Raw genomic sequence first — 144,179 nt, forward strand, 5'->3', positions numbered from 1 at the left:
TACTAGCTTTTTGGGGCTATAGCTACACACTGAGTTGGTCTGAATGACTCCTGAACCCTTTTCTGCCTTGTAACTGAGAACTCAAAGCTCATACTCTAGTAAGTATAATTTGTATTATCATCGCCTAAATTAATGTCATTACTGCCCACACTGAACCTTAATTGCTTGTGAGGCAGTACAAAGCTCATTTAGAAATAGTTACCTATGTAAGGAAAAATATTCTACCGTTTTTCTCTTTAGAAAGATACATTTACACATGATCTAACTGCCACGTATAGGAGGCCAGCAGCACTATGGCAACGTACCTGATTGCTAATTTTAAACAATTTATTAATGAACTATCTTCACTTGACAACACTTCTTTTTTAAAAAATCCATTTCTAGCTACTCCATATCAGGCCTTTTACTGATTGTAGTGTTTTTTGTTTTTTCAAATTTTTGCCTGCCCAGAATATATTTTCTTTTGATAACAATCCCTCCAGTTTCTCCTAGGGAACCATTATGCATGGAGGCCAGAACCCTCAGAGCACCTGACAAATCTAGTGGCCACCATGTCCTCAACCAGCGACGACTGCTGATGAGAAGTTGCTAACACTAGGCCTCATCTTGGGCTTGATGAAGCGAAGGCGAATTTGCTTCCTGTCTTGTTACATTAGTTTCCTAGGGTTGCTGCAAAAAAAAACTACCACAAACTTGGTAACTTAGAATTTATCTCTCACAGTTGTGGAGGCTGGAAGTGTGAAATCAAGGTGTCAGAAGGCTCTAGGGGAGAATCCTTCTTTGCCTCTTCCAGCTTCTAGTAGCTTGCAGAGTACCTTGGCTTGTGGCAACAAAACTTCAATCTCTGTCTCCATCTTCCCGTGGCCTTCTTCTCGGTGTGTCTTTTTGTGTCTTAAATCTTCCTTTCCTTTCTCTTGTAAGGATACCAGTCATTGGATGTAGGGCCCAACCCAAATCCAGGATGATCTCATCCTGAGATCCTTCATTTAGTTATATCTGCAAAGATCCTTCTTCCAAATAAGGTCACATTCTGAGGTTCCGGGTGGACATGCCTTTTGGGGCTACTATCCAGCCCATGACACTTGCCCCTGGCACTCCTCCAGACCCAGCTCTGCAGATGTTCAAGAGGTAAATCTGAGAGTCTCCTACTCCCCTTCCTGTTTCCTCCTACTTTCGTGATTTGGGAGTTTGTGGCCCCAACTTTGGCTAACACCTCTCGAGGTCTGCCTCAGATACTGGACACCTTCTATCACGATACATGATAAATTGGCAATGGCAGGTAAGCTTCCTCGCTATTGACTGGGTTGAAGCTGGCAATCCTTTATATATGTTTTCATTTCCTTCTCTTCTTTTTTCTTGTCTTGTTTGTAAATGGAAAGGCTAAATAAATCATTTTGAGTTGTGTTGTGATTTATACATGGCAGCAGAATGTGGTGAATAAACTATGACAGCCTCATTTTTTATCTACTTTGTGCTAAATGTACTTCTTGATGTCAGAGGATTTCATGGAACCAAATAAGCAGGGGACAAGAAGTGCTGTCTTACTGGGCAGAACCTACCGACGCTAAGTCATCTCTAAAGCAGGTCAGTGTGTGCTTGTTCCCTCCCCAAACCTCCCACACAAAGATTCATAACCAGGAGAACTGGTAGAAGCTACCTAATGAAAAGGAGATTCACAGAAAAGAAAAAAAAAAAAGCCCAAAAGGGAATTTCCTGGTGGTCCAGTGGTTAGGACTCTGAGCCCTCACTGCCGAGGGCCTGGGTTTGATCGCTAGTTGGGGAGTGAAGATCCCAGAAGCGGTGCAGCATGGCCAAAAAAAAAGGGGGGGTGGTTCACAAAGGTGAACCTGGGGTGAATAGACAGGTAGATGGGTGATACTCCATTTTTGTAAACAAAACACTGGTATTCTCATTAACAAATTGGTGGGAATAAAAAATGAGATGGGGGCTATTGCAAGCATCAGATGTTTTGTCCTTTGTAGCACACGTTACCTTGTTTCCAGTTACAGCACTTTCACTTTCTTTTAGGGAGCTACCCTCCCAAGTTCTCAGCCTATGTGGTTTAGACCAGGTTTAACCCACTCTTTGGCTTCAAAGGTAGAGATGTGAACCAGCCTGGGCTATTGGGTGACCTCTTGACCATATGACTGATTCAGGGGTAAACAAGTGACCAAAGCTGGTCCCCAGAGCCAATTAGCCTTAGTCCTTGGGCATTATTGGCTGGAACTAGTGGGAAAGAGAGGCCTTCTTTTCATTGGTTGCTAAGCTGGTAGGATGTCAGTTTAGAGGGGCTGCTATCTCTGCCTGTCACCACCTGGGAAGCCCACCTAGAGATGAAGTCCACACAAAGGAAGCAGGCTGGGGGACAGGGACAGGATCCTGGTGACAAGAACTGGGCACCCACATCCAGTTGTACCTCAAGCCGGGGTTATCTTTTTTTGCTTAAGCCAGTTTGAGTTAGGTTTCTACCACTTGCTGCCAAGAGTCCTGATAAACATAGGAATTTTCTGAGGTCGTAAGAAATGAGTGGGTCTGTTATCCAGGGGTCTACAATAATGAGAACCAGCATTTATTGCTGGATTTTGTGCTAATTGCTTAAATGTGTCATCTCATGTAATCCTCATAACACCCTATGAGGTATCAGTGCCCCCATTTTAAGACAAATTACAGCAGAGATAGGTTAAGAAACTTTCTCAAGTTTACACAGCTAGTGGCAGTGCCAGGATTTGATCCCAAGATGCTGTCTCCAAAATTTCTGCTCTTAACTAGCAGAGTATAACTCCCTGATGTTACTCAGAGCTCTTAGCTGCAAACAAAATAATATACCTGGCCAGTTTAAGCAGGTCTGGAAGCTATATAACCAGGGATGTGTCCAACCTCACTGCAATGCTCCAGTGTTACCACCGTTCCATACCACATCACAGGCCTCCAACATGGCGGGTCACAACAGTGATGCTTGGGACTGGGTACCAGAAATGCCACCTCTGCTGCTGTTGAAAATCTAGCCACCTCCACCACAAGATGATTCTGGGAATGTCTGCTTCTTTACTTTTCTCTCCTTGGAATCCCAGTCCTATGTGGGTACATCTGATTGGCTGAGCCCAGGCCACATACTTGTGCTTTAGCAGCAAGGGAAGCTGGGAAATGAGTTTTGCCTTCTGTTCTTTGAATCAAGAGGCTCAGTGGCCACAGCATAACAGCAATCTGACTTTTTTGATTCTAGAAATCTTAATATGCCATGTTTGGACCAAACCAAGTTTGGTTCTTACACTTTGGAGTGCATTAGAATTACCTGGGGAGCTCGCCAAAAACAGATGCCTGAGCCCACACCAAAACCTACAGACAGAATCAAAATCTCTCATAATGAGGCGAGGGCATCTATATTTTTAATAAGCTCTCAGGGGATTCTGATGAACACTGATTTCAAAAACATTGACCTAGAGGATTTTGTTGTCTAAATTGGTCCACACCATGTTTGTTCAACTATCACCCCTCATCCCTCTATACCTAGGTATTACTCAGTTCTGATAAATGCTGAACTAAAGATGCAGTCCTTCTGGGTGTTGATATGCACTAATTAGAAAGAATATAAGGATTTCCCTGGTGGCGCAGTGGTTAAGAATCTGCCTGCCAATGCAGGAGACACGGGTTCAACCCCTAGTCCGGGAAGATCCCACATGCCACGGAGCAACTAACCCCACGTGCCACAACTACTGAGCCTGCGCTCTAGAGCCCACGAGCTACAACTACTGAGCCCATGTGCCACAACTACTGAAGCCCGCGTGCCTAGAGCTCACGCACTGCAACGAAGAGTAGCCCCTGCTCGCCACAACTAGAGAAAACCTGCATGCAGCCATGAAGGCCCAACGCAACCAAAAATTTAAAAATAAATAAATTTATTAAAAAAAAAGAAATATGATTTTTTAAAAAGCTCTTTATGATTAGCTGGTAAAAGGAAATGCTCTGAATCCATCTTTTCATGTTTTCTTAGAAGGACCACAGTATTATGAATGGGTCAACTGACATACATTGATAGGGTGAGTCCTAATCTTGTCTTTATTGACAAACAAGTTTGACTGGCAAACATTTTTAACTCTAAGAGTCTCAGTTTCCAAGTATGACAATTTTATTAACCAGTGTACAGGCTGTTGGGAAAAAAAGACATTTAAAAGACCATAAAGTATCCAGTTAAAATGAAGACTGAAAATTTGCCACAATTTCTAGATTGATTTTTCTGGCCAGTGTCAAATTAATTATGTCTGTACCTGCTGTAAAAAGTAGCAACCTTAGGTTAATAAACTGCTTTCTTGAAGCGTAGTGTGGATGAGGTTTTACAGTATTATGTATTCTTAGGAGAGCAAGATGTGTTGCTTTCAGCATTACTCAAAAAGATAAAAATCATCCTAAGTTATATTCATAGACAACTCCATTTCTTCTTTTCTGTCCAGTGATAAAAGGAGCAAGTTTATTTTTATCTCAGAGCGCTGATTATGTAAAGAGAAAACTTTAGGACAAAATACCTGATCATATGGTCTGTTCAGCCAACATTAACCCATCCTAAGGAAACCAAATGGAAGTTCTATAAAGGGCTGCACAGTGGAAAGGAGGTGATCAGAGAATTGAAAATGAGCTTCGAAATGCTTTTCAATATTCTAGCTTAGGTTCTGGACATTTTTCAGTCTTAATACAATCATGTACCTTTGCTGTTTGCCATTCTATAGTCATCTTTTATTAGCAAATGCAGAAACTGATATCTAAAAGTATATTTGCTAGCTTAGTTCAAATAATACCTTAGCTGCCAAAGCAGTTACCTAAGACTTTAAAATACTTCAGTAACGTTCACTGATTAATTCCCCCAAGGAAAATAGTCACTCTGAAGTTCATCTTTAGCATCCCATTGAGCCCCCTCACCCTTTCAATGTTCTGTACTTCCAAGGCATTCAGTGATCTCACAGGGCCCCAGGCAGCCAGGGACAAGGATCTTATAACCTAACTATTGCTCCCAGGGACTCTCCCATTTTAAAAGGCGCCCAAGAGAAGGCAAAGTCTAATGAAATTAGACTGAATTACCACTGACAGTATAATCTTAAACCCTGTAGCACCTGGCTGGTAAAAAATGTTTCAAGAATGAAAACTTTTAAGCATCAATTCACTCAATAGAAATGACAATCCAAAAAAAAAAAGAAATGATAATCCACTCCTCATAGTGCAAGTATTATCAGTACTGGTGATTATAGCCATGTAACATAAAATGACTATGTATTTAAGAATATTTCATATAGGAAAGTGGAACGCATGAACAAGGGAGAAGGGAGTGTTTATAGGAACATATATGATAAATGTGGTGATTCTCAAACTTGAGCTCACAAACAATCACAGGGGATAATTGTTAAAAATGGAGATTACCTGACTGTAACCTCAAAGATCCCCATTCAATAGGGGTGGGTTTGGGAATCTGCATCTAAACAAGCTCCCCAGGTGATTCTGATGGAGGTGGTTCAAGGCTCTCAAATTAAGAAACAGGTCTACTGTATTCTCCAGTCCCCAGATGAAAAGGTTCTGCCATGTCCTGGAATTCTAAAGATTAATTGCTATCAATTAATTAACTGATTGATATCAATCGATATCTATTGAATTCATCTGGTGTTATTTAGCTCTTAAAAAGGCTGTATGTAATCCTCAATAATTAGGCCTAAGAGAAGGAAATGAACAATCATTTATAACAAATTCTTAAATAATTGCAGGTTTGGTGATAAAGTATAGGCAGGAGTTCAATGTACTAATATTCTGATAACTGATGACTGTTATTAGTGAGGATTCATACAGGTTTTCAGAGCAAGGGCCTAAGGTATGAATTCAGATATGTTTAGGAAATTCTGGAAGGCCAGCAAGGTAGATGTTTGATGTTAGGATGCATCAGGTCAACTCCTATGCGATGTTTATGACTTGACCGAGAGTCACTCTCCTCTGGGAGGCTCCTTTTACCTTCTAACACCGGGTTAATTGCAGTTACATGGGCTTCCTAGTATCTGCTGGCACAGGGACCAACCCTAAGCGTATTTCTCACTGTACACCGCCCACACTGGTGCGATTCTTCAAACACCAAAGAACGAATGCTTCAGGGTTTTTGCATACGTGGTCAGTCTGTAAGCACCTTTTGGCAGGAAAGGGCTGGTTGCAGGAAAGGAGTCTCTGCAGGAGGCCCCTTTTGTCTTATCACTTACCTTAAACCCAGCAGCCCCATGTTCTACTCAACTCCGGTCCCAGCACACCTTTCAATTTTTTTTTCTTTTTTTTTACCTTTCAATTTTTTGATCACACAATACCTTGCCTAACCTGTTCTTTCCATGGATCAAACAAGTAGAAATGAAGAAAACGTAATTAACAGATGATCAGATCTCTTCCCTAGCTTCCCCTTCAGTAATCTCACGAACAAACTGTGTGAAGCCAACTGTGTGAACAAGACAGCATCTATAAGCCTGCACGACAAGCCTGCACAGAGGCGGATGGCGACGACTCTGACCCCCCATCTCAATGATTAACTGAGGTTATTTCCCTTTTTCCGTTTAAAATCTTTCATGGCTGAGCAGAATCTTCGGACGTGGTTTTAGGGGGGGACACTGAGTCCACCACCTCCCCAGACTGCCAGCATTCTGATTAAAAGCAGCTTCCCTTTCTCGCGACATCTGCCTCTCTCTCGAGTATGCACTGAGCAGCGAGCAACCAGACCTGATTTGGTAACAAGTCATTTTTCAAACTGCTAGTTTGTCATTTTTTTAGGTTTCAGCTTAAATAACATCTCTTCAGACAGATTTTCCTTATCACCTTACTCAGGCAGGACTTCCATCCTCAATTACCTGTTGGATTGTCCCATTACCCTGTTTTCTTTATAACACTATCCACAGTTTGTGGCGTTCCCCCCCCCCCCCCCCCAGTTTTTTACGGAGAATTGACATACATCACTGTATGAGTTTACGGTGGACAGCACAATGGTTTGATTTACATATTGTTAAATGATACCACAATAGGTTGAGCTAACATCCATCTTCTCATATAGACAAAATAAAAAGAAAAAAAAAATTCTCCTTGGAATGAGCACTCTTAGGATTTACTCTCTTAACTTTCCTATATACCATACAGCAGTATTAGCTATAGTCATCATGATATACACTTACTTGGTCTTTTTTACTGAGATCTTCTGCTCTCCCACTTCTCGCGAGGCAGGGAATCTGCGTTACTTACCTGTGAACACTCTGTAGTGACTAGCACAGAACTTCCTCTCATGGACGAGGGCTACGAATGTCTGGTTCACCACTGTGTTCTTAGCACCTAGGACACACCCGGGTATTTAACAAATGTTTACTGAATGAACAAACACATTATCTCCTCAAGAAATACTTATTATAGGGAAATGATCTGAAAACTCAAGGGCTTTCTTTCCTTGGATCCTGTATGTCCAGATTCCTATCATTTAATGCTTAGCTTTTGTATTACAAAGCATCTCTCTGGTCACTTCCCCAGTTAAGGAAGAGAGAAATATTCTGTAATAACCTAAATGGGAAAAGAATTTGAAAATGAATAGATATATGTATATGTATAACTGAATCACTTTGCTGTACACCTGAAACTAACACAACATTGTTATTCAACTATACTCCAATATAAAATAAAAATTAAAAAAAAAATAAAGGAAGAGAGAAATCCCAAGTCCTGTCTCCTTAGTAATTCAGTTTCTAACTGATACAATATATACTACAATGTATACTATATAATACAAAATTGGGACTTAAAAAAAAAAAGAGGTTCATTTCCCCTGGAATTATAAAAGAATACATGCTTCCTGAAAGAATTTGAGAAGTAGAAAAACGGAAAAAAAAAACCCCTAAAACAAAAAACCGTAAAATCTCATAATCAACCAATCCAGAAAAAACCCACCAACTGTCACATAAAAATGGAATATTGGTTACAAATCCAGTGCCAGCCCCTCTTGTGCCATGGTGCTCTTAAGAGCATTTCCAATTTGTCTGTCTTGTGTTTCTAAATAGTTTATATTTGTAGTTATACTGGGACAATGAAAATCTGGCAAGTGAGTTGGAGTGAAAGACTTTTTTTTTTAACCCACAACAGCCCACAATGATCTGGTTGGTTAGAATAAATCTTTACAGGATATTCTCTTTATGCACATTGCCTGCTTTAGATAAGCTAATAATATTAAAAGAAACGAAACAAAAATAAAAGACGACAACTTCTCAGATATAGATGCAACTTTATTCATACATAAAAAAATCACACCTCAGGAATTCTTCTTTTCTAAAAACAGTCTTTTAATTGTAAAGTGCAAAAGGAAAAGATTGAAAGGGGCAGTGTATAGCTTTTTAATTTTGTACATACTCTAGTCACGGTTAAATATTTAAGCTGCAAAAAAATATACCTCTCCTATAATAGGAAATGCATGACCTTTTGTAACTGCAGACTAAAATCACATGATGGTGTCAAAAGCCAAAGTAAAAAAATTAACAGTCTGAAGCAGAAGACTTGGCACTGATGTTACATGGGTACTATCCTAGCTACTTCCCCCATGTTGACTCTTCCTCTTAGGTATACAACTCAACAGAGACCGTTTTTTGTGAACAATACTTGTCATTGCTATGGAAAAAGTGAAGAGAAGTGATAAGGGCTCCTGTAAATAGTCTAAAAACTATCTCCCACAATCATACGTTTCTAAGTAATATATAATGTTAACATTATCCACCCTATATAAGAAACAAAAAGGGCCAAGATGTTTCAGGATCAAATAATTTATAGGATAACTGTTAATCTATTCTGGAGCAGGTAGGCCTCAGTACCATCTAAAGCCCAACCTTACTTCTAAAAAAATATCATTAATTCAAAGAACCATAAAATGTTCAAGTGATAAATGTCAAGTAGCTGCTACATCTGAACAGGATAAAAAATTCTTAGAACACTGTAGCTTTTCTTTTCTTTCTCTTTTTGGCATAGGGCTTAATTTACGATATTTTTCCCAATACAAAAAAATTTATCGGATGAGACAGCCTTATTATGGGTGTAGCTACCGCCTCTCACCTTTTGTCTCCCCTCCCAATTACCCCACTTGCTAAAGCCATTTATTTACCAGTAATGTTGTTATTATTTGAAGCATCAAAATCTACCTGAGATGACAATTTAGAGAGCTGAACAAAATCATATAATTTCAGGGACAATGAACTTAAATGTCACCTTCACCAAACAGTAAAGAATGTTAAAATGTCTGCTCCCCTCTTTGAACTTAGTGTTGTTCTTTTTTCTTCTTCATTTTTAAGTTTCAAAAGAGGTCACAGCTCTACAAAATTTGGCCAAGAAGTATAGAAAATTTAAAAGTTTTTAGCAGAAAATGTCAACAATCCCGATTTTCTGCCAAATGGAGAGGAGAATTGATTTACCAGGACTTTTGCAGCTTTGGAAGAGGGAAGGGAATAAAATGAAGACCACCTGTCTATCCTGTTCAGATATTTTATTGTCAATGTTGTTATATTGGGTTTGGTCTCTCCATGGGGCAAAAACCTCTGGCTTGGCCTCACATTTCGTTAAAACTGTCCTCAGGGTGGCATGAAAGAGCATTAGACCTGAGGTACCACGTAAGGTGGTCACTCATGGAAAGTATTAATATTTTCTCCCTTTTGTTAAGGTCACAGACATTCCAAGGGTGATGGAAGAAATAGTAAATACGTACTAGAGAAATATCCCTATCTACCTTCAGGTGAGGAAAGCAAAGCAAAAGTAAGTATCCAAAGATGACACTTTTACATTAAAAATACCAAAATTTCTCAAAAATATATATTAGGAATTTACATAAGGATGAGGAACTAGAAAACATTTCTTCCTTTCATCAGGGGAAAAAATCATAACAAAATTAATGAAAGTAATAGATGCTCCTGTACAAAGTTTTGTGTTCAGAAAACAACATCCACTAAAAATGTTATCTTTGGTCAAAAGGTAGCTCTGTTCAATCTGCTTAGACTTTTTCAATTTGCTTAGGAGAAAAATTAATCTTATAAATAGTAACACTCTTTGAGTAGGTTACTGTTATGGAAGATCATTGTACTTCTATGATCAGGAGAAAAATGTGTCACATAATTTGAACAGTTCACTCAATTTTCATGAAGCCTAGATGAGCTAGGACTCAGCATCTTTCTTCATTAAAACCGTGTGCTTCATCAAAACTAGAGCACAGAACCAGCAGAGCAATCGGGATTAATCTGTAAGGAAACATAACTTCCAGAATCTGAATTTAAGCTTTAACTATTCAGAGTTTTGTTTAATATCTTAAGGGGCAGTGCTTAAAGTATCACAAACTTACAATACTCCATCGGTGTTTTTTTTTTTTTTTTTAACATCTTTATTGGAGTATAATTGCTTTACAATGGTGTGTTAGTTTCTGCTGTATCGCAAAGTGAATCAGCTATACATATACATATATCCCCATATCTCCTCCCTCTTGCGTCTCCCTCCCTCCCTCCCTATCCCACCCCTCTAGGTGGTCACAAAGCACCAAGCTGATCTCCCTGTGCTATATGCAGTTGCTTCCCACTAGCTAGCTATTTTACATTTGGTAGTGTATATACGTCAATGCTACTCTCTCACTTCGTCCCAGCTTACATCAGGGTGGTTTTGATTACAGTTTCCATTTCCATTTTTGTATTCAGGGATTATGAGTTCCATTTTTTTAAAAAGTTACTTATGATTGATATAAAAAATCTGTCCCCAATAAATTAGCTAAAGCATGTTAAATATAAATGAATCAAGTCAGATCATCCCAAAGCAGGTTAAAGATTTAGAAAGCTTTGGTGGAGATCACAGAGACCAGGTCTCAGACTTCACACTGGTAACAGTTAATGGTGTTCTCTTGTCCCTCAGATTGCCTTCCCTAGAAATACTTACTGAGGTTGGAAAAATCAAAATAGTTTTTCCTTAGCACATGAAATAATGCAGAGGTCCCTCTTTCTGACTTAGAAACAAACAAACCAAAAAATCCAAACCACAAATAAAAAGCCCTGATTGCCACAAAAAGCAAATTGATAACAAAATGGACAAAACCTCCATACCCTCTATTTTCAAGTAAATGTTGTGTATTCACTGGCTGCAGTTTAGAGGGAAACCCAAACAATTTCAAATTCATGGATTCACTGTGAGGACCCCACACACTCACTCAGGGCAAGTTCATAATATCTGATGAGGGGGTCTGAGCTGTGGGAGAGACTCAGTGGATGGTCCTGACCAGATCTTAACAGGGCACTTGTGAGACAGCACAAAAATCAGGGAGTGGCGGGGAGGGGGGGAATCCTCAAAAAAATCATTTGAAGAAAAGCCCACATTTCCTCAGAAGCCAAAGACACATAAAATTCTACTCTACGTAAGACACACTGATTTCATGTTTCCACGTGACTTTAAAGGACGCGTGGTTTGTAAGACTAAAGTAATCCTCTAACCTTAAGAAACTCAAAATAAAGGAAGAAAGATGGACAGACAGAAAAAAAGAGTATTCTTCAACTCTTCTTCATTGCACAGGGAAATCCCCCTGAAGTAAGAATAAGAAAATTCAGTAAGTTGGAAAATATTTCTCACTTTAACCGTATTTTCCCTGAAAGTCACATTTTAATATTGATGTAGGTTTCATACAATTAAAAATCACAAAGATTTTAAGAAGCAACCTTAGCTTTTATGTAATCACCATTACGAACCCTTGTCAGTTCGGGCTATGTATGAGTGATGTAATGGTTTTGAACCTTAACTTACAGAGAACATTTCAAAAGCAATGAACATCTTTTGTGATCTTGTTTAACATAAAAAGACTGCTAGCAAACCTCATTCTTTAATAAAGCATGCATATTTACCCAAGCTTCAAACCACACTTCCCTGTGCCATGTCTCACAAATGAAAAGCTTTTATTTTAGCATTTTGAATAGTAATGCCCTGTTAGGTTATTATGAGGACAAGTCTACTTTCCCAGTATACAACATTTTTTATCCCACAAGGCTGAATTTTCAAACCTCACAGTTTACTTAGAAAATAAAGATCTGCAGGTTTATAATCTACTTTATTATAAAAGGAAATAAATTTTTACACACAGTTATATATAAGAGTATTTAGAAAAGTTCAAATTTATCAGTACGAAAATATACCTCACTGAAATATACTTACTTATAAAAACATATTGCCTTTGCCATGTGAAAACCTGGTGTTTAGTTCCCTAGATTTCTTTATCAGGGCTTTTTTCTGAGCTTCATCAAACCGATGAACTTTGAGATCCATATCACGGTTAAATGGTATTCTTTCTTGGGGCTTATTTTTATCTTCAGCAGCCTTATTCTTTAGTTTTTTCTGATGAATGTCCATAAGAGATTCTGGCCTTTTTGATTCCTGGGGAGAGCAAGACAGTAGAAAGAAAAATCTTATATAGATCATTGACAGAATATAATCATGAAACAAAAGAATGAAGTAGTAATGGTAAACATTAAGGAGGGCTATTTACAAACCCAATAGGTTTTTCCAAATCTAAGACAGCATCTCTGAAGAAAATGTGTTATCAGAGGCAAATTCAATTAGACCAAAATGAAGGTATCTACCAACTATATGCCACACAATAAAAAAAGAGCAAGACGGAGAGTAAACTAATGTTTAAATAACCATCATGAAAATCATTGTGTGATTAGTCAACATTAGAGTCTGAACCAAGAACACAGGTGAGAAAGAAGAGCAATTACTTTCTCACTTGGGAGCCCGGTTAAAGCTTCATGGATGGGCTGGTCCGTGAACCCTGAAAGGGTGGAACTGAAGAGACGGGCACTGCCAGGCTGAAGCTAAAGCAAGTGCAAAGCAGAAAAACCACGGCACAGAGATGACAAAATCCAAGGCCGGTGCAGGAAAAGCTGGCATAGTCTGTGTGCCAAGAGAATTTTTGTCCTTTCAGCTTTATCTCCTTCACTTTCTTTCTTTTTAGCTGGGGTAGGTGCTCACATTTTCTTTTTCTTTTCCTTTTTCTTAAATGGAAGTATAGCTCTTTACAATCTATTGGTTTCACATTTTCAAGTATATCTAGTAGGATGAGGTCTGAGCAAAGTCAACTGGTTGCATAAATTAGAGATTCTTTACAGACCTTTCGGTATTGGTTAAACTAGAAGACAGAACAGCCCTGGATTGGAGAAGCAGGGAGTGGGATGCAGGAGTAGAGGCAGGTAGTACAGACCAGCAACCATCAAACTGCAATATACGTATCCTTGGGGGCCACACGGAGTGGATGCCACAGCGTATGGAGGCATGGAGGATTTCAACGTTACCTACCCATGACCCTCAACTTCTTAGCCTCACTTAAAGCTGACTTGCCTGGTAATGAATGCATCTCGTGAGGATGTCTCCCCTTTCATTACAGCCCTTTCCCATTTAACAAAGGAGAGGCCTTTCAGAATCTTATTACAGAATATTGTCTTGGACAGCAAGTCTCCAGAGCATCAAATAAAAACCTGAAATACTGTATGAATGAAACTTCTTCTAATCAAGGAACTGTAAACCCAGGAGGCTTTGTGTCCTTTTGTGTCTCAAACATATTTCTCTGAAGAGCGAAATGTCCTTTCGGAATGGGTAGTTTGGCTCTTGTTGGAATGTTCTGAATGCAGATATACTGCAGAATGGGGCAATGAAAGAAAAGACAATTTTTGCTTAACAATCACATCTCTTCCAGGCCCTGCCTCCTGTCAGAGAATATATTTGAGAGCAAAGACATGAGGAGAGCTCAGTAAGAGCAAAATTCACTGGTAAGAAACGACGAAGGTGGCAGCATCTTATTTTATCAGAAGACAAACTCATGGTACCTACGACCTACGTTACAATTCAGAAGTGTCATAGGAATGATCATAATCACATCTATTTGAACAGAGATATGAAGTCAGACTTTCTCACAGAAAGTCGGTCTCAATCATCTGTCTGATTTGACAATGAGATCTGACTTTATCAGTTAAGTTATGTGGTTGCTATTTCCTATAAATTGAGCTCTATCTGGATGCTGTATTAGTAAATATTTATTTGAATTAGCACTATTTCCATGTTCTCAATCCCTCTCATTTCATAAATTGGTCATTTCATAAATCTTGGTAAAGTCTTTAGAAAACAAATTGATTTGCAAGTTAAGTGCTTTTGAATTCTTTATTTTTAATGAAACCTGGAGGTGAAAAAAAATCAAATGTTGCTGAGAAAAAATAACCTATCAATACACATGGCATAGAGAAACAGTTAAGAACTAAAGTTCTGCATTTGGAAAAATCTGGTTAGCAATGACGGTGCTGACATTTTCAACACTGGTGACCTTAGGCAAGTTTTTTAAGCCTCAATTTCTCAGCTGTAAGATAATAAATCATAATAGTAATAATGTCTAAATATTTGGATGAGGTAGGAGTTAAGTAATCTAATGAATACAAAGGATTTAGTAGTGTGGCGGGGTTCGTAAGAATCAGTCAAAGGACTTCCCTGGTGGTGCAGTGGTTAAGAATCCTCCTGCCAATGCAGGGGACATGGGTTCAAGCCCTGGTCCGGGAAGATCCCACATGCCACGGAGCAACTAAGCACGTGAGCCACAACTATTGAGCCTGCGCTCCAGAGCCCACGAGCCACAGCTACTGAGCCCATGCGCCTAGAGTCCATGCTCCGCAACAAGAGAAGCCACCGCAATGAGAAGCCTGTGCACCGCTTTGAAGAGTAGCCTCCGCTCGCTGCAGCTAGAGAAAGCCTGCGCACAGCAACAAAGACCCAATGCAGCCAAAAAAAAAAAAAAAAAAAAATCAGTCAATAAATGTTAAGTATTCAATTCACTGAGCACATGCTATATTGTAATCCTCACAACATCTCTATAAATTAAATGTTATTATTCCCATTATACAGATTTGGAAAGTGAGAATGAGAAAATAAGCCCTGTTCACGGGGGCTGGAGAGTCAGGGCACTATAGCCCTTCCTCACTCTCTTTACCCTGTCCCTCAGTATCCAGTAGGGTGGCAATGCTGCCAGCTTGTGCCCTTTGGAAAAAAGATGGAAAACGGTCCTCAGCTGAGAAGTTATTAAATGTCTAGCCGTTCTGAATGCAAAAAAAAAAAAAGACCAATGTGAAAAAAAATCAAAGTTGAGAGAGAGTTGACAGTTGAGAGATCATTAATAATAATTTTTTGTTAATAGATCATTATAAGGTTTAAGTAAGTAACTAGAAATCACACCAAAAGCCAATTCATGTAGAGATCAATTTGCTAAATGACTGGTTTGCTGATTTACCAAATTTAATCATTTAACAAAAGTGTGTAGGTTTTATATTAATTTACAAAAAGCCAGGGCAATTTATTTTGAATGGGCTAGTTTTTCAGCAGTTTTTGAAAATTCATGCTAAGATTCTAGTTGTTTGGTTTTTATTTTGCCTTCATGGTAATATTTTAAAGAGTGTTCAATTTATCAATACTAAGAGTTATAAGACGGTTTAGTCTTAAGACTATATTAATATTTTGAAAACTATATCTCATAAGTAACCAAAATTTCAGCATAAGATTAGAACCCTAATTTTTTGGATGTGTTTTAAAAATAAATTGCAGACACTGTTACATGTATCCCTAGTATTTCAGCATGATTTCACTAACTAGAGTTCAATATTTGTTTACAATTTTTTCTTTTAAAGTAAATTTACATACAATGAACTGTACAAATCTTAATACTACATTCACTGAGTTTTAAAATTCAAACTCCTAGCAATTTCTGGAACATATTTCCATCACCTCAGAAAGCTCTGTATGCCCCTTCCTAGTCCATCTCCACAATCCCACTCCAACAACAACTATTCTGATTTTTTTCCCATCATAGATTCATTTTGTTTATTGTAGAGCTTCATGTAAATGGAATCATACAGTAGTACTTGGATAGGAAGTCTTGAGTAAGACTCCTTTCGCTCAGCATAATGACTTTGAGATTAATCCACGTTGTTGCATTTATTTGTAATTTGTTCCTTTGTATTGCTGAGTAGTATTTTATCATGAACACAGTTTGGCTTTTTCTTTCTCTTATTGATGGACAGCTGGGTTGCTTGAAGTATTTAGCTGTTATGAATAAAGCTTCTATGAACATTCCTGTATAAGTCTTTTTGAAGCTATTATGAGTGAACATGCTCGAGTCTGCGAAAACATGTTTTCATCTGTCTTACATAAACACCCAGGGGTGGAGTTGCAGGGTCATAGGGTAGGTGTTTGTTTAGTTTTATAGGAAATGCATGTTTGGAAAAAGGCCCAGCTCATTAATTTTCAGCTATTCTTCCTTTCTAACATAACTCATTACAGCTATAAATTTTGCCTCTAAGTACCACTTTATATTACATCTCACACATTTTGATATGTTGTACTGAATATTTTTTTGTCATTCAGGTTTAGGTATTTTCTAACTTCCATTATCATGTCTTCTTTGATGTAAAGTTTAAATTTTGAATTTTCTAATTTCCAGTTGTGTAGGGCTTTTAAGTTATTCTGAAGTTTAACTTAAATTCTTTGTGGTGCCTGAATGATAGTGATTCTTTCAGTTTTGTTGAGACTTGACTTTGAGCTGGTCAGTTTTCAAAGATGTTCCATTTGGGTTGGGTTTCTGGTCAGTTTCCAACTATGTTTCATGTATGCTTCACTGTTTGTGGTACTGGTCTACATACGCCCAATAAATCATGCTAACTATATTTTTAATGCTTATGGAAATTTTCAGGAACTAATACGCTAGGAACAGAAGGTAATTTTCCTGAATACCTTTCAGGGACCAAAGGGTTCAATGGTTTACATTTATTCTTTGAGCTGGAACACTAGTGTTTTGTTTTCGTTTTTTTTTATGAGTAAGAGACTATTACAAAATAATAATATGCCCAATGAATACTGACTAGTTTATAAATTTAAATTGAACCATATTTTAAATTTTTATATTTATATAGATTTACGTTTTTCTCCCATATTTAAATCATTACATCAAACATTCCAAATCAGCTTACAATTTAAAACGTATGAATTGGGCTCTCTAGGAGTTAGTAGGGCTCTTACTTTATAATCATGTGCTACCCATCTCTAGGAATTGAATTTCTGATATATGACTTAAGTAAAAAGTGAACTGAAAATGTTACGAGATGCATTAAAAAAGCCTACACTAAAGGACTACACACACACAAACACACACACACACACACACACACACATACACATACACACAAGAGTATTTTTCAGAACAGATGTATAGAAAAAGACTGAGATGAAAAGGAAGACTAAGAAAGAGAAACAAGAAAGAGAGAAAAAATGAGAAGAGCATTAAAAGATGGGAAAAAATGAAAGGCCATATATTTTACCCCCTGACTTACATTGTATGCGGATACCTGCTCGGCCAATCTCTTTTCCATTCCTGTCAATATATGTTCTTCATCCTTCTTACTGAATGACTTTCTTGCTTCTGGTGTCTCCTGAGGAACGAACACAGAAAACACATTACTAAACCATATAATTAAGAGAAAATAAAAAAGAAATACTATTATTTTAACTCAGATTGAGTAATAGGAGACTAAACGAAGCCAGGCCTGTTGAATCTCTTCCCATTAGAAATGTTAATATACTTGATAAGGTATGTGTTAGTGTTCTACTCTAACATTTGCCTGAAAACAAGAAAAAACCCCAAAAAACCTCTAACCAATCAACTAACTGGATTTTATCAAACGCAGAGATGAGACTGACAAACAATAATGAAATGTAGAAGAGAAAATAAGGCTTAAAAAGAGATCTTATATTATCTGTTTTCAAAGCTAGGAAAAGCACTCTTGAGGGAAAAAAAATAAAAAGAAATAAATGGGGTACAGAAAAAATAAAACTAAAACTATCTTTATTCACAGAGGACATGACTGGCAATGTAGAAAATGCCAAAGAATCTATTAAAAAACTCTTGGCATTAGTAAGCATAAGTGTAGCAAAGCTGCAGGATGCTAGGTCAACATACAAAATATACCAGCAATGAACAACTGGAATTTGAAATTTAAAAAGAAATACCATTTACCATAGCACGCACACACACACACACACACACACACACACACACACACAAACACACACACACACAAATGAAATACAAATGAAATGAAGGAAAAAAAAAGTATTCTGGAGAATATAGTCCCAACCAGGAAAGAAGAAGGCCCATATAAAATCAGCTGAAAACCACTTTCCTCAAAGCATGTTTTTATACTGTTGCTGTTTGCTTAAGAAAGCCAACGAGGTCCCCATGGCATTTTTATCTTAATGATGGACTAAAACAACATTGTACTTAATAAAGTATGTTAAAAAACATAGGAGTAGCTCATTTCTTATTTTTCCATAAAAATTTCCCCAGAAAGATTCTTTTACTTGTAAATATTAACAGAAAAAATGATGTTCTGATAAGACGGAGGTGAAAACCTGACCAGTTAAGAGTTAGTAAATCTAGTCAAGACTGGGATATGAGAACATAACAGATCTTATTCAATTAATTTATGCATAACACTGCCATTTCTTTCTAAAAAGCAATCTTTCTTCATTTGGGCATGCTGGTTAAGTGAATGTGCGAACATTAGTGGTATGAGAGATGAATGCTGGGGAATCAAATATAAAAAAGTAAGATGAAGTGGTGAAGAAAATCTACAAAAAGGTAATTTGGAGAGAGATAAAAAAGGAAACTTGACTAAGATCTGTTACAAAACTCAAAAATTAGCCATGACCTTTATACAGGACAGCTCTGTGACACTATATAATTTGTACCACAGATATAAGTCTGTGGTATTATATGCTGTAATACAGTGTCACATAAAATTTAAGGGGTATTAGTCATCCCTTTGGGAGTCTGTTGTAAACACAGAACAAAACACTTTCAGCCCTGAAAAGAATGACCAGATCTAAAGAATTCAGTCACAGGGCCTAAAATCACTTGAGTTCAAATTATACTGGCTAGTTTCTGTTTGTTCTGTTTTTCTGTGGTATTTTTCTTTGAGGAAGACTCCCTGCATATCTGGCTGTAGGCTAGACATCTACTCACATACAATGAGGAACACAAGGACTGAAAAAAGCACAAATAAAAAGTCCATGTAAGCAAGGGGATTAAATGTCTTTTTGGAGACAATCTTAAAGGCTAAATTATAAAAAACGTCAGTATGTTATTTTTATAAAAGACCAGTTAAGAAAGAGCAGACAGGCGTTCCAACACTAGTCATTCACGGTGTGTGGCTCGCTTCTATACTGTATCTTCTGTTGTCTCTTCTGCCCTCAGGTGTGTTGGTTTACCTCACCTTTCTGTTACAACTCTCAGATTTCCTTGAATACTCCGGGCAAAGGAGAACTTATGATTTTGCCACATATTCTGCTAAAATGTGGAGATTGCCACATATCATCCACATTTTAAGAATGACACTATTTCACAACCAATTCTCCACTAAAATGAAAGTGCCGTAAGGAGCTTTTTCTATTACCTGTTACCAAACAGAATACCTGGCAGAGGAGATATTCAATTTACAGTTATAGAATGAAGATGGAAATCCTCATAATTCTAGGTACTGATGAACAACATAAACAGAGTTAGGGGTGTGAATTTAAGTCAGAACTGATAAAGCTATAATCATAAGGTGCCAATCAGTCAAGCATTTAAGATTGGAATGGGACATCTCAAGGAAACTGAAACTTTGGGATGGAGTGAATTTAAGGAGTTAGTGCTGAGGATACTGCTTGGACCCCTAACTTACAATGGAATATTTCATAATAAATGGAGAGATCCAAGAAAAGAAAATCTAACAATAATATTTTATGCATACTTTTGTGGGTATTTTTTAAATAAATTATTCAATGTATTAATGAAAGGGCTTTTTGCCTATCTTGACAGTAATATGAAGTTTAGTGCACTTGAGCTACTGTTATTTTGAGAGATAGTCCCTATGTATCACTTAACTTGCTAGGTTAATCTGTGCCTTGGCTTGTTCAAGACATTTTAAAAGAAATTTTCATGGAGATAGTATGATGTATAAAGACCAGGGGATTTGGAGTCAGAAAGGTCTAGAAGGGAATTACTGTTCATGACTTACCAGCATTTAATTCCAGAAAAGGTGACATCATAGAGGATAGTGTCTCCCTTCATAAAATGAGGTCAGTAAACCTATGTCTCCAGGTTCTCTTGAGATTTAGATGAGACAATTTATTGGGAAATAGTAAGTAAATACACAAGAAGCAACTGGCGTCACGTCCTTTTAACTCTCCTTCAGGGGAAATCTTTTCCCTTTGGAATCATAATTTAAAAAACAGTACTCAAATAATTCTGCCTCCTATTTTTTCAAAATAGAGTCAACATGGACAAAAATACAGGAACAAACCCTCTTACCTTAGCTTTCCTTTCCCTGTCAGCTGGCATATCTGTCCAGACTGATCGATCTCCAGGCTTGTCAGCAGCTCTTCTCTTGAAAGTTCTGGGCCCAAGACCAAAGTCTTTCAGCTCCGGAGGAAGCTCAGTCATCCAAGACTCTCTTGTAATTGGTTTAGATGAATCCTTAAGAGAAATGAAAAGTAAAAAAAAAAAAAAGTAGCCTTGGAAAATGTGTATATGTGTGCGTGTGTGCACATGTACGTGTGTATGTGTGCAGAATACTGTATGAGTGACTATGCTTCCCAACTGAGGCTTGAAAGTTAATTAACAGACTTTAAGAGAAAGGATTTAATAGACTATTTTTTTTTTTGGTCATATATGAATACTTTTATGTAATTTATTGTTCCTTTGACTTAATGTTATCTTTTGCCATACAGAAATTTTTAAGTAGGCAAAATTTCTACTCTTTTCCTTTTATAGCTTCTGAATTACCTAGAGCCTAAATTTTTATACACGTACATATGTACATATACATTTTTTTAATGTCCGTTTTTAAAATTGAGTTTTTTAATATATTTGGGCAATTTCTCAGAGAAAAGTGTACTATGTATTGAAAACTTACATCATCTCCTTTAGTCAGTTTTTCTTTCATTCTCTGGGCCCTTTTTTCAAACTCTGTCGTTACACTAGAGTTGACTGGTCCTTTGGCAGGCATCGGCCCAATAATGTCCTCCTCTTCACTGCTACCTGTTTCCTTCTGAAATAAGAAGATGATCCTAAATTACTTAAAATTTAACTGTGACTGATAACCTAGAAACGGAACAAAAAGCAAACACTGTGTTGCTGGCTAATCACTGAGCACCTTTCCTGTGCCTTCCTCAAGCGCACCACACAAAAATGACAAACCCAGGGGCTGTGGACTGTCCCACCTCTTCCCTATGTCCACGGCAGAGCTCATTAACTCATCTCAGTCCTCTTCCTGATGGACAAAGCTGTGGCCTCACAATTTCTCTGTAATATTCCAGAGAATTATTAATGATTTGTCAGAGATGACACAAGTTGAAACCATTTTCTTTCCTGGTACAGAAAGAGCTCTTTGGAATAAGATGCACACAAATAAGACATTCTTGGAAGCTGTATCAGCCTTCATGATTTCGTACAGTCCACTGAAACAGAAATGCTGTGCAAAGCCTTACAAAATACTGGTCCGAACGAGTTAATTTGGTTCCCAAAGTATTTCTCTCATTACCCCAAAGACACAATATTATTGCAATAATTGAATTCAAGTAGTTCTTAGTAAATCATTTTTTTAAGTTAATTAATTTTTTTAAAGAACAGTGACTATATTTTAATCTTTTTTTGGTTGCGTTGGGTCTTCAATGCTGTGTGTGGGCTTTCTCTAGTTGTAGCTAGTGGGGGCTACTCTTTGTTGCGGTGTGCAGGCTTCTCATTGAGGTGGCTTCTCCTGTTGCGGAGCATGGGCTCTAGGTGTGTGGGCTTCAGTAGTTGCAGCACATGGGTTCAGTAGTTGCGGTGCACATGGGTTCTAGAATGCAGGCGCAGTAGTTGTGGCGTACGGGCTTAGTTGCTCTGTGACATGTGGGATCTTCCTGGACCCGGGCTCGAACCCATGTCCCCTGCATTGGCAGGCGGATTCTTAACCACTGAGCCACCAGGGAAGTCCCGTTAGTAAATCATTTTATTAAAGGGTTTTCATGTAAGACTGTGTTAGATGATATATGCACTTGGGTTTAAAACAGTCCTTGTCAGACACAAAAGACCCCAAATAGCCAAAGCAGTCTTGAGGGAAAAAAACGGAGCTGGAGGAAATAGACTCCCTGACTTCAGACTATACTACAAAGCTACAGTAATCAAGACAATATGGTACTGGCACAAAAACAGAAATATAGATCAATGGAACAGGAGAGAAAGCCCAGAGATAAACCCACGCACCTATTGTCAACTAATCTATGACAAAGGAGGCAAGGATATACAATGGAGAAAAGACAGTCTCTTCAATAAGTGGTGCTGGGAAAACTGGACAGCTACATGTAAAAGAATGAAATTAGAACACTCCCTAACACCATACACAAAAATAAACTCAAAATGGATTAGAGACCTAAATGTAAGACCAGACACTATAAAATTCATAGAGGAAAACATAGGAAGAACACTCTTTGACATAAATCACAGCAAGATCTTTTTTGATCCACCTTCTAGAGTAATGGAAATAAAAACAAAAATAAACAAATGGGACCTAATGAAACTTCAAAGCTTTGGCACAGCAAAGGAAACTACAAACAAGACAAAAAGACAACCCTCAGAATGGGAGAAAATATTTGCAAATGAATCAACAGACAAAGGATTAATCTCCAAAATATATAAACAGCTCATGCAGCTCATATTAAAAAAACAAACAACTCAATCCAAAAATGGGGAGAAGACCTAAATAGAAGAAGACCTAAATAGCCCCTTCTTTCTCCAAAGAAGACATACAGATGGCCAAGAAGCACATGAAAAGCTGCTCAACATCACTAATTATTAGAGAAATGCAAATCAAAACTACAATGAGGGATCACCTCACACCAGTCAGAATGGGCATCATCAGAAAATCTGCAAACAACAAATGCTGGAGAGGGTGTGGAGAAAAGGGAACCTTCTTGCACTGCTGGTGGGAATGTAAATTGATACAGCCACTATGGAGAACAGTATGGAGGTTCCTTAAAAAACTAAAAATAGAACTACCATATGACCCAGCAATCTCACTACTGGGCATATACCCAGAGAAAACCATAATTCAAAAAGACACATGCAGGGCTTCCCTGGTGGCGCAGTGGTTGAGAGTCTGCCTGCCAATGCAGGGGACACGGGTTCGAGCCCTGGTCTGGGAAGATCCCACATGCTGCCGGGCGGCTGGGCCCGTGAGCCACAATTGCTGAGCCTGCGCATCTGGAGCCTGTGCTCCGCAACAAGAGAGGCTGCGATAGTGAGAGGCCCGCGCACCGCGATGAGGAGTGCCCCCGCTTGCCGCAATTAGAGAAAGCCCTCGCACAGAAACAAAGACCCAACCCAGCCATAAATATAAAAAAAAAAAAAAAAAAAAAAGACACATGCACCCCAATGTTCATTGCAGCACTATTTACAATAGCCAGGTCATGGAAGCAACCTAAGTGCCCATCGACAGAAGAATGGATAAAGAAGATGTGGTACATATATACAATGGAATATTACTCAGCCATAAAAAGGAATGAAATTGGGTCATTTGTAGAGACGTGGATGGATCTAAAGACTGTCATACAGAGTGAAGTCAGTCAGAAAGAGAAAAACAAATATTGTATATTGACACATATATGTGGAACCTAGAAAAATGGTACAGGTGAACCGGTTTGCAGGGCAGAAATAGAGACACAGATGCAGAGAACAAACGTATGGACACCAAGGGGGGAAACTGGCATGGGGGTGGTGGCGGTGGGATGAACTGGGAGATTGGGATTGACGTATATACACTAATATGTATTAACTAAATAACTAATAAGAACCTGCTGTATAAAAAAATAAATAAAACAGTCCTTGTCCTCAACGAGGAGAGAAAGATAAACAAGATGAACAACAATAAGATGTTTGTCCTCCAGCTGTGACAGGAAGCTTCCTCCTCTTATTTTTTCAAACTACCAGGATTAGACAAGTTAATTTGTGTTCTTTACATTTTCCCTGCTGACCACTTAATGGTTAACTTTCTGTGGTTTCTTCTCTGAACCCTTATAACAATTGCTCTTAGTACAAATAACTAGATAATCACATATTGTCTTGCGGCTTATTCTAAGCCACACACACACACACACATACACTCTCCCTCTCTCAATAACTATGGACTTTGCTTCATTTGAAGACTGGGAAATGGCATTATTATTCCTGTTTTCTTTTTGAGGAAACCTACTTTGAAAGGTTAAACAACTTGTCTGAGGTTATAAAACTAGAATCTAAGACTCCAATATTCTAAGATCAGGGCCAGTATTTTTTCTACTTATACTACAGCAGCCCCTCTATTTTCTTTATTTCAACTGCTAATGATCTAACTTTAAATGTTTATAGCTTACTTCTACAACAGTAAGCTCTTTGATAGCAAAGACATTGTCTTAAACATATTTATAGCCCCCTACAAATATAATACGTGGTGACATAAAACGAGCAGATATAGAAGACATAATAAACTTTTAATACTGTAAGAGACATGATATCAATATAGTGTTGAAGTTTAGGATGATGGGATAAGCTAATGATAGTTACACTCCCATCCAACAAGAGATGGTTTTACAAAGGTAGATGCCTGAAAGTTTTAGAAATAAAAATCACTTAGGATATTGGGAGACAGAAACTAAATGCGTGGATGGAGGAACAAACAAAATCAGGCCCAATACACTAAAATTAAAAGAGAACCCAGAATCACAAACCTAAATCCAATCTAGGTATTAAATCATTTTGGTGTCCTGGATGAGTTATTTAAATTTTTTTAAAAAGGTGAGTTATAATATTTTATCCAGAAATATAATAGAAATCACGTACCCTACTGGTTTATAGTTTGGACTGCAGAGTTAGACCTAGTTTCAAGGCCTCAATTTGCCACTGTATCAGCCCTGTGACCTCAAGCGTAATATTATTTTTTTTTTAACATCTTTATTGGAGTATAATTGCTTTACAATGTTGTGTTACTTGCTGCTGTATAACAAAGTGAACCAGCTGTATGTATACATATATCCCCATATCTCCTCCCTCTTGCGTCTCCCTCCCACCCTCCCTATCCCAACCCTCTAGGTGGACACAAAGCACCGAGCTGATCTCCCTGTGCTATGCGGCTGCTTCCCACTAGCTATCTGTTTTACATTTGGTAGTGTATGTATGTCCATGCCACTCTCTCACTTTGTCCCAGCTTACCCTTCCCCCTCCCCGTGTCCTCAAGTCCATTCTCTACATCTGTGTCTTTATTCCTGTCCTGCCCCTAGGTTCTTCAGAACCTTTTTTTTTTTTTTAAGATTCCATATATATGTGTTAGCATATGGTATTTGTTTTTCTCTTTCTGACTTACTTCACTCTGTATGACAGACTCTAGGTCCATCCACCTCACTACAAATAACTCAATTTCGTTTCTTTTTATGGCTGAGTAATATTCCATTGTATATATGTGCCACATCTTCTTTATCCATTCATCTGTCGATGGACACTTAGGTTGCTTCCATGTCCTGGCTATTGTAAATAGAGCTGCAATGAACACTGTGGTACATGACTCTTTCTGAATTATGGTTTTCTCAGGGTATATGCCCAGTAGTGGGATTGCTGGGTCATATGGTAGTTCTATTTTTAGTTTTTTAAGGAACCTCCATACTATTCTCCATAGTGGCTGTATCAATTTACATTCCCACCAGCAGTGCAAGAAGGTTCCCTTTTCTCCACACCCTCTCCAGCATTTACTGTTTGTAGACTTTTTGATGATGGTCATTCTGACTGGTGTGAGGTGATCCCTCATTGTAGTTTTGATTTGCATTTCTCTAATGATTAGTGATGTTGAACATTCTTTCATGTGTTTGTTGCCAATCTGTATATCTTCTTTGGAGAAATGTCTATTTAGGTCTTCTGCCCATTTGTGGATTGGGTTGTTTTTTTGATACTGAGCTGCATGAGCTGCTTGTAAATTTTGGAGATTAACCTTTGTCAGTTGCTTCATTTGCAAATATTTTCTCCCATTCTGAGGGTTGTCTTTTCATCTTGTTTATGGTTTCCTTTGCTGTGCAAAAGCTTTTAAGTTTCATTAGGTCCCATTTGTTTATTTTTGTCTTCATTTCCATTTTTCTAAGAGGTGGGTCAAAAAGGATCTTGCTGTGATTTATATCATAGAGTGTTCTGCGTATATTTTCCTCTAAGAGTTTTATACTGTCTGGCCTTACATTTAGGTCTTTAACCCATTTTGAGTTCGTTTTTGTGTATGGTGTTAGGGAGTGTTCTAATTTCATTCTTTTACATGTAGCTGTCCAGTTTTCCCAACAGCACTTACTGAAGAGGGTGTCTTTTCTCCACTGTATATCCTTGCCTCCTTTATCAGAAATAAGGTGACCATATGTGCATGGGTTTATCTCTGGGCTTTCTCTCCTGTTCCATTCATCTATAGTTCTGTTTTTGTGCCAGTACCATATTGTCTTGATTACTGTAGCTTTGTAGTATAGTCTGAAGTCTGGGAGCCTGATTCCTCCAGCTCCGTTTTTCTTTCTCAAGATTGTCAAGCATATTATTTAATCTTTCTAGGCCGTGGTTTGTCTTTCAGATAGGGATTGTAACAGCTCCAACCAATAACTACTCTATTGCTAAGAGAACCCTGTGTTTTGTTCATTTTCTTTGGAACCACGTGCTTCTCAGGAAACTGGGACCTTCTCTAATTCCTGGGCAAAAATGCTGATAATTCTAAGCCAATCACTTTGGTTTCATTCCTCTTGGCCAACTGACTGGCTTGAGCATGGCATATGATTCAATTTTGGCCAAAGAAATGTGAGGAGAGGTCTACAGGAAACCTGGAAAGGTTTTCCTCTCTCTAAAAAGGGGGCACAGGATAGGGACCCTATGTCTGGACACTGCCATCTGCATGTTAATCTCAGCACTTGGTCAGCCTAAGAGGAATTAACATACTGTAAATGATAGAGAAGACATAAAAAACTGGGTCCTGGATGGTCTCATTAGTCTGTTGAATTTGCCAAGCCTGGAATGACCCTTCCTCTAGACCTCTTCTTAGGTATGAAACACATTTTTCTTATTTGGGGAATACAGATTACAGACCATCCAGGAAATTATATAAACAACCAATTTGTTAACTAACAAGGTTAAGACTACATTTCATTGTGAGTTGGATTTTTTGTTATTAGCAGCTAAAAGCACTCTAGCTGGTGGTAAGCAAGCCAACATAAGTATCTAGGGGAAAACCATTTTGGAGAGACTTGGATAGCAAGTATCAAGGCTCAGGAGTAGGAGCCTGTCTGGCATATTTAAGGAGCAAGGAGCCCAGTGTGGTCAGATCAAAATTAGAGAGAAAATCAGGGAGCTAATGGAGGCCAGATTACAGAGGGCCCTGTAAGGACTTTGGCTTTTATGCAGACAGAGGAGGAGCAAATTGATGGTTTTGAGCGTGAATGACATGATCTGACTTTGTTTTATCTGGGCCACTCTAGCTGCTGTGTTGAGAAGAGGTAGCGGAGGAACAAAGGCTAAGTCATGAAGACCAATGAAACAGGTGAAATATGATGTTGACTGGGATCAGGGTAGCAGCAGAAGTGGCTGGATTCTGGATGTTTTTGAAGGTGGGAACAACAGAATTTGTTGTCAGACTGATTTCTCTGACTAAGGGCCTGACACACTGTAGGTGTTTTATAAACATTTGCTGAAAGAATGAGTAAATGACTCTGGAGTTCATGAGCTTAACCACTGCATTATGCATTATATATTTCCTTTAGTAACAAGCTCAGTGGAATTGCTGAATTCTCAGTGGAGATGCACAGGAGTATACGAATTCATATACAGGAAGGCACTGCAGATTAGCAGACTGAACAGGTGATATAAAATCCTAAGAACTGGGTTTGAGCTTTGACTTTTGATAAGTAGAAATTGTGTGATTTGGAGTTAAGTTACCCAATTTCTCTGGCTTTTAGCATCTCTAAGATACAGATCATGATTATTTCATAAGGCTTTGGAGAAGCTGAAAATGCATATATGGGGAAAATGCATTACAAATTATAAAGTATTCTGCAAATCTCAGCTATTGTTAAGGACTGGCCCTCTGTAAGAATATAGGCTTCCTCCTTGACTCCAAAATTACTTGTTCTTTCTTTTCAAAACATCATGTATCCACTAGTGCCCTTGTTATACAATGGTATGAGAGCTGGGTAGGAGAAAGTTAATTTCAGTATTTTATAATAATTATTTCACTATTAAAATTTTTCTTAGCTTGTTCTCTTCTGGATCAAATCACAGTGATTCTTTAAACTTTTCATCATGTTCTAGTTTCTAGTACTTTAAAGCTTCCCTTCAATGATGAGAAGCATGAATAGGTAACACCCTGTCACATGTAATTTGCCTTGTTATTTTTCTAACAGAATCTCAGGTCTGTGACAGCTTTTGATTTCATCTACCTAGCTACAATCCTAAATTAGTTTGAATCTGATTGAGTCAAATGATTGTAGTTATTCCTACGTAAAGTCTTGAGTTTCTTACATCTTATTCTTTAATAGAAAAAGTTCCAAACCTCAGAGTTGAAATACGATGATACTTGTCTTGGATCATCTCTGCCTTTGTCACTTTTCTGTGCAGATTTAAGAAAACCAGGTGGTAATGCAGGACCTATTATAGGCCTGAAAAATAAAATGTACCTTTATCATTCTCCCTGACTTTAAAAAGTCAGCTTTCAGAATAAAAGCTCACACAAATAATAAAAAGCCAGATAATAACAAATGTTAAAAATGAGAATCTTATTCAACATATTATTTTTACTCTATAACCTAGTATTTTTTCACTGAGTATCATAAAAATAAAAATCTAATTTTTTGTATTTTAACTTTCTATTTGTTAGCCAATGATTAGATGCTAAACCAGTAATTCTCAATCTTTGTGGCAATGGTGTATACCCACTTCCTAAAAGAACTATGTTAAATAAAAATAATAACTTAAAAAAAAGTCCTTATTATGGACTAAAGCCTGTGAAGATCTTTTTTATTTTGTGCCTTGGCTTTCAGTTTTGATATTCACCGTCCACTGAAAAATACCTTAGTGGCATTATATTTATAGTCAGAACTACTTAAGTATGAATTGAGTTCTAAGGACATATATAGCAAATGCATACAACAGATGTTAGTAATTTATGGTTATGTGTGCCAAGGCAGTATAAAAACCTAAACACCATCCTAACTAACAATCCAATAATGATGTGGAAGCATATAAGAAGGAAAATAGTTCATTTAAGACCTATATAGAAAGGAAAAGGTAGTACGCTAACTACATTTCAACCAGTGTACTTTTCAGTTTCCTTCAAAAAACCCTGGTTGGTATAAGTCACTCCATTTTCTATCTGAGCAAAGTAACACCCAAGCACAACATGAACCAGTAGGTGGCAGAGCTGGAGTTTGAACCCTGGTCTATCTGATGCCAAAGTTCATTTTCTTTCTAGCTGCCCTACTGCCACATTCTGAGGGAACAGACATCCATTCAAAAGAGAAAACTGCCTAAATTCTGGGCCTTAAAAAGAAAAAGTCCTACTTTATGTATGGAAAAAACAAAAGAGGAACGATACTTTCTACTCTCTTTCATACTGTTAAGTTTCTCCATTCTTTGGTTTTTTCCAGAGATGTCCCTGTGCAAGTGTTACCAACCAAGATGGCACTGATGCCCAAAGTTGAAATTTCCAGATTGCACTATGTTCAATTAGAGTCTTACAGACAGGTTTCCCGGTAGGACAAAAACAGTACTAGAGTCAGAAGGTCTGGGGTCTGATCCTGGCCATTTAATAACCTCTTGTCTTGGTTCATAAAACTGCTATGAACCAAAACAATTTTGCAAATGAAAAATGCGGAAGTGTGGCATTGTTAGAAAGATCAAGTTAGTTATCATTTATAAAGTATAAGGAAGTGCTGTATGGGTTTTTTTCTGAGTACAGTTTTTAGCAGATCTACAAATGCAATTACAGCTCAATTCTCTGGCCTCAGGGAATTTGTGAGGATAAAACCACTAACACATAAAATCTTAAAATATAGTAAAGGAACATAACCACGGCACATGCTGTGGATGTGTATGAGGTTTTGCCTCCAATATATGCTTCCACCTGTTTATTTCAAACATATATTTTACTATTGTCAAAATAGAAAGAAATCGCTATGTATCTAATAATCTATTTTCTTGAAAGGAATGTTATATCCCAGCAGTCAGCAAATTTCCCATAAAAACCCAGACAGGAAATTTTAGGCTCTGAGGGCCACATTTGGTCTTTGTTGCATATTCGTCTTTGTATTTTAATGACCCCCTAAAGATCATTCTTAGCTCAGGGCCATACAAAAATAGGCAGTGGACTGCCTATTCCTCTTATTTCTTCTTTTTTTTTCTTCAATAATAAGCATCCCTTTACTTGCTGGTGCCATTACAGAAACTGACTACATTCGCAACAAAAAGTGTTTTTTGAGTTGAAATCAGAGGCAGTTACTCCCCAAAAGTTACATGAAAATTAGAAGCTGACAAGTGTGATTATAACCTCTGAATATAAAATGTACAACAGCCTTTTCTACTTGTTCTTGCATATTGGGATACAGTGTTATGAATTATAAACAATATGGTGTGCAATTTCATATTCAGCAGTTAAATATTTTATAATTCCGAGAAGACAGGAATCAGTATTTACTATATGTTTATTCTGTGCCAGGCACTATATAAGAATCACACATGTATATATATGCATATAAATATGAAATCTCAATCACCACGACAATTCTGTAAGGTACGTGTTGCTATCTTATTCCACAGATGACAAATCTGAGGTTCGGTGAAGTTAACTGTGTAACTTGGCACATAGGGATTTGTCTGTTCTTTCAATAAATAATTAAGAAGACGTCTGAATTAGAAGTCAGACACCGGGATTCCAGCCCCAGGTGTACCACTGACTATGTGTGCAACCTTACTTGTTTAAAAAGAAATGGGGAAGAAGGGTCATGTTTCACCCAGCCTGCCACAGAACACTCTTGTGAGTATCAAATAAGAGATGTGGAAGTTTTTTATGAATTATAAAAGTGTCATAAACATGTAAATAATTATTTTCCTTATATGAATTTTAAAATTACAGTTACTTTTACTTCAAATTTATTCCAAATGTTATATAAACACATAAGTTAAAAAACAATTTCAGACAACTCTTTAATGAATTAACGGACACTAGAAAAGACTGGCCGGAAGTAGTACACATTACCACCTTGGAGGAGAATCATCCTGCTTTTTAAATCCAGGAGGAAGGGCTGGTCCAAAAAACCCTTCATCATCATCATCATCATCGTCGTCCTGATTTCTCCTCTGTTTTCTGAAAACACGGTAGTGTAATTTTATGCATGTATGTCAAAATTTTCTTCATAGAGAAATTTCCATTTTTAAAAGAACATTAACTTCAACTAGTTGTACAAACACTGAAACAATACATTAATCTTGCCAAATAAGAAAAAAAAATCTACCACAGATCTTATACTAATCTTTTCTTGAAATTCATTTATGGTCTAAAAATAGAGACTGGTTACTTCTTTACAGCAGTAATATATCAATTTTCTATATTTTCTGTGTTGTTTAAGAGTCCATTCAATGAAGTTTCAAATACTCTACTTGCTAGATATTTTTGAGCAAAAAGTTTATGGCACTGGTTTTTAAATTCACTTAAGTAAAAGCTTTAAGTTGCTACTTCTGTCTCTTACTCATTAAAATGCTTTAAAAAAGACCTTGCTATCCAATAATAAACAAAGATTCGACTTCTTATTTACATCAACCTGTGGTGAGTAAAGCTAGGTCAGAGGGAATCATTCATTTACTTAAATAAAAAGCACATACTGCATACATAATTTTTTTTTTTTAAAGCATGTTCTTTTTTTTGGGTTGTGCGGCTTGTGGGATCTTAGTTGCCCAACCAGGGATCGAACCTGTGCCCCCTGCATTGGAAGCACGGAGTCCTAAGCACTGGACGACCAGGGAGTTCCCTGCATACATAATTTGAAAAAGAAGATGTATGGTTCATTTAGAATATTTAATCACTTGAATAATACCTTAAGGAAAAATCCTTTATATAAGACTTCTATTGATATTCTAGATATCTCCAGAGCTATATACTACTAAAATAAATTTCTTTCTGAAAGGTATAGTTCATGAGGAAATGCCAAATGAAGTAATTTCTTCCTGTGCTGTATAAATGCAGGTTAGGATATCCCCTTACTAGCTCTCTGTTCTAGCCAGCGTACACCAGATTTGAAGCTTGGTTTACCATTTAATGTTATAAGTGGCTCACCTTGCAGTTGGACCAGTGTCATCTTCTTCAGATTCTTGATTTCCTTCTTCAGACAAAGAACTACTGTCCTCGTCGCTGTCTGATGACTTTGAACTACTGCTTTTATAATTAGGGGGCAGAGCTGGTCCTGCAACTAAAGAAGATGTCTTGTGTATGTCATAAGTAGCCACAACTGTTTCAATGAAATCCCTAGTTGACATTTCACACTTTCTTTTCTGAAATTCTCAGCACGGGCTGGCTATCATTTATTATGGATTTTAATCTCATTTGCTCCTGTTGTGTACAGTGGGTTTGTCTTTCCAACTCCAGGAAGGCAGAAATCATGTCTTACACAGTGTTAACTATGAGATTCACAAAAGCTTTAATACCCAAACTTATAAATATAGCAATAGCACATAATTTCCCTGATATCTTGCAATTTTTACATTGGTTGCAATTTTGGTTGGTGCAACTGCCAAAACGGTTTCATGATTTTGTTTTTTCCTTACGGACAGCATATGGTAGACAATATTTACATCACGGAGCTAACCAAACAACAAATTTGCCATTCCACAGTCTAACATAGTAAAAATCAAAATTATCCATTCTGGTTTCTGACTAAGAATCACCACTTAAAAATATCTTTATTGGTTAATTACCAAACTTCTCAGTTAGCTTTCTGTTCAAGATGATTTTCCAAGCAGAAACAAAAGTAGAGGCACTCTAAATTCTCCTGCCTACTACTAAAGATTCAGAGAAGAGAATGAGGTCACATTGGGATGCAGATGCCAAGGAAGAGGTAAGGGTGTTCTGTGCCCACTCACCAGAGTGAATTGCTCTCACTTCATGGCTTAGCAAAATTATAAATTATTGCATGATGTCATTGTACGATGTCACACAGACACAACTGTCTATGTCGATCCTCAGCAGTGATGCTAAAACTCTACTGACATAGTTCCCAAGCCTGGGTGTTTATCAGACTTGCCAAAATATTTTTAAAAAAGAGATTCCTGGGCCCTTGCCCCAGAGATTCTGACTTAGTTGGCCTGGAGTAGGGCCTGGAAATATGATTTTCCAAAGAGCTTCCCAGGTATGCTATTCCTTCAGTATTAATAACAACAAAAACTTAAAAGAGATTTACATGCATTTCCCTATTTAATTCTGACAACAACCTTATTAGGAAAGCAGTATTACTTCTATCTTACAGATGAGGAAACTGAGGCAGAGAGACAGTAACTTGCCCAATTTTACACAACTAAATAGTGGAGCTAGGATATGAACCTCTTAACCACTATATTAAACAACATTCAACAAAGTCAACATCCATCCATTCAACAAATATTTATTGAGTAAGTACTTCTGGAGAAACAACTTAAAAAAGAAACAAATAAAAAAAGGTGACTGTGAACACGTGGGAGGGTAATTTTAAAGACAGAGATCAGGGAAGGTTCTCCTGAGGAGACACTTGTAGGGAGACTTAAATGATGACAGTGGTCATGCAACAATCTGAGGGAAGAACACTCTAGATGGAGGAATCACTAGTGCGAAAGTCCTATGGAGAGGACAAGCCTGATGTGCTTGAGGGACAAAAAGGCCTGTGCGGCTAGAGCAAAGTAAGCAAAGTGACAAGACAAAGTTGGATGGTACAAAGGGGCCACACTATATGCTTCCGGGCCAGACTCCAGCTGTGAATTCCAGCTCAGCCACTTCCTAGCTGTGTGATCTGGATATTATTTAACCTTCCTGTGTTACTCTCTTAATCTGTAAAGTGAGGTTAACAGTAGTTCCAATCTCATAGGGCTGTTGTGAAGAATACACATTATACCTGCAAAGCATATAACACTGTATCTGCATACAGTAGGCACTCCATAAATGTGAGCATAGGCTGTGGTAATTGAGTTTGGATTTTAGTTATAACAGGCAGTCACTGCAAGGTTTTAAGTCTGGAGAGATATAATCTGAGTTAGCTTTTTTATTAAAACAAAAACAAAAACAAAAAACTCAGCTTGTGGACAATAGGGAATCAAGAGTAGGGGAGATGAGTTAGAAAGCTGATATGAAATGGTTTGATTTGCAACTGCTTTGAAGAAGCAGGATTTGCTAATGGTTTGGATGTGAGAAGTGAGAGCCAAAAAGGAACTGAGGATGTCGTAGGTTTCTGGCCTGATTAGCTAGCCAGGAGGATGGTAATGCTATTCTCTAATATGGAGAAGACTAGGAGAGAAGCATGTTTGGGGGAAGAGCTAAGAGCTTGCTTTCACATCTTCAGTTTAACATGCCCATTAGAAATTTCAGTGGTATGATCAGTGGTACTTGGGTATATTAATATAAAACCCAGGGGAGAAGGCAGGCTCAGTGTTGGAACCACTGGTCTATTTCTGAAATTTTTTTCCTATTTGTTCCTTGTTGTATTACCATAGAACAAGTGCTCAATACACAACAAATTGAATTAAAATATCCAAACTTTTATCTTAAAAAATTGGATGCATTTTTTCTACATTCTCCCATGTATCATTAAATAAAGGAAGGAATTATAGAAAATAAATGCTAAACTGGGGCTTCCCTGGTGGCACAGCGGTTAAGAATCTGCCTGCCAATGCAGGCGACACGGGTTCGAGCCCTGGTCTGGGAAGATCCCACATGCCGCGGAGCAACTAAGCCCATGCGCCACAACTGCTGAGCCTGTGCTCTGGAGCCCATGTGCCTAGAGCCCGTGCTCCTCAAGAAGAGAGGCCACAGCAATGAGAGGCCCGCGCACCGCAATGAAGAGCAGCCCCCGCTCGCCGCACAAGAGAAAGCCCATGCCCAGCGACGAAGACCCGATGCAGACAAAAATAAATAAATTTATATATTTAAAAAAAAGCTAAACTGGTAATACGGCATGCCTAGAAGAGAACAATCAATGAGCAAAAAGAGGAAAACAATAAGAATTAAAAGATAAAATTCATATCTCCAACTGCTGTTTAAGACTGAAGAACAGTTAATGTCTTCGTATGTAAATGTTCCCCAACTATAAGTGGAGATTATATCTGACTTCTGACCGTAATGAATAATGCCTTTACTGATTTCTGGTTTATCTTTGTATGTACTACTAACTCCTAGAGAAAGCACCTTTTAGAATATAGCAAGGGAGCACACAACCTTCCATAAATACCCCTTTCTTCAAAATTCTAGGCGGTTATTGTTTAACATGAAAGAGGCTAGGGGATTACATTTCACTCTTGGCTCTTTCCATCTTCCTCTTGCTCCTAAGTATTAAAGACAGATGTTTTTTTTCCTTTTTAGCTCCTTTCTTTTCTTTTTTCTTTTTTTTGCTGCATTGGGTCTTTGTTGCTGCGTGCGGGCTTTTCTCTAGTTGTGGCGAGCGGGGGCTACTCCTCGTGGCGGTGGCTTCTCTTGTTGCAGAGCACGGGCTCTAGGCATGTGGGCTTAAGTAGTTGTGGCACGTGGCCTCAGTAGTTGTGGCTCACAGGCTCTAGAGCACAGGCTCGGTAGTTGTGGCGCGTGGGCTTAGTTGCTCCGCAGCATGTGGGATCTTCCCGGACCAGGGCTTGAACCCGTGTCCCCTGCATTGGCAGGCGGACCCTTAACCACTGCACCACCAGGGAAGCCCCCTAGCTTCACTTTTTTTTATAGGTATCATTCTTCAAAACTATATAAAATGTCTCAAAAAATTGTTTTAGGCATTTGTAATGAACTATTCCATCTCTTTCCTACTAAAGCAGTGATGCGCGTCATTAAAGTAGCTCTTCTACTACAATAGTAATTTTACAAGTAGATTACAACTTCCATGAAAATAGAGATTATGTCATATATTTCATTATGTTTCTCTTGTGATATCTATCACACAGAATTATGCATACAAAAAGAAGTACTCAGTATAAAGCACATTCAATCTCATTATAGATCAGCAATCGATTATAATAGGAAACACTGACTCTGAACCCCAATTAAACAAAACATTATTCCCTCCAAAGCAATTCCATTCTTCTCATTAGTAGACTTAAACTACAAAAAAATTATACTGTTATATTATATTTTGAATTTCAACAATAAAGATTTGTGGAAATTTGTTTTCTCTCGTTATATACATATTTTTATAATAATCTTGATTTTGCCTGTTGACTGGCAAAGTCTAAAATATTTACTATCTGGTTCAGGAAAAGCTTGCTGATCCTGTGACAGGATTGTCATGGAAATGTCAATAAGGAGCATCCAACTGTCTTTTGATGGGAGTAGGTAGTGACGTCAGTGGCGCAGTGGTTAAGAATTTGCCTGCCAATGCAGGGGACACGGGTTCGAGCCCTGGTCCAGGAAGATCCCACATGCCGCGGAGCAACTAAGCCCGTGCGCCACAACTAGTGAGCCTGCGCTCTAGAGCCCGTGTGCCGCAAATACTAAACCCGCGTGCCACAACTACTGAAACCCGTGCGCCTAGAGCCCGTGCTCCGCAACAAGAGAAGCCACTGCAATGAGAAGCCCGCACACCGCAATGAAGAGTAGCCCCCCGGCTCAGCAATGAGGACCCAACACAGCCAAAAATAAATAAATAAATAAAATTTTTAAAAAAAGTGATGGTTGGGCTGAGGCTAAAAGATGAGATTGAGTTAGCTGGGCAAAGGGAGTGTGGATTGGAGGAAGAGTGGTCCAGGCAGAGGGAAAAGCACCTGCAAAGAACTGAAAGCATAAGGGCCTGGCACATCTAGAAATGTGTTCAGAGTGGCTGGAACCAAGAGAAGAGAGGAGGGATCACCAGGGGGAAATGTGGCTGTGAGGTCAAACAAGGTCAGGACTGAAAAGGGTGCCTTGAATTTAGCAAAAAGGTGCCGAGATGATTGGTGGGTGGTCTTCATTTATTTCCACAGTGAAATTGGTGAGAGTGGTCTCCGTGGATTGGCAAGAACAGAAGCCAGAATGCAGCGGGTTAAGGAGAAAACGGGGAGGATACAGAGTTGGTCAGAGAGAAAGAGGAGTAGCTACTGGGGGATGTGGAGTAGTCTTCATGAAGATGGGAACGATTTGAATGTTCTGGTTAAATGCTAAGGGCAAGGAGCCCCCAGGACAAGAGAGGGAAGGGGTTCCGAGTAAAAATGGAAGGATTAGCCTTGGAAGGAGGTAGTTCCCCTCTTCCATTATAATCAAAGGGAAGATGAAAGAGTTGGGTAGAGGTTCGGGAAAGTTTTTAGGTACTGTGCCAGAAAAGTGAGGAAGTTCTCTTAAGATGGCATCTACTTTTTCTGCGAAGTAGATGGAGAGAGTGTAAAGAAGAAAGAGAAGGTTTTAAAAAGCCATGGTTGATCATGGGGGAGGAGACCTGCGTGGGGAAACGTCTGAGGATGGCTGGGTAGAACTGCGGGCCCAGTCAGGGAGGAGACTATAGTTTTTAGCAGCATTAGCCTGTGGAGGGGTGAGGTTTCTTCTAGCAGCACTTGGAAGCCTGGGTGTGGGCTCACCAGGGGTGAACGACTGGATTGATCCAGGGCTGAGTTTTTGTTAGATGGGTTTAACAGAATACTGAATGGGATAAGGCAGTTGAAAACACTGGCAAGAGAAGGCACGAATGGACGGACCATGGAGGCTAAGTTGAGCAGGGACAGAAGTAATTAAAGGAAATTTAAGGCCAAAACGGACTGAGGCAGAGATCACATGGCTCAATGAGACTAAAAACAAAAATAAAAAATAAAAAAATTGTAATGAGAGTAACTGAGTAAGAATGATGGATGAATAAGGGGTTCTGGCTGATAATAAGATCTGAATTTAAATTTTCAGAGATGGGGGAATTCCCTGGCAGTCCAGTGGTTAGGACTCCATGATCTCACTGCCAAGAGCCCGGGTTCAATCCCTGGTCAGGGGACTAAGATCCTATAAGCTGCACAGTACGACCAAAAAAAAAAAAAAAAAAGTTTTCAGAGGTGGAATAGGATCCATTGTGTGACTGCAAATGTGGCTGGGATGAGTGGCGTGAAGGTTGCCGCAGATGAGGAGAATAAAGTCAGAGTCAAAAGAGCCCAGGCTCCACTCAGCTTACACAAAGCAGCGTCTGGAGTATGCAGACTGGTCTTGAGAAAACATCTGCACCCCCGTGTTTTTAACATGATCTCAGGGGACATTTCCCAGCACTCAATTTTCCAGAGTATTCAAATAAAATTAAATTGGTCCATTTCAGACCTGTGTGCTAAATAAAAAGTTTGGTTAAGCCCACTTTTCTTCAACCTTAGTTGAATGGAACCTTCCTTGCTAAAATAAATGCCTAACTTTTTAACAGCTATAGCAGAAACAAGACTTGGAAAGAAACCTCTAGGTGGAAACTTGGCCTCTGCGTAGTCAAAGAATGCAAATTAGATTCAGAAATGGAAGAGTTATTCTTCCAGCTTTGCTCTTTGCCAACTTCAGTCAGTCCCAGGCTACAAATTAGTACAAACATGAAAGGAGATGGATACTCATCACGGAGGAGTCTGAGAAGCATTTATTTGGCAAATACGAGGTGCCTGCTACGTGTTAAGGCTAGAAGACTATAGTGCAATGGTGGAGACAGATATGTCAGCAAGTTATTCGAAAACAGTGTATTAAATATGTGATGTAATTAAGTAGGCAAAAAACCCGTGGGTAAAGAGGAGGGCGTGACAATGCTTGGGAGAGTTTGGAAAGCCTTCACTGAGGTGACACTGAAGTTAGGGCTTGAAGGATGAGGTGGGAGTTTGTCAGGTATGTCAAAAAGAGCAGGGCGACGGCCGAAGGAGCCTAGAGAATCGAAGAACTGCGCAGAAACTCGGATTGGTTTGAGCTCTGAGTCGCGTGTGTCAGGACAGGATGAGAGGCTAGGAAGGCAGGTCGGGGGCTAGGGCGCAGAGCATCTTCTGCAAGAGCCAAGGGCATTCATTGCACGTTAGAAGGCAAGAAGGCACAGAGGTTCGGAGTGCGGGCTTCGCTCTAAGTCGGGCTCCACCACTTAACTGTGTGGTATGTGCAACAGCCTGGGCCTCAGTGTCCCCATTTGCAACACGAAATAATAATCTTTACCTTATACAGTGGCCAGGAGTATTAAATCACTGAATGTGTATCGATCGTTTAGCACAGCGTCCAGCCCATTGAGAACTAAATGCGAATACTTCTTGGTGATAATGATTACCAGGCCAAAGCTCGTTTCTACAGCCCCCACGGCCACGCTTGGGAAGGAAAGTTAGCTCGGGTGGGGCCGCGCCCACTCGCCACTCCTCCGCCCTCCCGGGCCTCGGGACCAGTACTCCGAGAACAGGGCCGGGCCAGAGACGGGGTGGGAGGGCCTGGCGGGCAGGGGACACGCCGCCGCTTACCGGGGCTGGGGTCCCGCTCCTCGTCCTCCGCTGACCCGCTGGCCTTGAAGCCCGGCGGCAGTGCCGGCCCGATAAGATCCCTCGCCATACGCGGTGGCAGACACTGGTCCCGCACACAAGTGTATCCACACCGAGTCAAACCTCCCCACTAGGCAGCCCGCCATACGCCAAAAATGAGGGAAGCTTTTCCGGCCCCGACCAATGACGTAGCAGCCTGCGATTGGCTGACCTGTGTCATTAACGATAACGGAAGTGACGTCTAAGGCTTGCTCCACTTTCGCACGCTGGCTTCCCTAGTAGGGGGATGGCATGGGTGAGCCGGCAAGTGGTTTCGTAACTCGCACGGGGTGTTTTTCAGCTCCCGAGGTGACCCCCACTTTGGAGCCTCTGAGCGACGGTGCCTCGCTGCCGGACAACTGGATGTTCTGGGCGATGCTGCCGGCGCCGCCACCACCGCCTTCGTCGCTTCCCGCAGCAGGGTCCGAACCTTCCTCAGAGGCTCAGCCCCCCGCGGAGGCCCAGAGCCTCCCCGAGGCGCCTCCCCCCTTTGACGCCCAGATTCTTCCCGGGGCACAGCCCCCTTTCGACGCCCAGTCCCCCCTTGATTCTCAGCGTCAACTCAATGGCCAGCCTTCTTGGAATTTCCAGGCTTCAACATCATGGTACTGGACACAGTCTCCTGGTGTTTTTCCTTGGCATCGGCAGCCCCACAACACTCCGGGTAGGTTGTTACTCCTCTCTGTACCACCCCTTACCTTTCCTTTTCCCTTCTTCCCTCTCCTTTTCCACCCTTGTTGCTCTCTCCCCTTCTGATACTGCCTTGCACTCTTGGAGTCTGGTCATTAATGTCTCACAGTTCGTTCCACAGTTATGTTTTTCCTGCCTGTTCATTCAGTTTAACAATTATTTATTGAATTCAAACTATGAACCAGGAAGGGGAGATATAACAGTGAACAAAACATACAAATATCCTTATTTTGAGCTTAAATCTCCTGGTGTAGGAAGACAGACAATAAACAAAAGAAAGCAGTGTGTATTAGAAGGCAGTGAGTGCTATGGAGAGAGAGCAGAGTGACAGGCAGTGCAGTTTTAAATGTCATTGTCAGTCGTAAGTAAGGTGACATTGGAGCAAAGACTTCAGGGAGGTGAGGGATCAGAGCAGTGCATGTATCTGGGGGATAGCGATACAGGCAGAGGGACCTTCAAGTACAGAGGCCTGGAGGCAGAAGCTATAGATCAGAATGGAACCCAGTGAGGCAAGAAAGGACTGAGCCTGGGGTGGAGTTGTAGGCGATAGAGGAAGAGGGCCTTGTAGATCGTGGGACTTCTACTGTTATGATATGTTTAGTGCAGGGGAGTGGCATGCTTTGATTTATGTTTTCAAAGGGTTAATATGGCTACTAATTGGAAATGACAGAAAGGGAGATGAGTTAAGAAGGTATTGCAGTTAACCTGGTGAGAGATACTGGGGACTTGGACCAAGGTGGAGCTCAGGAGGTGATGAGAAGTAGTTGGATTCTAGATATATCTTGAAGGTAGGGTAGGGCCAGCATGATTTGTTGAGGAATTGGATGTGGAATGGGATGTAAAGAGGAGACGAGAATAACTTAAAGTTTTTTGCCAAGCAAGTGGAAGGATGTGGAGGGAGTAGATTTGGAAAGGAGACCAGGAGTTGAGTTTGGAATATGATTTGTGTCAAGTAGAGATACTGCACTGGCTGTTAGCTATTAGTTTGTACTTTCAGGGGAGGTTTGTGGCTAGAGCTGTAAATCGGGGTGTCATTAACATAGAGATCATATTTAAAGCCATGAAATTGTTCGCTTAGAACAATTCAATTTACATTAAGTTGAATCCAAATCAGTGTTTACTGTATGCCTAATGCTGGGGATATGAATGTGCCTAAGACAGTCCCAAGCGAGGTGAGATGGGTTCATAAATATAAATCACAACGCAGTGTGACTGGTGATAGAGACATATAGAAGGAGATTTCAGAGTATGGAGAAAGTTGGGGAAAACTTTTGGAAGAAGTGTATTGGGAGATGTTTAATATTCTGGAAGAGATACTTTTTAGATGGAAGCAAAGAGGTGTCAGTGCAAGGTGAGTTCTGAAGGTTGCTGTGTTCTGGTGTGACTAAAGCATAGTATGTGGAAGGTACAGGGAAGAGCAGGGTGAAAAAATAAAGTGGGATCTCATCGAAGGACTCTAGGAAGCTACTTGCTTCCAGGGTCTTGAGCAGGGTTGTGATGACTGGAGGATTATTTTTGTGGTGTCAGTGTGCAGGGTCTGTTGGAAGAGAGGGCTTAGGAAGTGGAAGCCAGTCTGGAAGGCTGTCACAGTGATCTGGGTGAAAGATCAAGGTTTCAGAGTTGGGTCATGTCAATAAGAAAGGAAAAATATTTGAGAAGAAATGTATTTCACAAGGGTCTGTTTTCCTGGTGTAAAATTGATGCTGAAAGAGCTCCATTAGGGATTTTATGGTTTACATTTCTTTTTACTTTTTAAAAATATTTTTATTTATTTATTTATTTGGCTGCGCTGGGCCTTAGTTGCGGCACATGGGATCTTCATTGCGGCGTGTGGGATCTTTAGTTGCAGCATGTGGGCTCTTAGTTGGGGCACACGGGATCTAGTTCCCTGACCAGGGATTGAACCCGGGCCCCCTGCATTGGGAGCACAGAGTCAACTACCAGACCACCAGGGAAGTCCCTGGTTTACATTTCTAATGTTTGAAATAACTACAAGGAATTTTACCAGGTTAGCTTGTCCATTCCTTTACTTAGACATCCAAAGCATCTATGGACATGTAATCTTACCAATATGTATTAATTTGAAAAATGTTTATTTGGTAAACTAGTCTTAATCTTTGTTAATTTGTTTGAATTGCTATTCTGCCTAGAAGTAGTTTACCACTGTTTTTACTCAAGTATTTATGACATTCTGTAGCAAAATTTTAAATAATTGTATAGTTGCAAACATTTCTGGATCCCTTTTTGTTTTTCAGTTAAACATTCTTATCTTCCACGAAAACATGATGCAAAGGTCAATGACTTCAACATCTCTCCCAGGAGAAAACAGAAAAAAAGGGTATTTTTTAAGATTTTCTTGAATGTGACAGTTTGGTCCCTATGTCACTGTTTCATATCTTGTGTTTCTATCATAACTGTCTCCGTGTTTTGCATTCATTATTGACACAGCAGAGCCTTGCATAAAAGGATCTTTAAGAGTCTTGGCTGTAAGTAAAAACTTCAAGCGAAATCTTTTTGAGAAATAAATGGAGAAATTGTAGAAAAAGAAAACATTTAATTCATTTCAGTACAGTATCAGGAGTAAATATAATGGAGAATTATGATTACAGATAAATGTAAATGTTATTAAACTTCAATGAAGTAAACAAAAGTATAATATATGTAAGTTATACATAATATATATTATATATTTAATTTATTTATTTTACTAAAATATTGGGAGGAGAAGGATGAAATTAAAAGTGTTTGTTTTTTTTAATGAGGAACAACCCCTCGTTATGTTCAGAAACTGAGTCTTAAAATAGGCTTCTTTTATTCTGATGTAGCTTATAATCTGGTCTTTCAACTTTTAAGATGTGTAAATAATTTTATTAGTTTAGAATAAATTGAGTAAATCTACAGCTTGAAATTAGTGCCCTTCATTTTGGCATCAAAACTATGTAACTAATATTAACAAAATATTGTGAAAGTATGTTTATTAACATAATCTCAACATTGAACAATTGGGGCCCTATATAGCCTATCATTGTAATAATCATTTTTGTTTTATGTTTAAACATAAAAATAGTAAATTGGGAATTTAAAAAAACTAATATTTACCTAAATAGTTCTTTTTTTCTCATTCTGTAGTTAAAATATACACACACACACGCACATAACTTGTTTTTCCTAAAAGAAGAAATACTGTTTTTACTCTGAATATTTATTCTTAGGTCATTTTGACATATGCTCTATTAAGTTTTAATTAGATTACCAATTTGAAGTCTACTCACAATTTATATTAGCTTTACTCAGATTTAAAATTTTTTAACAAGCCTGGCTTTTCCTAACGTATTTGTTAAAAATAAAAACAGAATCATCTCTTCATTAGAAATGTATTCAGAAGTTTTTGCCACCTGTAAGGGTTGTGTGAAAAATCAAAATATGTACTATATTTTTACTGATGATTAAAGAGTTCTCACCAAAAGCCTAATGCCTCTTCATTTTTGTTTGCAGAAAAGAAAGGAACCAGTTTTTCACTATTTTTGTGATACCTGTGATCGTGGTTTTAAAAATCAAGAGAAGTATGATAAACACATGTCCGAACATATGAAAGTAGGTTTTCTTAGTTGTCCTGACATTTATTTAGCAAAATGGTGTGTTTGGTAGAAATTCTAAGCTTTCTTCCCTTAAAAGTTTATAGTTTTCATAGAAATGTTGTTTGATGACTTGACAAATTGGGACAGTGACCCTGGGATTTGCAGTTTGCGGGTGGGAAGCCCACTGCTTCAGGAAATGTGAGATGGCAGTAAAAGAGAAGGGAGGTCTGGCGGCTGTTTGTATGTATGCGCCTCCTCTGCTCTGTGAGGGGCTGGGCCTCCCCTCCGGTTGCGCCGTGCGCCTTTGTGAGTTCTTTTTCCTTTAAGGCTGCCCTTGACTCTTTAACCACACAGTGTAATTTGCCTTGGCCCAGCACCCTCTACGGATGGTTTAGACCTTATTAAGTACTTTTAACCAGGATATTTGAGAAGTAAAAAAGTTAAAAAGAAAGTTCTTAGTTTGGAAAGGTTCTCTTTCAGTTTGTAGGCGTGCCCCTTAACTTTAGGAATTAAGAACATTTTACAACATTGCTGATGTCATGCATTCACTCAAGTGGAGAAGTAAATGATATGCGTTACTGTACTATATACTTTGAGAGTGCAGTTCTGTTTTGGAGTGATTTTTGTTTTAGGTATTCAGTGATAACACCACATAGATGGGATGCTATGTAATATGACCAGAATATGTCTGTATATATAGTAGTAAGGTAAGTTTTTTATGGAAAACATTGAATAGCCTTTCTTAAAAATTCTTACAGTGCCCTGAGGTAGATTGCTCTTTTAGTGCACATGAGAAGATTGTCCAATTCCATTGGAGAAATGTAAGTTCTTTTTTTGTTTTGTTTGTTTGTTTGTCTTTTTATTTCATTGATTTATTATCTTCATAGCTCTCTATTTACATAGCCTACTAATAAGTAACATTCACAGAACACTGTACTTTGTAAGGCATTTCTACATCTACTATTCAATTTTATCCTTGTAAGCCACTGTGTAAAGTAAATAAATCTTGGCCCTATTTAACAGATTGGTGAAATGATTTGCCCAGGGTCTCAGAACTGACCCCTGCACTTGAATTTCATGATGGCAAATTCTGTTTTACTATACCATGCTGTTTCAAATTGTTTTGTGTATTCATTATTTCTCTAGCTAACTTTCTCAACTTTGGTTGGTAGGTAATTCATTTGGGTATTTAATATCAATCAAGTATTGGGTGACATTTACTTTGTAACCAAAATGATATTATGACTTTTTTCTTATCAGTAGTACTAATCTAAAGACAAGAGAAAAATTCTTTTTCCTTTAAAGGAAAAGTCATAATAAGGATAGATAAAACCTGCTTACTTAGTTTTAAAATTGTCTCTGCTAGTAAATTTACTTCTGGGTACACAGTCTCCATTATCCCCCATAATATTTGAGATTTAGTCAAAAGCATACAATACGCTTCATGATATTCAGCAGACATTTCCCCCTTAGACGCATGCTCCTGGTATGAAGAAAATCAAGTTAGACACTCCAGAGGAGATTGCAAGATGGAGGGAAGAAAGAAGAAAGTGAGTAAAGAGTTAAAAACTAGTGAAACAATTTTCTTTTACTGTGGCAAGGCTGAGTACTTGAAAATAATGACCGTTCTGGCCCTAAGAACAATTTGGAAAAGGAAATTTGGTCTTTTCTTATTTATTTATTTATTTAAATTTTTGAATTTTATTTTTATTTATTTATTTATTTATTTATTTTAAAATTTTTTGTTTATTTATTTTTTTATACAGCAAGTTCTTATTAGTCATCAATTTTATACACATCAGTGTATACATGTCAATCCCAATTGCCCAATTCATCACACCACCACCACTACCCCTCCGTGGCTTTCCCCCATGGTGTCTATACGTTTGTTCTCTACATCTGTGTCTCAACTTCTGCCCTGCAAACCGGTTCATCTGTACCACTTTTCTAGACACTTCTCTAGTGTCTATACGTTTGTTCTCTACGTCTGTGTCTCAACTTCTGCCCTGCAAACCGGTTCATCTGTACCACTTTTCTAGGTTCCACATACATGCGTTAACATACGGTATTTGTTTTGCTCTTTCTGACTGACTTCACTCTGTATGACAGTCTCTAGATCCATCCACGTCTCAACAAATGACCCAATTTCGTTCCTTTTTATGGCTTGAGTAATATTCCATTGTATATATGGGCCACATCTTCTTTATCCATTCGTCTGTCGATGGGCATTTAGGTTGCTTCCATGACCTGGCTATTGTAAATAGTGCTGCAGTGAACATTGGGGTGCATGTGTCTTTTTGAATTATGGTTTTCTCTAGGTATATGCCCAGTGGTGGGATTGCTGGATCATGTGGTAATTCTTAGTTTTTTAAGGAGCCTCCATACTGTTCTCCATAGTGGGTGTATCAATTTACATTCCCACCAACAGTGTAAGAGGGTTCCCTTTTCTCCACACCCTCTCCAGCATTTGTTGTTTGTAGATTTTCTGATGATGCCCATTCTAACTGGTGTGAGGTGATACCTCATTGTAGTTTTGATTTGCATTTCTCTAATAGTTAGTGATGTTGAGCAGCTTTTCATGTGCTTCTTGGCCATCTGTATGTCTTCTTTGGAGAAATGTCTATTTAGGTCTTCTCCCCATTTTTGGATTGGGTTGTTTGTTTTTTTAATATTGAGCTGCATGAGCTGTTTATATATTTTGGAGATTAATCCTTTGTCCATTGATTCGTTTGCAGATATTTTCTCCCATACTGAGGGTTGTCTTTTCGTCTTGTTTATGGTTTCCTTTGCTGTGCAAAAGCTTTTAAGTTTCATTAGGTCCCATTTGTTTATTTGTGTTTTTATTTCCATGACTCTAGGAGGTGGCTCAAAAAAATCTTGCTGTGATTTATGTCATAGAGTGTTCTGCCTATGTTTTCTTCTAAGAATTTTATAGTGACTGGCCTTACATTTAGGTCTTTAATCCATTTTGAGTTTATTTTTGTGTATGGTGTTAGGGAGTGTTCTAATTTCATTCTTTTACATGTAGCTGTCCAGTTTTCCCAGCACCACTTATTGAAGAGAGTGTCTTTTCTCCATTGTATATCCTTGCCTCCTTTGTCATAGATTAGTTGACCATAGGTGCGTGGGTTTACCTCTGGGCTTTCTATCTTGTTCTATGTTTCTGTTTTTGTGCCAGTACCATATTGTCTTGATTACTGTAGCTTTATAGTATAGTCTGAAGTCAGGGAGTCTGATTCCTCCAGCTCCATTTTTTTCCCTCAACACTGCTTTGGCTATTTGGGGTTTCTTGTGTCTCCATAGAAATTTTAAGATTTTTTGTTCTAGTTCTGTAAAAAATGCCATTGGTAATTTGATAGGGTTTGCATTGGATCTGTAGATTGCTTTGGGTAGTATAGTCATTTTCACAATATTGATTCTTCCAATCCAAGAACATGGTATATCTCTCCATCTGTTGGTATCATCTTTAATTTCTTTCATCAGTGTCTTATAGTTTTCTGCATACAGGTCTTTTGTCTCCCTACGTAGGTTTATTCCTAGCTATTTTATTCTTTTTGTTGCAGTGGTAAATGGGAGTGTTTCCTTAATTTCTCTTTCAGATTTTTCATCATTAGTGTATAGGAATGCAAGAGATTTCTCTGCATTAATTTTGTATCCTGCAGCTTTACCAGATTCATTGATTAGCTCTAGTAGTTTTCTGGTGGCATCTTTACGATTCTCTATGTATAGTATCATGTCATCTGCAAACAGTGACAGTTTTACTTCTTTTCCAATTTGTATTCCTTTTATTTCTTTTTCTTCTCTGATTGCCGTGGCTAGGACTTCCAAAACTATGTTGAATAATAGTGGTGAGAGTGCACATCCTTGTCTTGTTCCTGATCCTAGAGGAAATGCTTTCAGTTTTTCACCATTGAGAATGATGTTTGCTGTGGGTTTGTCATATATGGCCTTTATTATGTTGAGGTAGGTTCCCTCTATGCCCTCTTTCTGGAGAGTTTTTATCATAAATGGGTGTTGAATTTTGTCAAAAGCTTTTTCTGAATCTATTGAGATGATCATATGGTTTTTCTTCTTCAATTTGTTAATATGGTGTAACACATGGATTGATTTGCATATATTGAAGAATCCTTGCATCCCTGGGATAAATCGCACTTGATCATGGTGTATGATCCTTTTAATGTGTTGTTGGGTTCTGTTTGCTAGTATTTTGTTGAGGATTTTTGCATCTATATTCATCAGTGATATTGGTCTGTAATTTTCTTTTTTTGTAGTATCTTTGTCTGGTTTTGGTATCAGGGTGATGGTGGCCTCATAGAATGAGTTTAGGAGTGTTTCTTCCTCTGCTCTATTTTGGAAGAGTTTGAGAAGGATGGGGGATATCTCTTGTCTAAATGTCTGATAGAATTCACCTGTGAAGCCATCTGGTCCTGGACTTTTGTTTGTTGGAAGATTTTTAATCACAGTTTCAATTTCATTACTTGTGATTGGTCTGTTCATATTTTCTCTTTCTTCCTGGTTCAGTCTTGGAAGGTTAATACCTTTCTAAGAATTTGTCCATTTCTTCCAGGTTGTCCATTTTATTGGCATGGAGTTGCTTGTAGTAGTCTCTTAGGATGCTTTGTACTTCTGCAGTGTCTGTTGTAACTTCTCCTTTTTCATTTCTAATTTTATTGATTTGAGTCCTCTCTCTCTTTTTCTTGATGAGTCTGGCTAATGGTTTATCAATTTTGTTTATCTTCTCAAAGAACCAGCTTTTAGTTTTATTGATCTTTGCTGTTGTTTTCTTTGTTTCTATTTCATTTATTTCTGCTCTGATCTTTATGATTTCTTTCCTTCTGCTAACTTTGGGTTTTGTTTGTTCTTCTTTCTCTAGTTCCTTTAAGTGTAAGGTTAGATTGTTTATTTGAGATGTTTCTTGTTTCTTGAGGTAGGCTTGTATAGCTGTATACTTCCCTCTTTGAACTGCTTTTGCTGCATCCCATAGGTTTTGGATCGTCGTGTTTTCATTGTCATTTGTCTCTAGGTATTTTTTGATTTCCTCTTTGATTTCTTCAGTAATGTCTTGGTTATTTAGTAACGTATTGTTTAGCCTCCATGTGTTTGTCTTTTTTACGTTTTTTTCCCTGTAATTCCTTTCTAATCTCATAGCGTTGTGGTCAGAAAAGATGCTTGATATGATTTCAATTTTCTTAAATTTACTGAGGCTTGATTTGTGACCCAAGATGTGATCTATCCTGGAGAATGTTCCGTGCACACTTGAGAAGAAAGTGTAATCTGCTGTTTTTGGATGGAATGTCCTATATATATCAATTAAATCTATCTGGTCTATTGTGTCATTTAAAGCTTCTCTTTCCTTGTTTATTTTCATTTTGGATGATCTGTCCGTTGGTGTAAGTGAGGTGTTAAAGTCCCCCACTATTATTGTGTTACTGTTGATTTCCTCTTTTATAGCTGTTAGTAGTTGCCTTACGTATTGAGGTGCTCCTATGTTGGGTGCATATATATTTATAATTGTTATATCTTCTTCTTGGAATGATCCCTTGATCATTATGTAGTGTCCTTCCTTGTCTGTTGTAACATTCTTTATTTTAAAATCTATTTTATGTGGTATGAGTATTGCTACTCCAGCTTTCTTTTGATTTCCGTTTGCATGGAATATCTTTTTCCATCCCCTCACTTTCAGTCTGTATGTGTCCCTAGGTCTGAAGTGGGTCTCTTGTAGACAGCATATATATGGGTCTTGTTTTTGTATCCATTCAGCAATCCTGTGTCTTTTGGTTGGAGCATTTAATCCATTCACGCTTAAGGTAGTTATCGATATGTATGTTCCTATGACCATTTTCTTAATTGTTTTGGGTTTGTTTTTGTAGGTCCTTTTTCTTCTCTTGTATTTCCCACTTAGAGAAGTTCCTTTAGCATTTGTTGTAAAGCTGGTTTGGTGGTGCTGAATTCTCTTAGCTTTTGCTTGTCTGTAAAGCTTTTGATTTCTCCATCGAATCTGAATGAGATCCTTGCTAGGTAGAGTAATCTTGGTTGTAGGTTCTTCCCTTTTGTCACTTTTATCATGCCACTCCCTTCTGGCTTGTAGAGTTTCTGCTGAGAAGTCAGCTGTTAACCTTATGGGAGTTCCCTTGTATGTTATTTGTCATTTTTCCCTTGCTGCTTTCAATAATTTTTCTTTGTCTTTAATTTTTGATAATTTGATTACTATGTGTCTCGGTGTGTTTCTCCTTGTGTTTATCCTGTATGGGACTCTCTGCGCTTCCTGGACTTGGGTGGCTATTTCCTTTCCCATGTTAGGGAAGTTTTCGACTATAATCTCTTCAAATATTTTCTCGGGTCCTTTCTCTCTCTCTTCTCCTTCTGGGACCCCTATAGTTCGAATGTTGTTGCATTTAATTTTTTCCCAGAGGTCTCTTAGGCTGTCTTCATTTCTTTTCATTCTTTTTTCTTTATTCTGTTCCACAGCAGTGAATTCCATCATTCTGTCTTCCAGGTCACTTATCCATTCTTCTGCCTCAGTTATTCTTCTATTGAATCCTTCTAGTGTAGTTTTCATTTCAGTTATTGTATTGTTCATCTCTGTTTGTTTGTTCTTTAATTCTTCTAGGTCTTTGTTAAACATTTCTTGCATGTTCTCGATCTTTGCCTCCATTCTTTTTCCGAGGTCCTGGATCATCTTCACTATCATTATTCTGAATTCTTTTTCTGGAAGGTTGCCTATCTCCACTTCATTTAGTTGTTTTTCTGGGGTTTTATCTTGTTCCTTCATCTGGTACATAGCCCTCTGCCTTTTCATTTTGTTTATCTTTCTGTGAATGTGGTTTTCATTCCACAGGCTGCAGGATTGTAGTTCTTTTTGCTTCTGCTGTCTGCCCTCTGGTGGATGAGGCTATCTAAGAGGCTTGTGCAAGCTTCCTGATGTGAGGGACTGGTGGTGGGTAGAGCTGGCTGTTGCTCTGGTGGGCAGAGCTCAGTAGAACTTTAATCCGCTTGACTGCTGATTGTTGGAGCTGAGTTCCCTCCCTGTTAGTTGTTTGGACTGAGGCAACCCAGCACTGGAGCCTACCTGGGCTCTTTGGTGGGGCTAATGGTGGACTCTGGGAGGGCTCACGCCAAGGAGTACTTCCCAGAACTTCTGCTGCCAGTGTCCTTGTCCCCACGGTGAGCCACAGCCACCCCTCCGCCTCTGCAGGAGACCCTCCAACACTAGCAGGTAGGTCTGGTTCAGTCTCCCCAGGGGTCACTGCTCCTTCCCCTGGGTCCCGATGCGCACACTCCTTTGTGTGTGCCCTCCAAGAGTGGAGTCTCTGTTTCCCCCAGTCCTGTCAAAGTCCTGCTATCAAATCCCACTAGCCTTCAAAGTCTGATTCTCTAGGAAGTTCTCCTGTTGCCGGGCCCCCAGGTTGGGAAGCCTGACGTGGGGCTCAGAACCTTCACTCCAGTGGGTGGACTTCTGTGGTATAAGTGTTCTCCAGTCTGTGAGTCACCCACCCAGCAGTTATGGGATTTGATTTTACTGTGATTGCACCCCTCCTACCATCTCATTGTGGCTTCTCCTTTGTCTTTGGATGTGGGGTATCTTTTTTGGTGAGTTCCAGTGTCCTCCTGTCGATGATTGTCCAGCAGCTAGTTGTGATTCTGGTGTTCTCGCAAGAGGGAGTGAGAGCACGTCCTTCTACTCCACCATGTTGGTTCAGGCCCACCCATGGAAATTTGGTGTTTTATAATGTTGCAGATATTCAATGGAAAATGACCAGTCCTAATTTTGTCGTTCTTCAGAACTGGTATATAGTGACTTAGGGAGTATCATTACTTGACGTATGATAAACGCACAGCTTTTATTATTGCAGTTTTGATTCATTGCATTCCCTTATAATGTTGGTACTAGGGAATAGGACTGTCAGCTATATTATATGAGGCTATTTGAATGTAGCTTTTGGTAGACCGAATAGGAACTCTTCATAAATAACTGATGTCATAGTGGGACGTTGCTCTTTGAGGGGAGCCACTACATGCCCCCTCTGTTAAATGTTCCAATACTGAGGCAGTGATGGGTGGGTGCTATTTAAAAAAAAATGTATAATGCTTTGCTATGTTTATTGTTTTGATTACTTTAAAAAAGTTGTTGAATGATTGGAATGTGCTAGGCAGAGGGAATACAGCAGTGACAAGATACACACGTGCCTGCCCTTATCCATAAAAAGACGAGAAATGTTTTCCTGTAATTAAAGTCTAAGAAATTTGAGCCTTACCATGTGACTTGTAGCTTTATACTTATTAGGGAAGAAAGCTTAATAGATGTCTAGCTAGAATCTACCAATGAAAAATCCCATGAGGATGCTCTTGTCTCAGGATAGGACCGGTTACCTCATCCTGAAACAGAAGACCAAGTCAGAGCTATTAGGATGGTCAGCAGCACTTTTAAGTCAATAGCTGTTTTTCTGGAATTAAAAAATGAGAAGAGCCTCAGATAGGAAGCGTTACCTTCAAAGGTCAAGAAAGATGCTTAAAAACTTTTAACCAGCAGGTTAAAGTTGTACTTCGTTCAACTTAAAGTTTTCAGCTTAAAGCCCCTGTATGTGTGTATATGAAGAACTGTGTGAAATGTTGCACTGTTATGTGAGAGAGTTAGTTACTGCCCTTTAAAGCTTGAAAGGTAATTCTGAGGAAAACCAGCATAAAGATAAAGATTTAGAACCAACCGAGAACAAATAGAATTCAGTAAATGTGTATGTAACTATCCATTGTTAATACTCTGTAAAGAGTTGGATGAGGTTGAAGGACAATCAGAGGAATTTAATTCTTAAGCAAGTAAACCTGGGTCCAGCCAGTCAGCAGTCAACATGGACTCAATGGATTTAATAGAATTTTAAGAGCATCCTTGGCTAACAAATGTAAGAATCTAGGGTAAGAATCTAGGCCACCAGGAGTAGGGTATACTAGAATGCCTTTTCCTCTTTATCTCCTGGCAGAATCTTATTTATCTTGTAAGACCTGTGTTTTTGTTTTTGTTTTTTTAACATGTATTTATTTATTTATTTATTTTGGCTGCGCTGGATCTTAGTCGCGGCATACAGACTTCTTCTTAGTTGCCGCACACATGCAGGATCTAGTTCCCCGACCAGGGATTGAACCCAGGCCCCCAGCATTGGGAGTGCACAATCTTACCCACTGGGCCACCAGGGAAGTCCCAAGACCTCTCTTAAGTGTCACCTGATTTGTCAATTCTCTTCTTCTTCTTCATTTCCTCTATCTCAATGCTGCCAGAGTGCTAGTCTGTAACAAGATAAGGAACTTGTACCAGAATATAAATCTATACCTTACTTCCTTCATTGAGAAAGTCTTGGTAAGAAGAAAATGTTCAGCTGAACTAAATATATTTTGCTTAGGGACATAGCTGATTTATACCCTGACGTAAGTGTGTGGATTGGCTGCCAGCCCACGGACCAACCTCCCCTAAAGCATTATTCACTACTTCCTGTGTGAATACATAGCTTATTAATAGAAACACAATAGCGTTTGTTGCGTTATATTATAGGTGGCCCTAGTCTTAGACATTTTTGATTCTGCTGCACTTTGCATAGTACCTGGGATTTAGTATTTGGAGAATAAATATTTGTGGACTGAATTACTGTTAAATGGTGCAGTATGGGAAGAACCAGTCTTGGCATTGATAAAGAGCCTTAGCCAATTGCATGGTCAAACTTAGAAGTCAAAGGAGTTGGGACCATGAAGTGATTTGACTTAGTGAAGAATTCGAAGAAGTTCATATAAAGCTCCTTGCCTCCTCTAGGTGGCTTCTTTACAGGTACAGTTTTTTTCTTTTCATGATTCCACTTCACTCTGGGTTTTTGTTTTGTTTGTTTTTTATCTGTTGGGTGTATCTTTTTCTTACTGTTTTGCACAGAGGAATAATCAAAGAAGAAGAGTTAGCTCCACTTCCTGATAGTTAGTTTTTAAAGAGCTGGTGATGACAGTATTGAAGATTATTTCCTGCTAGATGGATTGGAAGTTGCCTACCTGCAAAGGTTTTTCCCTGGTACTTTGCCCTGACTTTGGTTAGTTGGAAGTTGTTGCAGCTCAGTGGTGCCAGCCCCTGCTGTATATGTTTAATTCTTCTGAGAAGAATGATGGTGGCTGCTCGTCAGCAATGATTATAAAGCAACTGAGAAGTTAACTAAGTAAGCTGTTTAATCTCTCAAGTTTTGAGTTCACTTAAGGCAATAGAGAAGTTCTGAAATGAGTTCCTGATTAACCAACTTTGGTTCTTTTATATCTAACGAGTGTTTAAATTAAGTCATTATATAAACTGGGAAAATTGGACCCACTATTAAATTAATGGTAGCCAGCTTCAGTGATTCTGTTCTACTATGTCTCTAACTGTTTTACTCTCCCACAATCCTCCACTCTACCCTCCTCAGCATATAAGAGGAAGGACCTCATCTAGTCTGGAGGAGTGGGGTGTTCCTTGACAAAGGGCAGTTGAGCTGAACTTAGACCTAATTAGGAAGAAATAAGGGAAGGCAGGGGCTAGTGCACAGACAGATTGGCATGAGTATAGGAACTTGAATATAGGTAAGAGATGATAGAAGCTTTTGAAAGATGGCAGTTGTGGGGACAGAGAGAACTCGGTGGATATAGAACATAAAAATGGGCACTGTTTGGTAATTGGACAGTTGTGAGGTTGAGGAGGAAAGAGGTTTTGAGGAGATGTCCAGGTTCCTCTGTGAAAGCACCTTTGTGAAAGGTGGTGCCTGTTACTCAGACAGGGAACCCTGGAAGAGAATCAGGTTTGGAGGTGTTGATTTAGGACATCGTTGAGTATGAGGAGATTCTGAGAGAACTATTTGAAGATGTTGTGTAAGCACTGGGACTCAGACCAGACTGGCTGGAGATAGATATTTTAAAATCATGAAACCATGAATGCAGAAGATACTCCCCACAGAGAGAGGGTAGAGTGGAAAGGGAAGATAGCCTAAAAGGGAGTTAAAACCAACAAGCCTGCTGAGCAAGAGCCAGAGAAGTAGAAGAAAACTCAGAATATGACCTGTCGTGGAAGCCAGTAGAGGGGAGGATTTCAAGAAGGAAGATGTGATTATCAGTGCAGATTGCTGTGGAAAGGTCAAATAAAACAAGAACAAAAAGTGACTGATTTTGTGACCTGTAGGGCCCCCTTGACGTGGATTCCAGATGATTGCTCCTTGGTCCTTCTTCTTGGAGTTTCCTGCCATCTTTCTCCACAGCTCTCTGCAGCTCTGACAGCCTCCCCCATGATTTTTTTTATTTTTTAATATTTATTTATTTATTTGGCTGCGTTGGGTCTTAGTTATGCGGCAGCAGGATATTCGTTGTGGCATATGGGATCTTCTGTTGCGGAGCGCAGGCTCTTTGTTGCTGCATGCGGGCTTCTCTCTAGTTGTGGTGCATGGGCTTTAGAGTGCACAGGCTCAGTAGTTGGAGCACGTGGGCTCTCTAGTTGTGGCGTGTGGGCTCTAAAGTGCACAGGCTCAGTAGTTGCGGCGTGCAGGCTTAGTTGCCCCGCAGCATGTGGGATCTTAGTTCCCTGACCAGGGATCGAACCCACATCCCCTGCATTGGAAGGTGGACTCTTAACCCCTGGACCACCAGGGAAGTCCCTCCCCCGTGATTCTTAACAAGACGGATTGCAGTTGCCTTTGCCACCCTGCCCTTGGCATATATATAGATGGTCCAACAGAAGTGTGTATCCTTTGAATTCTGCTGACTTTTTGAGACTCACAGCTTACAATAAAGAGTTTCATCTGGCACCTTTTTACCTTCCGATTTCCAGTGTCCTTTACCTCCATGCAGTTTCTGCCACTTACTTTCATGGCCACCCTGTGGATCTTATCTTCTGGACTTTCTGCCCCAGAAATTTTGAAGTTGGGCTTACTCCTCTTTGGTCATAACTTTCATTCCATCCAACTGTCTCACTGTCACCTGTACCTGGTCCCGGACTAGTTGAGGCCTCCCACCTCTTATGCCCTTTACCTTCTTTTTCTCTCATTCCCCTTCCGTCTTTGCTTCTCTGCCAAGTTTAAGTCACTTCCACCACTCTCAGCAGCTCAGCTCCCTCATCCCATTGCCCTTCGTTACACCCACCTGGCAAAATCTCAGCTCTGGCTCAGTTGCTAAGTGTTGTTCAAGAAAACCACACAGTTGAAGTACACTCTGCAGGGGAACGCTCAGCAGTGTTGATCACACTTAAGGAATTGACTTTGACCAATGAGGTTAGGCTATTCTGTTTGTGTTTGTTTTTTTTCATGCAAAATGAAAATGAGATGCTAGTATGCATGTATTTCTTAGTTACATAGGTGACTATGTAGAATAAAATTTAAAAATAAATTTGTTAAACTGATTTTATTTTAGCCAGCTAAAATGCCAGTGAAAACAGCACCTTAGAACTGACAGTCAGGGTACTGTAATGTGGGCTTAACACATCTTTCCTGATTAATCCCACATTACTTGCTTATAGGAGTTCTTTGTTCCAGCCAGACTTGGTTTTTTTCTTTTTCATATCCCAAACAAGTTTTTTGAAATTTTATCCTCAGTTTTGATCATGCTGCTTCCAGAAAATCCTCCCTTCTCCATCCTTGAAGTTCTGCTCACTGCTTTAGTCCAACTGAAATCCTGCCAGACTGAAATTTTGGGAGTATTTTTCCTTATCTGCCTAGAGGGATATCTTGTCCCTCTTTGAATGTGGTATCCCCTCTGCCTCCTTAGTGTAGTTGCCCCTCATTATGGTCCTATTGATGAACTGTTTTGCTTATGTGTCTTTTTAAAAAAAATAAATTACAAGCTTTAGAAATGTAAGAACCATGGTTTGTGTGACTGTTTATATCCCATGGGGCCATAGGTAGAAGGGATGCTTATAAATGTTGATATATGTAAATGGGGCTTGAAAATATTTTTATTATGGGTGTAATTCTATTTTGGTATATACAAGTAAGTGGTTGGAGAAATCTTGCTGAGATTCATATTTTTAATTTATGTTTTAAACTATACCTTTGTCATTGTTAAAGAAATTGGGCAATGTTGATCTGATTAATAACTGTAGTTGGAGTTCAGTAATATAACTAATGGTACTTAAATTGCTGTGGTTTTGAACAATAAATTCTCACCACATAGAACAGATCATCACCAAGACAAACCAAATTGATCTGTATTTGAATGTATTACTTTCTACAGTAGCTTTCCCCATTTGAACGTGAACTCTGCCAGCTTGTGGTTTTGTGCAACAAGTGCTTTAAAGGAAAAAATTCCACTGGCTAGAGAAACTTAAGGAATATTAACATTTGAAGATGCAAACTAGCTTAGGTAGTATGTGTTTCTATAAAGTCCCTGGTAGAAGACTAGTTTGGTTTTGTAATGTAATCGAGAAATCTCAGCCACCTTTGAATTTATGTTGATGTACAATATAGCTTTGAATAACTTCCTGACAAGAGTTTAGCTTGAAATTAGAGGTAAACATTCAGTATTTGAAAAGGCAAAGATTGTTTTATATATGGCCAAGGTTACTGAAAAGAGATAGGAGTAGACTCTTGCCTTTAAGACCCTCACTGTAATGGGAGACGTAGGAAGAATATCCATAGGTGGCCATGAGAGCACAGGCAACTGAAGCGTTAATTTTTGCTGTGTGGGGATAACAGTGTCTGGTCAAGGGGTAGCTGGCGTCTTTGGAAGGCAGGGCAATCAGTTCGTTTTGCAAGACTTCTTGTGAGAGGGGTCGTGCCACCCCTCCCCCCCCAATTTATTTGAAGGTGAAGTTTATTCTTTTTTAATGCATAGTTCTGACAAACATCCATAGTTGTGTTTAATTAAGAACTTTAAGCCTTTCCCCTAATAACCTGCAAAAAAAGAAATCCTAGCCAAAAAAACCCGTAGTGATTCTTTCTTAATTCCTGTCCTGTCGGGTACAAATGCTGTATGATTTGGCATTAGGAAAAACGAGTGGTAGAGGTTCGTTTTCCAAAGCTCTATTTTAGAGACATTGAAACATATTTCACGGCAGATTGGGAGTCCACTAGGTGGAGTAGTTGTGTTATTTATTTTAATACTGCGGTTACCATGGCTCTGAGGAAACACTTTACAGCTGTGTCCCCAGTTCTTTCAGAATTCCAGCAGAGGGGCTGTGCTCCTAAAGAATGCTACATCTTTTTGAAGTTTGGAAAGACTTTTAAATAAAAATGCAGTAGTGTTGAAGTAGCCGTGATTCAGGGAGAATAAAGAGGGATTGTGTTTTTCTACAGAAGAGGCTTAAGGGAAAAGCCAAGGAGTGGGTGGTGATTTGAGGCTAAGGAAAGAGAAAGGTAACCAGAATGAGATGTGCTAAGATAATGGTTGGTTCCGTGTTGCCAATTTATTGACTCTGGGGCTTAAGGATTGTCACTGGAGGCTTAAGGCTCAGGCAAGGGGAAGACAAAGAGGGGGCAAGAAATGAAAGAGGGAGAAGAGAGCAAGATAAAGAGCATACGGTTTCAGGGCCAGTTCCTTTTGGGGTGTTGGGAAAAGATGGAAGTAGGGAGAAAAGTGATTTTAGCAGATAAAAATAGAGAAACCAACTGTGAAAATACCACTTGTCACAGTCTTTATAGCTTTATAACATCCATTCTCTACCAGGAGGTATTGGACTAAATTTTATTGGTATGTATTGTGCAATGTAAGACAATTTGTGATTTTTTTCAACAGTTTTCTCTGGATTTGCGTACTTTAGAAACCTGAACTGTGTCCTTTATCAAAGATCCAGACTTTTCCTGATTCTTGTATCTCACTAGTATGTTGCTGGAAGGGGCTTCTGATTATTGTTGTATGTATAACTAGGTCTTGTGTTTCTGGTTTCCCATTTGGGGGGATAATTTGCTCTCTGGTACCCTTGTTTTCCCTAGTTTTTAGTCTCTAGGTTCTATGTAAATAAGAATGGTATAACTTTTGCAAGAAAATTTTATTAATTTAAGCACTGAAAAATAGAATCTTATAACTTTGGAAGGGATATAAAGATCCCCTACCTTTAGGAAAGTGATACTTTAGTCAGCCAGAAAGAAAAAGTGAGCTGTTTTAAAAGACTTCCACCAAAGGAGTTTCCACAACATTCTTGATGTCTCATTTAAGGAATTCTTTCTTATATCTCACCTAAAATCCACTTGCTGTAACAAACTGTTTATATTCCTTATCATTGAGAAGCATTTACATAGCTCATTGCTTATACATGAAACACTGTAGGACCAACCAAGTCTTTATGTTTAGCATATGGCCCAACATGTTAAGGGTTGGTCTGTAACACTCAGAAGAAAAATGTTAAAGAAACACATTTTGTGTTTCTTTAACATTTTTAAGAATAAGTAAGAATAAGTGAATTTCAGAGGTGTGAAGAGTGTTGATTAGCTGTGAGTTACACGTCTAGACACTGTGGTGCCTGTGAAAGTCATCACCTTTTCCTCATCATTTCTTCTTCTGTGTAGTTTGTCTTCAGATTGAGAACAGCTGGCTGCCATCTTCTCTGTAAGACCATTTTTTGTCACTTCTCTTCCTCTTTTAAAGGCTGCAAATAGTTCCACTTCCTTTCATCTTTCTTCAGAGGTTTTCTTTTTTCATCCTGTTAATCAGCTTTGAGTCTCTTTTGAATCCCCTCCAAGTTTTATTTTTCCTTAACATTCCTTTTCAGTTTAGAAGTACAAAACTGGATGGCAGTGCCCTGAGAGTTTCTGATCACCTTTGAGTGTCATGAGGGGATGATTTCACACTTGTACCTGTGCCAGAGTCCATTTCATATCACCTTAGATTATGTTTGCTTTCCAAAACTGTACTCGTGTGGTGCTGACTGCCTGTCAGATTTTTATCTCCTGTGACCTTGATCTTTTCCTCTTATGTTTATTTATAACTTGCACATTAATCATCTTTTATTTGTAGAGTTTATTTTTCTTGGCTGGATAGATTTCATTGCACTGTCCTCACTGAAATTCATTGCCTTCTTTTTCTGCTTACTTCACCACTTACTCAATGTCATTTCTATTCTTATCTTCCAATGTGCCCAGCCCATGGGCTTCTATTGTCTGTGCTATCCCAGTCCGTGATGCAGATGTTAAAAAAAGAAGGGGGTAGAGACAGTGTCCTCGAAATGATGGCAGAATGTGATGTGTTGATGTTTCTCGAAATTTACTCTAATGAGCAGCCAGGCTGAGTGGTAGAGGGCTGTCTGTGTTCCCCTCCTTTCGTGCTTTTTATGCTCCTCGGATCTGTTCCTCTCACCACCAAAGTTTGGTGCCTCCATCACCACACAGCTGTGCTAAGGAACAAAGAAAGCTTTGTCAGAGCAATTCATCTTGCACGCTGCTGTCAGATTTAATTTTTTTCACTGCCTTGTTCATATCTTTCCCTGTTCATAACTTTCAGTGGCTCCCTAACACCACTGAATTAAAAATAAGCTTTCTCGTCTGGCATTCGAGGCACATTTTGGCCCCAGCCTCCCTTTCTGGTCTGATTGCCTGTAACTATTTCTTTAAGAATGAACCACTTGCCATTCTCTCACACTTTCTGAGGCTTTGGTTTGTCTGCATTGTTTGCTTAGAACACTCTGACCAAAAAAAAAAAAAAAAAAAAAGGGTCCCTGGCAGTCCAGTGGTTAAAAACTCTGTGCTTCCACTGCATGGGGCATGGGTTCGATCCCTGGTTGATCCCACAGACCATGTGGCGCGGCCAAAAAAAAAAAAAAAGCACATGCTGATGCTTTTCCATCAGATTTTTGTCTGTTAACACCATTTAAGACCAGTGTCTTTCATGTTCCTTTCGTTGTGGATTTCTCCATCTAGATATGATCTTTCTTTTCCACCCTCCCTTATACTCCTTAGGGTGCTTATTATATTTTGTCTTTTGTTTTAACTAGTCTTTAGAAATAACCATGCTTTTCTTAACCTTCCTGGTAGACTGTAGCTTTTTTTTTAAGAACTGCCTCTTCCTCATCTTGCTAACTTTGGATATACCTCCCTCCTAGTATGTATTTGCATAAGTAGATGCATAAGAAAATACATTTTTTCTTATAGTATTTATGGCTATGTGCCAAATAAATGAACTATATATCAGTTTCAGCACATTATATGATATATTTGATTTAAATTCTATTGTAAGCTCCTTACTTGGTAACAGACTGGTAGCAGAGTTTGGACTGGCAGCTGGTTTACACTTTGAGTAGCATTGTTAGAGTCTACTTTTTCACCCTTAAAAAAATTCTAGAAGGAATTAAAAGTTTATATCAATTTACTGTATTAGTCATTAAACAAAAATTGTTAAATGCAGGAATTGCTTGATTGCATAATTAAAATTTACTCTAAAAGCCCTTTTATAATGGACTTTTATTGTTCTCTAGAAATTACCCAACTCTGGCTAATATCGAAAGGAAGAAAAAGTTAAAAATTGAAAAGGAAAAGCGAGGAGCAGTGTTGACAACGACACAGTATGGGTAAGTTCCTTAAAATTGCTTGTACCCTCAATGCTTATTTTAAATGAATGTATGTACTTATAAATAATAAAAAAGAGCATACACCCAAATCCTAAAACCTCTACACTTTCAATTCTGAAATCTGTGCTTTTGTAACTTTTTTACTTAAAAATTTTAAAATTATATTTTAAAATAAGTAGTACCCTATATTTATGTGGTTTTCAAAACGATTTACAGTAACAAGTCTTTTCTGTCTTTGTCTCCTAGCTAAACAGTTCTCCTTCCCAGAGACAACCCATTTTATCTTTCTAGAGATATTTCATCTTTATACAGCACATAGATAATAGTCTTTTTTTTCCTTTTTTGATACTATTGTACATCTTGCTTTTTTTAGCCAAATAATATACTTGGAGATTGTCCTATATTGACATATAAACAAGACTCCTCATTCTCTGAGGGTGTGTAAGAAGCATAAGAATATCCCACAGGGTCTTTTTTTTAAAAAAAAAAAACAATTCTCTATTGACAGACCTTTAAGTTTTCACCAATCTTTTACTAATAAAAAGTTGCCATTATTGCCCTGTACATACATTTTACACATGTGCAGATATTTCTGAGCATGGATTCCTAGAAGTGGTTTTGCTGAGTCAAAAGACATGTGTATTTATAATATTGATAGCTAACTGCCAAATTCCTATCATAGAAGCTATTGTAGTTTACTCTCCCACCAGCAGTATATGAGACATCCCATTTTCCCCAATGCCTCACATTCATAGAATTTTTTCCATTTTGTTTTGTATTGAAGTGTACAACCGAATGAATTTATATACATTCACATACCTACATACTCATGTAACTTCCACACATTAATAATATATAGAACGTCTTTACCTCACAAAGCTTTCTCTCTTAGGCCCTCCTTAGTTCCATGGCTCCCCACAAAGGTAACCTCTTTTCTGATTTCTATCATCATAAATGTATTTTACCTGTTCTTAGAACCTTGTGTAAGTGGAAACATATAGTACTGATGTCTTCTTTAGTGTATAGTTTCTGTGGCTCAAAATTATCTTGTGAGATTCATCCGTATTGTTGTGTATAGCTGTAATCCATTCTTATTGCTATATAGAACTTAAGTGTGAGAATATATATTCATTCTACTATTGGTCATTTGGGTTGTTTCCAATTTGGGCTATTATGAATAAAGCTGCTATGAACATTCTTTTAAGTGTCTTTTGTGGACATAAGTACTTGTTTCTTGTTTACATTGGATACACACACACACACACACACACACACACACACTAGGTCATACTAGATATTTAGTTATAATAGATACAGTCAAACAGTTTTCCAAAACACTTGTACTGATTTATACTCCTTCTGACTCTGCATCTAATTGCTGTGTGTCCTGGTCAATGTATACTATTGTTATACCTTTTCCTCATGTTATACCATTTCCCTCATGACTAACGATGTTGGACATCTTTTTATATGCTTATCCGTCATGTCGATATTCTCTTGTGAAGTGCCAGCTCAAGTCTTTGACCACTTTTTTTTTTAAAGGGTTTTTAAAAAATTATGTGTAACATAGACAAAATTATTTAAGTCAATAAATTTTTAAGGAATTTCATGTATTCTGATTCGTTCCACTGCCAATCACCTTAGTTCCTCCAAAGTCATAATCTTCAAGATAAAATAGCCCTTCAAAAAGAAGTTGTCATGTTAGCCCACAATTCTTTTAGTTGGGCTTCTTTGATCTCCAGTGGAATATGGACACACTTCAAAATTCCACACCTGTAATCTTTGGGATCCAGTTTCCTCAAGCGATTTACTTTAGGACCGTGTTTAGGGTCAGGAGATGGATCTGCTTGGTTCTGAATTTGACATCCTCTAAAAATGTGTTAGGTTCAAATTATATTCACTCCTAAGCCATCACACCCTAGAACAGTACAGATCATTGGGATCTGCCAGTACCTTTTTAAAATCCAGACACTGTGTTCAAGATAAAAGCCTAAAAAAAGAAGCCATCTTTGTTTCATGTCAACATTAAAATTAGAGTAGTAAATCAATACAGCTGATAATTTAAAAGCTTAAGATATGAGGGAAATTATCAGCTCTATAGTCCTGGAAGCAATCTTTATGTTTATCAATACACCCCCATCACTTGATTCTCTTTTAGGTATCATGTTCCTTCTTACCTGTATCAAAACTCATACTGAACAATGAGTTCTGGGTTGCAAAAGAGGATTTATTTTTGCCCCTGTCTAGAAGTCTTTGTCCACAAATTAAACAAAAACAAACACAAATGCTATTGACCACTTTTTAATTAGGTTGCTTTTCTTGATTAGTAGGAGTTATTTACTTAGATACAAATCCTTTTTTGCATAGAGTATAGGTAGTGCAGATATATATAGTCTTACAATTTGTGGCTTGCCTTTTTACCCTTAATAGGTGTCTTTTTTTTTTTTTTCTCCATATGATAGTCTTAACTGCTCAGATATCTGGGGTCAGCTGGGGGTTATCTGGTGATTTTGACAAGGCTTAGTCACAGCTGGGGGTTGGTTAGCTGATGGTTGGGATGCCTATATAGTTACTATTCGTGGCACTCTTCGTTCTTTAGCGTAGATCCATCTTTCCATCTGATACCATTTTCCTTTTGCCTAAAAGACTTCCTATAACATTTCTTATAGTGAGGGTCTGCTGGAGATGACTTCTTTCAGCTTTGTGTGTCTGAAAAGATCTTTATTTTACCTTCCTATTGGAAAGATTTTTGCTAGATACATAATTCTAGCTTAACAGTTTTCTAAAAATTTTATAGTACTTTAAAGATGTTGCCCCATTGTTTTCTTATTTGCATTGTTTCTAAGAGAAATCTGCTGTCATCATTTTGTTCCTCTATATAAAATACCTTTTATCTCTGACTGCTTTTAAGATTTTCTCTTTTTCACTAGCTTTGAGCAATTTGATTATTATGTGCCTTGGTATTATTTTCTTACTTTGTTTTATTGTCCATTGATAGTATATGTAATGAACCTTTTTTTTAAAATGGTCTTTGTTTTCCTATGCATAGTTTACATAAGCATGTGCTCACATAAGTATTTGTTTTCCTCCTAAGAGTAGTAATTGCTGTGGTTTGAGAGGGTGCTTGATCTGAGCTAGCTGTGAAATTGTGCTTGGTCTATGATCTTTAAGTTTATCCTCCTGTAATGTGAAGAGAATAATACCTGTCTAATCTATTTCAAGGAGTTACCATGAAGTTTAAACAAGAAACGAGGTAGCATATTTGTAAAAGCATCAGAAACTTTAAGACTACTTACAATTAACAAGATAAGAGTTAATGCACTTTGTAAAGTCTAAGGAACATTTTATCTTAATGTATAATAGGAATGAAAGAATGCTGCCAATTAAATTCACTTGCTGTTGATTGTACAACATAGCCCAGTTTCAGAGGGATTACATTATGGGAGGAAATGTGCAATTTAGAATTGATAAAGTATGGTATATTGTGGTATGTTATCCTTTTAAAGTTCTACTTTGGAAGCCATTGAATTTATTTTTTTCTGGTCTCTTTAATGTACTAGGTGACAGGTGACTTATTTGACGGCTAAGTTTCTTTTGCATTCAGTAATCTTTTTCAAATTTTTCTTGAAAGGTCAGTGCCTTTTATATTAAGAATTGCATTTTTTCTTACTCCAGCAAGATGAAGGGGATGGCCAGACATTCACAGATGGCAAAAATCAGAAGTCCTGGCAAACGTCACAAATGGAAAAATGGTCGTGCTGGACAGAGAGCAGCCATTGGGTCAGGCAATCCCTTGTGTGATTCAAAGCCTGAAAGTACACCCGAGGCAAATTCAGACCCTTTGGGTGTTTTGGTAAACACCGATTCCGGTAAGCTAAATAAGAAAACACCGTGTTTTTAAGAGTATAGCCAATGATGCAGAAATTGATTCTTCACATCCTTGTTTGGGGAGAGTTTAATGGCAAAAATGTAAAAAGGTAGAATGATGCTTTTGTTCTTAATAGGAGTGTTTTGTCAAAAACCTTGTTTAAAGAAATTTTTTCTGAATCTTGGGAATGAATGCATGAGGCGGGCAGAATGTGGGAAAAAGATTATATTTATTGGATAATTTCCTTAGTATCATATAATCTTGGAAATTTTCTTAAGATTATTTTGAATGTATAGATGTTGTGGATTCAGATTTGCACCATTATGTGAATTTTCCCACCTAGAAAGCAGGAATTCCAATGAAAGCCAGTATTTATGCTGCTCAGCATGAACATGGTCTCTTTGGGTAAATAATATTAATTCCATATATTTAAATAATACTGTTCTTCCTCAGAGCATAGAATATATTTATGTGTGTTTATTGTTTTTTCTTAAATTCCTTCTAGAATTTAAGAGATAAGTTTACTCTTGCTTATAAGTTGAGAAATTAAAGGACCAAAATGTTGCTGTCACAGGAAGATACCGCTAAGGCTTCATTTCTCTTCTGAAAAATAAAAATGTTTATGTAAATATTTTACCACCTTTCCTTCCAATAACGATGTGAGGCTTTATCCAGTTGCTAGTGATTCTTCTTTTGCAAAGGGGTGTTATTGATGTTACATTGCAGGTTTGCTAGCAGGCTCTGCTCAGCTTGGGGGAAAGCAGCTTCTACGACAATCACAGATTATGTTATAAATTTATTTATTTATTTTTGGCTGTGTTGAGTCTTCGTTGCTGCACGCAGGCTTTCTCTAGTTGCAGCGAGCAGGGGCTACTCTTCGTTGCGGTGTGCGGGCTTCTCATTATGGTGGCTTCTCTTTGTTGCAGAGCACGGGCTCTAGGCACGCGGGCTTCAGTAGTTGTGGCTCACGGGCTCTAGAGCTCAGGCTCAGTAGCTGTGGCGCACGGGCTTAGTTGCTCCGCCACATGTGGAATCTTCCCAGACGAGGGATCGAACTCATGTCCCCTGCACTGGCAGGCGATTCTTAACCACTGCGCCACCAGGGAAGCCCCGTGGCAGATGACTGAATTTATGGATGGGAAGAAACAGGGGGATAACTACTGCATTGACTAAATCAGGATGGAAAAGATCTTGGCATAAGGGAATGTTGGGCTAAGAGTGACAAGATACAATTTAGTAGGAATAATAATAATAAATTATTTTAACACCAACTAACACTTACTGAGTAAGGTATGGGGTTGGCCAAAAAGTTCGTTTGGGTTTTTCCATAACATCTTACAGAAAAACCTAAACGAACTTTTTGGCCAACCCAATACTTACTGTGCTCTAAATGCTTTGTATATATTAGCTCTTTTCCTCATGACAACGTTTTACTTATGTACAGATGCTACTTCCGTTTTCGAACCAGGGAACTTAGAGTGCGTAATTTACCTTAGTCATGCTGCTAGTTAATGGCAGAGCCAGAATGAGAACTTAGGTGTCTAACTCCTCGTATACTATACTACACGTGAAGTCTGCATTTGGCCAAAAAAATATTGTAGGAGTCTAGGATAGTTGAGATGTGGGAGAGAGTTTTAAAAAGGCATCTTCTTATCCTTGCTGCTAGCAAGGCAAAGACAGAAGACATTTTGGGCCAGGGCTGAATTTACTCTTGGGCACTGATTTTTTTTCCTTCAAAAAATGTTGGCTAGAGCCCACATACTTCTTCAAACTTACAGTTTGTGACCTTGATGATGAAATACAATCTGTACCTAAAACTTCCATGTCATTAAAATACTTGAAACACAAATGTGAAGACTACTGTTATAAACAGTGTTACTAATTTGAAAATTACATAATTCTTCCCTTTATGCAGTTTTCTAAATGAACATTTGAAGGATTCTGTAATGCTGAATACTCTGTTTTTGCATTGTTAGCTTTGGTTGGGTAATTCTGTTTTCTCATTTTTAAAGAAGTGTTTCAGTGTGTCAGTCTGGTGAAACACTAACAAAAAGATGAGTATATCTTGCCTCTATTTGTATCTAGATCTTCAAGAGACACCTTAGACCTGAGAAACAATAGTTAAATGCCTTTCATCCTCATGGTAGAAAGCATTCAGTCAGATCTAGGAGCAGTTGAATGAGAGATGGCAAGTAATTTTGTTTTGGCTTATTGTTGAAACTCTTACCTATTCTGAAGGTCAGAGATGAAAATGTAAGTCTTGAATATAAAAATCCTAAAAGTAAGCTGTAAATTCATAATATTGTTCTTTGAGGAAATCAAAATACCAACAATCAAATTACGGTAGCTTAATTTTGTAGGAAAGATTCCATTTAAATTTATGTTATTCTTTACCTGGGATTTCTTCTGGACTTTCACATTTTCCAAATCAATGTTTCAGAGTGTTGGTTTTTCAACTTTCCACTCCAGGTATAGCTACAGAAAACCGTATGTACCATTTTTTCACATGCCTGGATATTCTCAGCTTCTCGACTTTCCAATTTATCAGTTTTACCTTGTTTGGAGGCAGCTTCCTTCACATGGGCCAGAGCCGGCCAACCTTCATTAAGATCTAGTTGTGCTTGTTATTCAAGTTGTCGGTGGCAGGGCAGCGTTGTGACAGCGTGGCCCTATTCATGCTCCAATGTGGCAGTTGACACTTTTCAGCACTAAGCTCACTTTAAAAATGAAGATCCCAATTTCTTTTATTTTTTTGCCTTTTTTGGGCTTAGAACCTTATTTAGACAGCAGCATTCACATTTAGACAAGATAGCAGTTCTTGAGAATCTCTATAAACCTCATGTCATGTTTAGAAAATCACTGCCTGAGCCCACCTTTTTTTGATGGTAGTTGGTAGTATGTGAACCCTCATTAATTGTGCAGATGCTTTATTTATTTATTTTTAAAGATGGAGAATTTTTAAATTAAATTAAATTAATTAATTTATTTATTTTTGGCTGCATTGGGTCCCCGCTGCTGCGCATGAGCTTTCTCTAGTTGTGGTGAGCAGAGGCTACTCTTCTTTGTGGTGCACAGGCTTCTCATTGTGGTGGCTTATCTTGTTGCGGAGCACAGGCTCCAGGCGCATGGGCTTCAGTAGTTGTGGCTCGTGGGCTCCAGAGCGCAGGCTCAGTAGTTGTGGTGCATGGGCCCAGCTGCTCCATGGCGTGTGGGATCCTCCCGGACCAGGGATTGAACCCATGTCCCCTGCATTGGCAGGTGGGCTCTTAACCACTGGGCCATCAGGGAAGTCCCTGTGCAGATGCTTTAAATTGGGAATTGACATTGTTTCAAAAGGAAAGCCTGTCATTTGGAGTCTCTCAACTGATGAGTTTTGAGTATGGCCTGTCGTCACTAGATTTCCTTGGTGGTGCTCTGCTCTTGTTTAAATACAGCATGTTCTATGGTTTTCCTGGCGCGTGGTTTTAACAAGTATTGTCTGGGCTAGAAGGAAAGGAGCTGGTCAGTAATGTGTCCTTGAGCATCACTGACTAAAGTGCCTCAGTGTCCACAAAACACAAAGGATCCAGTTTGTTAGTCATTCATTACAACAAATATAGCTATTGTCATAGAACACTGGGACATCAGTCTAACTATGCATTGAGGTAAGCTAGATGGCTTCTGTTGTTAAAAAGGTAGACATTCAAGTAAGAAAGTAAGCTGGCCTAGCACATCAGAAATCATGAATGCCCATTGTTAAATACCTGGTTTTGAGGTTTGGAAACTAAACCAAAGTTCCCATTTTTTTAGAGTGACTTTTTCAATATATAGCTTTTTCTTTGTGAGAATTTATAAATCATCTTGGGGTTACAGCATATAATTGTGCTTTGTTCCATAAAGGCAATAGGAAATAGTGGGGGGAGAGGAGGGTGGCACAAATAAAGAAATAAGTTGTAGAAAGAAGCCAGGTGAGAAGCTTTTTCTAATGTTTAGAGTTGGGTAAGACATTCAAAGGGCAGTTTGTTTTTTGTTATTTTCATTTCAATAGGGATTTACTGAGGTCCTACATTTTGCTTGCCCAGCCCTATAATTCAGTGAAGTCTTTCCCTGCCTTCAAGAAACTCATAGTCTAGTGATAATTTTTAGATTTAAAAAAATTTTTTTGGTCATTGGGAACATGATGTGTATGTATGAGAGAGAGAGGTGAGATTTACCCTAAGAAAAGTGTTACTATTTTTTTTTTTTAACAGTAAGAGAAATTATTGGAGTTGGAATTTATAATGCTTTTAAAGTTTGATTTTATAATCTTCATTGCTATTATTTTTGTACTGGTATTTTTATTTTAAGTTTTTAAAAATTTTCTTAATTTTTCAATTTTTTTCAATTATAGAAACTTTTATTATCCTAAATTAGGGCCATCAAAATTTTTAACACATGTTAATATTAAATTGTATAAGACCTTAAAATATTACTCAGGGATCTTTTTCGTTATTTTATTTTTATTTTTTATGGTTTCTGTTTTTTTTTAAATTTTTATTGGAATATAGTTGACTTACAGTGTTGTGTTAGTTTCAAGTGGACAGCAAAGTGAACCAGTTATACATATACATACATCCACTCTTTTTTAGATTCTTTTCCCATATAGGTCATTACAGAGTATTGAGTAGACTTCCCTGTGCTATACAGTAGGTCCTTATTAGTTATCTATCTACTATATATAGTAGTGTGTATATGTCAATCCCAATCTCCCAATTTATCCCTCCCCCGCTTACCCCCTGTAACCATAAGTTTGTTTTCTACATCTGTAACTCTACTTCTGTTTTGTAAATAAGCTCATTTGTACTCTTTAAAAATTCCACATATAAGCGATACCATATGATATTTGTCTTTCTCTGTCTGACTTACTTCACTCAGTATGACAATCTCTAGGTCCATCCATGTTGCTGCAAATATACTGGTATTTTTAGTTTAGAGGGATGTTTTGGCTGTTTTTATTAAAACGTGGGTGAAGTTTCTTGAGTATTATTTTATCAGCTCTGCCTATGGCATAGTCATTCCAAAATGGCTGCTAGAAATGCCTACATTAGAACTGCCAAGTAGATCTGAGCGTCTTTGTGAACAGCCTGCTGTTTTTGAGATGAAGAGTCACCATAGAGGATGTTTTGATAGTGCCAAAAGTGTCATTACATGTGGTGGGTCCCCAAAACATAACTGAGGGGGACGAAATAGGAAAAGAGGTGTTCATTTGTATGAACTCCTAGCTCTTACCCTTGGGAAGGCAGTTAAGTGTAGTGAGCTTTGTGACACTCCTCATAATGAGTACACCAGCCACTCACGTTGTGGTTTTAATGTATGTCTAAAATTCTTTGCTATTCCTTGCTTCAAGAGGTGGAGCTTAATTTCCTTCCCCGTGAATGTGGGCTGGACTTAGTGACTTGTTTCTAGAAATAGAATAATGAAAGAGCAGAATAGTAACATTATGGTGGAGACTACCAAGTGATCATGGTTAATATCACCAGTAATAGGTTGAGATGTACCCCCTGATATGTGATGAGAAGGTCACTACCTAAAATCCACAGCCTCAGTCTAATCATCAGAAGACATCAGACAGACCCAGCTGAGGGATATTCTACAATAACTGACCGGTAGTCTTTAAAACAGTCAAGTTCATGAAAAGCAAGGAAATACTGAGAAATTGTCACAGGTTTGGAGAAGACACAGATCAAGGAGTCATGGTGATTGAACGTGATGTGATATGGTGGATTGAATCCTAGAACAGAAAAAGGACATTAGTGGAAAAACTGGTGAAATTACATTACAGTCTGTACTTTAGGTAGTAGTACTATTCCAATGTTAATTTGTTAGCTATGGTAAATGTACTGTGGTTTGTAAGATGTTAATATTAGGGGAGGCTAGGTGAAGGGTATATGGAAATTCTTGGTACTATCTTTGTAACACTTGTGTAAATCTAAAATTGTTTCAAAATATAAAGTTTAGAAAAAAAGGGAGGCAAGAAAGGGGTGATACGTAGGCCAATTAAAGCTGTGTGGTCCACTTCTTGAATTGAATTGTGAGGAAACACTTTCCTCCAGGTTTCATTTTCCTATGTTTTCTTTTTCTATTCATTTCTGATTACAAAAATAATGCAGAAAATGTGAGGAAAAAACTGAAAAGCATAAAATAAAAAACAACCTACTTAACTTACAGACAGCTACTGCTCACATTTTGTTTTATGTCCTTCAATATTTTTCTTATACACATGTATGTGATTTTTTGAGAAGAATGGAATCATTTTATTGAAAAGAAAAAAGAATAAGCTCTGAATCCAGATAAAATCAGGTTTCTTTTGTGGCACCACCTCGGCATAGCTCTATCATTCTGTACCAGTTAGCATTTTTGAACTTGTCCTTAACTCATTCATTCAAGAGTTTGTTTGTCAAATATTTTTTGAGCACTTATGTACTGTTCTAGGCTCTGAGGATACAGTACTGAACAAAGCCAAACCTCTTCTCTCCTGTACCTTATGTTCTGCTTGGGGCAGCTACAGTAAATAGGGGTTGATATCCTTCATAACGATGAGTAAAGCTAAGGAAAAGGATAGAGAATGGCAGTCGGAGAAAGGGGTGTGCTATTTTATATAATCAGCAACGGCATCTGTATGATAAGGCGACATTAAGAAATCTGAGTAAAATTGGGGGCTGAGACCTGAGGGGAGAGTTTCCCAAGCAGAGAAAGCAACAAGTGCGAGCACCCCATGGTGAGAGCTTGCTTTGTGTATTCAGGGAACAGCAAGATTGGAGTGGAGTAAGCCAGGAAGAAAGTGGTGTAGGACCAGATCAAGTAGGGTCTTGTAGGCAGGAAAGGACTTGGGACTTTACTCCAAGGTTGAGCAGAGAGGTGATGTGATGTGTTAAGGTGGAGAATGGACTGCATAGGTGGGCGGGTCATATCAGGGTGTTCTTTTAGGAGGCTGCTAGAACTGTCCAGGTAAGAAATGTTGACTTGGACTGGGGTTATAGAAGTGAAGTAATGAGGAGGAGTATGATTCTGGATATATTTTCAAAATAGAGCTGACCGTATTTGTTGCTAGATTGGATATGGTATGTGCAAAAGAGAAGAGTCAAGGGTGATTGCTAGGTTTTGGCATAACCATGAAGAAGAGCTGGCGTTTATTGAGATGGAAACTACTGGCAGGCATGTTTGGAGGGAAATCAAGTGCTTGTTTTTGGACGTGTTAACCTTTGAGATGCCTGTTTGATACCCAAGTAGAGATGTTGAATAACAGGTTATTCCGGAGTTTAGGGGATAATTGAAGGCTGGATGTATACATTTGTGATTTACCAGCATCTAGATAGTACTTTAAGATTTGAGATAAAATGAGATCATAACAGGAGGAGGAGGAGAAGGCATAAAGAGAAAAGGATGCTGAGGATTGGACCCAGGGACATTCAAGAATTTTGAAGTTGGTCAATGAAGAGAATTTAGTAGGGAGACTGGGAAAGGAGAGCCAAGTGAAAGGGTTCTGGAAGCCAAGTGAAGGAAATGTTTTTAAAAGTAAAACATGACTACAGTTGGCCCTTGAACAATTTGGGAGGTTAGGGGCACTAGCCCTCCATGTGGTCGAAAATCCAAGTATAACCTGTAGTCTGCCTCCCATGTAATGCAGTTTTTCTGTATCCACAGTTCCGAATCCATGGATTCAACCAACTGCAGATCAGTTTCAATAGTATTAACTATCGAAAGAAATCTGTGTATAAGTGGACCCATGAACTTCAAGCCCGTGTTGTTCAAGGGTCAGTTGGACTGTCAAATGTCGTCACTAAATTAAATAAGATGAGCACCAACAAGTATTCCTCTTTGGCAACACAGAGGAATCCAGTGAACTTGGAAGAAAAAAGTTCACTGGTGTGGTGGGCCTGAAAGACAGATTGGAGTAGATTCTGGAGTGTGTCAGATAGCTGTAAGAAATTTCAGGCCCAGGTGTTCCCTGGTGAATTATATAAATAGTTATTTGGGGTTTTGCTGTGAAAGGGAACAGAGAAATGGGCTATAGCTGGAAGACATTTATTAACATTCTTGACCATAGAGACATTTTGGTAGGATGACTTAATTTTAAGAAGAGGACTTTATATATCTGTAGGAGATATTCTAGCCCACTAGTTAAGAATTGGTATTTAGAATCAGATAGCCAGAATTTAAATTTGACCCATGTGTTCTATAGATTTGTTACCTGAAGGATCATCCAGTTCAGATTCTCTGAATTTTGGTTTCATCACCTGTAATGAATAGTGAAGGCAGGGCTTCCCTGGTGGCACACTGGTTAAGAATCTGCCTGCCAAGGCAGGGGACACGGGTTCAAGCCCTGGACCGGGAAGATCCCAGATGCCGCGGAGCAACTAAGCCCGTGCGCCACAACTACTGAGCCTGCACTCTAGATCCTGCGAGCCACAACTACTGAAGCCCACGCGCCTAGAGCCCGTGCTCTGCAACAAGAGAAGCCACCGTGATGAGAAGCCCACGCACTGCAACAAAGAGTAGCCCCAGCTCGCCACAACTAAAGAAAGCCCACGCGCAGCAACAAAGACCCAATGCAGCCAAAAAAAAAAAAATAGTGACGGTGATACTTCAAAAGGATTAAATGAGCTCATGCTTTTAAAGAGCATTATATAGTCAACTGTATTGTACTTTTTGGTGCCTCTCTTTGGGTCTTAGAAGGAAATACTACACTTTGGTACATCATCATTCAAACAATGAGATGACCAGTGTCTATACTAATATTGTTACAGATTCTGTTTTATCCACTAGTAACTTATTTATATATATATAACTGCATATTTTCCTTTCCCTTTGTTAATTCAGGAGAAAAGGTAATAAGTTAGCTAAAAATCAACAAGGAGCAGTTTTTGGAGGGGCTGCTGCTGGGCAGTGTGGGTTGGTGGAGGAGAGAGGATTTCGCTTCATCCACCAGAAGGTGGTAATTCCATGCTCACATAAAAGTTTACTCCTGTTGCCTACTGGCATGTTTTGGTTTCCCTTAGACTGACTTGGTAAACGTTAAGTACTGTCTTGAAACATTTCATATTGGTTGTGGGTTGAGTTGGTTCATTACACAGACAAGTTACTTACTGTCTTCATTCTTCAGTCAGGCATTACTGACTTGTTTAGAATAGGTGTAATACATTTTGAGAGCTGCCAAAAATAAATGTAATAGGTGGTGTCCGGGGGCTATAGCTAGGCTTACTGGGCTCTGATCAAACGCTTTACCTTTGGCAGGCTCTTAGTACTTGGTAAATTCTCATAGTTGGCTTGTTTACTTAAGTTCTTAGAAGTTCTAAATAATAAAAATTTTGGGCAGATTCAGTTCAGCGTAACTCTTTGTGCCTTTAGCTATAGAATGGTTGAAATATTATATGTGCCCTCTAAACCAGTCTTAAAAACAACAAAAAGAGTGGATATTTTATATTTTATTTATTCTAAATCTAATTTTCAGAGTCTGTGATCCTAATCCAGTGAAGTCAAATAAATTTATGGCCTTCCTGCTACCTTAATAAAATTAATTAATAGCATAAATAAAATAAAATAATTAATAACAAAGACTGTCTAGTTAATTTAGAGAAGGCCCAAGTTCCATAACCTGTGAAGCATGGTAAGAAACTGAGTCGTGTATAGCTTCCATTTGCCCCTCTGTTTTCTCTTTGGGGCAGATAGCTTATCTGACCATAAAGATTTAAACCAAGGGGAAATTTTTCGAGTCTCCTGGATTTCATTTTTGGGAAGATTGAGGAAATGATCAGAAATTACTTTCTTTTCACTAACACATGAGGGAGTGGGGGGCTGTCAGCTTTCTTTTTTATGGTGGTAGATATTTTTGGTATACAGTTTTACTCTTAGGTCTTTCTATTCCAGAGTCTGATAAAGAGGAGAAACCACAAAGTGCTGTCATACCTAAGGAAGTGACACCAGCCCTGTGCTCCCTAATGAGCAGCTATGGCAGCCTCTCGGGGTCGGAGAGTGAGCCAGAAGGTAAGTCATGGCCTCAGTTGTTACAGTTAGGTTTGTTTCGTTGCCTTTGATGTACACTACGCATCAATAGCATCCTTTCATGTGTATGTGTCTGAGGACCAGATGTGTCATGCACATTCTTTGATCCTCAAGTTCCTTCTTCATTTGATTCAGAAGTTTACATGGGATGAAGCGAAGTGAGAGAAATGGGGAAATGTATTGCTCCTCTAGGAGAAAAGGGCAAAAATAATATAATGAAAGAATAGGAAGGGGAAGAGATAATATCCACTAGTGAAATCAAAGAAAATTCTAAAAGATATAGTGAAGAAGGTTAATTACTTCTCTCTACTCTCAAGAACCCTTGTCTTAACATGTTTTGCACCTTTAGTAGGTGGAGCGAGGTCCTTTAGGACAAAGAGGATAATAACATTCCTTACATGTATATGGGGCATTGCTCTTTATAGAGCTCATTTACCTAAATTTGGAGAACATTTGGAGAACACAGTAACCCTATACTTGTGTTGCATTCGCCTGTGTATGTATTTTAAAGGTTGAGAGACACGGAATCCTTTAGATATTCTTTCTGAGAAGTTAACATTGTTCAGGATACATGTCTTAACCTTTAAAGATGATAATAAACCAGCTCAATCACTAGCGTCTCTTTTAGGGCCACGTAAAAGAGCTGTGAGTAGGCTTGGCAGTATGGCAGTTCTTAACCCAAGGTTCATATCAGTAGTCCAGCATTTGTTTAGTGAATAAGCATGTGGCCTATTGTGCCTGTGTGCCTGGCTCTGCATGGTCATTTTATCTAGGCTTCACCAACCAACCATGAGAGAATTCATGAGTGTGTGTCTCGGATATGTAATCACAGTAGGGGCTGTACTCAAGATAAGAATAGAGGGTCTTAAAAGTGAATATGTAGAAAAAAAAAAAGTGAATATGTAGGATGAAGGGAAGGTTTGAATGTAATTGGATGAAGATGGCAGGACTTTTAATGTTGGCTAAGCTAGAGAAAATCAATGTTTGTGTAGTTGAGATGTTGAAGGAAGAGTTGGGCTTTAATACGAAAGTTAAGGTTTAAATCTATCTAACAGGAATTTTTTTTTTTCCTTTTTTCCTTTTACCGTGATAGCTGGCTAAAAGCTAGTTGAATTTTGAAATATAAACTACTTTGGCTTTATCAGAGTATTCCTTAGCAGATGGTTGCCTCTTCTTATTTTTTTTTTTAATCTTCAGAAAAACAGTATTTATTTCTTTACTTTTGTTTCCATTATACTGATATGAAGATGAAGTTATTCTTTAAACACGTATTACATTTCCTGCTTATCATTTGTATTTATGACAGGTGATAGCAAAGAAAGCTATTACCAGATTACTGAATCCCATAAAAACAAGCTGTACTAATGCTTTTTTCTCTCATTCCTAAGATAAAACATTTTATACTCATGTCTTCATTTTGAGGCTGCCACTATTTTTTAAATTAGAAGGAAGAAAGGAAACTGGAAGGGGTCTTTGAGATTTCAACCCTCCATTTTATAGACCCTTAAACTTCGAGAGGGTAGGTTTGCAAAGCTAGTATATGGCAAAGCTGATGTAAAGCTTAGGTTTAGGGACTTAAATGTCTAAAGAAGCCAACTATATTGCCTTCCATTACAGTCTTTCTTTGTGTGGCATTTGCTATCTTCCTGCACAGTAATGCATAGCTTTTCTTTTCTAGTACATAACAGATGTTGTCTGTTAAAAGATATGTTTGATTTTGTATGAATTCATTTTGACTAATTGTCTAAAATGTCCTGCCTTAAGGAAAAAGTCCTTGCTTCACATTCCTAAGCCTTAAGAATTATTTTATGTAATTTGAATTCAGCTTTATTAAGCCATCCAGGTCACTAGCAAATTTCTAGCTTTCAGTGTTAATTCTGGGCTATAGGATAGGATAGGATAGTGACACAGAGGGACTTCAGAATAAATAAACCAAGGAAATAAAGTGAGCCTTCTCTGAACCATGAAATAGCATCTAGAAGGCTGCTTATTTAAGTGGGTTCTAAATGGAGAGAAGCAGTCTGATTCTTTCTCACAGATTTTAACGACCGTATTTTCATATTTAAGACCTGTCTTAACTTAGGAATTAACATAGAAGCGTGTAGAGGATCTTAAGCATAAATAGTGCTTTTCCAGAATGAATTTTAAACAAGGAAAGGGTCCTTCCAGAAAGACTGAGCAAAAGAAGAGGCTATATACTTGGTTCTGGGGCTGTCAGAATCATTAAAATATAGATAGGAAAGAAAATTTCAGTGAGCAGTATTTCCAAACGTTTTATCTATCCTGGGTCTTGCATGTTAGTTTTTTGTTTTTGTTTGCGCCATATGAGAAGTTAAGCACAGTTTTGCAACTCCCCAAAATTGTTTTTTCTTCAAACAGGTTTGGCTATGATTGAGGGACCTCCATACTGAAAACTGATTCAAAAGGCCACAAACCAAAAAAGAGTGATTTAGGTTTGAAAAAACTCAGTGGCTATGTTTTAAATCTATTTGGATTGATAAGTATTACATTAAAGTATGATACTAAGCTGGAAAATGTTGTGAACCTCAAGAAACATATAAATGGTCCTAGTTCCTCATTCCTTAGCAGGGAATTGACAATATAGGCTCTGATTCATTTGACTTTTTTATGCCTGGATTGGGAGAGCAATACTTGAAGGGAAAGGAAATAATAGAAAATAGTGCCCTAGTTTTTCTTTTTTGCCTTTAATTATTATTCCCATAGTTTTGAACTCTGCAAACCACTTGTGAATTCTTAGCTCCATTGTTTTATGGTTATATTTCTCTTATTTTCCTCTTTTCCCCATTACTTTGAAGGCACATTAAAATCACTATCAGGGCAAATTCTTATATAGTGCTTACTCTGTTTCAGGCACTGTTTAATGTGCTTTACTCATTTAATTATTGCAGTAACCTCGTGAAGTAGGTGCCATTACTTATGAGGAAATTTAGGCAGAGATAAGTAGCTGTTCCAACGTCACACAGCTAGGAAGTCTTGGATCTAGAACTTGAACCTAACAGTTTGTAACAGAGTCTGTACTTCTAACACTTACCCTGTACTTCCTTTCAAATGTAATTTCCACATTCAGTCCTATGTAATGCTTGAATGTTGAGGGTTTTGAGGCATATGATTAGCCTGTTACACTCTTGTCCAGGCAATTGAACTCAGTTCCTGACTTCTAGAATAGAACTCTTTATATCACATCAGCCTATAATTCATGGTAATCAAAAATATAGAAAAACCATTTGGGGCTGAGAGGAGGGAATTCCTATCTTAATACTTGTGAATTTTCAACTGATTATATGGTTGTTGTTTTTTTTTTTCTCAATATGGTGAAATACACCGATTGATTTTCAAATGTCAAACCAACCCTGTATTCCTGGGATAAAGTCTGCTCGGTCTTGGTGTATTACCTGTTTAATACATTACTGGATTTGATTTGCCAATATTTTATTAAGGATTTTTGCATCTGTGTTCTTGAGGAGTATTAGTCTGTGTTTTTCTTCTCTTATAGGCTTTGTCTGGATTTGGGATGAGTTGGGATCTGTTTCCTCCTCCTCTTTTAAGGGTTTGTGTAGAATTGCTGCAATTTTTTCTTGTTTGTAGGATTCAGTAGTGAAACCATCTATACCTGGCATTTTCTCTGAGGGAAGATTCTAAATTAATCAAATTTCCTTAATAGGTATAGCACTATTCAGATTTTCTATTTTTTCCTTGAACCAATTTTGGTAATTTGTATTTTTCAAAAGAATTTGTTTCAATTTGACCAATTGTCAAATTTATTGGCATAAAGTTGTTTGTGATATTTTCTTGTGATATCTGTAGGATTTATAGTGATGTTCCTTCTTTGATTCCTTATACTATAAATTGGGGGTTTTTCCCCCTTTTTTCTTGATCAGATCATCTTGCTAGGTGTTTATTAATTTTATAAATCTTTTCAAGGAACTACCTTCTGGCTTCGTTGATTTTTTTCTATTGTCTATTTCTAGTTGATTTTCACACTTTCACTCTTTCTTTCCTCCTCACTTTCTACCTCATTACAGTAGAAACTTAGATAAGTTATTTTAGATTTTTTTCATTTCTAATGTAAGCATTCAGAGCTATACATTTGCCTCCATGCATTGCTTTAACTGCATCCCGCAAATTTGACACATTTTGTTTTCATTTTTATTTATTTCAAAATATTTTCTAATTTCTCTTGTGATATGTCCTTTAACTCTGGTTATTTAGAAGTCTGTTGTTCAGCTCCAATTTTAGGAAGGTTTTTTTTTTTTTTTTTTTTTTTAGAATTATTCTTTTTTATAACATTGGCGATGTTTTTATTTATTTATTTATTTATGGCTGTGTTGGGTCTTCGTTTTTGTGCGAGGGCTTTCTCTAGTTGCGGCAAGTGGGGGCCACTCTTCATCGTGGTGCGCAGGCCTCTCACCATCGCGGCCTCTCTTGTTGCGGAGCACAGGCTCCAGACGCGCAGGCTCAGTAATTGTGGCTCACGGGCCCAGCTGCTCCGCGGCATGTGGGATCCTCCCAGACCAGGGCTCGAACCCGTGTCCCCTGCATTGGCAGGCAGATTCTCAACCACTGCACCACCAGGGAAGCCCTTTTGGAAGGTTTTTAAAGATAGTTTTCTGTTATTGATTTTATTTACTTCTGTTATGGTCAGAGAACATATTCTGTATGCTTTCAGTTTTTCAATTTATTGAGATTTGTTTTATACCCCAACACAACGTGAATGTTTATGTGAACTTGACAAGAATGTGTGTTGGGTCAAGTGTTGTCAGTTTGAATTGGTTGTTAATGGTACTCAGGTGTTTCATATCCCTGCTCATCTTCTGTCTCATTGTTCTTCAGTTACTGAGAGAAGAGTATTCAAGTCTCCAACCTTAATAATGGACTTGTCTATTTCTCCTTTCAGTTCTGTGAGCTTTTGCTGCATGTATACTGAAACTCTGTTTTTAGGTGTTACTGTTTTGTCTTCTTGACAAATTGACTTCTTTATCATTATGAACTGTCCCTCTTTATCGCTGTGGATAGTCCCTGTTCTGAGGTCTCCTTTGTCTGCTATTGATATAGCCATTCCAAGTTTATGATTGCTGTATACACAGTATCTTCTTCTATCCTTTTACTTTCAACCTTTGACTTTATATATGCAGTCCTTACCTTGCATTGTTCCTTGGTAACTGAGACTTAATCTCAGTTCAAATTGTGCAAAGCAAGGACTGCCTGCAATTTAAGGTTGGTTTCTTGTAGACATTATGTAGTTGGTCTTGTTGTTGTTTACCAGTCTGATCACCTAACCTTTTTTTTTTTAACATCTTTATTGGAGTATAATTGCTTTACAGTGTTGTATTAGTTTCTGCTGTATAACAAAGTGAATCAGCTATACGTATACATATATCCCCATATCCCCTCCCTCTTGCGTCTCCCTCCCACCCTCCCTATCCCACCCCTCTAGGTGGTCACAAAGCACCGAGCTGATCTCCCTGTGCTATGCGGCTGCTTCCCACTAGCTATCTATTTTACATTTGATAGTGTATATATGTCCATGCCACTCTCTCACTTTGTCCCAGCTTACCCTTCCCCCTCCCCGTGTCCTCACGTCCATTCTCTACGTCTGCATCTTTATTCCTGTCCTGCCCCTAGGTTCTTCAGAACCATTTTTTTTTAGATTCCATATATATGTGTTAGCATACGGTATTTGTTTTTCTCTTTCTGACTTACTTCATTCTGTATGACAGACTCTAGGTCCATCCACCTCACTACAAATAACTCAATTTCATTTCTTTTTATGGCTGAGCAATATTCCACTGTATATATGTGCCACATCTTCTTTATCCATTCATCTGTCGATGGACACTTAGGTTGCTTCCATGTCCTGGCTATTGTAAATAGAGCTGCAATGAACATTGTGGTACATGACTCTTTTTGAATTATGGTTTTCTCAGGGTATATGCCCAGTAGTGGGATTGCTGGGTCGTATACCACCTAACCTTTTAAGTGGGGTGTTTAAACAAATAATTATAGTCAATGTTGTAATTATCAATATTTGTTTCTATTTGTCTCATCTGTTTTTGGTTCTATTTGTTTATTAGGTGTATCTCTTTGTTTTATTTTTTAGGCGTTGGTCTACAGTTTATAGGATACAACTTTAACTTATCACAATATACTTTCAAATGATACTATAACACTGCATATATAGAGTCATACCTCAGAGATATTGTGGGTTCTGTTCCAGACCACTGCAATAAAGCAAGTCATACAGACTTTTTGGTTCCCAGTGCATATCAAAGTTATGTTTACACCATACTGTAGACTGTTAAGTGTGCAATAGCATTATGTCTTAAAAAAAACAGTGTACTTACCTTAATTAAAAAATACTTTATTGCTGAAAAATGCTAACCATCATCCGAGCCTTCAGTGAGTCATAATCTTTTTGTTGATGGAGGGTCTTGCCTTGTTGTTGGCGGCTGCTGACTGATCAGGATGGTGGGTGCTGAAGGCTGGGGTGGCCGTGGCAGTTTCTTAAAATAAGACCCCAGTGACGTTTGTTGTATCAGTTGACTCTTCCTTTTATGAACAGTGTCTCTGTATCATGCAGTGCTCTTTGATAGCATCTCATTCACAGTAGAACTTCTTTCAGAATTGAAGTCAGTCCTTACAAAACCTGCTGTTGCTTTATCAACTAAGTTTATGTAATATTCTAAATCTTTTCTTGTCATTCAACAGTCTTCACCAGGGATAGATTTCATCTCGAGAAATCACTTTCTTTGGTCATCTCTAAGAAGCAGCTCCTCCCCTGTGAAAATTTTATCATGAGATTATAGCAATTCAGTCACACATCAGGCTTCGTTTTTAATTCTGATCCTTTTGCTATTTCTACCACATCTGCAGTTACTTCCTCCACTGAAGTCTTAAACCCCTCAAAGTCATCCATGAGCGTTGTAATCAACTTCTTCCAAATTCCTGTTAATGTTGCTATTTTGACCTCTTCCCATGAATCATGAATGTTCTTACTGACATCTACAATGGTAAATCCTTTCCAGAAGGTTTTCAATTGACTTTGCCCAGAGCCATAAGAGGAATCACTAATCTATGGCAGCTATAGTCTTACAAAATGTACTTCTTAAATAATAAGACTTGAAAGTCAAAATTACTCCTTGTCCATGGGCTGCAGAATGGATGTTGTGTTAGCAAGCATGAAAACGACATGAATCTCCTGGTACGTCTCCATCAGAGCTCCTAGGTGACCAGGAGTGAGCAGTCATATTTTGAAAGGAATCTTTTTCTGAGCAGTAGGTCTCATCAGTAGGCTTGATATATTCAGTAAACCATGTCATAAACATGTGCTGTGTCATCCAGGCTTTGTTGTTGCATTTGTAGAGCACAGGCAGAGTAGATTTAGCATAATTCTTAAGGACCCTAGGATATTCAGAATGGTAAAGGAGCATTGGCTTCAACTTTAAGTCACCAGCTGCATTAGCCCCTTACAAGAGAGTCAGCTTGTCCTTTGAAGGTCTAAAGGCAAGCATTGTCTTCTCCTCTCTAGCTATGAAAATTCTAGATGGCATCTTCTTCCAATACAAGGCTGTTTCGTCTACATAGAAACTATGTTGTTTAGTGTAGTCACCTTTGTTAATTGTCTTAGCTAGGTCTTCTGGATAATTTGCTGCAGCTTTACATCAGCACTTGCTGCTTCATCTCGCACTTTTATGTCATGATGACGGCTTCTTTTAAATCTCTGTTAGTTTCAGACCTTTCTTCTGCAGCTTCCTCACTTCTCTCAGCCTTCATAGAATTGAAGAGAGTTAGGGCCTTGCTCTGGATTAGGTTTTCGCCTTAAGGGAATGTTGTGGCTGGTTTGATCTTCTGTCCAGACCACTACAGCTTTCTCCATATCAGCAGTAAGGCTGTTTCCCTTTCTTATCATTTGTGTGTTCACTGGAGTAGCACTTTTAATTTCCTTCAAAAACTTTTCCTTTGCTTTCACAACTTGGCTAACTGGTACAAGAGGCCTAACTTCTGGCCTGTCTCAGCTTTTGACTTAAAGTGAAAAACGTGAGGCACTTCCTTTCACTTGAACACTCAGAGGCCACTGTAGCACAGTTATTAACCGGCATAATTTCAATATTGTGTCTCAGGGAATAGGGAGGCCTGCGAAGGAGAGAGATGGGAGAATGGCAGGTAGGTGAAGCAGTCAGAACATACACATTTATGAATTGAGTTTATTGTCTTATGTGGGCATGGTTTGTGGTGACCCAAAACAATTACAATAGTAACATCAAAGATCACTGATTACAGATGACTGTAACAAGTTTAATAACAGTGAGAGTTTGAAATATTGAATCACCAAAATGTGACACAGAGACATGAAGTGAGCAAATGACGTTGAAAAAATGGTGCTGATAGAGTTGCTCAATGTTGCCACAAACCTTCAGTTTATACAGAACACTCTATCTGTGAAGAACATTAAATCGAAGCACAGTAAAATGAAGTATTCCTGTAATTTAAGAATTTTACAGCAATATACTTAGATTTTCCTCTTCCCTTCCTTTGTGCTATTGTTATCTTAGATTTTAATTCTATAGATGTTATAAACCCCACATACATTGTTATTATTATTTTTGCTTTAAATAGTCAATTACCTTTAAAATTTTTTTCAAATGAGAAAAAAGGTCTTTTGTATTTATCCACATATTGACTTTCTGGCACTCTTCATTCCTTTGTGTGGATCCAAGTTTCCATCTGGTATTATTTCTTTCATAGGGATCATTTTCTGTAGCTCTTTGTGGTAATCTCCTCAATTATTGGCAGTCATAGCTCACAATTTGAAAAATTTTGTATAATACATTGTACATGCTCAGTTTTAACTAACAAGTAGCCAGTATTATGGCTGGGGAAGGGGAATATTATGGGTTTTTTTTTTGTTATCTTTGGAAGTTTTCCCTGTTTTTTAATTTGTTTTTTATTTTTGTGTTTACTTTTCATCACATTTAGAAACTCCCATCAAGACTGAAGCAGACATTCTGGCAGAAGACCAGGTTCTTCATAGCAGTACTCCTAAGAAACCAAGTCAAGATGTTAAAGCAACTGTTAGAAATTTCTCAGAAGCCAAGTATGAGAGCCAAAAGAAAAGTTTTAAAAACACAAATCCTAAGAGGAAAAAGAATTATCGCAATTGTCAAACATTATTTGAACCAAGAACACACCATCCGTATCTCCTGGAAATGGTAAGTGATTTTTCTTTATGTTCTGATCTTTGTGTTCTTCTCGTGTCTTGAAGATAGAGCTCCTGGGCTTGTGTGTGTATATTTTAAGGTTACCAGAGACATATGCTCCTTGAAGAGTTATCTATGTATCTTAATTCTGAAGCTGCATTTGAAATATAGCTGATATTCGGTAGATGTGGAATAATTACAATTTTTAAAACTGCTTAAAATAAAGGAATCTAGGTTTAAGTGGTTGGTAAAGAAATATGTATTGAAGTGTACTGACCTTTTTAAAGTTTTCCTGTTGAAAGCACAGCTAAATACAGTGCAGGCTGAAGGGAGAGAAAGGGTTTTATGTTTATTCTGTGCATTATTGGCTTTATTCTCAGCATGGTGTGCTCAAAAATTTATGATCTTTCTTCAAATTGTAAAGAAGCAATGCCTCTTTTGATTCTAAGTGATGGACACGAAGCTGTTCAAAGATCCAAGACTTTCATATCTAAGAGTGATAGAAATACTCTGAAATTTTTAGTGGAATTGTAAAACTATCTATTGACATTCTGTGCAAAGTCTGATTTTGCCTGGTCAGATATATGCTTCTGCTGTAGCTGAAGTGTTCTGTGACTACACTCTATGACATGTTATAATACATGTAGACACAGTTGCTTCTTAATAAAATTGATCTGAAATGTACTCTTGTTTTGTAAATTTTGGTGCTATATAAAGTAAATTGCATTTTTTAAATGTTTACCTTATAAGTGGTATATTAAATCATCTTTCTACTGAAAGGTCCTGTGTGGGTGTTTCTGAACTACATTAATGACATCAGAAGTAAAATGAGTAGTTACATTAAATCTTTTTGGCGAATCACATATAAGTCCTTGGTTATGTATTCTAGATACCAGGGATTTTCAGCTTTCATTCAATTACAGTAAGCACAAAAATGGGCAGTTCTGAAAGACCAGCAGTGTTAGGATTTTTTTACTGCTAGTTTCATTATTACTATATTTACCATATCTCCTTACCACTTTCTATACTGTTTATAGATTTGGGTTTGGGAGGATCCTGTTTGACATGATGTTTAGATTTAAAGAATTGTAGACTTTTAAACCTATTTTTCCTGTCCTTTGCTTGATAGTCCTAGAAAGGGCCTCAAATGTGAACATTTGTGCTTAAAGCTAGATAGTTTTGGTTAAAAGGAAATATTCTTGCATTGTGTTTTAGTAAAATAATTAGTAAATATAATACACATCTTTATTGTTCTGTGTTCTTTATATAGAGAAGGCACACATGCTATTTTAGATGGTGTTTCTTGGATGTATTTTATTTACCAGCTAATCTTTTTATTTGTCATTTTTTAGCTTTTAGCTCCAGACATTCGACGTGAAAGAAACGTGATTTTGCAGTGTGTTCGGTACATCATCAAAAAAGACTTTTTTGGACTTAATACTACTTCTGCAAAAACTAAAGATGAATAGGTGGCTGGTGTTTTAGCATACATATCTGAAGCATGTAAAATAGTAACATCTTCAAGTTTGTGGAGGAAAACCTTTTTTTTTTTTAAACTGGATTAGTAATTAAATTGTAAGCCTCATGGGCTATTATGTAGGATTTTCCAGTCTTTCGTTTGACTCTATACAAATAAACACATAACTGATTTTTAAGACTGTGTCTGTATTGTTGGGATCATACATAATATTTGCTGGCAGAATTCTACTTTTTATTTGTATTTATTGCTGTCATGTAAGGAAGTCTGCCCTTGGGCCAGTTAAGAATTGAAGGCACTGGTTTAGTGGTAAAGAAAAAAATTAAAAAATTTTTTAATTCAGCTGAGCAGAGCTATAGGTTGGGGAGAGAAATACAGTCATTTTGTTTTTAATACAGGAGAGGAAGAGTCATTCTTTAACTTCAGCAAAGGGGGATATTTTAAAAATAAACCAGAGCAAATTAATATAATGAGAAGGTCTTGAAATTTAAATTTTCACTGTTTATTTCAAAGGACATTTTGAAATTCACCTATTGGCATTTAAGTAGCTCAAATATTGATCATTTGAAACATTACAGATATGGCCTCTGTGTGTGTTTCAATTCAGTTGAAGTGCTTCTTTTTGGTATGGTTCAGAATTGGACCTTTTAAACATTTTTTCCTTTGAAAAAGTATGTAAAGTATATAGTACTTGATGAGGTTCAATTAGTTTCTTATAGCATGAACAGTAGTTTGTGAAATCATGGTACCTGAGTTTTAAATAATTAAAATTTGTCCTATAAAGATAGTAATTGAACCTTCTAAAAATGTTTTAAATAAATAGCTGCTAAGATCTTTTTATCTCCTATAATACCAGAGGTTCTGGTCTTATGTTCTAGTCATTTGTGCTAGCTACTGCTAGAGCTCTACCCTTTTGACGTACAGCCAAAGGAACTGGATTTTTATAAATTAGTCTCTTGTTGTAGTTGGAAAATTAATTTTATCTGACATTGTGATTATTGAAATCCATGAATCTTGCCTTCAAGAAATAAGGCAAGAAAGCTGGTAGCAGGTCTCTGCCCTCTTGTTCCTCTACGTCTGTAAGAGGCCATCCCAAATCCTGGAACACCAGGCACGAAACACTGTGACATCACAGACCTGAGATTAAGATTCATACTGAAGTCAGTGTTTCCCAACCTGGTAACCACCATACAGACCTTTTTATTCTGCTTTACTCTATTCCTCCAGTGAGCCCCATATTTTGGAAAATTATCTGTCCAGTTCATTAATTAATTCAGTTCGTATACTACTTCAATGGATGAAAGATAGAAAAATGAATAAGGCCTTGCATAATTCAAAGATGTGACTCTTAACCCAATTCATCTCATCAGGATGGATGAAGTAACCAATGTTACAAACTGACTTAATATTCAAATTTTGACTGGTCTGCAGTTTTATCACAGGTTAGCATGCAAATTCTATAGGCTTTTAAATATATAAAGGAATTCACAGACTCCTAGGCTACTTTCGAAGAACCACTTTATCTCCAGGGGTGTTGACAATCACTGCTTTAAGGTGTATTGTGCAATGTTTTATTTTCAATCTTTCTTGTTTTCTAATAAATGTACTTAAGACTGAAAATGTTCCTCTGAGTACTGCCTTGGCTGTGTCTGACAGTCTTAAGCTGTGGTGACTGTTGTTTATTTCTAGTGGGTAATTTCAGATTCACTTGCCTTTATATTTAAACCAGGAATTACTTAATGTGTTTAAAATTTCCAAGCAGATAGAGTGTAACCTGTACGGTTTCTACTTTATGGAATGCATAGTCAATATCTGTAAATATTCTATGAGTTACTGGGGCGGGGAGGGGTGGCTTGCCTGTTCTTTTTTGGATTTAACTTGTTAATTGTCAGACCTTCTACATTCTTATTGTCCATTTAATGAATTGATTTCTGAGATGTGAAAGCATTATGTGACTGTTGGTGAGCTGTGCCTTTTATAACTGAGATATTCTCTTTTGTCCTTAATACTTTCTGCATTGGCTCCTATTTTCCCCAATTAATGTAGTCAAAACAGCTTTGGGGAAGTTCAATCTAAGAGTCTCTGGGAAATTTAATCCATTCATGTTAATTGAAATTGTTGAAATGTTTGGACTATTCCTACCATCGTATTTTGTATTTTCTGAATATCGTGCTTGTTTTTATTTTACCATTTCATTGGCTTGATTGATTGTCATTTTTTTTCTCCTTGTTTTTCCTCTTAGTGCTTTGGAAATAATTCAACCTATTGTTGTTCCTTTAAGGGTTACCTTTTTTCTCTATATTTACAGTTAATCAGTAGCCATATTTTCCACCCATCTCCCGATTAAGTCAGTTACCTTAGCATTCTGTCACTTCCCCACCTGGACCTCTTCTCCTTGTGTAATCATGTGAGATTTGTTTTAGATTAATCTCTATTATCTTGGTGTGTGTTTGTGTTTGTGTCTTGATATTATGCATCATTATTTAGACAGCTATAAGTTTCACTGTTTCCTTCTCACTGCTTTTTCTTTCACCCCAGGGTTAGTTTTTTGGTTTACTGCAGCATATCATCAAGTAATTAAATGTTGAATCCTCATTTCAATTAAAAAAAAAAAACAGTTTAGGGTGTTAGGTTCAAAATCATTTCCCTTCAGAATTTTGAAGCTATAACATGATTGCTAGCATCCAGTATTGCTTCTTAAAAGTCAGACACCAATCTGATTCTCTCTCTTTATTTATTGGTAAAAACTTATTTTTCCCCCTCATGAAAAACTTTCAGGGTTTTCTTTTTATGCTTGGAGTCCTAAAATTTCACCAGTAATGCACCCAAGTATGTGGAATATAATATATGTCATTCATTCTGCTTACCTAATGGTCCTTTCACTCTGAAGAATTGTACCATTCTTAGACTAAGGGCAATTTCTAAAATGATTTCTTTATTTTCTTTCCATTTTGCCTTTTGTTTTTCTAGACTTCTTATCAAGTGAATATGGGACCTCCTGACTTGATCCTCTCACTGGATTTATATAATTTGTCTTGGTCTTTTTGCTCTATTCTGAAAGATTTCTTCAAATGTTATCCTCCAGATCACTAATTCCCTCTTCAAGCATGTCCATTACATCATTTAGCTTTTCTGTTTGGTTTTTAAGTTTAGTAATTTGTTTTTAAATAGTCAAGATTGCTTTCATGTTCTAATTGCTTTTTTCAAAGGTGTAGTACCCTTACATTTCTAAAGATATCAATTAGAATTTTCATGTTATTTTCTATTCCTTGAATTATTTGTTTTCCCCATTGATTGTCAGTTGTTCTGTTTGTTCAATTTACTAATTATCTTTATCACTATTTGTTGTCCTTAAAGGATCACTCTTACATATGAAAGAGATTCACTTGATTAATGGGTTGGTAGTGGGTATGGGTTTTTCCCACATTTGTAAAAGCCGTCTTTGCTCCCATAGATGTTTACCTTGACTGAGAAAAGGGAGCTTGTTCACGCAGAATTTTTAGAATACACGGATGGGGAGTGGGCGAGAGATCTAGGCTATTGTCTCAGCCTCACTCCCATCTCTTTGCCAAAATACAAAGGGTTTTAATCTGAGATTTAATCCCGGGCAGAACTATCTCCCACTCCCACCAACCACTTGGTTTTGGAGGTGGGCAAGGTTAGCACTTGACTGTTGCAGCTAGAGGCCTCCAGCTTTCTGTCACTTGTGGACTCAGCTTAGAGTATCCCTGGAATTGCTTTTACCTTTCCTATTGCTGTCTCTGGGGCTGGTTTGGGCTGAGGCCTTCCTCTCTTGTTTCTTGTCAGCCTGATAAGTTTTACAGTGGTTCTCAAACTTTGGTTCACCAGAATCACTTGGAGGGCTTGTTAAAACCAGATTGCAGGGCTCTGCCCCCAAAGGTTATGATTAAGGGGAGTTGGGATGTGGCCTAAGAATTTGCATTTCTAACAAGCTTGAGGTGATGCTGATGAGGTTTGTCTGGGGGGAACCGCATTTTGAGAACCATTTTATAGGAGTTTCTCAAAACCACTGGCTTCCTGATAGCCTCCTTTATCTTGTATTTCTTCCCTGTTGTAAATCTTCAGTTGTTTTTACAAATATCATTTCAAGGAATTTGGAGCATATGGAGAGAGTAGTCAATTGTTTGTTTTTTTTTAAATTAATTAATTTTTGGCTGCGTTGGGTCTTTGTTGCTGTGTGTGGGCGTTCTCTAGTTGCAGCGAGGGGGGGTTACTCTTCACTGTGGTGCGCGGACTTCTCATTGTGGTGGCTTCTCTTGTTGCTGAGCACGGGCTGTAGGTGCATGGGCTTCAGTAGTAGTAGCGTGCAGGCTCAGTAGTTGTGGTGCACGGGCTGAGTTGCTCCATGGCATGTGGGATCTTCCCAGTCCAGGGCTCGAACCCATGTCCCCTGCATTGGCAGGCGGATTCTTAACCACTGCGCCACCAGGGAAGCCCCGATTGTTTTAATCCAGACTTTTAATTGAATCTCTTTATTCATTATAGTCCTCAGTTTTTTGGGTAAACATCTTTGTTTAATTTTTTTTTCTCCTTTTTGTGGCTTTTTTAAAAAGCATTTTATTGTGGAGAATTTCAAGCACATGTAAAAGTATATGAAGTGTAAAAAGAGACTAATGTAATGATACCCTTCTTCCCAACCATCGTGCAGCTTCAACACTTTATCAGTTTGTTGCCAATCATGTTTTCATTTACACCTCACCCATTCCAACCCACCCTACCTTACCCCACTCCACCTGAGATTATTTTGAAGCAAATACTCAGGCATCTTATTATTTTTCCCTATATATTTTAGCATTCATCTCTAGAAGATAGGGATTTAAAAAAAGACACCTATCATTACAAATTAATTCCTTAAGATCATCAACTGTCCAATCAGACAAATTAAGTTTTTATAACTTTTTATGATAACATAGTTAAGATCATTCTGTATATGTCATGTTGTGCCTTGTTTTGTATATCAAAAGTGCCATGTTGGAAGACTATATTTTGGACATATTTAAAAGCTCAACCTGTTTTTGTATTTACTATTACTAACACCTTCCTCTTTTCCATTAAAAAACAGACATTTAAATTCTGAGGTGGACAATGTATCAGTATTTGAATTTAAATGTGAAAATGGTGGTGCTTGGTGCAGTAGAGCTCTCCGCTGCTGCTGGGCGCTAGGTGCTCAGTGAGTCCTCAGGGAGAGGGGAGGAGAGAGCCCGGCTGATGGAACAGGCCAGGGTGGGTTTTCTTCTGGTGGTTTTCTAACCTCCACAGCCCACACTCTGAATTAGCATTTGAAAGTTGCCTTATTCACTTCCTTTGTCCAGTGACTGTTTGCCTCTTTTACAAGGCTGAAAGGGACTGCGTGGTCACCGGGAGGGAATAAGCCACTTCATCTGTGGTGGAAGCGGAGCTTTGGAGGGCAGGCGTGCTCCAGAAGTCTCCTGTTAGCATACCTGGAGGCAGCTTGGGAGTGGCTTAGGGAACAAATGATTATTTCGTCCTCAAAACTGGAAGAGGAGAACATCAGTAAGTGTGACTAAATGGAGTAATAAAGAAGACAGATACTCAGAAAGTACAGAGAAAAGACCCCAAATTGAAATTCTGTTCTTACAGCTGTTGCCATAGACTGTGTGCCCTGCAGTGCAGAGCTCCTGTGAAACACCAGTCGTGGCTCATGCTTGGAACACTTTCTGGGTCTTCTTATAAAGAGAGCAAGTGTCTTCTATCGATCTTCTGTACCCAGCCGACTTAAACAAGTCTTTGTACACACCGTGGAGAAACTATGATGTCTTTGCTTCAGGACCTTTGGCCCATTGTGTGAAGGTTCCCACATTCCAGTTTCTGGCAGCTTCATCTCTGGTTATTAGCAGCGAATGCCATCGTTTCCTGGGTCAAGTATTTGCAGTTTAGTGTCTATATGTTTTTCTGATTATTTTTATGTTTTTATTTAATTTGTAAAGCTAAACTATAGGCTTTATTTGGATTCTACTCGTTTTCCAAGAATGTCCTTTTTGATGGTTCAATCCAGGATACCACGTCGCATTTAGTCGCTGTGTCTCTTAGTTATCTTGTTTTTAATTGTTGTTGTTTTTCAATGTCAAAAGTAATATGCTCATTGTAAAAATTCAAATAATCCAGTAGTCTATAAGATAAGAAAGTGAGGTTTGTTCTGTCCTATTCCCTTCTCATATTCCCCAGAGAACCACTGTTAACTGTTTGGTGTGTATTTCCAGACATTTAAAACACATGTAAGTATCTAAATATGCTTGTATAAACTTTGTGTTTAAATGGAAAAATCATAGATAACGCTTTGCAAATTTTTTCACTTGACAATATGTCACAAATGTTTGTGCATGTGTATTTATATACACATATTTATATATATGCATATATATATATGCATGTATGTATACATATGCTTTCACTTTTTAAATCATTCCCCAATGGGGAAATTTGTTTCCAATTTTTCTCTGTGGTTAATGATACTACAGTGAACACTACTGAATTTACAGTGATACACACTCTGTGTGTCTGGGTATGTGTATGCACCTCTGGATACTTCTGTGGAAAGGAGCGTTAGGATCAAAAATCAAATGACCTTTAAAAGGCTGTATCAGGGCTTCCCTGGTGGCGCAGTGGTTGAGAGTCTGCCTGCCAATGCAGGGGACACGGGTTCGAGCCCTGGCCTGGGAAGATCCCACATGCCGCGGAGCAACTAGGCCCATGAGCCACAATTACTGAGCCTGCACGTCTGGAGCCTGTGGTCCGCAACAAGAGAGGCCGCGATAGTGAGAGGCCCGCGCACCGCGATGAAGAGTGGCCCCCACTTGCCGCAACTGGAGAAAGCCCTCGCACAGAAATGAAAGACCCAACACAGCCATAAATAAATAAATAAAATAAATAAAAAATTAAAAAAAAAAAAAGGCTGTATCAAATTACATTCTTACTAAAAATATGTTTTAAAAAGGATTGAAACTTGAAATAAGAGAAATGGATTACTTTATGCCCTTTCAGTGTCATACTAGAGCAGTGGTTCTCAAAGTGTGGTCCAGGGACCTCTGGTGGTGTCTAAGACACTTTCGTGGAGGCTATGAAATTGCAACTATTTTCCTAATCCTAAGACATTACTTGCCTTTTTCACTCTCATTTCTTTTATGAAAGTACAGTGGAGCTTTCCCAAAGGCTACACAATGTGTGATGCTGTCATCACTATGTGCTTGGCTATTCTTGTGTTTTCTAGAATTTTCTAAGGTGGTGGGTTGAGGATATGTGTATGAGTTTTTAGAGATTAACTCAGGTTGTTCTCAGGACTTTTACTGTATTCTTACTAGCTCTCTTTGGTTATCCCTGCTATATAGTCTCTGCAACCGCTGTAATTATTGTCATCAATAAGTTGTTATTTTGAAATCCCGGTGATTTGCAAAGCTTTAAAATGATGCCACTCAGCTGACTAATATATTTTGTATTGGAAAAATGTTATTTATGTTAATATGTAAATGGTTTATTGTTTTTAAGTGAATTAATACATTTAAATTTTGTTTTAATTTCTAATGCTATGAATATCAGTAGATACAACTCACATAAATAAAAGCTCTTGGATAATTTTTAAGAGTGTGACAGAGTCCTGAGACATGTTTGGGAAACCACTGTACTAGAGCATTGTCTAACAAACAATGCTAGATGCTGATGTTTAACTGCCACTTCTTTTTTTTTTGGCTGCGTTGGGACTTTGTTGCTGCATGCAGGCTTTCTCTAGTTGTGGTGAGCGGGGGCTACTCTTCGTTGTGGTGGCTTCTCTTGTTGCGGAGCACGGGTTCTAGGGGCACGGGCTTCAGTAGTTGCAGCACGCGGGCTCAGTAGTTGTGGCACATGGGCTTAGTTGCTCCGCGGCATGTGGTCTCTTCCTGGACCAGGGCTCAAACCCGTGTCCCCTGCATTGGCAGGTGGATTCCTAACCATTGTGCCACCAGGGAAGTCCTAACTGCCACTTTTTGTTTGTGATTGATTATGGCCCAGACTCTGTAAAGCCAGGTGTTAACTTGTACATTATTGATAAGCTGCAAATGATCTTCATTTGGTGGAGTGACATGCTATTTTTCTCTAGTAGAAAGGATGTTACAGTTGTTTAGCCTTGTAGGACATTAACCACTTTAGCATCTAACTTTGTGACCTTATTCCCACATTCTTTTCTGGTATCCTCTTTTGTCACCCTTCAGGGTCCTTTGGTAATAAGTTAAACAAACCTTTGTTTTGACCTGTGCTTTACTGTGTTATGTTTCCAACTTTTTGAAAATTATTCTTTGACAAGTACATGGGAATTTACCAGTGTATTACAAACCTTTTTACTAGTTTTGCTGATACATGAAATGTGCCAGTATGTAAGACTTAAAGACTTAAAAGTTTTTAAAAAAACGTAAACATTTCGTCCTAGTTCAGTTGGGGCTTACCATTCAGGTGCATGAGGAGGATGTGAGACTGTAAGGACTGAGTGGTGCCCAGGCTTCTGTCTCCATACCCCTCATGGCACCAGTTGGGGAGGTATGTGTGCCTTTCCTTGGAGCCCTCCTACCCCTAGAGGCGGTCCTCTCACTGCAGTCGTGAAGTGGTCCCCAGTGTTGGGCCTTTCAAATATAACACAGATTATACTTAGATGACCTTTTTGAGGGACAAGAACATCCAACAAACAGCAGATACAGTAATTTTGTTAGTCTGTCAGGTGAGAAAATGGCTTTTTTTTTCCCTGACACTAGTGAAGCTAAGCCTTTTTTTTTTTCTTCCTCTTCTTTTTGGCCATTGTATTCTGTGAATTACCTGTTCTAGTACTTTATTTTCCTGTTGGTTGCTTGTACATTTTCTTTTTGATTTGTACAGACACTTTGTTATGGATCTCAATCTTTTGTTAATATTTCAATCTCTTGCTAGTATTTTAATTTGGGGAAGTTTGATCTATTGCTTTTTCTTTGATGGCTTTGTGTCATACAAAAATATATTTTTTTCTTGTAATATATGTTTGTGATATTATATTTTGGTCTTTATTTTGTGTGTAGTATGAGATAGGAATTTGTTACTTTAAAAAAATTCCCTGGGGCTTCCCTGGTGGCGCAGTGGTTGAGAATCTGCCTGCCAATGCAGGGGACACGGGTTCGAGCCCTGGTCTGGGAAGATCCCACATGCCACGGAGCAACTGGGCCCGTGAGCCACAACTACTGAGCCTGCGCGTCTGGAGCCTGTGCTCCGCAACAAGAGAGGCCGCGATAGTGAGAGGCCCGCGCATCGCGATGAAGAGTGGCCCCCGCTTGCCACGACTAGAGAAAGCCCTCGCACAGAAACGAAGACCCAACACGTCAAAAATAAAAATAAATAAATAAAATTTTAAAAAAAAGTTTAAAAAAATAAAAAAAAATAAAAAAAAAAAAATAAAAAAATTCCCTATTCTGTAGAACTACAGAGGAGGAACTTAAGACTTTTTTTTTTTTTTTTTTTGCTCTCATCCCTTTATTCTTACAGTTAAAATGGTTTACCTTCTTGATACTGCCTTCTACATTTTGTGCTCTACAGAAGGGTTTCTGTTTTTCTTTTCTTTGAAGATGATGATACTGTATAATAGGAAACATTATTATTATGTAATTTTACAGTTAGAGATTTCTTTTTAATATCTTCAAAGGCAGAGTTATTTAATCAAGGCTACCTTTTTTCCTTCCTATGCTCTTTTCTCCATTTTCTTAGAACTACTGAAATTTCTTCCCTTTTTTTTTGGCTGCGTGGCATGCGGGATCTTAGTTCCCTGACCAGAGATCAAACCCACGCCCCCTGCAGTGGAAGTGCAGAGTCTTACCCACTGGACTGCCAGGGAATTCCCACTTCTTTGTTTTATTGGAATGGTAGCAGCAGCCAGTTCACAAATTCTGCGTTTACACAATCAAAGATTGCTGACCCTAACCACTAAGCTATCTGAAGATAACCAGTACTTGGGGCCTTTATTTATGTTACAGTAACCACTCATTTTTTTGTCCCTTCTCATGGGACTGTGACCCTTATATATCTTGAGGGAAGTAAGTCATATATCATTGTCTTGCTTGAGAGTTTCTGAGACATATAAAATTACCTACAGTACACCAGTCAATATTATTTGCAGATGAACTGCATAAATCCCAGGATATGGAAGAATTTTAAGATTCTTGAAAATTCTGTTGCTTGAAAATAAATCTAGGATGACATTTATGGTTTCAGCTCTGGAAATACTTTCTGGTTTTTGTTTCTAGACATAATATCGTCTCAATTCTTTCCATATTTATTTTTATGTTTATTTAAAACAATGCCAAATCACTGTGATAGAAATCTATTTCCTTGTAGAAGCAGGAAAAAAAACAACAAAAAAAGCTCTGAATTAGATGCATATTTGTGTTACAAGGCTGGACACTTTTCTTTTGAATATTTTGGAACTTGGGGACATATTCAAGAACAGGTCTTTTGACCACAACTAAAATAACAAGGTTTGAATTTGGTAAGCACTTATTAGATCTCATATGGTTTTTGGTGGATATGATATATGAGACTGCGACAAGGAGACATTCATCAAAATAAGAAATCTCTGAAAGGCACTGTTTTAAAATCAAAGAGCTGAGAAGATAGAAGATTATCAGTCAAATTATGTACTGAGGGACTTCCCTGGTGGCACAGTGGTTAAGAATCCGCCTCCCAATGGAGGGGACACGGGTTCGAGCCCTGGTCTGGGAAGATCCCACATGCTGTGGAGCAACTAAGCCCGTGTGCTCTGAACCTGCGCTCAAGAGCCTGCGAGCCACAACTACTGAGCCCACGTGTCTAGAGCCCGTGCTCCACAACAAGAGAAGCCACTGCAATGAGAAGTCCATGCCCCGCAACAAAGAGTAGCCCCTGCTCACCGCAACTAGAGAAAGCCTGCACGCAGCAACGAAGACCCAGAGCAGCCAAAAATAAATAAATAAATAAATTTATTTAAAAAAAAATTATGTACTGAGTCTGGCTTGTAGAGCTTGTGGTACTTATTGTCTTTAATTACCTAGCAAGGAAAAATGGCATTTGAAAATTAATTGTTCACTGTGTCAGATACTGTATTACTTTGATGTAGACCAGTGGCTCCCACACCAGGCTGATCATCTGAATACAGGTTCCCACCCTGAGATTCTGATTTTTGTAGATACGGGGTTATAGCCCGGGAATGTTTTAACAAGTTCCTCAGGTGATTAGGATGGTCTGACAGGTTTGGAAACCTCTGATGTAGACCATTGTGTGTGCATTAGAAGCCCCTGCAGGATGTCTTGCTTGTTCAAATACAGATTGCTGGGTCTACCTCCCAAGTTTCTGACTCATAGGTCTTTGGTGGGTCCTGAGGATTTGCAATTCTATTAAGTTCCCAGGAGCTGCTGCTACTGCTGCTACTGGCCCAGGGACCACACTTTGAGTACTATTGACATAGACAATCCCCAAGGCTCCCCAGTCCCCGACTAGTCAAGCTCAACAAGGAAACAACAAACTGAATTCTATGGCAGGGTTCTCAGTTTCTGTGGCTCAAGTTTTGCATTTCTTTTTCATGTTCTACTTGGTCATTTTTACACTTTGTAGTGAGCATTAACTGATGCTGTCCCTAAGGAAAGTTTTGAGTGGAAAGAAGATGTTTGCTGGCTAGGGTGGCTTGGTAGTGGAATGGAAATAGCCCAGGCATTGTGTAAAGCTGGGCTAAAGTCCCCATTCTTTGACCCTGGTTTTATTGTGACCTTGGGCAGGTCACCTGATCTCTCTGCTGTCCAGCCACAGAGCTCCAGCCATACTTCCTCCTGCCAGGAGGCCTTTACTCCTCTCCCTGCGTGGAAAGCTCTTCCCTTTCTTCTAACATCTTGTTATTGCTTGCTTCAGCTTGGATCTCTGCTCAGTCCTCACTTCCTCAGGAAAACCTTCCCTGACCTCCCCAAGTAGGTGAGGTCCTCCTTTTTTACACACTCACACCATGTACCTGCCTTCCTCAGCATTGCCAAAGTTGCAGTTTTATATTTACTTGTGTGATCATTTGATTTGTCTCTCTTCACTAGACTGTAAGCTCTGGGACTTAAACTATAAAAAAAATTTATCAGTTTGTGTTTCCTATTGTGTTTCAGCTGCAAATACCGTGCCTGGCGCATAGGAGTTGAATGAATGACAATGAATGGGGTCACGTTATACAGAAGGGCAAAGGCAGGGTGGGCATTCCAAAACTGGCTGCTTTCCTGTCTGTGGATTTCTAGAAGACACCCTGTTATTCTTATAATAAATTCTTTATTTTGCACAAATGTACTCAGTTTCGGTTACTTGCCAGAGCCCTGACAGTACGACTACTATTTACTGATTGCTTCCTATATAAGTCAGGCATCAGCTATGATCTCACATTTGACATTGATCTAGGAGGTCAAGAATCTTAGTCTACTAATACCTAGGGCATTACTTTCTCCTACTATTCTAAGAACCAATGTGTACTGTAAAGATATTTATAGATAGAAGATAGATTCCTTAGCACTATATTAAGGAAAAACAGCAGAAAGCAATTTTATGCTCAAACTAGATCTTTAAGGTGGTCTTTGAGGTTGAGGATGGGTGGTACCAAGGGAGAGTAAGGTAATTTCCAGCTACAGTAGTCCCCCCTTTTCCACTGTTTCACTTTCTGCAGTTTCAGTTACCTGTGGTCAATCACAGTCCAAAAATATTAAATGAAAAGTTCCAGAAATAAATAATTCATAAATTTTAAATTGTGCACTGCTCTGTGTAGCGTGAAGAAATCTCATGCTGTCTCACTTTGTCCTGCCCAGGACAAGAATCTCACATCATCACAAGAAGAAGGGTAAGTACAGTACAATAAGGTACTTTGAGAGAAAGACCAAATTCACATAAGTTTTATTACAGTATATTGTTATAATTGTTATATTTTATTATTCGTTATTGTTGTTAATCCTCTTACTGTGCCTAATTTATAAATTAAACTTTACCATAGGTATGCATGTATAGGAAAAAACATAGTATTCATGGGGTTTTGTACTATCCACGGTTTCAGGTGTCCACTGGGGATCTTGGAACACATCCCCCGTGGATAAGCAGGGACTACTTTACTTGCAAATATGACTGGCCTCTCTATATAGTTAAATCTCTGGTGCAGTGGTTAAGAGTCCGCCTGCCAATGCAGGAGACACGGGTTCGAGCCCTGGTCCGGGAAGATCCCACATGCAGCGGAGCGACTAAGCCCGTGCGCCACGAATACTGAGCCTGCGCTCTGGAACCCACGAGCCACGGCTACTGAGCCCGTGTGCCACAACTACTGAGCCCGCATGCTGCAACTAGTGGGGTTTAGTTACTGGCCAGAACAAGACTTGACTAACAATATATCCAACTTACTTCTATGTCAATGAGAAAAGGGATCAATATCCTGTAATTTAGAGAAATCTAGATTCAGAGAGACATATAATGGCACGAAATAAGAAAGGGGGACCCTGGCCCAAAGACTCAACTATTCTAGGTCCTGTAGATAGAGCTCTGGTGTGGAAATGTAAGCAATTCAATTATCCAACTAACTGTTCTGGCTCTATGTTGATATGCAAGCTTCAGATAAATGTTGGGAGACAGTTCTCCTAGGGTCTCTTGTGTTTCCTTTTTTCTGGACTGTCTTTTCAAGAATCTTTCTATAGCAATCAGCCTTGAAAATAGATGTTGTCTCTCTAGAGCATAGGGCCGACAGGCTCACTGCACATTATAAAAGATTCAGAGACTGATTTGCTTTTATTTGCTGACATAGTCAATTCTGAATCTTTCAAACTGAGGACCAGTCCCTGCCCTTGGAGCATGAATTAATAGAGATAAATAAAGACCTCTTGGAAAATAGCAACCAGCACCTGTGTTCTCTTTTTTTTTTTTTTCTTTTTTTATAAATTTATTTATTTATTTTTGGCTGCGTTGGGTCTTCGTTGCTGTGCGCGGGGCTTCCTCTAGCTGCGGCGAGCGGGGGCTACTCTTCGTTGCGGTGCGCGGGCTTCTCATTGCGGTGGCTTCTCTTGTTGCGGGGCACGGGCTCTAGGCACATGGGCTTCACTAGTTGTGGTTCGTTGGCTCCGTGGTTGTGGCTCACGGGCTTAGTTGCTCCCCGGCATGTGGGATCTTCCCGGGCCAGGGATCAAACCTGTATCCCCTGACTTGGCAGGCGGATTCTTAACCACTGAGCCACCAGGGGAGTCCAGCACCTGTGCTCGTAAAGAAGCGTTGATATGAAATCAGGCTGAACGAGTTCCTTTATTGGACTTGTATCAGTCAGAGTCCAATCAGGAGACAGAAACCACAGCAGGTATTTTAATAGGGAACTTAATATAAAGGATTGTTTATATTAGGGAAGAAAAAAGGCAAAGACGGGACACAGGTGTCACAGAGGTAAGAATTATAGGAAATAGCGATCACCCTGAGGCTTGGGATAACACAAGTAAGAGGCTGAGATTTTCTGAAACTTAGAACCTTGGAGCAGGGCCCTGACTCGGACCTCTGGGCTGGAGGACATCCTACTTTGTTGGTCCTGGTTCCTCAAAAGCTTAAAGGGGAGACGGTGGAGCTGGCACTCACACCTCTGGTGAGGGGACGCTGGTGTCCATGCTAGTGACTCTGAGCAGGGAGCGGAGGTGCCGCTCATGCTGGTTCTGGAAGTGTTGGAAGGAACTGCTGCCCCTGGAACCAACAGCTGCTGCTAGGATGAGTTATGGTGTGGTCATGGTCAGGCTCGGGAACTGGAAGCAAACAGTTTCATAGTCTCCCTCTAGTGCCCCCTATCGACAGAGCCAAACAGAGAGCCAGCTGGTGAAGGGAGCACAGCTACAGAGTGCCCCAGCATCACAGGGCGCAGGAGAGAATAAACCAGCACAGGATTTTTAAAAGCCTGTTTGACTAGAGGTTAGGAGGCAGGAGGAGGGAATTCATTTCCTGGGGGCAACTGGGCAATTGCCCAAGGAGTCTCCAGCATTATCTTGAACTTAGTGTCTTTCTTTAGGTCAGGGAAGGGAGTAGCCAAGGAGGACAGCTGACTTGGAAATCCTGTATTATTACTTGGTAGCATGGGCAATTACCCGGCCTATTTTGTGGGCTACATTAGGTGGAGGCAGGAAGAAACATATTCATATGATCCAGGGAGACAGGCTCATTGGCAACTTTATTAGATTACATATGATTTTATGGGCTTGTCATAGAGCTCGTGCAAATTCCCATGTCTGACCCACACCCTGATAATGACTGGTATCTTTTAAGAGATAGAACACCACAGATGTTTGATTATATCTCACCCATAACTTGGGGTCCACATGACTTCCTTTTATATGAGCTGATTTATAAAATGGGAAGCGGGGACTTCCCTGGTAGTCCAGTGGGTAAGACTCCACGCTCCCAGTGCAGGGGGCCCAGGTTCGATCCCTGGTCGGGGAACTAGATCCCACACGCATGCTGCAACTAAGAGTCTGCATGCCGCAGCTAAAGATCCCACGTGCCACAACTAAGACCGGGTGCAGCCAAAATAAATAAATAAATAAATATTAAAAAACAGTAACAACTGTGAAGCATGATGCAAATGAGAAGTGGTATTTATTATTTGTATCCTTTCTGGTCCTTAACTGAGTTCCAGGGAAGTGATGGGTTTCTGTATCCAAGGGAGGAGTTCAGAGAAGATAAAGAGAACAGGGAGCAAAGGCTCAGAACTTACAAAATTAACAGAGTAGTTTTATACTTTTAAGATTCGGTGTTTACAAATAATGGCTCTCCTGACTGTTCTTTTAGAAGCCAGAATTTGGACCCAGGTAAATTGGACAAGTATCTCAATAGAGAGCACTAGTTCATGAATTGTGGCTGTTTTAAAATAGCAGTGACTGACTTTGACCATGTAAGTATTTGAAAGTTTTATGATAGACTTTTTTCCAGAATCTATCTATCTATCTATTTATTTATTTATTTTACATCTTTATTGGAGTATAATTGCTTTACAATGGTGTGTTAGTTTCTGCTTCATAACAAAGTGAATCAGCTATACGTATACATATATCCCCATATCCCCTCCCTCTTGCATCTCCCTCCCACCCTCCCTATCCCACCCCTCTAGGTGGTCACAGAGCACCGAGCTGATCTCCCTGTGCTATGCGGCTTCTTCCCACTAGCTATCTATTTTACATTTGGTAGTGTATATATGTCCATGCCACTCTCTCACTTTGTCCCAGCTTACCCTTCCCCCCACCCCACCCCGTGTCCTCAAGTCCATTCTCTACATCTGCGTCTTTATTCCTGTCCTGCCACTAGGTTCATCAGAACCATTTTTTTTTAGATTCCATATATATGTGTTAGCATAAGGTATTTGTTTTTCTCTTTCCGACTTACTTCACTCTGCATAAAGAATCCATTTATTTTAATTGAATGAAATTTATTAATAGTCTGGTACCAGGAATTGGACAAAACCTCATGCCATACCAGGCTTTCATGGTGGATAACTAAGTTCTAAGGTGTTGCAGGAGTTGATCTGGATCGAGGTAAACAGCACTGTTGTATGAGATGCTGTTACATCAACTTTTTTTTTTTTACATCAGCTTTTATTATACTTAACCAGTGTATTTTGTTTGGATTGTGAATGTGGAAGGCCTATTTCATTCTAATTATTGCATGTGACTTTTAGTTTAATAGTTATCATAAGTGAGAATTTAATCAGTATCTGGGTAAATATGTATATGTAATAACTTTACTACTCAAACAGTGGGGAAACTTTTTTTCCCAAAAATAGAGGATGCACATGTTTCTGAAATGCCTTTACTATGTTTCTAAATTTAAAAAGAAGGAGGGCCTGGGAGAGAAAGACACCACCTGGGGTTAAGCAGTTTACCTGAAACTCTTCTGACCAGTTGACTGGAATTGCTCTCTGCTTTCCTAAAGCATAGCTTGGGTCACCAAGCATCAGAACCATTTACTAAGCACCTCTCTGCTGCGTCACTATTCTGGGCCCTGGATGGTCTTGGGAGACGAACAAGGTCACTGCTATTTATGTTAATACCGTACAATAAGTATGCATGCCTGTCAATAAATAAATGACATGTAAACACTGCAGAGAGAGAAGGGGACCTGGCGCATTCTGGGGAGGCCCTTCATCAGAGACTACCCCGGGGGTGATGGCAAAGTGGTTTGGAGTGCCAAGGAGAGCCCTGATCAAACAGGCAAGGTAGGAGGGATGTTTCAGAAAGGACGAAGGGAAGAGCCCGTGTTGCCGGGCCATGTGTGGGGAGCCCAGTCTGGCAAGAGGAAGGAAGGAGTGAGGAGAGGCTGTATTATGTGCCTCGGCCTGAAGAGGAGCTTCACAGCTATGGGACACGGCTCGCCCTCTTGGGAATGAGAGACTGAGTGTGCAAATGGACGGTGGCCAGGCCACAGATAAGCACAGAACTCTGATCCACAGCGTGAAGCAGCCTGCCCAGGAAACCCACCTGGGGTCTCCACTAAACCACCCAGGAAGCCAGCCAGGCTTGTAGGGAGTCAGTCTGCTATCTCTAGTAACAACCCAGGAGGCTAAATAGCTTCTGAAGCAATCAGCCCAAATGACCAGGACTTGATTAATAACTGACAGCTGCCCTGTTTCGTCTCCATGTCCAGCAAAGAACCAATCAGAGAAAGCCAAATATTCACCCCTCCACAATCACATAGGATCCTCTGCCTCTAGCCAGCCTGATTCCAGCTTCCCCAGGCCAACAGCTTCAATCAGGGCAGACCTCCTGCAGCTGTCTGGTCCCTATGAAACTTTCCCACTTCCCTGCCTGCCTTTGACTCTCTGCCCAAGTGCTCGTGACAGTGGCTGACTTCCTTGCTATAGCAAGCTCTGAACAAAGAGCTTTTGTTTTTCTCATTTGCTTGGTCTTCATTTCCTCCACAGGAGTATTGATGCCGCTGGTTCGGATTTGTCTGCTGTATAGCTTCCCCCTTGCATTTCTGTTTCTACTTTAACGAGCACTGTTTGGCCTTTGCTCAGAATTTTGCCCAGAGAAATATCAGAAAAAGATAGATTCACAGCAATGCCGATGGGTATCTGCTTTTTGAGGGTCACTAGGAAATGGTGTTGAGTGTTTCCTTTTAGGTAGAGTGGAAAGAACAGGGGCTTCAGTGGAGCAGGCAGTGGGAGAGAGTGTTGTCCTGATGTAGTCTGAATAGCTTTTTAATTTTAAGGGGACATTGTTAAGGGGATATTCAGCTCTTCTTGGATCAGTCATTAGTAGTTGACTTACCCTGCACTCAGTAAGTATTACAGCCTAATCCTCTTTATAAAAGTTTTATTATCCTGAGAATGGCTCAGGAAGAAAGACATTATTATTGCTCAACAGTATCTAATTGTTGCGAACTGTCTATCAGCTGCTTGGAAGTTAATGTTCTACTGAAGGCCCCCTCCAAAAATCACGTTTTCTTAAAGGTTTGGGACAATACTTAGTTCAGCTGCTTTCTGATTTGCTGAGTCTTGGCCATTACATCTAATGGGAAATCATAATATACTGACTGTAAGATAAATTCCCCAATTTGTTTTTGATTTTTTCTTATACAACTCTAATATGTGCATTGCTAAAAGCTATGGTCCCAGCCTTCAGATGTCTGAGTCAAAGCTGCCTCTGTTCTTGGCAACAGTAAGTTAACTGGCAACACAGGTTCTGTGAGCAGAGAGTGGTAAGTATTACTCTCAGGCTGATGAGAAATCTTTTTGGCTTCCTTATGCCCTATCATCACAGAAGTATTTTATATGCCGTGGTTGTGGAGCCGGCTATGATTATGGCCTGGACGTGGGAAATTAAGATTCGATGTGGAATCCTCATCCGCAACATCCAAGTTCCCCGGGTTGCATGCGAAGGCTTCTCTGTTGCCCCAGCCTAACTCTTCAGCATTACCTTCCTCTAGGAACCCCCATTCCAGGCACGCTGGTCTGGGCAGTAGCCCTACCACATGTCTTGTATGTACCTGCTTCTGGAGTTTTGCTCCTGTTACCTCGCAACTGGGCTCTCCCCACCACCTACACTTACCAAAGGTTCCTCCTCATTTTTAAAAGCCCAGCTCAGACCCTCCCTCCTCCTTGACATTTCTGTGATTGCTCTTATCAGAAGTGATCTTTTTCCTCTTAATTCTTATTTATTTTTGGCTGTGTTGGGTCTTCGTTTCTGTGCGAGGGCTTTCTCTAGTTGCGGCGAGCGGGGCCCACTCTTCATCGTGGGGCGCGGGCCTCTCACTGCCACGGCCTCTCTTGTTGCGGAGCACAGGCTCCAGACGCGCAGGCTCAGTAGTTGTGGCTCACGGGCCTAGTCGCTCCGCGGCATGTGGGATCTTCCCAGACCAGGGCTCGAACCCGTGTCCCCTGCATTGGCAGGCGGATTCTTAACCAGTGCGCAGCCAGGGAAGCCCTTTCCTCTTAATTCTTACAGCGGTTGCTGTCCATATCACTCAGCGTGCCCTTCAACGCGGTGCTCTGGGTAACCGTCTTCATTCGTTCATCTGGCTGACAGATATTTACTGAATGCCCACACTAAATTCCAAGTTTTGTTCCAGGCAGGGGAGACAGCTGTGAACAAAACGGCAGAAATGTTTTCTGGTAGGAAAGACAGATAACGAGCAAGACAAATACGTAAAGTACATAGTAGATCAAGTGTCACTAAGTGCTGAGGAGAAAACGTAAATCTGGAAAAGGCAGGTTACTGAAATTTCAGCTGGGTGGACAGGGAAGGTCCCGTTGAGATGATAATTTCTAAAGGACCTGAAGGAGGTGAGGGAGCAAGCCATGGACATGTTCCCTCCATCTGGAAAGCTCTTCCCTCCCCACTCAGTGCAGAGGCCCTGAGGTGGGAGCATATCTAGAGGATTTGAAGAATGACAGGAGAGTAGTGTGGCTGGAGCCCAGTGCACGGGGGTAGGGGTACAATTACTGGGATGGGGTGTTGTCATGTAGGGCCTTGTAGATCATCGTTGGGACTTGTGCTTCTATTCTGTGTGAGACGGGACCTGTTGAGGGTTTTGAAGAGTTAAGGGACGTGATCTGATTTGTTTTAAAGGAATCTCTCTAGCTGTAGCGTTGAGAATAAGCTCTGGGGGATGGGAGAGCTTGTCGGCATTTCAGTCATCCAGGTGAGAGATGATAGCGACCAGGGCCAGAGCAATGGGGAGAAGCGATCAAGTTCTTTATGTAGTTTCATGATAGAGCCAGTTGGGTTTCCTGAGGGATTGGGTGTAGAATGAGAGAGAAAATGGAATTAAGGGTGATTCCAGGATTTTTGGTGGGAGCAACCGGAGAACGTTTCGGCCATTAATGGAAAATGGGAAGACTGCAGAAGTCGCTGGTTTGGGGGAACGGAAGTGGTGGACTCTCTGGAGCTCAGTTTTAAACATGTTGAGTTTGAGATGCTCAGTAGTCATCCAGGTGCAGCTGTCAAGTAGGCGGTAGCCTCAGAAGGGCAGAATGTCTTCAGCCTCATGAATCTCCGTGCCTTGTTTGTTGATTCTGTGGACCAGTTAATCAACAGTGAACAATAATTCTGAATAGAGGCTAGGGGGAAAAGTTATGAGATTTCTAACCCTAGACTGTGAGAGAGGGAAAACATTACTTTCGGATAACAATGAAGAAAGCGGTTATTTCTGAAAATAGCTAGATGATGAGGAAGAAGGGACCAGGGGTGCATCTGTGTCAGCATCTATGAAGTCTTAAATCACAAAATGTTTATTTTCATTGGTTTAGGAAGACCCCCAGACATCTTCAGTCTCTGCTGAATACTCCATCTGGCCTCAGAATGCATGTTGTCATTGTTGCTGATGGCGTTATCATTATTATTATTATTATTATTATTATCAGTGACAGTCCCCTATTTTATGCCATATGTATAATAGTAGAGGCAGTTTGATATTAAGAGTTCAGATTCTGGGACAAAATGCCTGCAGTTGAATCCTGCTTCTACTATTTATAAGTTGTAAGACTTTTAGCAAGTTACTAAACCTTCCTGTGTTTCAGTTTTCTAATCAGTAAAATGGTGATAATATTAGTACCTATCTCATTGGGTCATTGTGAGAACTGTTAATATATTAAAGTGTTTAGAATTGTATGGCACATAAGTGAATCCTATATGCGATAATTATTATTTTTTTATACCAAGCACTGTCTTATATACTGGGTGCCATGACGAGCACTGAACTTGACATAATCCCTGGCCATGGAGCTATTGATGAAAATTGAGACAGATTATCTCCCAGGTATAGAAGAAAATGAGTTTCGAAAGCTCACTCAACTCAGAACTGCTGGTAGGAAATCCAGAAATGAATCACAAATAGTTTTAACCTTCCACACAAGGTCCAACTTGATTGGCACCTAGCACTTAAGTGGCAAAGCAAGCTAACTGAAGGTCTCAGAGGGCCATAATTTCAATATTTGGGCAACTGCTATGTGGAACAGGAAACTACGACACTGGGCAAGTTTTCTAGGTGCCAGGCCATGGGGTACCTGGCCTTGCACAACTCCAGAACGTAGTCCTCCAGAAAAATGAGGAAAGCTCGTCTCTGCCCCAGGGCTGAGCAGACAGATAGGGGTGAGTATGAATACAGTCTGACAAAGTTCTCCCTGTCTTGTGCCATCAGAGCAGATGAAGGGAAGGTGTGGGGAGAAAAGAGTGTGTCTGTGAGGTGGGGGAGGACACTGGGAGACAGTGATATGATTCCATGTTCTATGTTGTAGTTGCTCAGATACTGAAATTGTGGCCCACTGAGACTCTTAGTTGCTTTGCCACTTAGGTGCTGGCTGGAAACCAAGACTATTCCCCTGGGATTGACTGATTGATTGATTACTAAATGAATGAATGAATCAAGTAAGCAACCACTTAAACATTTACTGAGTGTGGCTCATGTGTCAGGAAAGATACCACGCTGTGAAGATATTTTTACCTGGCTGAGGAAGAGTTTCCTCTTGCCAAGAACTGTGCTAGAAGCTGGGGAGACAACAGAATGAGACCCAGACTGTGCCATCAGGAGCTTACAATCAACCATGGAGAGGGAAGCAGGGAAATTCATCCAGCCTGATGACTGATGGGATGGGCCCACAGAACAAGCACCGAACCCAGTTTCGGGAGTTCAAGGGTACTTGTCCTGAGTCATGGGACAAGAAGGCGATGCTAGATTCGGGATAGAGGTGAAGGGCAGAGTTATATAACCTAAAAAAGCCCCGAGGAAGCTCTGTTATCCCAGTGGCCTCCTGAGCTCAGATCCAATTTTAGAAATTGAACCTAGTGTTAGGCCATGAAGATTAGCTCACCCCAACTGGTCAGCAGGGGCAGATGCTGTTACCCAAAAGAGCTTTGAGGTTAACGTTATGCCGTAGGCTGGGTCTGCGTTGGCCAGAGCTCTCCTTGGGAGAGTGGAATTTAATTGGCACTTATTTTCGATGCCCTTATAAAGGGTGACTCCTGGGCCCACTGAAATGGAAACCATTCGTGCTCCTAAATGACTGGCAGGCAGGAGACCTGAATTGCACCCATCGCTTTGGCTAATGTAGATGCCCGGCAAGTAGAATGTATTTGGGGCTTTTTTCAGGATCAAATGTATCAAATCGTGGATGAAATGGGAGAGCTGCCCAGTGAGAGTCAGCCTTAGATGCATGGGAACAGGAATAGCGGTTCCTTGTGTCAACAAGGAGGCTTTGTGTGTGCATGTGTGTGTGTGTGTGTGTGTGTGTGTGTGTGTGTGTAACTAAAGAAATGCAGCTCACTTACTGGTCTGGCTAAACCTCAAAAATTTGTGTTTTTTCCCTCCTCCCAAGAACACTTTGTTCATGCTGCTGGTTAAAAAGGGGGCAGCTTTCACACAGAAGTACAGCAGGAAGTATTTAAGTTAGATAAAAGGAAGGACTACTTGGCAGAATGAGTGAGTGCAGGACTGGGTTCCCAGGGGGATTATGGAATCTGATTTTTATTCATGGACTTTCCTATTAAATAACTTAAATAACAAGGGTGGCAAGGCATAAGCCTACATCACCATTTTTTAAAGGCCTGTGCTTTGGGACTCAGAGGAAATGAACCCATAGGGCTTTATGGGGCTGAGCTGGCCTTGGAGTTGGGGTCAGATGTGGGAAGAAGAGTGGGGAGGGTACAGAGAGAGGTGGAACAAAGGCATCAGGGCAGGAAAGCATGAGGGGCAAGTGGGACAGAGACAGTAGGGTGACTGGAATGTGGTCTCTGAAGAGGGGGCACGGGAGGATAAGATTAACAGGTTATATGAGGTCTGGATTATGGAAAGCTGGGAGGGCTTGGCCAGGGAATTTAGATTTTACTCAACAGGCAATTAGGAGCCATTTTTTTTTTTCAGGTTTTTGAGCAGGAAAGGGAAATGACGGAAATTTTGCTTCAGGGATCATGGTCTTTTAGAGGTTGAAGGAAACTTAGAGTCCTGTAGTTCAGTGTTTCTCAGACTCAAGTGGCATCAGAATCATTTGGTGGTGGTGGGTGTGCTTGTTAAAATTCAGACCCTGCTCCTAGAAGTTCTCATTCAGAAGCTCCAGGTTGGGCTGGGAATCTGCAGTTAAACAAAGGCACTGGTGATCTTGGTGTCACTGGTGTAAGACCTACACTGGGAGGTCACTGCTGGCCTCCTGGGAGACGCTGTCCAAGGGTTCCAAGCAGGGAGGCCTCGGGGGAACTCACAGAGAGCCACTGAGAAAAAGAGTCAGCCCTAAAACACGTTCAGGCCCAGAAAGCAGGACACTGACTTTTTGTTTTGTTTTTCGGCTGCGTTGGGCCTTCCTTGCTGCACGCAGGCTTTCTCTAGTTGCGGCGAGCGGGGGCTACTCTTTGTTGTGGTGAGCGGGCTTCTCCTTGCAGTGGCTTCTCTTGTTGTGGAGCATGGGCTCTCGGAGCACGGGGTCTAGGCGCGCAGGATTCAGTAGTTGCATCACGCAGGCTCAGTAGTCGCGGCACACCGGCCTAGAGTGCACAGGATTCAGTAGTTGTGGCACATGTCCTCAGTAGTTCAGGTGTGCGGGCTCTAGGGTGCACGGGCTTCAGTAGTTGTGGCGCATGGGCTTATTTGCTCCGCAGCATGTGGGATCTTCCCGGACCAGGGCTCGAACCCTTGTTCCCTGCATGGCAGGCAGATTCTCAACCACTTGCGCCACCAGGGAAGCCCCAGGAAGCTGACTTGGGACAGTACCGATCCAGTAGCAAGTTTCGGTCCCCCATTCCCTTGCCCTCCCTGCGCTCCAATCTTGGAGGGCCTTGGAGCCCGGAAGGGAGGAAGGCCAAAGAAAGAAATGAGAAGTGGGTCACACCCTCTTTCCTGGACAGCAGACCCTGGCCCCGGGTCTGCTGGTAAATACTGAACCAGCACACCGCTATTCTTTAACCAGCACACCAGCTCTCCAAGGTAAAAAGCCCTGCCTTGGAGTATCTGCCTATTTCCGTGGTGTAAATACTCTCCAGCACGGCCATCTCAGGCTACCCATGTGATGCCACCGAATGCAGGGTTAGGAAGAGAAGCTAAAATTCGATCTGGTGAGCTGGTAGGAGCCTGACCCAGCTCCCCGCCGTTCCTAGCCTGAAGTCATGCCCACGATGGGTGGTGGGGGAGAACTATCTATCCAGAAGGAAGACTGAGTTGCTGAACAGTATATTGTCCTGAACTGTGCTTTGTTACTTAAAGTGACCATAGAGCTCTCTGTTACCGCTCAAGTTCTCATGCAAGTGACAGGGGAAAAACGGAACCAATTTCAGTTCGGGGATGGTAAGAGACCAAAGGAAAGCTGCATTCTGGTTATATCCTAAGGATGGCGCCTGTCCAATGCATGGGTTACATGGGGAACTTTTATCTTTAAAACTGGGAAGGTACTTTTAAAAAAGAAATATCACGTGGACATACAAAACTGAAAGGTATACATGAAATCTCCGCCCTCAGACTGAGAACCGCAGATGTAGGGCAGTCTGTAGTTGATGAGGTTTGTTTTGGAGAGTTTTCTTTACTGTTCCAGAACAGATGCCCCCCGAAGGAAGGCAGCAGCTGTCTCACTGACTGAAAAACAAACAAGTGAAACTGTTCGAGGATGCAAAGATCGCATAGAAAGGACCCCCCCCCCCCAAAGACGCGCATAAGACCTATACTATGAAGATTAACTGAGCAAACATACTGGAACGTGTCTAACACACACAGCAGGTTTTCAGTCGGTAGGTTGTGGTTTTCCTTCAGAGGCTTCATGACGTTACAGTGGTGTTGGATTATGTCGACTCCCTCTTCGGGAGCTTCATCCGTGTTCATGTTGATGAATGTCACAATGGAAGCCTTAGAGAGCCTCGGTCAGGGGGAGAGCGGGAACCTTCTAAGACCCTTTGGCCGGTGGGGAGAGAGGAGGGAGTAAACGAGAACCAGAACCAGCTTTTAAAGGGACTCCCACGTGTTCGGCGCTCGCGAAAACAACTTCTGTGTAGTTTAAGCCGCCACGAGGCCACCGGGACCGCAGCTCTCCCACCCCGGCTGCCCGAATAACTGGCTCTTTGTGCTTCCTCATCCACGGGGCCGATTGTAAGGCAGAAACTGTGCCCGGAGAGATGCTGCTTCCAGCCGAGACCGGGCTGGGAAACCGCGGGGACCTTCCCTCAATCACGCCTGCTGGCAATGAGAGACTTTCTCCGGTTTTTTAAAGTACGTTCACGCACCACCATCGCCTACTTTCAGTGACACGAATCCTGCCTTTTACCGTTCAGTCAACAGAACCTGGACTGTTCCAGGCTTCCAGGCAGCCCTGCCTCCTGTTTCTTGAGAGGAAAGGGAAAGTTTCTGGGGACGGGACGGGGCCTGCGTACGGCCCTGCACAGTGCGGAGGGGAGAGGGACACACCGCGGGCACTGGGAACACCCGGGCTTGGCGGCCCAGGGGACGCGGCCCGTGCGTTTCCTCAGGCGTGCGGGTCCGCCCGGCTGCACCGAGGCGGGTCTGCTGCGCTGCGAGCGGCTGCCCCGCGGCTGGTCAGCGGCCGCCAGGGACCCGACGCCCAGCCCACTCCGGCCTCTGTGGAGGCGATTTTACGTCCTTCCAAAGGAGTGTCAGTCCTTTGGTACTCTGCCCATTTCTTGTGAGAAATTATGAATAATGACTCATCAATCTAGAATCTACACCGGTGTATACGTGGTGTCTAAAAATCAGGAGACTGGATGAGGTCATAAAAGCCGCGAACGTGGAAGAAAAAGAGATTCGAGCGCCCTCCTCAACGCGCAGAAGAATAGAGGGCGGGCCGGAAGGCATCTCCGCATGCGCAGAAGCAGGTCTCACAACGGTTGCCGGAAGAGGCAGGGCGGGAGGAAGCTGAGGCTGAAGACTTAATTTGTCTAGATTTGCCCTACTGGTCGTCGTTTCCCACATGGTCTAGCGGTTAGGATTCCTGGTTTTCACCCAGGCGGCCCGGGTTCGACTCCCGGTGTGGGAACTTCCGAACTTTTAGAACAAAACAAAAGCAATTCAAACCCCCCATAACTAGCGGGGGGAGACTAGACTAGTGTTTTTAGAAAACGCTGTAACCCCATTTCAGAGCAGCCAGGAGAGATTGAAGCTGGAGAGAGTCAGGGTCTACTCTGGAGCGGGCGTCGGCACACAGCCCACCCAAACCCGGTCCGCTGGCAAGAGCAGGAGGAAAGGAAGTAACTCGGAACAGTGCCAAGTTAGCTTTTGAAATAAGTCTTTAAATCTGAGGAGCAGGGAGCCAACCGGTCCCGTGCTAAGATATACGTTTCAGCTGGTTTTTCTCCTTAATTTCTCCTTGTACTGTGACTATGGAACTAATGACCAAAAAGTGCTCTTCTGTGAAAGAAAAAGAAAAGCCATATTGTAGGGCATTATAGGGCTTTTAAGTTGCCTAAAGCCATTCCTTTGAGAAGGACAGCAAGATTTCCAGAGAAGACATATTATTAAGGGCAGAGTAGTTCAGGGTACAATCGATTGTGTTTGTGATTCAAAGAGCTCACTAAATCAGTTATTGCGGGGGGAAGGGGGGGTGGTGAGGGAGGAAAAAAGAAAATTAGGTTATTACAAATATTGAGGAGTGAGGCAATGGCAAAAACAGCACTTTCTTTTCATGCCCTAACATATTTATTTGACACATTCTGTTGAAAAAACTTCAAGAATTCATGATAGGCTCAACAAGCTCTCTAGAGTTAGAAATCTTAGTACTGATGTGTGCCGAGACAGTTTCCAACTGTTACCCAAATAAGTGCATCCTCTGCTGTAATCGTTTATCTTGCTTACCTCTCCAACCATCTGCCATTAGGAAAAGTCTCCAGGCCTTTAGAAGCCACACTTCTTTCCCACTGGTGTTGAACTCTTTGAAGCTTCCCCAGTTTGTTCCCAGACTGCCATTAACCCTGAGAAACGGCTGTGAAGAAGACTTGGCATCCACATGACTTTGTTTGAAATTTGCTCTCCTTTTAAAGTCCTTTGGGATTTTAAGGGACACAAAAATGCCGTCCTTCATGAGAAAAATACTAGGCTAAATATATGCTTATTCAAAATTCCTAAATAAAGAGCTTGGAGGAGAAATTGATCATCAGCAGGTGATCTGCATTTATTGAATCGAGTAGGACAGAATTGATAGGAAAATAAAAAACATAATAAGAAGAAGTAATATTTATTGAGCATGTACTATGAACTAGGATAAATGTTTTACACGCCCTTTTCAGTTTAATCCTTATTTTGTTATCAGATATTATTATTATGTCTGTATCAGCCAGGGGCCCAGTAGGAAACTGATGACATTCTTAACAGAGTTTAATAAAGGGACTATTTAGAGTTTATTTAGGGTCTAGGAAAACAACAAGGAACAATGCAGTCCTCAGGGCTCCTGGGCCTAAAATGGGTAATCGGGGGAGGGTGGCTGAAGGAGAGGGCTGCCACTGAGGGTCTGTGGTTTTTGTTTTTGTTTGTCTTAAAACTTGCTTTCATATGGCAGGTGAGTTCCATTCACATGAAGGCTGTTAAATCTACTCATCCTATGAATCGTTCATTTCCGTAAAATAGACTTGTGGCCTCACGGATTTGACAAAAGCTTCCTTTGGATGCATATGATAATTAAGAGATGCAGAGCATAGTAGATACTTCTATAGACATGTACTTAATGAAAAGAGCTTAAGTTTGTGGGGAGATGGTTGCTTGAGTTATATTTGGCATTTTACAGCCTTGTATTTTTGCAGAACATTTCACAGTAATTTTCGTTAATCATCTTCCTAATCAGTCTTTAGATTCATAGACTATTTGAGCTGCAAATGCCCTCTGCAGTCATTTAATGGAGCTCCTTATTTTACCCATGAAGCATTGGGTCCCGGATTTTATGCCTCTGATTCCCTAGGACTGGATTTTAGGTTGTGTTCCCCCAAATTGAATCTTTCATGGTGTCCTGGCTGAAACCACTCCCTCCTGAACCACTGGGTGCTGAGAAGATGAATTTTAAAAATTCTGTCGTATCTTGATTTTGGTCAGTGTTCACAGTCAAAACAATTTTCCTGTTTGAAGTTTTGAGTTAAAAAAAATTTTTTTTTTATTCCCCATACAGACATTTCTAGAAAGTGATGATCTTTATTTGGGATATTTGAACTAGTCATAGGTTCTCAGTATGCTTTTATTTTTATATATGGTCATAAGCTTTGGGGGAGTCTGCATAGATATCGCTTTATGCCCACCCACATGGGTATATAGAGTCACATAGATTTGTATGTATGTTCCCTGAGAGATACATGTTGCATGCAAAAAATTTCCTAAATAATTGCAGCATTAACACTTCATATTAATACAGGAAAGGGAAGGCAAATATGAATTTTTTAACTTACCCACGTTGTAGAGCTGAACAACTTGGAAAAACACTTAATACTTGGAAAATCACTGGAACAAATAATCAAAAAATCAATCTGCAAACACCTAGAAGCCCACAGCGTACTGGGTAATCATCCCACATAGCTTTGTGAAAAACAAAGCTGATCAGATGACTCTAATTTCCTTTTGTCACAGAGTGACAGGCATGGTGGATGGGGGAGCAGTCAAGATTATCTATCCTGACTTGAGAAACCTTGGGATTTTGTACTTTGTTGTGGACTCATGAAGAAAATGTAGGTAACACTATTGCTGTCTGGCAGGGATGCATTCAAACCGAAGTTTGGGGCTCAGCTTCACCCAGATAGGCAGCTTACCCTCATTCTATGCAGCAATGACTTTGTCCTCCATCTTTTTTTTTATAAATTTATTTATTATTTTTAGCTGTGTTGGGTCTTCGTTTCTGTGCGAGGGCCCCCTCTAGTTGTGGCGAGCGGGGGCCACTCTTCATCGCAGTGCGCGGGCCTCTCTTGTTGTGGAGCACAGGCTCCAGACGCGCAGGCTCAGTAGCTGTGGCTCACGGGCCTAGTCGCTCCGCGGCATGTGGGATCTTCCCAGACCAGGGCTCGAACCCGTGTGCCCCGCATCGGCAGGCAGACCCCCAACCACTGCGCCACCAGGGAAGCCCTGTCCTCCATCTTAAGTCTCTTCTGCCTGGATTCCTTTTTAAAAAAAAAGTGTTATTCAGAATCTCTGTGCAAATTACATCATCTCTCTGTTCCTCAGTTTCCTAGACTGTAAAATAGGGGTAATAATTGGACCTACCTTACAAGGTTGTGAAGATTAGATAAGATAATGCATATAAAGTGCTTGGCCCAGTTTGGGGCCAATGGCAATTTGTTGCCATCACCACCATTATCATCATCGTCATCATTATCATGTCTAGTTCCTCTTTCTCTACTTCTAATCACAGTGTTAAATCTGATCATTTCTACCTCTTCAGTGATGCCGAGGTACGTTCTTATCTATTTCCCCCGCCACTGTGCTGGGCAGATCATCTGTTCCCTGGACTATTGCAGTAGTTACCAAACTGGTTTCTCTGACCCCCATCTCACCCATATTTTCTATCTCACATCCTACTGCCCGTCACAGTGTGGATCTGAGCGTGCTGTTCCCCGGCACCTTCAGGGCTTTGGCCTGCCATGTGCTCCCAACTTACCTTTACAACCTGCTTCTACCGCTTCCCTCCGTGCACCCCAGGTTTCAGTTAATTTCTCACTTTGCCCTGTATCTGGCCTTTGCTCAGTTTTTCCTCTACTGAAATGCTCCTGTGTCCTTTCTCTAAATATCTGCATCTTATCCATCGTTTAAGGCTTAATTCAAATGTCCTGTCCTTCACGAAGCATCCCTTACCTCTCCTGCTGGGAGACTCCTGATGGGAATATCTTCTGATTCCCCTTAGCATCTTGTATACCTCTCTTCTGATACTAATTCCTCTCTAACTTCAGGTCTTAACTTAGATGTCATTTCCTCCAGAAGTCTCTCCTGCCTCTCTGACAGTGGGGGGAGATGCTTTGGTCTGCGTGTTTCTCTCTCACTGCATTTACCACGCTTGACATGGCCCCCCGCTAGAGCGCATGCTCCAAGGCCAGTGCCCTGCATGCAGTAAATACTTAATAAACATGTGCTGAGGGAATGTGTGAGCCGGACAAGGACTGTATTGTCTCAAGGAACATCTTAGGTTCCAAGTTACAGAAAGCCACTGGAACTAGTTCAGGCCTGAGAGAGAACGATTGGCTTATATAACCAAACTGTGGAAAGTGGAGTGGTGTGGCTGGCCTCAGGGACAACCAGAACCAGTGTTCTGTCTCTCTGTCTCTCTGGGTGTCAGATTTATTCTCACCTATTATGGACCAGCTGTTTCCACATGGCAGGGATCTGGGCACCACCAGCTCCATACTTATTACTCACAGCTCCTCCAACTAAGAGGGAAGGTCTTTCTTTTCTTAGTTTTTGTTGGAAAGTGCTGGGGAGGAACGCGGCCTTGCCTGGGCCCTGTACCCTCTTGATGGTCAATGCACGTAGGGTATTGTGATTGGCAGCCCTCATTAGAACTGCATGGTGGGGAGGAAGGAGGAACAGGGATTAAAATTAAGCCAGAGAAATTAAATAGTGGTGATGGTTGCATAACTTTGTGAGTATACTAAAACCCCCGAATGTAAAAGCCTGGATCTTATGGTATATGAATTATATCTCAATTTTTAAAAAAAAGAAAAAAATTAAGCCAGAGATAAAATCTTGCTGGCAAAATAAGCATTTTTATATTCCTTTTATTTGAGCTACTCATTCAGCAAACATTTATAGGCACCGATTATGGGCCAGCACACATCTAGATTTACATTTTAGTTGGGGAATCTTCCACACACACAAAAACACATGAATAAGGTAAGAAGTGTGGATTTCATTCTAAATGTTATGGGAAAGCTCTGGAGGTTTAAGCATAGAGAGGGTTCCACCGCCAGGATGAGACTCCCTGGATTCAAGGGGCTTTGAGAACCTTCTGGCCAGTTTCTCTGTTTGTGGTCAGAACCAACCACACTTTTATGGGAAGATGAAAATGTTTAACAGGTCTTTGAAATGGCTTCCATAACCTCATTTTCAGAATTTGGCAACTTTGTCATAAAATAAAGTTTCCTTGTGGACTAACCTAGATCACATTACACTTTGTTTTCAGCCTATTTGCCTGGAGTTAGCCAAACTGCGAAGTTTGGAGGCACAGCCCTCAAGACTGCCCTCACTTTGGACACCGTCCTTAAGTTTGGGGCATTGCCAAAACCACCCCCAGGTTTGATGATGTGCTGGAAGGACCCACAGAACTCAGTGAAAGCTGTAGCGCTCACAGTTACGGTTTATTATGGGGAAAGGATACAGGCTGAAATCGGCCAAAGGGAGAGAGACACACCGGGCAGTCTGGGACAACTTTCTGTCATCCTCTCCTCTCTCCCCATGGAGTCAGGATGCATTACCCCACCCCCATCCTGTATTGATGTGTGACAATATGCATGGAGTATTGCCAACCAGGGACGCTCACCTGAGTTTTTACTGGGGCTTCATTATGTAGGCGTGATTGATTGCTTGATCACCCACTTGGCTGAGCTCATCCTCTAGGCTGCCTGACAACATGTGACCCAAAGCTCCCATCCTAAGTCACATAGTTGGTCTTTCTGGCTTGGCCAGCTACCACCCTAAAGCTATCCGGTAGGGCCAGACCCTGCCCTAAACAAAGACACTCCTTTCAGGTAGGAGTGTCTTTGATAGATTACTTCCCAGAAGCCAAGGGCAAAGGCCAGACCTCTCTTTGGGCAAGGCCAAATTCTTTACTATGAACCATTTTTTTTTTTCCAGTTTTCTTCTCAGTGGAAATGAAGGAGACAGGATTGGTTATGGCCGCAAACTGTTTGACAAAACATAGAAAAGTGTTCAGGGCAGCAGCTTAGGATGGCTCTGACTTCTCTCCCACCTTTTTTCCAGACTTCCTAAGGGGAAGTTTTAAAAAGAAGGGTGAGGAGGGGCTATGGGGATTAGCAGTTTTCTCTGAGACCTACATTTTTCTAGCTGGCCGTCCCACGGCATGCTCTCATCTTAAAATGGAAACAGGGGACCCTAGAGGAGTGTTTGATGCTAAGGAACTCTGTCTCATCAGAACCACAGTGAGTCTGAGGCGTGTCACCTGCATTAGGATTTCCACGGGGAGCTCAAAAGCAAAATTGCCGAATCGCATGCAGAAAACGGAGGCCTGTCAGGATTTTGTCTGGATCTTGCAGCGTCTGACGGTGGACCTGGGAAGTTCACCTTGTTATTATCAGGGAACCTCATGCCCCACCCTCAGTGAGTTTTAGCTCTGTTGATCCAACACCTGCGGCAGTCTGATTGCATCGCCTTTGACCCTGACTCACTCGTGTATAAACCTAGCAAGTCTATTTGCCAAAGGCAAAGAACCCCATCATCTATTTCTTGCCTCTGGTTACCTCTGGTGAGTGCTGTTTTCCATTCTAAGCTCTAATACAGGAGATTGGGGAGGGAGGGGGAGGGTACAGAGGAAGGCAGGACATTTTGTAAGCATCAAATATGTGCACTGAGTCTGTGGTGGGAACAGTGAACCTGCCAGTTACCAGAAGCTGGAGTAATTTTCCATAACCTGTGCTCATTAATGTCCTGATTGGGGTTAATGGATTCAAGGGAGGCGGAGAGAGTGGTGCACTAAGTGAAGTAAAGGAGGAATAATCAGAATTTGGCAACAGCTCAGTGGTGGGGTGTGAAGGGAAGGGATGATTTGTTGACAACTCCAAGATGATAAGCATCCCCAGAGAGACAGAGAACTGGGGCAGAGAGAATGAGATTTGTCTCCTCTGACAACTTTGAGGCACTGCTGGGACATCTAAATAGAGCAAATGAAGAGCGCAGGCAATCCGGGCTGGAATACCCGTGAAAGCACACGTCTCTGGGGCCATTGTCATGTTCAGGCAAATAAGAGGGTTTTCTAACTGAATGGTGCCTGGCTATTGCAATCAGTGGTGTGGCGGAGAGACTGTGTGCTTGGGAAGATGTGAGAGATTCTGTCGCGTATCGAGCCTGTAGTGACAGACACACGCTTTTGTACATAAACCTCTAGCCCTGCAGTGACACATCTCAAGAGCACCAAATGTGCCCTGCGCAGCTCCGAGGGCCTCCAGTTCCACTGCAGTCATCATAGATTTTGATAATTTTCTGGCAGATGGCAGAAAATTATCTGCCATCTTGTAAAGGGTCTTGAGAAAGGTGTGACTTTTTCCAATTTGAGCAAAGATACTATATAAGCTTTCAGGGTCTCTGGGGTGCTTGTTAGTCTTTTTTTTTTTTTTTTTTTTTTAATAAGTCTTGGTTAATAAAGCCTGCAAAATTTCTAGTCCCTTCTGATCTTGTTACATTATGTGAAGAATCAGTCGAAGACCCTGAGCTACTAATTATTTTACTTTATAAATTGGGCACTTTAATGTTGGCACATTGTTTCTTGCATATGTTTTGTGTGTGATTGTGGGACACACTGGAAAGCTGGGTTGGTACGAATTTCACGGAAAACTGTTTAGCATGTAATACACATCCAGAACCGTAAGCATGTTTCTTCCTTTTATCTAGTTATTATACTTTCAGAAATCTACATCAAGGGAAGAATCAGAGAAGAGCAAAGATATAGATGGATGAACAAGGATGCTTTTTTCCTTACAGCATCATTATCATTAAAAAATACTTGAAATGCTAAAAAGGTCCTGTAATAGGAGAATGAATGAACAAATGGTCCATCCATATGGCGGAATGTTGTAGAGCCGATTATTTACAGCCAAGATTATCTAATGACACAGAAAAAAGCAGAATCCCTAACTCTATGTACAGTCTGAGTCCAACTTTGTATAGAAGACAATACACACATACCTAAAAACAGGAAGGAGATATACCAAAAAGTTAACAGTGGCTATTTCTGGGTGGTACAGTTACATTTAATCTTTTTCCTTGTACTTATTTCAAGTTTCCAAATTATTTTTGACATAAGTATAGTCAGGAACTTCCCCCCCCCCCCAAGTAAATCCATATAGCTTGGGAGTTTGGGTTGAGTGCTATGAGATGCCCTATAGCGTGCTCTCAGCTACCCGCAGCACGAGGGCATTTCAGAGCCATCCAACCTTTCGTGAGCCTCTATGTGGTGCTCTCACCCTTTAGACATGGGTTCTGTCTGGGCTGACCCCTGCAGTGGGCAGGGTTGACACGGAAGGGGCAAGGCTCCAGGCCCACTAACCTCCCATTCATGCCCTCATCCAGGGTGATGTGGCTGGTCCATCTTTTCATCGGAAAACAAAACCTGGATGCCCTGGGTCTTGCACAGGAAATGCCATTTTAGTCGTAAGTGACATTCTTTTAGTGAACCAAGACTGTCTGTGAACCGTTCACTGAAAGCTCTTCTCTAGCATTTAAAGACTTTGTAAGCACACAACCTAGATCCCATTAGTCTTCTCCATCTGGTAACTTTCCTCTTGTCAGAGTGCTTCCTTTCCTTATTGCTGTTTTGCAAATGAAAATCAGAGTGGCTTTAAAAAAATTTTTTTTAGTTGGAGTTTTGATCTGCTGGGTGTGGAAATCCCTGAGAGATTTCTCACAATGAGATTCTATATCAAGAATCACAATAATTTGAACTCTTATTTGAGGGTTAGCAGAAACAACAGGTCCTTTAACAAGCTGGGAAGAGGCCAGTGTCAGCTATGACAAATAAAATAGTAAAAAGAGAAAATAGAATTCATTCCTATTAGGCTCAGCAATAATAAAAGCATAATAACTTGGATATTTAGAGAGAGCTCTCTAACTTTTAAACATGGTCTTCTGAGGACGTGGTATAAATGTACATAGACATATGTATGTAGAAAGTCATTCTGCTTTCAAGAAAGTTAGACACCCCCCCGCAAGAGTTCATAAATCTCCAGTCTCCAATGACTCTTTTTTTTAAAAATAAATTTATTTTATTTATTTTTATTTTTGGCTGCATTGGGCCTTCGTTGCTGCGCGCGGAGGCTGCTCTTCGTTGCAGTGCACGGGCTTCTCATTGCAGTGGCTTCTCTTGTTGCGGAGCACGGGCTCTAGGCGCGCGGGCTTCAGTAGTTGTGGCGCACGGGCTTCAGTAGTTGTGGTGCACGGGCTTATTTGCTCCGTGGCATGTGGGATCTTCGCGGACCAGGGCTCGAACCCCTGTGCCCTGCATTGGCAGGCAGATTCTTAACCACTGCACCACCAGGGAAGCCCTCCAATGACTCTTGTCCTCAGGTTGAGTCCCCCAAAGGGCAGAGACCTGTAGGAAGGGGGACATAGCGAGTGTGATTACAGCTCTCGGGTAAACGACCATTAAAATTTAAATGTTTTGCAGCTTCTTGTGAGTGTACAATTATTTCAAAATAGAAAGTTAAAAGAAATTAAGTGAGAATGAGAAACATTAGGAGCCTAAGCACTGTAGCTTCATTATAATAACTTTTGCCACCATCCCTAGGAACACGATGTAAAAGTGAAGTTAGATACTGGTGAGTTGGGGGTAACGGGCTTGGGAGTAGCGGGTACAGGGGCTATAGAGAGACTAGAAGAGACAACCTAGGGTTCCACTGTTCTACCACTGCTACTGGACAGAGGAAGCAGCAGTTGTATTTCTGTGAATATTTTGGGAGGGAGTGTGATGGGGGAGAGGGGCAAGGCTGAAGTTGGTTGTGCGGGGGTTTTTGTTTTGCTTTGTTTTGGTTGGGTTGTTTAATTTTAGATGACTAGGTGTAGATATGCGTCCCTGGAATTGCTGTTGAATTCCAGTGTAGACACCCGAGGTACTCTGTCCTTTCCTTCACCACCAACTGCTTGCTTGGTCCGCCCAGGGCTGAGTCAGGTCAAACAAGTTCAACAATTTCTGGAGATGTTCTGAGGGATCAAGTGTACAGCCAATGTAAGATTCTTTTTTAAGGTGGTATCATGGATTCATCCTCCGACTTCTGCTTAGGCCACAAGCCACTGGTGAAGAAAATGATCTCAGTGACCAGATGCAGTGTACATGGGGCAATAGTCCTTCACTGGTTCTGTTTGCCTGGTCGCTGAAGCTAGAGCCAAACTTTTCTGGCGAGATTCCCAACTGGCCCCCCCAAGTATTTTTTTTTTTTTTTGCTCCAAATTTTAAAAAGCCAGCAGGTCTGGTCAAAGAACGCTGGCTGCTTCCATGAGCTTTTTTGAGCACAAAAACTGATTCCATGCAGTTAGCGGTTGCCCAGCGCACAGCTCTGAATGGAGACCTTCCCAAATCCTTCCCACTTCGCCTCATAGCCTGAGCTCATGCTCCCTTTCTGGCAAGGATATTGTGCACAATTCCCTGTACATAGAGAGCTGGCTCCATTTCCTAGCAATTCTACGAGGTTCTCTCTTCTTTGATGGTAAAAATGGAGCAGTCTAAACATCTCCAAAGTACTGGGATCTAAAACAAAGAGCACCTGGGGCACTGGTGACAAGAAACAGAGTCCCCCTCTTCAGCAGAGAGCTTTTAGAATTTAGAATAAATCTGGCACCGAAGGTTTGGTCACAGTGATTGCTTCAATTTGGGGCCTGCGAGGACACAAATATTTCGAATTTCTTGTCAAAACTTGGCTGACAGCGTAAGCTTTCTTTATTTTGTCATCTGTAATCATATGTAAACAGCTACTAGTTTTATAGAGGAGTAAAGCTGGGGGTGAATCAAACAGCCCTGGGGCGAAGCTTCAACTTGACATAGACTTGGAATCGATTTTACTGCCAACGTGTGACATTGGGGGGGAATTCTGTATTTTCTTCGAATCCCAGTTCTTCATCTAAAAACCAATAGCAAATGCAATGCCTATGTGATAAGGTCAATGAAAGAATGACCAAATAAACTAACATAAAGGTGTTCAATAAGCACTACAAAATCCTTCCCCTACCCTCTCTCCTCCTCCTGCTCTCCATTCCCTTTTCTTGTCTCTAGAGCTGTGACTTTCAAACTGTTTTAACATCTGGAACTTTTAAAACATTCAAATAAACATGTATGTAGAAGTCAGGCATAGAAAACAGATAAAACCCCCAAGCTGCTACGAAGGAAGCGCCCGGTTCCTCCTGTCTCTCTCCTTGGAAGAAGTTTTCTGCAATTTAAGTGCGTGGGGATGGCCTTTCTCCTTTACTGGGAGACCCTGGGTGGGGGGAGCACAGGAACAGGATTGGATCGCTGGGCCCTGCGATGCTCCCCACCTTCCACTGCCCCTCCCCCTCCCAGATCCGGGCACCTGAAATCTTCCCAGGGAGGGCTCCGGTGTGATTGGGGTTGAAATTAATGCATTTGGGGCTGGAGTTCTTTTCCTTTTGGTGGTTTCTCTGATGAACTCACTTTCTGGAAGGAAGGCATGGCTAGCTGCCTGAGGGTTCTTAGCAAGCCAGAGACTTGATTGGTTCAGCCGCGGGATGAGAGCTGTGGGAGCTCCTGTTTGGTGTCCGTGTGTCAGAAAGCAGGGGAGGTGCTTGGTGTGCACAGTCCTTTACTTGGCTTTGTGTGTTTACCAGATGTGTATTGGCGCCTGGAAAAGACTGATGGAATTAGCCCTGCTGGTGCAAGAAGCGGGGTTAGAGGGTAAATTACAAAACACTTGGCTGTGACCTGGGAACCAGGGCTCCAGCAGGGGCTGCTACTGGTGGTTGTGCCTCTGCCTCCGGAGGTGAGGTGGCCTCGGCATGAGGCTGGCCTTAGAGGGCCTGCAGCTAGGCAGGTCCCCGACCCCCCAAAGGGCCATGAAGTTCCAGCCGGTGCGGCTGCACCCCACCCCACGTGACTTGCCCCGGCCCCGCCTCCTTCTCCTGTTGGCTCACGATTTCCTTTCCTGCAGGACCATTCCGGGCCTTGACAGAAGTGGCACATTCCTCTCTTCTTGGGAGGAGGAACATCCAAGGGCTGCGAAAAGGGCTTCTCTCCCTTTCGGTGGCTCTGATTATAGATTGCTGGGTCTGAAGGGTGAGGACAGCCTGGAGTCCCGCCCTGAGCCGGGAGTTGGAATGTACAGTAGTGCTTTCAAGATCTTAGTCATCAGTAAACAGAGCTATTATGCCTGGGTCTGATGTGTTCTCTCTTCTGCTGGGCGGCCTGTGGTTGCCATGGATATGGCTTTGTCTTTGGAGGCCTATAACCAAGGAGGATTTAAGTAAATCCTCATGGGTCAATATTTCCATAAAACCAAAAAAAAAAAAAAAAAAAAAAAAAAAAAGGCAGGAGAGGGAAGAAAAAAGGAAAACTTTCTTCAACAACTCTAAGATACCCTTAAACAGTTCTGAAATCATCACCAAAGCAACAATAATGCCCTCAGGCTTGCCAGAACCCGTGGGGGCACACATTTAAAAACAAAGTACTCAGAATTACAAAGATGAAGTTCATTTAATGGCTCTGATTGCAGCAAGTGAAAATGATGGCATTTCCCAGTTGAGTGTTTTGAACAATATAAAGTTACTTTTTTTTTTTTTGCTAGTGCTTATTTTTCAGAATGCCTCTTGATTTGCCGTTTCTAAGATGTGTCATATTCCAGTATATAAACGAACCTGTGTTTGAAACAAACAGTAGTTATTTCCATCTGACACGGGAGATTCGGTGACATTTGGTGATGACTGTGGAAGATGGGTAGATTGAATTAAGAAGGCTTTAAACAAAAAAAAAAAAGAAAGAAAAAGACTGAGTCTTGCACAGTAACCAAAGAGCTCTGGCATCTTTGTTTGAAAACACATGCACACTCCTGGGATTCCTCATAAGTCACTCGGAAGAAAGCTACTGTCACCTGGTAAAGCAGAGGTCCGGGAGCTGGGGAGTAGCTACAGCCCCGCCATGCTTTGGTTCTTTGCTCCAAGAGCCCCATCCTTTTTAATGGGCTGCCCTTTGTGTGTGTTTCTTTGTGTTTCCAGAAACCACACTGCCTCAGTCAGGGAAGCAAGCTGTGGACTTTGGGCTGAGGACCCCGGCCAAGGTGCCCACAGCTGGGAAAGGGCTGCTGCCATAGCAGCGTCCTTGCTGGCACCACCCGGTGACTCCTCCCCTCATGGCAACAACCCAGGGGCTTGTCATCCCTCCTACCTGCTTCCCTGTTTATTGTCATTGGCAGCGAGACACTTCCAATAAAGAAACTGCATCTGAACTGCAATTACCCAGCTTCCTTTTCCACTGAAGTGGGGCAAAAAGTGATGTTAATTTCCTTTCCGTGTGCTCGAGTTTTCACGTGTTTGTACTTAGACACTGGATCAATCCATAGTCTCCTTGCTTGCCTGCCTCAGGAGTTCTCCCCCGTCCTCACCTGTGATGTCACCTGGTAACCGCTGGGACTTCCTGAGTGGAAGATTAGGACCCTCTTGTTCTGACTCCAAGTGCCTGGATGCAAAGTCCTTGGTGATGGTTAGGAACAGAGAGGGCAGTGACGCTGCTGGCGGGTTGCCACCAGGGTCAGTGGTGGCTTGTCTGGACGAGGAAGGGAAGCTCGTGCCTGAGCTGCCTCTGGCGGGTCCTGGGAGAAACAACATGCTCCCGGGCCAGCTTGCCCCCATCCTGCCAAGAACCGCCTGGGAGGCTGAGGTGGTGTGCTGTGGTGGTGACCAGCGAACAGAGACCCAGCTCTTCGGTTTGATGAGGCCAGTTGTGGGGTGAGTCTGGGGGCCCTAAGAAAACTCTGGGGTATGAAGAGGAGTCTCTAGATAAACAGCTGCTAAGTTCTCTGAACCACCATATTAGACCCTCAAGGGAATTTTGACCCCTATGCTTCCAAACAGTTCCTCCAGGGCCACCACCAAATGGGAGAGATTTCATGGAAAAGCTGAGGCTACACTTGACATCAGGCTGAGAATGGTCATTTTGATCTGGACTAAAAGTTTTCTGATTTTCCAATTTGGTAAACGGAATAGAGTGATGTCTGAGATTTGGATTTGAGGGTGACTCTGAAAGGACCCAGGGAGGTTATGAAGCTTTAAATGACACCAGTTCCAAAAAATCACGAGGAAAAAAAGGAAGAGACAGCTAAAAGAACCAACATGGTGGTGAGGGAAGGCTGTTAGAGCTTTAATTTTAAATGAACACAAACAAAAGATGGAAGGAGGGGCACGTAATGAAGGGTGTCACAAAAGAGTAGCAGGAATCTGTATATTAGTGTCAGGAAAGCTGAAGTCCAGAATATGCTAAGACTTGTGAAATAGCAGCTGACATGAGAATAATGCTCCATAGTTTGCAAAGCATTTTCATGTAAATGATCACATGGATCCTCACAATAATCCTTGGGGGGGGCGGGGTCGGTAGGAGTTATTATCCTCAGAGTGTGTGGCGACTTCTCAGAGGCAAAGCTGGGATTTGAGCCCAGATCATTTGAGGCCAAATGCTGCGTCTTTCCACTATCCCACATCACTTTCTGTTACCCTGTTCAAAAGTATATATAGAGGAAGATGGGGTAGTGTACCGCAGGCAGGTGATAGAAAGCAAAACCAGCTGGTCCTATATTTTCTTCAGTGCATCACAAAGCAAAACAGTCTTCAAAGGCTAGCAAAAATTTCTCAAGATGGATGAGACCCTCAAGGAGAGTTGAGTTCTCCAAGCCTTAGGCCTAGACATTGTAGATGGCTGTTTCCAAAGGGACCTGAATTTCCCCTGCATGGCACTTACTCCAGAAATTACTTGCTCAGTATCTGTGTTCCCCACTAGACTTAGGTTCTTGAAGGCAGGGACCATAGTCATCTTGTCTATCATGGTATGGCCATTGACTGCCCAGCCAATGAAGGAGTGACCGCAGACCTGTGAGCAGTCATTTCTGGGAAATTATGGGAGGTATGCTACAGAGAGAGGCAGAAGTCATCATGGTTTACAAAAATGAGATAGGTAGATTCTAGAGTCTACTTACCAATTAGCTGACATTAGTCTCGAGGTATTTATATTCATTTCAAAGCTAAAACTGAGGCCCAAAGGCATAAAGCAAGTCACGTGAACCCATCTCATTCATCCCAGAGACCTGATCAGAACCTTTGTTTTGGGTCACTCAAGGCTGAGGTGGGGCTGTCTGGTCCACAGTGTGTCATAAATGCAGAAAAACAGGATTTCAAGGCAAGAATCTTCTTTTCGTAGGCTTTAGATCTTACTTTCGTGGTGAGTTGTTCCATTAAATATTTAGTCTTAGAAGAGGAAGTGTTACTTTCTGCTTGTGCTGGAAGGTACATAATTTGGAGAAGTTGGAAGCAGATACATTTAACACCAAGCTTTAGCAAAGCTTTCAATTGTCAATCCCCTCATCATCAGCATAGTTACCACACATCCAAGTGTAAACAAGGCAGAGTCCTCTCTAAAGGACATTGAAATAGTGAGGGACTGGGTACAATTGAAATAGATTTTCCGAGATTTCTTCAGCTCCTGTCTCCATGGGAAGGACATTTGTTAAGGGTGGGCCTCCCATTTCCTCTTCTCCTGACCTCCAGGCCCACTTTCCAACTCCACGTGTGGACTTTGAGAGCTGGAAGGAGCCTGAGCTAACCGCCCCCCCCATCTCATGCTCTCCTCCTCACTCATGTCACTGTAGTCAAGAAGGGTCTTCTGTCTGCCCCTCAACAAACTTGGCGTGTTCCCACCCCCAGGCATTGGCATCTGCTGTTCCCTCTTCCAGAATTCCTCCCCACATCATTATCCCCATGACTGGCTTGGTGTCATTCAAGCCTCAGCTCAATCAGTCTCCTCTGGGAGAGGCCTGCCTGACCCACTCCCCATTGTATTTTCTTAATAGCACTTTCATCACAATATGAACCTACTTTTCCTTCTCCTTGTCCTAGCTCCCCATTTCCTCTCTCTCCTTCTTGGTTCCTCCTGTTTTCCTTCCTCATCTGTCTCCCCTACTAAAATGGGAGCTCTCTGATGGATCCTCAGTGTCTAGGATGGCAGCTGAACAGGTGTTCCACACACGTATGTTGCGTGAACAAGTTGATTCACTTGCCTTCTTTCTTGGCTGCTTCTGTTGAGAACGCTTTAGGACGCTAGGATCATCTATTTTCAACAAATGGTGAAAGGGGGAAGGTCAGTGGAGACCATTGCAAAGCACTTTGATATTGGCAAAGAGTATTCATGTTTCAGGGGTCTCTGATAACCTGAAAGCAATCCACAGTGGCAGGCTTAGATCACAAGTTCTGGAGGCATCCTTAAGTCGAGGGAACTGTGCTCTGTCTTTGTGCAGTAAATGAAACCTCCGGGAAAGCTGAGAAAAAGGAATGGGGTGAGTTCCCTCTGGGAATGTAAAAAGCACTGATGACTGGAGATAAGCCTGCTCAGGGTCTCTCAAAATATCCTTTATTCAGATTGTGTTGCACCACCTGATTGGTGCCCATGGGCGACGTCAAGGTTGGAACGAGCTAAGCCAAGGCCAAGGATAGGCAGTAGTGAGGAGCTTGAGTGGCAGAGGAGGCAGAGAAAAGCATGTCCCAGGAGGTACTGGCTCAAATCTAGCATTTCTGCCGATTTTATTGAATGACGTGGGCGCACCCCCTCTTTATCTCGGTTTGGCAAAATGGGGATGGTGTTGCTGACTTTCTTAGTGGGGAAGGTAGGAAAGGTTGAGGCTATCAGGTCATCTTTTGGAGCAAGGCCCCAAATAACAGTCAATTAAACAAGATAGAAAGTGATCTCTCTCATGGAAACTTCTGAGCCTAAGCATGAACGGCCTGCGCGGCAGTGATGGAGTCATTGACCCAATTGCCTTCCATTTTCTTGTTCTGCCATCTTTGGAATACCACCCTCATCTGCATGGTGGACACTACCTAATCCATATTTAAGCCAGAAAAGAGAAAGAAGGGGAAGGCACTCACCTTTCAAGCTCACACATACCTTCCATTCACATCCCGTTGGCCAGGGCTTTGTCTCATGGCTAAACCTCAGTGCAAAGGAGTCTGGGACATGTGGGCTTTAACCAGGGTGGCAACATCCCAACTTAACATTCTACAAACATGAGGAAAAGTAGTATCAGGAGATAGCATCTCTGCCATAGGTGACTGGAGGAAATGTGGCAAAATGCCTCGTAAGTACAATGTTCGTTCTCCTTTGCAACTGCCCCAGGGGAGGAAAATCAAATGGGGATTGAGAGGTTCTCTGCCAGGTCTTTGCAGAGCAAGGAACCGCTTGGATTTTGATAAACAAATCAATGGAAATTTATTCCTAGAAAGAGTATGAAGCCCAGTGATAATAAGCAAGGCATGTGAGTGCCATAGAACAGAACTGGAGCAATTTTGAAATCTTCATGAGAATGTAGTGGCTATCAGGTGATTTGCCTAATCAGTCAGAATACTGCTTCCTGCATCTTCCATCAGCCACTTAGAATTAACTGTAAAGCAGGTCCACTGTGGAGTCTACATCTAGAGCTACTGGGATGTAAGCTCTATAAGTATTAAATTTGTGGTAGGCACTTTTTCATCCAGTGCACAATTACTAGAAACTTCCCCAAAGCGTCATGCTGTACTATGGGGGTGGGGCAACTCCGCTCCTGAGAATGAGAGAGATGTACCTCAAGAGTTCAATAACAAAACACCGGCCCATGAGTTCAGCCATTAAGTCAACAAATATTTACTGAACATGTGTTATGAGTCAGACTCATTGTGAAAGGGCTGGGGCATATTGCTGAAAAGCTAGTCAAGGTTCCCGCCCTCAAGGTCCACATCCTAGTGTGAAAAAAAAAAAAAAGACAGGGAAGAAGTAAGCAAGCCTGTGAATAGACAGGATACTATGTAGTGATAAATATCATGAAGGAACCAAATAGAGTGATGACAGAGAAATTGGGCAGTGGATAGGAAGCTCAGCGAGGGCCACTCTGAGGTGACGACATTTAAGCTAAAACCTAAAGAATAAGAAGCCAGTCATACAAGCAGCCAGGTGAAGAGAGGGGAAAAAGAGCTTGGGGTGTGAGTGGGCCGGCAAGGAGACCAGTGTGGCTGGAGTGTACTGAGTGAGGGGAGAGGGACGCAAGATGAGACGGAGAGGAGAGGGCTGGTCCCAGAGAGTTTCTGGAAAGCGGGGATCTTGAGCTGGTCCTTGAATGACAGATGAGGTTTGAGTCTGAGCGAGGGGGAAACATTTTCAAAGCAGGGTGAGCTATGAAGGGCTTGAGCAGTGTACGTGCAGGCTCAAGGTAGTAGATAAGAAGGGTTCATATTGGGAGTAGTGAGAGAAGGCTGGAAAGGGAACCTGGGGTAAGTTCTAGAAGGTCTTAAAGGTCAAGGAGGTTGAATTCTCAAAGATAATGTTCAGCCATTTGAGCAGGAACAAAACATGATCAAAATAAGGTTTTGGAAAGATTTTCTTGGTGCTACACCAAGGCTTCTCAATCTTGGTACTATTGATGTTTGGGGCTGGACCATACTTTGTGGTGAAGGGCCTTCCTGGGCATTGCAGGATGTTTAGCAACATCCCTGGTCTCTAGAGGCCAGTAGAACCCCTCCAGGCATGACAACCAAAAAAACATCTCCAGATATTACCAACTGTCCCCTGGGGGGCAAAATTGCTCCTGGTTGAGAACCAATGCTTTAAAAAAAACTGGTTTAGGTTATTTTCATGTTTTGGTTTTTTTAAATCAGATTTTTGGACTTGAAGTATCTTGGTTATTGACTTTGCTTCTTTCATTGTAATTGTGTGGACATAGGAACCGGAAATTTAAGTAGTAGGAAGGCCACCTTAGTTCTAGTTCCTGAATTCTATTTGAAAATTTAAGAAAAGCTCACACGATGTTTATACAAATAAGTTTTAATTCACTCTAAAATGAGGCTTTGAAAGCCCTAAGGGGTGTTTCTTCCACACCTCATATTGATATTTTTGCTGTTCTTACACCATGTACCTCTCTTTTCCGATAAGGAGGCACCCTAAAGCAACCCCTGAATTTGGGACGTGAGAGAGGCAAGGCACAGAGGAAAAGGCCCTTTTCCAAAGAGGAGATGTGTATATTCAGCTGAAAAATAAACGTTAAGGAGGATTGTTGTGAAATTTGTTTTTCTTGAGGCCCCTAAGTTTAAATTAGCTTTGTGAGAACTCTTCGGGATTAAAAAACACCCCAAATTAAAATACTATATTCTTTCATTGCTTCCCTTCTCCCCTAGATGATGTTTGAAAGATATGCACGAGAATATGAAGAAATCCAGAAATGTTTTTAAAAATATATCTTCCTATGTCTTTAAAATAATGTACTGGGTTGAATAGTGTCCTCCCCAGATTCATGTCCACTTGGAATCTCAGATTTGGAAATAGTCTTTGCAGGTGCGTTTAGTTCAGATGAGAGCGTACTGGATTAAAGTGGATCCTAAACCCAGTGAACGGTGTCCTTTTTTTAAAAAAATTAATTAATTAATTTATTTTTGGCTGTGTTGGGTCCTCATTGCTACACGCGGGCTTTCTTTTAGTTGCGGTGAGCGAGGGCTACTCTTCGTTGTGGTGTGCAGGTTTCTCATTGCAGCAGCTTCTCTTGTTGCGGAGCACGGGCTCTAGGTGCGTGGGCTTCAGTAGTTGTGGCTCGTGGGCTCCAGAGCGCAGGCTCAGTAGTTGTGGCGCACGGGCTTAGTTGCTCCGCGGCATGTGGGATCTTCCCGGACCAGGGCTTGAATCCGTGTCCCCTGCATTGGCAGGCGGATTCTTGATCACTGCGCCACCAGGGAAGCCCCTGAACGGTGTCCTTAAAGGAGAGGAGAGAACACAAGAGACACACTGCGAAGAAGGCCACGTGGAGATGGAGGCAGAGATTGGAGTGATGCATCTACAAGACAACATGAAGGATGGCTGGTGTCGCCAGAAGCTATGCGGAGGCAGGGAAGTATCCTCCCCAAAAGCTTTGGAGAGAGTACGTTGATTTTGGACTTCTAGCCTCCAGAACTGTGAGAAAATAAATTTCTGTTGTTTTAAATTATCCAGTTTGTGGCAATTTGTAGTCATCGCAGCCCTAGGAAACTAATTCAAATGGTAATTTTATTATTGCTTTTAGTTTTTTAGTAACACTGGAGCTTGCTAGTTCCTGCCTGGAACTCCTTGTTCTTCAGAACTGGCATCAATTTGCAGCAAAAAGTTGGTCTTTGCGCCGTGCTTTGCCACCACCAGAGTGGCTTCAAACATGACCACTTAAACTTTAGTTCCCACTGCACCCAAAAAACACCGCCAAGAATTCTGTGCACCAAACAGTTTTCCTACTGGAAGCCCACACGTGGAAGCAATGCTTCCTTCGGACCAAATTCCAAGACTAGAGGGCTGGGCAGTGCTCTGTAGCGGTGGGTAATGGCTCCCAGTCTCCTAAATAAAGGCTAGCGACCTCACCAGAGATGTCACAACCTAAATTAAAAGGGAAAGGGGGAGGCTTCTGGTCAGATCCCAGAGGAAAACAGGGGGAGGTGAGTCAGTGGATAATGGGTGTGGGAAAAGGAGGGAGGACAAAAGAGTGAGGGATGGGGGGAGCAGCGGGGGGAGGGGGAGAGAAAGAGAAGCAGGACAGCTGAATCCTTTCAGAGGAGAGGGAAATGATCTTAATTTACCATAGGCCAAAACAAAAAAGGAAGATTACACAACATTGTTAAGGACAGTGTTTCTGTCACTCACCCTGATGGTAGTAATTACGTCTACTATGCAGATTTGGTGGTTAAGGTGCCGTCCTGCCCGCCTACCCCTGAGGGGATTAATGCGGGAGGTTCAGCATCATCAAAGAGAGACCATGAGGTCTGGAAGCTCTCATTTGTAATCTGACAAATACACAAAGTTTCTTATAAAATCATCTCCTCAAATTAACTAAAACAGGTAGCCATTTTCTCTTCCTCTAAGCCATGTCCTTACTATGTCCTGTGTTTATTTTGCTGCCGTTAGAGGAGGCTAGACATTTGCTGGGCTTGTTTTTAGCAAAAAAAAAAAAAAAAAACAAAGAAAAAGAAAAAAGGTTTGTACACACATTTTTAGAGAAGAAGTGACTGTATTGCTTGTCTAGAGAACAACTCAGAAATTCATCTAAATTTTAGGTGAGGGATGGGGGGTGGTGGTGTGGCGGTGTTGTGTAAATGATTCCCAGGGCAGCCAGGGAGCAAACATTGCCTGCTGTTGGCATTGGAAGCTTTCACTTTATTCAAAAACATTTATTTAGCACCTACTGTGTGTCAAGCAATGGTATAGGGGCTTTGGATATAGAAATGATTTTTTTACAGGGGGTCTACTCTTTACTAGAAAGACTGATGAGTAAATGATTCATTCATTCACTCATTCATCAAATAGTTACTGAGTGTCATCCATGTGCTAGAGACTGTCCTAGCACTTAGGGTACAGGGTAAACCGAGCCGATGAAGGTCCTGCCTCCTCTGGGTGAGATAGCGGAGGCACGTGTCCAGTGGATGGAGGAGGCACGCATTCAGCCTGGAGTTGCCGAGGAAGCTTTCTCAGCACAACTATCTGTAAAAGCTTGGATGGTGCCGAGGAGGACTGCTGACTGTTCTTTTATTATTTTTTAAAATTTTATTTTTATTTCTTTTGGCTGCACCGGGTCTTAGTTGTGGCACGTGGGATCTTTAGTTGTGGCATGCAGACTCTTAGTTGCGGCATGCATGTGGGATCTAGTTCCCTAACCAGGGATCGAACCCAGGCCCCCCGTGTTGGGAGCTCGGCGTCTTACCCACTGAGAAGTCCCGTGACTGTTCTTTTAATGGTGACTTTAAAGTTATGTGAAGTTTATGTGTGGTGATCATCACCACTGCACTTTCTAATAACTCAAAAGTGACCTGGCCCAGGAAACCCAGCTTCTCTACAAAGGACATTTTAAAATGGTGTTTTCCGCTCAGTCTACGCATTTCTGCTCTGCATACCCATCCACCCTCCAAGTGTCAGCTCCTTCCTGCTCTCTGATGACCCCAAGTGCATGACCCCTGAGCTCCAAGTCTTCTATCTACCTCTGGCTGGATGTGTCCACTTCCCAGCCTCGGTGACCGGGGTCTCCCAGACACCTTGCCCAGCCTGGAGCCCTCTGACAAATTTCTCCTCCCTCCCCTTATGCTAAATCCTTCTCTGAGCTGTGTCCTCGTCTCCACTGCTGTCCTCAGGACCAGGGCAGAAGCCTGTCCATACCTATTTGGCCTCTGTACCTGCCCAGGACTTGAGGAGCCAGGGGAGGCTCTGGGTGTAACCCCAGCATCCTCTGGGTCGTCCCCCCACCAGTAGTACACCTGGTACCTGGCACGTGGCACCTGGCGTGGGCAGAGAGAGAAAGGGGCTCCTTTCCCTGGCCACTCCCTGGAGGTTTTCTTCTCAAGCTCTCAGACCACCTTTACTACGAAGCTCAGGTGGGTTCCCCCAGCTCAGTGGGTTTCGAATCCTTCAGCTGTGGGGATCCATTGGAGAGTCCCTCTGAGGACTCAACAGAAAATAGTTTGCCGGCAGCTGAGCTCGGCAGCTGAGTTCAGGATGGGAGAGCGAGGGGGAGGGAGGAAGGGGGCGTCCGGTGTACAAACTCCCTCCTGGCCTCAAAGGTCTCTGGCTCCTGGCAGGGGTTCAGGCCGCTCTGTCATCTCTGCAGCGCCCCCCTTCCTGCTCTGGGGCTCCCCTTTTTGACCACAGTGCCACTGTTTTCTGGGCAGCCAGCAGCCCGGGAGACGGAAGGCTGGAGGCTTGGCCCGTGCACGCTCTGGTGGTGTGAGAGGCACCCTGCTTCCCCTGCTTCTCCTGCCAAATGAATCGTGTTCACCTAAAACTCGGAGGTGGCGCCTTCTGTGCCGTGGCTACACCCAGAACCAGGCTGGAGGTCTTCTGAGCTGGGCGCTCTGTTTACACCCATCCTCCGCTGGGCCTCACTCAGGGCCCCGTCTCCTGTCTCACCATCACCATGCAGCGCAGACATCTGAGGGCCATCACTAATTCACTATGTGTCCTCCTGCAGCCTGGGCATGCATTTTTAATGACCTCTTCTCTCGAGACTCAGGTGACACAGGCCTGCCCCCCTCTCTGTCCTCACGGAACACAGCTGAAGTCAGCTGCGAGCTGTTATTCCACACGGTGGGACTCTCTCCGACCACCTCCCAGAGAAGCAGTACTTGCTGCTTATTTGAAACCTATTCTAAATATTTCAGACTTTTTAAATGGCCATGGAATTAATTTTAGATTTAGTGCCTTTATCAAATTGCTAGAAGAGTCCTTGTAGATGAATAAATCTAGGCACCCAATTTGAGATTCAGAGACACTGAATCAGTTTCCCAAGGTCACACAGCAAGTTTGTAGCAGGGTCAAAAGGAAAACCCAGGTCCTCTGCGTCTCAAACATAGGCCCCTTCATCATACTATGAGGTCTTTAAAATGATAAACTTAAATTCAGACAGAATTAAGTCATGAAACCAATCTCTAAAATGACCAAATATTCAAGAGAATAGTTAAGTACAGTCATTCACCTAAGGGTGAGCAATAGTTACTGTTATTCAGTTCCTTTGTTCTGTTAGACCTGTAGAGATGAAGCGATTAAACTCTCAAAGTGGAAACCCAGAGCACAGGAAGAAGAATGAGACAAAATATAAAATAATATCTCAAAGAAAAGAGAAACTGGAATAGAAATGGTAAGTCACGGGAGCTTGGCTGCAGAAAGCCATCAGGAGTGTGAAACAGAGCAGGACCCTGTGGTCCTTGCCCCCCATGTCCTCAGCCTGCCTTTTGTCTGAGAAAAAGTTTAGCCAAAGAATAAGTTTAATGAGAGAAGTGAGAAAGTGCAGAAACAAAGGAAAACAGTCAAACGAGACCAAATAATAATAGTTTAGTCATGAAGCAAAGTCAAGGACCTTTAGTTCCTCCTCAAGGGCTGTAGATAATATTCTGAGCCGTATCCTGTGAGCTGTTGTAGATACTGAAACGCCCATCAGGTGGAAGAAGTTAACTACGTGATGACCAGACTGTAGCCATAACATAAGCTGCCACGATTCTGAGAACTGGCCTCAAGGAAATGGGAACAAACCGGCCCTGGAACTGAAGACTAACTGTACTTAAAACAATCAAGATGAAGCTGGTCAGACCAACGCATGACCAATATCAAGGTGACTGTCAGAGCTGACTGTGCTGTTTCTGCATGGAGGCCCCTCCTTCCGTCTATAAAAGCTCTTGCCCCCTGATTGTCAGTTGGGGGAGTCGGCCTTTGGACAGGCGTCCGCTCTGCCCCCCATCCCCCCGTTTGTCAGCATCCAAAATAAAGCAAACTTTCCTTTCTACCAACCTTGCCTCTTTATTGGCTTTTGAGTGGAGAGCAACCAGATCGCGCTTTCGGTAACACGTGGACATGCAGGGAGGCCACAAAGCGTATTAGAAAAGGTGGGGACTCTGGACTCTGCCAGACAGTTTTGCATCCCAGCTTTAGCGTTCACTAAGTGTGATTTGGGGGCAGCTAATTTCTCAGTTTCCTCCTCTGTGATATGAAGCTAACATCTGTATTGGAATGTTGATGTGGTGATAAAGTGAGACAATATATACACATAAGCACCCAGTGGTGCCTTGTATGCAGCAGGTGCTCAGTAAGGGGTAAGATTTATGACTGCATGAAACTTGAATTAGAGGGGAGACCCTGGTCCCTCTGAGGCCAGCTCTGAGCAAAGTTTTGAGAGAGGACTGGAAAATCTCTGTCTCTGGCACCTAGTGTCCAGTAACCCAATTCTCCTGCCCAGAATTCCAACCGGGCAGGCCCCAGGGCTGCAGAGGGACCCAGCTGGACCAGGTGACTTGGGTTTGTTCTTCCTGGTGAGTGTTGAGAACCCTTCTTTTCTGTCCTCATGCCTTCTAATATGGTGGTTTTTAACTGGGAGCCGATTTTTGCCTCTCAGGAAACGTTTGGCAATGTCTGGAGACATTTTTAATTTCACAGCTGGGGGTGGGTTGGGGGTAGGGTCTAGTGGGTAGAGACCAGGAATGCTGCTAAACATCCTACAATGCCCGGAACAGACCTCTCACAGCAAAGAATTATCCAGTCCCAAGTCAACAGTGAGGAAGTTGAGAAACCCTGTTCTACTACATCAAACTGTGTCTTAGTTTTTTTAGAGAATGTTCAGGTCTGTATTGTGGATGCAATGCCAAGCTTCACAGAAGATGGGAGACAAGCAATATTGTAACAAATTCAATAAAGACTTTAAAAAATGGCCCACATCAAAAAAATCTTAAAAAAAAAAGGGGGGGGGGGACTTCCCTGGCGGTCCAGTGGTTAAGACATCACTTTCTAGTGCAGGGGGTGTGGGTTCGATCTCTGGTCGTGGAGCTAAGATCCCACATGCCTCACGGCCAAAAAACCAAAACATAAAACGGAAGCAACATTGTAACAAATTCAATAAAGACTTAACAAAATAGTCCACATCAAAAAAAATCTTAGGGCTTCCCTGGTGGCGCAGTGGTTGAGAATCTGCCTGCCAATGCAGGGGACGCGGGTTCGAGCCCTGGTCTGGGAAGATCCCACATGCCGCGGAGCAACTAGGCCCGTGAGCCCCAACTACTGAGCCTGCGCGTCTGGAGCCTGTGCTCCGCAACAAGAGAGGCCGCGATAGTGAGAGGCCCGCGCACCGCGATGAAGAGTGGCCCCCACTTGCCACAACTAGAGAAAACCCTCGCACAGAAACGAAGACCCAACACAGCCAAAAATAATAAAATAAATAAATAATTAATTAAATAATTAAAAAAAAAAAATCTTAAAAAAAAAAAAAAGAAGATGGGAGACAGGGCTCTGAGTCTGGGGGCTTCTTTAGTCTGTATCATATGATGACCTTTTTTTTAACCTCTGTTGCAACTGATGGGGGCCTAGGCTAGGCTGCCGATTTCACTCTTCAATAGACATCACTTGTTTCCTTTCCACCTCCCTCTGGTAGGAAGGAGTATCCTGATTTTCCTTGAGAAACTCGCTATCCTGCACTCACTGTCTTTGTGGTTCGGGTGGAGCTGATGGGGAATGTGACCGCTGTACTGCTTGTCCTCTGTGGTTGGTTCAGCAATGGACACAGGCCAGTTAGAGGCAGGGGAGACAAAGTTCCAGAACTTCTGTGAACTGTGGGGAAAGAGACTTTTTTTTCTGGGTGCCCTGAGAGCAGAGGATACAAGCCTCAAGATGCAGAAAGGCATCTTTCTACCAGGATCACATATGAGAAGCAGTACTGAGTGAAGTACTCACCAAGAAGCTCAAGAGATGTGAGACTTTCTTGTTATCATCAAATGTGAGAATAAAGGGGACGGTCTATTTCGCGCCTTTGAAAACAAATTTGCCAGAAACACTGACATGGAAACAGGATCTTTCCTCTCCTTCTACTGCTTATTCCTCAACTAGAGTTATAATCCTTTGTGACGCCACAATTAGTCACCACTGGAGAGAATTATAATGTTGCAAAGAGAAGACTAGGGTTTCAGGTGAGATGTAAATGGGAGCGAGTGACCATTTTAAAGTTTTGTTTGTTTGTTTGTTTTTTGCATTTGTTCATGATATTTCCCCTTGATCTGGTCAGTCAGCTGTCCTAGGCATATTCTTCTTTGTGTTCCTAGCTCCTGACCCAGTGTCTGACACCAGTTGATGTTTAAGAGGTCTTTGGTGTGAGTTATTTTATCTGAGCCCTAGCTGGCCATCAGGTGCCAGGGCAAGTGTGATGGTATGGCATGTGAGAAAGTAGATGACAAATCCCAGATGCGGCCCTTGGAGTGGGCACAAAAGGCAGAGCAGAGATGGAGTTGGAGCTGATTTTGAAGGGAAGAGCTTGTTTGTGGGGATAGCAGCTTGGCCCAGTGTCCCAGTGAGATGGCTTTTCTGCTGCCCCCATCTCCTGGTGAAGTTCCCTGCCCTTGGTCACATGCCAGGCAGAAGCATCCTTCTTTCAGAGCCCTCTGAGGGAAAGTGGAATTTAATGGCAGGTCTTTGAGACGTTTGAGATGGGGAAAAGAGCATTTCAGCGCTCTCAGCTGTTTTTAATTATGCACGAGGTAGGGTCTTGAATATGCCTTTGATGGAAACCATTGCTTTTTTAGGGAGATCCACCTGATGGGGCTGTTAAATTGAGACGCCAGAGCAGTCAGCTGTTAGTTGCTGCTCTGTATAACAATATATAAAAGCTGTCTCTGTGGTGGGTAGAAGTGTACCTCTGCAGCCCATGTTTCCTTTGGGACAGGGCTTCTTTTCCACCTGTGGACCCACCGTGTGCTGTGCGTGCAGGCTGTGGTGCTGTGTGTGTGTTAGGTCTGGCTCAGTTGCCTGCAGGACACAAGGAGCTGAGACCCCAAGACCACAGGAAGGGCATGCTGGCATCACCTTGGCCTTATGCTGGAGAAGGGGCCATAACAAAGAGTTGGACTGGGTTTGGTGAACATGCACTGGTTCTCCGAGTCTAGAATAATCTAGACTTTAAAACATATTAAAATGGAAAACACAGCTGTTGACCTATGTAATTGTCATGGGAGCGGGGGTATTCCTTTGAGATAATTCATCCAGACATGCCTTATGATTTGTGCAATTTTCTCTAGGTATATTGTATATCAACAAAAAATTTATAAAATTAGGAAAAGAGCTGTCCATTCTTTTGGTAATTTTTGCTAATTTAGGGAGATAGAGACACACCCTTCGTTTCAACCACTGCATGAGTATTACTTAGACTGATATAGCCTTAGCGCGGAGTGGAGGTGTCCACTGAAGGGAGTGGGGCTTTCCCACTGTCATCACCTGGGAAGAGGTAGTTTGGGGGCCGGAAATAGGAAATTTACTAGGCAGGCCATCTGTGGGGTGGAAGAAACTCACCCCTTTTTCTAGACCTTACGGTAATGGGCGCTGAGACATTTTGGTAATTCAGGTTGGTGGCTTTTAGCTAGACAGGAAAGAATCTTGTACAGGAATGCTTTTCAACCCTTAAAAGAACTTATGCCCTATTTGATAAACATAAAAATGTCATTGAAATGAGAGGCGTGGTTTGAAGGATACCCAGAGACAGGAAGATTGAGGTGTGTCTGGGAGTTGAGCATAGGGTGGCTTCAATTTCAGTGCAGCTTGGTGCAGACTCCTGGAATAATCTAGAAAGGGCGTGTTGGTGTGTTCTCCCGTTCACACTGTCGGTCTCCTTGTATGGTAATCGTCTGCTTTTTGTCAGTCTCCTTTTCCAGATGACAAGCTTCTGGAGGTCAGGCATCAAGTCTATATAGCTTTTAGCACATCACTTGGGCTTGATAAGTGCTCAGTAGTATCTGTTGAACAAATGCTTGAACCTCTGTGCTCACCTGTCCTGTGATGTGTTTCCCCGTCTAAGCAGTTTTCCCCTAGAGACTCACCTTTTTATCCCCAAGGCCAGCGCAGGGCCTGGCACAAATTTGGGGCTCCATAGACATTTGGGGGACTAATAAAGTGCTGAAGTCTGATCAGCAATAGACCTGCAAGAAAAAAGCTGTAAGAAGTGGGAGCAAAGTGAAGTGGGAGCATTTAGTGTAGAGTACATCTACTTATGGAAACTTAAGCACACAGGACCTTTTTCATAAGCCTAAGTAGTCATTCACAAGCATCCTCCTCAAGGCTGAAACACTGAGTCTGAAAGAGAGGGATTAGTGGGGAAAGAATAACAAATTCTTTTAGGATGAATTCATTTCTCTTCTGCCAGAACTGACTCACTCTTGGGGGGCTAGGGAGAACTTGCGCCCTGGAGTGAAGATGGGATGGGATGCTAATTTTACTACTTGATTTTATTTCTCTTTTAGGCCATTTTGCTGTTGCCAAGTTTTCTCTTTGCTCCCAGGGGTGTTAAAATAGCAGCAGTTGTTGATATATTTAAGGCTTTAGGACCCTTTCAGAGTGTCATACCATCCTAATTTCCCCCAGAGAAACATGATATTCCTGGAGGCACGCAGAGTTTGTGGCCTTGTAACCACAGTAGCTTCTATTTATGTAGAATTTATCGGGTGCCAGGAACAAGCTAAACATGACATTGAATTGCTCTCATTTGATATCTCAATTTCCCCTTTGACAGGTGGAGAAACTGAGGCTGGGGGAGTTTAGGAATCTTGCAGAAGGTCCTAAAGCCAGTAGGTGGCAGACCTGGGACTTGAACATAGACTGCAAACTTGTAAGGCTTCCTTGTTGATTGCCTCCCCAGGAAGAGAGGGGGTTGTGATTTTGCTGAGTTCCCAAACGGGGGAGGGTGTGGATTATGAATCAGAGCATAGAATGTTTTTAGAAGATCCTGGCGGCCTGTGAAATCCCATTCACTTCCCTGACTTGGTATGTGCTTGCTGTCACTTCCGTGTCTTTATGACAGTCCGGCCCTTGGACATTGCGCTGGCTGCCACTGAGACACAGAGCTCTAGAGGTCCCAATGTGGAGTTGCAGACAGCTGCTACAATCCCGTCCTTCTAACTCTTCCCATGGCTGGAGTTTCAGATCCTTTTGGCCTTTCCTGTCTCTTGTCCCAGTGTCATGGCACATGGGCTCCAGTGGACTTCGGGTGGGTCCAGCAGTGCTTTGCCTATATGCACACCAGTCACCTCTCACCTCCCCACGCAGGGCACCCCTGCTGATGCTTCCACGAGACCTGCCTGGTGCCCACACATGGGCAAGCTGGAAGCGTGGGAGAGTCAGTGCCCTTTGGGGCTCACCTTCGACCAATGGGAGGCGAGAGCTGATAAATAAACTCTCCCCCCGGGGCTTCCCTGGTGGCGCAGTGGTTGAGAGTCTGCCTGCCAATGCAGGGCACAGGGGTTCGAGCCCTGGTCTGGGAAGATCCCACATGCCGTGGAGCAACTGGGCCCGTGAGCCACAACTACTAAGCCTGCGCGTCTGGAGCTTGTGCTCCGCAACAGAAGAGGCTGCGGCAGTGAGAGGCCCGCGCACCGCGATGAAGAGTGGCCCCCGCTTGCCGCAACTAGAGAAAGCCCTCGCACAGAAACTAGGACCCAACACAGCCAAAAATAAATTAATTAATTTAAAAAATAAATGAATAAATAAAAGAAAAAAAAAAACTCTCCCCCCTCCCCACACTAACATGGGCGGACTTTAGATGCTGTTTGCATGATTTCTCTTTGAGGACAGGGACCAACTCTATAGCTTTTTGCATAATACCTGGGATTTAATGAGTATTAAAGAAATATATTTGAATGAATGCCGCATATATAGCCATCTTGCACTTAGTGACTGGTAGACGACTCAGTGACTGGTATCCTTAAATTGATCCTCGCCTCTTCTCCCTCGATCTTGCTTCCTATAATCCTTAGAAGATTATATTCCCTAACAAAGTTTTGAAGCATCTGAGCCCTCTGCCTCAGACTCTACTTTCTGGGGAATCCTAGCTGAGACAGGTGGCGAGGTCTGAATAATCTCATATTCATTCAGAGTCTTTTGGGACAGCCAGCACACCGGGTGTGCACATGTGCTTTGTCGTTTCGAGTTAAGGACAAGACACACTGAGATGGAGTGGAAAGCTGTGGGTCTGTGACCTGAGGCTGTGAGGTAAGTTGTGGAGCATTACCTACGTCTTACTTCAAATAGCTGTCCATTTCCTGCTCCCCACATCAAACTCACTTGTAAGTGGCCTCCCCACATGACTAAGAAGTATAGGAGTACAAAAGATTAGCCCCGCCCACTTGGCCTCTTCTTAGGGAGCTTTGTGCCACTTTAGGGAAGAAAGGTATGTGACATTTGTCTTCATGCCTATCTGATTGAAACCTGACTCCTGGTCCCCGGGTGAACCAGGAGCGGCTTCCCTCTGCACTGGGAGCACAGATGCACGACGTACAAGTAAGACATGAGAAAGCTGCAGTGGTGTCTGCAGTCCTCCTGAGACCCAGTGGAAAGAAAGATGAGAACTTCCAGCCAAAGAGCAGATTTAGGGTCACAGTTTCCTACCACCCAAGGCCAAGCAGGTGGTCATTGGGCTGAAGAGAAGGGGTCTGATACTATTCTAGCAGCCAGTGGGTTCCGGGGACACTGGGTCCTTGGCCATCCAGCCAGGGGAGGAATGGTACTTTTCCAGCTGTGTGTGTCCTGTTGCTGCTGGCTGCCCCAGAGAGACTGCCGGGAGAACTTCTCTAAAAATGGGGCCGTTTGAGGGTAACCCTGATTCTTATGGAGAGGCGAGAAACTCAGTACCAGTAACCCCTAAATCAGTACAGCTAAAAGCCATTCACATGCTTACACACATAGCAATTGTGAAAGACATGGAAGTGAATGTAACTGCTGCACAAGCCTGGGGCACAGGGTCAAAGACCCTAGGGCCTTGTTTATTTGTTTGTTTGTTTTTAATGGCTTATAACATGTTTTATGTGTACAATGTTATATTTCAACTTCTGCATACACTAGAGCAGTCTCATTGTCAAAAGTTTAGTTTCCATCTGTCATACAGTTGATCACCTTTACCAATCCCCCCCCCCCACAACTCCCCTTCCTCCCCTTTTCACTCAGCATAATACTCTCAAGATCCATCCATGTTGTTGCAAATGGCAAGATTTAATTTTTTTTAAGGCTGAGTAGTATTCCAGTTTGAGGTAGTTTATTTTTGTGTCTGGTGTGAGATAGTGGTCTAGTTTCATTCTTTTGCATGTGGCTGTACAGTTTTCTCAACACCATTTATTGAAGAGACTATCCTTTCTCCATCATATTTTCTTTGCTCCTTTGTCATAAATCAGTTGTCCATGTATGTGTGGGTTTAT

General features: G+C 40.8%; 2 protein-coding genes and 2 non-coding genes across 5 annotated transcripts; 2 read left to right on the forward strand and 2 right to left on the reverse strand.

The window, feature by feature from the left end:
* Positions 1 to 10,540: 10,540 nt before the first annotated feature.
* Positions 10,541 to 39,932, reverse strand: GPALPP1 (GPALPP motifs containing 1). Of its 2 annotated transcripts, XM_036832065.1 has the most exons (9): positions 39,749 to 39,932; positions 32,457 to 32,589; positions 31,386 to 31,490; positions 28,683 to 28,788; positions 21,027 to 21,161; positions 20,423 to 20,587; positions 17,403 to 17,501; positions 12,199 to 12,417; positions 10,541 to 11,575 (listed from the first exon to the last, which is right to left on the reverse strand). In XM_036832065.1, exons 1-8 carry the CDS (start codon positions 39,834 to 39,836, stop codon positions 12,199 to 12,201), a joined length of 1,050 nt encoding a protein of 349 aa, XP_036687960.1. In that variant the 5' UTR covers positions 39,837 to 39,932; the 3' UTR covers positions 10,541 to 11,575. The 2 variants fall into 2 exon arrangements, with proteins under 2 accessions (XP_036687960.1, XP_036687961.1); XM_036832066.1 differs by lacking the exon at positions 10,541 to 11,575 and having other exon boundaries at positions 12,076 to 12,417.
* Positions 39,933 to 40,021: 89 nt separating this feature from the next.
* Positions 40,022 to 88,259, forward strand: NUFIP1 (nuclear FMR1 interacting protein 1). The gene is made up of 10 exons (XM_036831974.1): positions 40,022 to 40,469; positions 42,751 to 42,833; positions 43,991 to 44,089; positions 44,832 to 44,894; positions 45,547 to 45,623; positions 61,454 to 61,546; positions 65,222 to 65,415; positions 75,300 to 75,416; positions 84,429 to 84,661; positions 86,002 to 88,259. The coding sequence occupies exons 1-10, from the start codon at positions 40,058 to 40,060 to the stop codon at positions 86,116 to 86,118; spliced, it is 1,488 nt and encodes a 495-aa protein (XP_036687869.1). The 5' UTR covers positions 40,022 to 40,057; the 3' UTR covers positions 86,119 to 88,259.
* LOC118884490 lies at positions 63,709 to 63,835 on the reverse strand. Its single transcript, XR_005017322.1, has one exon. It is a non-coding gene; the product is annotated as a small nucleolar RNA SNORA40 (small nucleolar RNA).
* A 24,274-nt stretch (positions 88,260 to 112,533) lies between the features above and the next one.
* Positions 112,534 to 112,605, forward strand: TRNAE-UUC. The gene has a single exon. It is a non-coding gene; the product is annotated as a tRNA-Glu (tRNA).
* The last annotated feature ends 31,574 nt before the right edge of the window (positions 112,606 to 144,179 follow it).

This window comes from Balaenoptera musculus, chromosome 18, assembly GCF_009873245.2.
Source record: "Balaenoptera musculus isolate JJ_BM4_2016_0621 chromosome 18, mBalMus1.pri.v3, whole genome shotgun sequence".
Classification (NCBI taxonomy): Eukaryota; Metazoa; Chordata; class Mammalia; order Artiodactyla; family Balaenopteridae; genus Balaenoptera; species Balaenoptera musculus.

What these genes read in the sequence shown, in the direction of transcription:
- NUFIP1 (XM_036831974.1), top strand. Translation starts at nt 40,058, where the DNA reads ATGGGTGAGCCGGCAAGTGGTTTCGTAACTCGCACGGGGTGTTTTTCA. An exon ending in GCAGCCCCACAACACTCCGG is followed by an intron (nt 40,470 to 42,750) that starts GTAGGTTGTTAC and finishes TTTGTTTTTCAG; the next exon opens with TTAAACATTCTTATCTTCCA. An exon ending in GTCGGAGAGTGAGCCAGAAG is followed by an intron (nt 75,417 to 84,428) that starts GTAAGTCATGGC and finishes CATCACATTTAG; the next exon opens with AAACTCCCATCAAGACTGAA.
- GPALPP1 (XM_036832065.1), bottom strand. Translation starts at nt 39,836, where the DNA reads ATGGCGAGGGATCTTATCGGGCCGGCACTGCCGCCGGGCTTCAAGGCC. An exon ending in CAGGATGATTCTCCTCCAAG is followed by an intron (nt 28,789 to 31,385) that starts GTGGTAATGTGT and finishes TTTATTTTTCAG; the next exon opens with GCCTATAATAGGTCCTGCAT. An exon ending in AGCAGGTATCCGCATACAAT is followed by an intron (nt 12,418 to 17,402) that starts GTAAGTCAGGGG and finishes TGCTCTCCCCAG; the next exon opens with GAATCAAAAAGGCCAGAATC.